At 40.6% G+C, this 105,942-nt stretch overlaps 1 protein-coding gene across 1 annotated transcript; it reads left to right on the plus strand.

Annotated features, from left to right (window-relative positions):
* Positions 1-21,132: 21,132 nt before the first annotated feature.
* On the plus strand, positions 21,133-93,213 carry LOC119825324 (transmembrane protein 45A). Its single transcript, XM_038346133.1, has 6 exons — positions 21,133-21,430; positions 78,693-78,885; positions 80,054-80,260; positions 81,214-81,398; positions 88,318-88,463; positions 92,691-93,213. Exons 2-6 carry the CDS (start codon positions 78,696-78,698, stop codon positions 92,782-92,784), a joined length of 822 nt encoding a protein of 273 aa, XP_038202061.1. The 5' UTR covers positions 21,133-21,430; positions 78,693-78,695; the 3' UTR covers positions 92,785-93,213.
* Positions 93,214-105,942: the final 12,729 nt, after the last annotated feature.

Raw genomic sequence — 105,942 nt, forward strand, 5'->3', positions numbered from 1 at the left:
GCACCCTATTTCTAGAGAAACCACATACTTGAGTAATAGGACATGAAGAAATCAAGGTGGTACTAACCAGGAGCTTAATCCCTACCACCTGTCTTCCATAGTAGTGACATATACTATGCACAATACTGGAGATAGACAAACAATCATCAGTCCTACACAGCTGTAAATCTTGGGACATTCAGTAACAACCAAGAGATGACCATTGGGACAATAGTGGCATAAATGCTATTTAGTAACCAACTGTTTTCTTGTTGCATTTAAGGCCACTTTCACAAGGCATAAATAATTCTTGACACCAGTAACATGAAAACACAGCTAAATAGGTCATAGGTCCTAAGGAAGAAACTGTGACTATTTTTTCTTATAAATAAAAAAGTATCAATCAATCTGACTCATAAAGAGTTATTGTTATTCACATAGGTAAATGCTTCTCTCAAACCTCATCAGAGAAGCTTCTTTTTACAGTCAGTGGAAATTAGCACAGAAACGTACAATTGACCAGCATGCGGAGAATAAGGGGTTGTAGACTCTTCAGCCCTAAATGTGACATCAACACCTCCCTCTCAAAGTTAAGAGATCATTGTGGAAGAAGGAACTGAAAGACTATAAAAGACAGAGACAGTGGATGGCTATAGTACAGCAGTGTTTTCAGGGCACAACATGGCTATTACACATGTGAACTGATAGAGACTATGACTGCATATACAAGACCTGTATAATGCCAAGACAGACAAAGTACTAACACTGAGTGGGGAGGTGGTCAGAAAATCCCACCCCTAGCTATTGATGCTGACCTGGAGAAGAAAGTCAGTCTTCTTCACGGATGTGGCCCTAACAGGCTCTCATGCTGTTAAGAGACGGTCCTACAGTCATAAAAATACTGGAAATACTAAGTGGACTCCGTGTGTCTTAAAAAAGAGAGAGAGAACACATGAAAATAGGAGAGAGAGAATCATAGTAGCAGGGATGAGGAAAATTGGCAGGGAGAGAAGAGGAGGCGGTGAATCTTAGCTTTGAAACTTTAGATTTAGATTTCAAAAGTTTAATTTGGAATACCTGTAGGATATAGGAAAATAGAATGGGTCATTTATAGGGAGGAAAAAGAGGGATCTTACAGGAGAGGGTGGAAGTATAACACATGTTACAAGAAAGAGAAAGGGGGATAATAGGGAGGGAAGTTTAAGTGGAGAGAGGAATGGGAAAGTAGGACAGGGGAGAATATTGGGGGAAAGATAATCAATTTTAAGAGTGTTTGAAAAAGCCACATAGAAGCTCCCTATTTTATACACTACATACATATTTCTTTCTTATCAAAGAGTTTATTGGGACTTAGCATATACAGGGAACTATGTTGCTCCCAGAAGCCATAGGCTGTCAGGTAAAAAGCTTAGTACCAAGTGTGAGATCCCTTCCATCTAGTTGATAGTTAAGGATGTTCCAGGACCTCCCAAAATGATCTAGGCTGTTATTATTGCTCTTGGTTTCCCATTAGAACTTGAGGTTACATACATTGGTGATGGGTCATGAAAAAATATCAAGATCTTACTAAAAGCATTTAACACAGTTGACCATGTCTTACTCTTGAAGTCCTGAATTTGATTGTTGAGCATAGATTTTCCTGAGTTTCTCTGTGCTTCTCTGATCACTCTTGGTTGGTCTTTAGTGAGGGGTCTTTATGCAGTAAGTTTCCTGTGCTGTCTGCCACAGTACCTAACTTACTCTCCTTGTTTTCTCCTATAGAATCACCCCTACTGTACTCAGGACTCCCAAGTCCATTCCCTTGCAACAAACTCTCTTGAGCACCAGGCTGGTGTATTTAATTGTGTCAGTCACTTTTCCAGTTTATGTGACAAAATACTCGGGGAAAACAATTTCAAAGGAAATGGGTTCATTGTGGCTCTTGGTTCCAGAGCTTGTAGTCATGATTGTTTCTCTATGGAAAGGCAGAACTTCACAGCAGAGGACACATGGTGGAGCAAAGCTTCTCATCTCAGAGAGGGGTGGGGATCTAGTGTGATGCTCATACATCACAAGCCTAGCCATAAGCATGGTGCTGTGGGAGGCAACAGAACAAGAGACAAGGCCTTAGTGGGAGGTCTGTCACGATGAAAGCCACCCTCAGAAGGGATTGAGGTGTCTTCTTTGTAATTTCTGAGCTCAGGAGAGACAGGGCTGTCCTAAGAGTGATACCAACCCCTGAATTGCTCTTGGGATTTCTGTTTGGTTTTATCCATATGGTCACTGATTGAATGTACACTGTTTTATTTTTTAAATCTTGTCTATAGGAATAATGCATCCCAGCAGTACACTTTTTAAATTTCCACCAGGAGTGTAAGAGGTGAGATTTTTGGATCATACACTAACTTTATTCTTAAATTCTTGAATTTGAATTCTCAAATACCAAGCTATTCCTGTAAGGCTAGAACAAATTATGCTGGTGTAAATTAAGAGTTTAATTGAAAACTTTGTATTTCCTCACTTATTTTTGTGTCCCTAGTGCCTGGCACCAGCAGCAAGCAGTCTTTACTTATTGAGTGGGTGAATGGACAGAAGAATTCGGTGGCTTCCTATTTTTAAACTTTTTGAGATCTCATTTTTTGTGTCAAGTGACTTATTAAACATTCTTTTAAATTCCTATGAGAAGCTGGAGAGACAGCTCAGTGATTAAGAGTGCATTCTGCTGTTACAGAGCTTTCAAATTTGTTCAAGAGTTCACATCAGGGGGCTCACAACTGACTATAACCCAACTTCAGAGGCTCCAACACTCGCTTCTGCCCTCTACAGGCATCTGAATCCAACTGCATATGCCCACATACAGACACACGCTTGTCGACAGAGGTTTTTGTCCCACCCAGTCCTGCAGCCATTCAGTTCCAAAGAAACACACAGGGGCTTACATTAATGGTGTATTTGTATTGCTTCCATTGGTTAAATAAAGAAACTGCCTTGGCCTTTTGGTAGGGCAGTACTTAGATAGGTGGAAGACAGAACTGAATGCTGGGAGGAGGAAGGCAGACAGGGAGAGCCACCATGAAGTCACCAGGTCAGAGACGCTGAATCTTTCCCAGTAAGCCACGACCTCGTGGTGATATGCAGATTAATGGAAATGGTTTAGATCAAGATGTGAGAGTTGGCCAAGAAGAGACTAGATATAATGAGCCAGGCAGTAATTAAATTAATACAATTTCTGGGTTATTTCAGGGGTTAAGCTATTTGGGCAGCAGGACGTGGCCTGCTCCCCCTCACACTAAAGATGGGATGCAGCCTGTGCCTCCTACAACACATTAATTATAAACTGGTTGGCCTGTTAGATCAGGCTTCTTATTAACTAACTCCTACATCTTGCATTAACCCATAATTCTTGTCTGTGTTAGCTATGTGGCTTGGTACCTTTTATCAATGAGGCATTCTCATCTTGCTTTCTCTGTGTTTGGGTGACGACTGCTGACTGAGCTTTTTATCTTCCCAGAATTCTCCTATTCTGGTCAACCTGCCTATACTTCCTGCCTGGCTACTGGCCAATCAACATTTTATTAAACCAATACAAGTGACAAATCATTACAGGGAACAAGACCATTGTCCCATAGCACTTACCCTTTTGTTTTCTTTTCAAAACAAGAACTCTTAGTCTAATCTCCTTTGTTTAGCTTTTTTCCTGACCATTATCCATAAACACTTGTAACCAACACTCTAAACAAAGACAAACACCCATAATCCATTTTGGGGAGGGATTGTGGGCATAGTTTTCTAAGTTACTTCCTGCTGATTGGGTATGCTGATAATCTTATGAGGACCTAAAGAAAATTTAGGATTATGATTAAGTCTTGACTGGAATATTCTGTGAGGCTTGATCATCTCAGCCAGAAATCTTGAGGCTGTTTTGGATGTAGAACTCAGAGGAAACTCTAAGAGAGGTCCTCTGAAGTGTTGGATCATCTGGGCTATCCACGCCTATTGGAGGTTTTTCAGGGCTTTTTCCTTGATCAAACCTGATTTTTCTTAACCCAGAATGAATCCACAGCCTCCTATTTCCTGTGGAAATGAAAGCAAAAGAAGTAAGCACTCCTGGACAGAAAAAATTACAGATATGCAATAGGACAGATTCAGACATAAAAGGCCCCTAAACAAGACACTGTGTGTTTAAAAAAAATATATGGAGGCTTTGGAGAGAGATGAAAAAGGGTATAGAAAGTCATAATATAAAAGAGTACAGAAGTCATAGATTAAAGGAATAAAGATAATAAAATAAATATTAAACTTGTAGAAAAAGTGATAAAGTAAGAAAAATAACCCACATGAAGATGGAATATACACAGGAAACCTGGATTATGTATACTTTGTGTTTTCTTTGAACTTTTTGACTGTGTATAAGCTAAGTACAGAGAGACATTTCATTGTACAGGCTGCAAAGCTAAACCAACATATATACTTTAAAGATATTTTAACTTCAAAATTTGGGTCTAAGAATATGTTGCTTTGGAAAAGGGGTTCTACTTTTGTTTCCACATAAGATGAGAACTTGTGAATTCCTTCCAGGCTAATGTGGTTTTAGGGATGAAGACCCCCCCCTAAAATTCTCTGTGAATCACCAAATACTTAACCCAACAGAGAGCAGGAAGCAGTTTAGAGAGAACTGAGCCCAAATTTGCAAATATTGTTTATAAATGTTTGTTTATATTTAAAGAGGGATATGCTATGAAGATGTGGTGCAGGACAATTGTCTATATTCTGTCAATTATGTTTTAAATAAACACTGACTGGCCAGTAGCCAGGCAGGAAATATAGGTTGGAACAACCATACAGGAAGTAGAAGTAGGGTCAATGAGAACAGGAGAATTCTGGGAAGGAGTAAGCCCATTCCTCCCCAGTCCTGTTCCAACCACAGAAGAAGGAAGATGTGATTGCCCTGCTGAAAAAGGTACCAAGCCATGTGGCTAACATAGATAAGAATAATGGGTTAATATAAATTATAAGAGTTAATAGGAAACCAGAACTAATGGGCCAATCAGTTTATCATTAATATAGACCTCTGTGTGATTCTTCGGGGCTAAATGGCTGTGGGACCTGGTGGGAGGACAGAAACCAGGCAAGACAGAAAACCCCATCAACAGAGATGGATACTTTGCATTGGTAAGGATCTTGGTTTATTGATACAAATTTAAAATATATATATATATGTATGTATACATATGTATGTATATATATATGCTTTTGATTAAGGTATTGTGTTTGTGTAACTCATTTAAAAATGTAATGTATAATTAAGAAATTATCACATTAATAGATAGATATACTAGTCAAACTTACAGTCATGTTAGTTTTTCTAGATGTACAGAAATATATTTCAGATTGATAGTTATTCTTTCAACCTTTCAAAGATTAACAGAATATGGCATTTAAAATGTTTTAAAATTTAAAATTAAATACTTAAGAATTTAGGACTTTTCATGACAATGAGTTTCATCTGCTCCTGGCTGTACAAATTACTTCAAGAGGATGATGGGCATTGAAGAGGCTCCTTATGGAGTTTGTTAGCCATTTGGGCAAGAAAGTGTTTTTGCCTAAACTGCTTGATGTTTTGCTGTCTAAACTGGACATGCAGGACCAACAGAGAAATGACTACTGAACTTGCCTAAAGAAGGTGAGATGGTCCTTCAGGGTTTCTGCTTCATGAAAGAGTCTGCCAGAGATTCTGCAGGACACAGAAGAAAGTGACTGACAAACTGCCAGTATAGGTGGAGCTGTCTTTCAAATTTCCCACTTCATGGAAAAGTCTGCCAGATACTATGAGCCTGTAGGCTGAAGGTGAATTCCCCAAAGTTACAGAAGAACTTTGGGTGACTGTCCAGGCAACAATATGTCTCTGTCAATTCTAGAGTTCTAGAAGTTGCTTACAATGCACTTCCTGTTAACTTAGGTAATATTATATTCTTCTGGAGTCTTTAATGGAGTTGACAAAAGATAGTTATAATTATGAAAGATAGATTAGATATAAAACTTTATATTCACAAAGATAGAATAGATGATAGAATATTTTCCTTAATTTGCCTAATATAAATGGACTAAATATTATAACTATAATTCTTGTTTGATAACTTTTGTTATATGTAATCTTGCCATGTTAAAGTTAAAACAATCTCTTTTAATTAGACAGAAAAGGGGAGGTGATATGGGATTCCCCTCTGTATGCTGTGAATATATTTTATTGCCATTGGTTAATAAAGAAGCTGCTTTTGGTCAATGGCTTAACATAGTAAAGCCAAGCAGAAAATCCAAACAGAGATGTATAAAGAGAGTAGGTGTAGTCAGAGAGATGACATGTAACTGCCAAAGAAGACAGATGCTGAACCCTACCAGTAAACCACTAGCCCCATGGCAATAGATAGAATAATAGAAATGGGTTAATTTAAGATATAAGAGCTAGCTAGCAATACGCCTAAGTGATTGACCAAACAATGTTTTAATTAATATAGTTCCTTTGTGATTGTTTTGGGTCTGGGCAACCAGGAACAAACAAGCAGTCTTTCACTACATATACTCATTCACAAAATTTACAGTAAAATGTTAAAACATTCATATGAATTTAACACCCAAGAGAAGTTCTATTAAATGCAATTTTTTCATCTTTTACATAGCGTTAAGTGAGAAAAGAGGTCTCTAGGTCACATGATAATGGAGGGACTTTGGTGGCCTGCCCTAAAAATATAAAATGAATGTTGACTTTTGCAGTTTCAAGTCATTCTGACAACTGAATCAAATACTCTACAAGTTGATATTGTTATTTATCTCAACCATTTCAATAACCTTTAGCTCTTTTCTCTTTGCTAGTTTTTTTTTTTGTTCTTGTCTCATTCTGTTGTGAATGAAACTCTGCCAAGAAAAACCTTAGAGGAGGACAAAGTTTATTCCAGCTTACAAGGTTGTAATCTATCACTGAGGAAAGTCAGGGCAGGAACTCAAGTATGAACTGGAAGCAGAAACTCCATGGAGGAGTGCTATTTTCTGGCTCATTCTCAGCTCATGCTTAACTAGCTTTCTTATATAGGATCATCAGAAGTGTAGGGAATGGCTCCACCCACAGCTGATCCTTCATATACCAAGTAACATTCATGTCAATCTTCCCCAGATGTGTCCACAGGTCAATTTGATCTAGGCAATGTCTCAATTTGAAACTGCCTTCTCCTCTGGGTTATATCAAATTGACAGGACAGTTTTGTTTTGCTTGCAGCAGTAGGGGGTTGAACTGGGGCAGTAGAGATCTTGCACATGACAAGCAAGCACTCAATCATAAACTATATTTGTTACACAGTCATTAGTCTTTTCCATACTGTATGACCCTCCACCATCATCTTCATTGAGTAGTGTAGGAGGTCCTTCTTTCTATGTGTTGCTTGTATTGGTTAATGATTAAAGAAACTGCTTTGGCCTGATAGGCCAGAACTTAGGTAGGCAGAGAAGACACAACTGAATTCTGGGAGGAAGAAAGCAGAGTCAGAGAGGAATGCCATGGAGCCAACAAAATCAGACATGCTGAATCTTTCCCGGTAAGCCACTGCCATATGGCGAAACACAGATTAATAGAAATGGGTTAAATCAAGATGTGAGAGTTAGCCAATAAAAAGCTAGAGCTAATGGCCAAGCAGTAGTTTAATTAATACAGTTTCTGTGTGGTTATTTCAGGTATAAGCTAGCCTGGTGGCTGGGAAGAACAAGCGGGCCCTCACCTTACAATAATTGAGGGAATTTATTCAAAAAGCAAAAAAGAAGACCATGTCTCTCTCAGATTTGAAGACTGTGGTGAATTCTTTACTAATTATGGAATTAAATAAATTATATAATTAACTAAGAATAAAATTGCCATAGTCTCAAACACCCAGTTTTGCTGCTTTTGAAACTTTAATGAAGGTGACTATTTTTTTAGATCCCTTGTAGAAGTTAGTTCAGTTTGGGAAATAACAAAGTTATCTAAAAGATAAAACAATTATATTTTTATTTATTATAAGGGGGAAATTCACAAAACAGGAACAAGAAGTTCAAGCTCAGCTGTGCTGTGAGGGAACCACAGAGAGAGAGTGCACCTCGGCCATGCACGCCATTTTTCTCCAGGTCTCAGAAAGCCACACTCTAACTTGGTCCCACTTCTTAATGATAATTGGTTGGCAAAGATTCCCCATCAACCCCTCACTTCCTCACTTCCTTCACATCCTTCTTTCTCCCTCTTAAATGAAAAGTCTATCTCCCATTACAGGATATATTCATTGCCACATACAAATTGGCTCCAAGCATTTTGGTGGAAGGACAGGTATAAACACATTAAATGTTCAAAATGGTTGTTGTGTCTATTTGCTTAGGCTCTCCAGTAGGGATGGGCACTGACTAACCCATTATTAAAGGTTCAAAAGAGATGCTATACAGATCATGAACCCTTTTAATATGGTAAAGGAGACATATGCTACTCCAGTAACCTTTCGTCATCTCTGACATGGCTCTGTTAACCGTGGTTAGCTACTAGGTATCCATCCCTCACTGTGTTCTTACCAACAGTGGCTTTCTTTTGTATCCTTCAGTTTGTTGCTGTAATAAGATGATTAGTCACTGTTTTCAGAGAAGTATGGAAGCAAATGGAAAAGATGGGATATGAGTAAAACAAAATTAGAGACTTTTAAAGACCATTAGATTCAAGAATAACTGCCTGAGGCAGGGGCAACTTCTATTGGGCTTTTGAAATACCAGACATATCCAGCTTGGTAGAATTTTGATAATCAGCATTGGTAATATCCTGCCTCCTCTCTCTGTCTATCTCCCTCAAATAAACCTAGGACATTTCTTAATCTTAAGTTGAAATCTATCCATTGGTAGAATTTCATTCTTTCTTTTCTTTTTTTCCTCAGGCTTGCAGGAGAAAAGATCTGTCTCCACTCCTGAATGATGTCACCGTAGTTAGCTGAGATGGGGTATAGTCCCACATTTAATGAAATAACCAGCTGTGGCACTCATCATTCCTCACTAACCCTGCATTCCAAAATCACAGTATCCTAAGTGACTTCCTATGAACTTTTTGTCAGATTCTCTTTAAAATGTTAGCCGTTAGAAATATTATGCTATACTCATATATCAGTGCGTCTCCAATTGTCACCAGAGAGGCTTCCTCTGGCAGCTGATGGAAGCAGATACAGAAACCTACAGTCAAGCACTAGGTGGAGAGAGGGTATAAATTGGAGCTCTTCAACGGACCCTCCCCTTGGAGCTCCAGGAATTCCAAAGAAGAGGGGGATGGAGAACTGTAGGGGACAAAGGTGTTGAGGACACCAAGAGAAGATAGCGCACAAAATCAACTAAGCAGGGCTTATGGGGATTCGCAGAGCCTGACATGACCAACATAGACCCTGTAACTTAAACTCTTTTATCAGTCCCCAGTGCCACTTTAGTGAGTTTTTGTTTTTACCTTTTGAGCTATTTTGTTTAAATAGGGCCTGTCCTATGGGCATAGGTGTAAAGCTATCTGCTGCAGCCTGAGAAACTCAAGAGTATTTACATCACTGAAGACAATGACTCCCTTTCTCCAGAATCCCTCAACTTCTATGAACTCCCTGAAAGCATACTTTTATCCTTCCATATAAATTTTAAGATTTTTTCTATGTCTGTGAACAATGAACCTGGAAGTTTGATAGAGCTTGCACTGAGGCTATAGATTACTTTTGGCAGGATGGGCACTTTCACAACATTAATTTTGATCCATGAATATGGATGTCTTTCCCTCCTCGAACATGTTCCCCAACTTCTTTGTCAATATCTGCAATTTTTATTATAGATGTTTTTAATTTTCTATGCTACATAGGTTTATTGGCAAGTTGTGAGTGTTTGCATGTCTTTTGTAAAGAGATTATTGTTCTGATTTCTTTTTCAAAATGGTTGCCCTTGATACATAGTAAGGTTACTAAATTAGGTGTGATAATTTTGTAGCCTGCTACATTGTTGAATGTATTTCAATTCTAAGTTCTTTTATTTTTATTTTTTGATGGAGTCTGTAGGGTCTCATACATAGAATCTATAATCTTCAATAGGGGTACTTTATTTTCTTCTCTTCCTATTTCTATCTACTTTATTCTAGTCTGTTGTCTTATTGTTCTAGGTAAGGCTTCATGTACTATACTGAATAGGAGTAGAGAAAAAATGAATGCTCTAACCTTAACCAGGGATGTTCTGATTTTTCTTGAGTAAGCACAATGTTGACTATAGTTTCTCAATTATAGACTTTATTATATTAAGACATGGTCCCTTCATCTCTAGTCACTTCATGAATTTGATCATTATGTGATACTAGATTTTGCAAAAGGTCTGGATCTTTTTTGTAGTTGTTTTGGGAAGCAGTTTTGAGTTCCTTAAGAAATTATATAGTAGTAACCTGTGTTATTTCTGTCTGTCTACCCTTCTACACCTAGTACTCTCTCTCCTCTCCCTTCATCCCTCTTCTTTCCCTCCCTTTTATTCTTTCGGTTCCTGCATTCCTCTTTATCTTCCTTTTCTCATACTGAATGGTTCAAAACTCATTAGTGACAACTTTCCCTCCCCTTTCCTCTCTTCTTTATCTCATATCTTTTTTTCTTCCAAGAGGCTAAGAATTAGAGTAGTTATTTTTGATCTGTGCCAAGATCTATTGATCTATTTGTGATGAAGAGGTATGTGTATACAGAAGTGTGTGTGTGTGCATGTGTGTGAGCACATGTGTGTGTTTGTGTGTGCATGTGTGTGTGTGTGTGTGTGATTTATGTAGTAGTCTGCATGTCTCAGAATTGACGATTTATCTGGGCAGTTAGAAGATTCATTAACTCCAACAGTATTAATTATGTATGTATATAAATAAAAATGGGATTAGTTTGAGCCAATTTTCTCACTATCAGAGAGTTATATATATGAAAAGTAGGCACGTATGTTAGGGTGTATATGTGTGTGCATATTGTGAAAATATGCTGAAAATACCCTTTAATGTTGAATTGAAATAGGAGATTGTAAAGTCTGGGGAATTTTAAGACTCAAAAAATAATAATTTTGCAATGTTACTCATTAACATGAGAATCCAGAATTCCATATAGATAATACAAATAAATGAACAGATCATTTGGGTACAAGAAAAAGCCAATTCACAAATATAGACATGTTTTATAAATATTCTTATATAAAATATTTATTACTTATGAAGTACAAATATGCGTAATTGACATATATAATTATACAAACATGGACAATTTACTTCATGGTAGAAAGCCTGGTAGATGACATCTTACTAAGGAGTAAAAAGAAAATCACAAGAAGTGGGACAAATGAATGGGAAGATACACTGAAAGAGGCACAGGTTTGCTGTTGTGGTATTGCTTTCAAAACCGCATAAGTCGTAGGAGAATCACGAAAATCCCAATTGAGAAAAACTATGCAAAGCAAGTGGGCTGGAATCTTAGAATCTAGATCATGAAAAACATGAAAGATAATAGTTGGAAGCAAAAAACCTAGAGTAGCAACAATAGGGTTTTGATCAATAGGCATCCACGCTGAGAGCCAGGGAATCTGGGAGAAAGTCCTGAGATTTTGTGCTGCACTTAAGTTACTCTGCCTCAGTGATGGAGGGTGGTCATCTGTCTATGTTACTTTCATTGGTTAATAAAGAAACTGCCTTGGCCCATTGATAGGACAGAAAATTAGGTAGGCGGAATAGACCAAACAGAATGCTGGGAAGAAGGCAGTGAGGCAGTCGCCATGATTCTCCGACCTGAGACAGACGCAGGTTAAGATCTTTCTTGGTAAGCCACGACCTCGTGGTGCTACACAGATTCTAAATATGAGTTAAAGCAAGATGTGAGAATTAGCCAATAAGAGGCTGAAACTAATGGGCTAGGCAATGTTTAAAAGAATACAGTTTCCATGTAATTATTTCAGGTGTAAAGCTAGCAGTGCAGGAGCCGGGCGGAATGCAGTCCTCAGCTCCATCTACAGAGTGGCACCCAATGTGGTAAACTGGATCCTTGTAAAACCTGAGAGAGCTTTAAAAAGGAGAGAGAGAGAGAGTTTAACACAGCTTTTTGCTGTTTGCTAGGACATGCTGTAGAGAGATTTCCTGATTCAGCAATAGTGGCAGAAAAAAAGCCACGCCAGCCATTTTAAAACGTGGCTTCCTGGGCCCTGCCGCTGGTGCAAACTCCGGGTATGGAGCATTTCTGGGCCCACTCAAGGTCGGGAACAAAGGAGCTGAGACCATGCCTGTGGCTCAGCTCTTTATGCCTGGGTAGGCCGTGGGATCCGGTCTATTAGAAAGTGGTGGTTTTGAAATACCAGTTTCTGGACTGTGCCACCATTGTGATCTCTGTCTGGCTCCTGCAGGAGGGGAGACAGAGCTTTTGAATGGAGCATTTGGAGTAAAGTGCTATGATTTGTTTGATGGCAACTAGACTCGCTGTGTACCTAAAAGGGGGACGTTGTGTGCTGCGCCTCAGAGGCACAAGCAGCTCTGCCATGCTAGTGGTGCAATGTGCAAGGATCAAAGGCACTAGCGGCTCTGCCATGTTGGACTGGGCGGGACAAGCAGGCAGTACCTGTTTTTGACTTAGGAATGTCACAGCTTAGATTCTTAAGCGCTTGGCGATTTAAAGGCGCAAATCAAACATATTTCTGGACAGTAAAAAATTACAGATTTGCAATAAGACAGATTCAGACATAAAAGACATTTAAATGAGTCACAGTGTTGGATGAGTGTATGTAGGCTTGAGAGAGAAAAGAAAAAGAATATAGAGAGTAAAGTCAATGGTTTAAAGAGACAGAATAAAGTAAAGCGATAGAGTAAAAATAAACCATGTAAAAAATGGAAAATTCACAGAGGGTCTGGATTATGTATTTTATTGTGTTTTCTTTAAAATTTTTGATTGTGAAGGAGCTAAGTACAGAGAGACATTTCATTGCATGGGCTACCAAGATAGACCAGAATGGATATCATTAAGGTATGACTTCAAGAATTTGTTTCTAAGAACATGATGCTTTGGAAAAGTTTCTTCTTTTGTTTTCACAGAGGATGAGACCCTGATGGAGGAGTGTCTATGTGTTAATTTCATTGGCTAATAAAGAAACTGCCTCGGCCCTTTAATAGGATAGAAAATTAGGTAGGTGGAGTAGACAGAACAGAATTGTGGGAAGAAGGAGTGGGCAGACGCTTCAGGCAGTCGCCATAGGCAGTCGCCATGCTTCTCCTCTCCGAGATGGACGCAGGTTAAGATCTCTCCTGGTAAGCCACCCCTCGTGGTGCTATATAAATTACTAAATATGGGTTAAAGCAAGATATGAGAATCAATCAATAAGAAGCTACAGATAATGGGCCAGGTGCCAGGCAGTGTTTAAAAGAATACAGTTTCCTTGTAATTATTTTGGGTAAAGCTAGCCGGGTGGCGGGACGCAGCCTGCTGCTCCCTTCTACAAGACCCTATGTATTGTTTCTATCCCAATATGGTATGATGGACCATGCCCTCCTGAAAGGTTGCTGTGAACACCTTCAGAAAATTACTTCATTCAACTGCCAACTGAGATGAACATAGCACATAGGTTATATAACATAAAAGACCTGATTAACAGCACCCCCATTCAGCATGAAGCAGTTTGGAGAGAAAAAACTGTGCCTATATTCCCAAATATTGCTTATGAATGCTCTTTTACATTTAAAGGGAGAGATGATGTAGATAAAAAATAATTTGCATTGGTATGGATTTTGCTTTATTAATACAAATTTAAGGTCAATCTTGTTATATGTATTTCTGATCTTGATTAAGGTATTGTGATTGTGTAGTTTAATTTTAAAATGTAATGTATAATTAGGAAATATAGGTTGTTAGTGGACAATCATTGATAATAGTCAAGTTTGTAGTCATGTTAGTTAGATTTTCTAGATATGTAGAGATATATTTCAGTTAGATAGACGTTCTTCATATCTTTCAAAGACTACAGAATATGGCATTTAATGTTTTAATAACTTAGGGTTTTTCATGAAAATGAGACATGTCTGCTCCTGGCAGCACCAATCTACTTCAAGAAGAAGATGGGCATTGAAGAGGCTCCTTATGGAGTTCGATAGCCATTTGGGCAAGAAACTGCTCTTGCCTGGACTGTTGGCATAAACTAGACACAAAGAACCCACAGAAAGAGGACTGCTAAACTTGCCAAAAGGTGAGATGGTCTTTTGGGGTTCCTGATTCGTGAAAGAGTCTGTGAGACATTCTGCAGGACACAGCAGATAGTGACTGACTGCCTTTGAAATTTCCTGCTTCATGGAAATGTCTGCTGGATACTATAGGCCTGAAGGCTGAAGATAGATGTCCCAATGATACAGAGGAATTTTGGGTGACTGTCCAGGCAGCGAGATGTCTCTGTCATTTCTAGAGTTTGGAAGTTGCTTACTTCTTGTTTACTTAGGGAATATTATATCATTCTGGAGTCTTTGATGGAGTTGAAGAATAAATAGATAGTTATAGTTTTCCTTAGTTATGATAAAAGATAAAGTAGATACAAATATTGTAACTGTAATCCCTGTTTGATAACTGTTTTGTTATATGTAATTTTACTATGTTAAAGTGAAAGCCTTTCTTTTTTATTTAAACAGAAAAAGGGGAAATGATGGAGGAGGGCCATCTGTCTATGTTACTTTCATTGGTTAATAACGAAACTGCCTTGGCCCATTGATAGGACAGAAAATTAGGTAGGCGGAATAGACCAAACAGAATGCTGGGAAGAAGGCAGTGAGGCAGTCGCCATGATTCTCCGACCTGAGACAGACGCAGGTTAAGATCTTTCCCGGTAAGCCACCACCTCGTGGTGCTACACAGATTCTAAATATGAGTTAAAGCAAGATGTGAGAATTAGCCAATAAAAGGCTGAAACTAATGGGCTAGGCAGTGTTTAAAAGAATACAATTTGTGTGTTGTCATTTCCGGGGCGAAGCTAGCCATGCGGGAGCCGGGCAGGACGAAAAGCAGGCCTGCTCGCCTCATCACTACAGCGCAGTTTCGTGGATACTCTGGAGTCAGCGATGAAGTATAGTTTATCATTCACAATGACATCCGTAGCTAGAGCATCAGTATTTGTGCTTGTTCCCAGGATCCCAAACCCTACAGGATATACAGTGAAGATCAGGGGATAAATGGATGTTTATTTATTTAGTGGCTTCCCAACCACAGAAAACCCTAATATTGAAAAAAAAATTTCATGTTTTGCACTGCAACAAAACACTATTTTTGTTATTAAATAAAAGGGCAATTTCACCAGGAGACACTTTTTTAGGTTGCATAAACATTATGGAGAAGATATTTGGGAAAAAGCTGTCAATTCTGCTGTTATTGGGACATTTATGGGAAAAAAATTGTCTCCTAACAACATCCATCCCTTGCTTTTATACCATCTTCACTAGAAACATGTCTTCCTAGTGTTATATATTAACCAATCTGATTAATGCAATCAATGGAGGCAGGGACAAAAATCTATCACACGAGTCTTATATGGCGACATCAGCAGCACTTCAAGCATCTCCTGCCCTATAGTATGCATGTAAGACTCATTTCTCTACCTGCAGATGCCCCTTGGATCAAACCAGTTGTATAAATGGCATAAGCCATTAGAATCCACATTATAAAGCCAATGGCAACCCCACCCCATGTCTTTTCTGTCTCTCTCATTCTTTACCATTTCACTTGGTGCACAATATTTACACAGATTCAATAAGATAGAGAGTGATTATGCAGAGTCCACTGTGAGTGGTAAGGGCTAAATGTGTCATCCACAACCATTCATGCCAGTAACCTGAACTTTAAACTAACTGTAAGGATCAAAGAGATGTTGGTAATGATTTCATTTAAAGTACGTAGTAAAGCTTATACCCTTTTTCTAACTGAGTAATTTCGAGTGTAGATAATAGGATGTACACAATTAATCTGTCACTTAACTTTCTAGAACTTTGGAGGAACTTAGTTCCTCCAAATAACTAAGAAAAGCCCCTTCTCTAAAATTTTATTCATTTGTCTATTTGGTTTTTTTAGTGCATATGTTTACACACGCAAAATGCATATGTGGAGGTCAGAGGACAACTTCTGGGAGTCAGTTCCCTTGTCCCACCAAAGGAGATCAAATTCACGGCATCACACTTGGGAGTGAGTGCCTTACCCACTGTGCCATCTCTCCAGCCCTTAGTTTTCTTTTCCAAAGAAATCATCTCAGTAATCAAAGTTGCATGGTTGTATTTGCTAAAGCACTTTTATTACCACCTTTAAGGTAGTGCTCACTGTGTTTTAGGGAGAAAGAGAAGTTAGTACCTGGTTCCACTTGAGAAATACGGCCTTAGCTGGGCGGTGGTGGCACACACCTTTAATCCAACATTGGGGAGGCAGAGGCAGGCAGATCTCCGTGAGTTTGAGGCCATCCTGGTCTATAAGAGCTAGTTCCAGGACAGGCTCCAAAACTATAGAGAAACCCTGTCTCGAAAAAAAATAAACAGATGAATAAATAGATAGATAGATAAATTAAAACAGAAAAAAAGAAAGAATAGAAATAGAAATACAGCCCTGGGGACATACAGGGCGTTACTAGAAATGCCAGTGCAGCTGACAATCACTGGTGGAGCCTGTATCAGTAGAGAATGGGTGGTCAGGTACATAGGCCAGTGTTTCCTGTGTGGCGTGCTGACTCACTAATTAGTAAGTTGGGGTTCCAGTTAAGTAACAAGGTTTGGGGCTGGTCTTTGTTTGGGTGAAGAATGATTACAGGGTAGCTGGTCCAAGTTGCCCTGTTTGTCCCTGTCACTAGCTGAGGGGCATTGTTTATACCAAAGTGTGATTGACAAAAGTAAAAAAGACATCCAAGGGTGTGAACACGTGCTTCCTATGGGAAGTCTATGCCATCCCTGCTGTTTGATGTTTTAGACAGACTTGGCAATGCTAAAGGGAATGGCTATTAAATTGTAATGGATACGATTGGGATGACAGAACATAAGGTTCTTACAGCAATTTGGGAGAAAAGCATCAAGGCATATTCAATGGATGGGGGAGGCTTCAGGATAACTCTAAGAGAGAAAAAAACAATATCATGAATGCCCTCCTTCCTCTATGTTTCAAAATCAAAGGTGTTGCTTATGTTCATGACAGTTTCTGGTCTGCTTTTGCCACAGCAAAATCAAGGTGTCCATAGCCTCATCTGGGTTCCATTTACTCATTATTCACATTGTGTCTTTGTCCAGAGGCTCAGGCACAAGAAGGACAAGTACTTTGCAATGAAACCTACAGAAATCCTGGAGGAACCCTCTTGGGTGCACACAACCTCCTGTGGAAAGACTAAGTGAGCAAAACACTCAGCCAAGTGTTAATTATGCTTATTATCTCAGACCATGTCAATTTAGTAAGTCAGACTACAGACTACAGGGTGAATCCAGTTGGCCTGGTGTTGCCATTAAAGGAATAATGAACATCATGCTCCATAATGGTCATGGCAGAACCCCAAACTTCCAATTAAAAAAATAACCATCTTCATCCTCTTTCATCCAGGACATTACTCAGGAGCAGCAGAAAGAGGATTTCATTCTGGAGAAGGCTTCATTAGGGACCAACTGCTGTACAGAGAAATGTGACCTCGAAGGAGGTGAGGGAGAGATTCAGAAACTTTCTTAATTTTTTTTTATTTTTGCTTTTTTGTTTGTTTGCTTGTTTTTGTTTTTGAGATAGGGTTTCTCTGTAGCTTTTGGAGCCTGTCCTGGAACTAGGCTTGTCTTGTAGACCAGGCTGGCCTCAAACTCACAGAGATTAACCTGCCTCTGCCTCCCAAGTGCTGGGACTAAAGGCATGCACCACCACCGCCCAGCTAAGTTTTTTTTTTTTTTTTTTGAAGTAGTTGTAGGTGCACAGGGAGTCAGCAGGAACAAACTGAAGAGATTTGTGGATCTATTACCCTCTTCAGCTTTATTATGGTGCACCATGTTGTTTCCTAGCCAAGAGACAGAATGTTTCCAGTACCACAAAACTTCATACAATGCCATTTTATAACCACATCCACTTCCTTCCCACCCCATGCCTTCCTTAAACCTGAACAACCACTTGTCTGCTCTGTCTCTCAATTTTGTTACTGAAAAAAATGTTACTTAAATGTAATCATAAAGCATGTATCAAACATTAAACATGAAGAGCTTTCTGGTATGTGCCTCTTATCAAAGATTAAAAGTTCCTATTTTCTTCCCACTTCTCTGGAGTTTTTATGGTGCTGTATTTTGCTAAGTGCTTGTCTACACACATGGATACTTTATGACCTATAGCAGGGTTATGCTGATTGGTTTTCAGGTACAGAACAGGACTTGCATCACTGGAAAAACCCCACTTTGTTCTGTGTGATTCTCTTTACCTATCACTGCATTATACTTCCTGTTGTTTTGTTAAAGGAGTTTGGTCATCTTTACCTCGTCATAGACTGGAAAGGGCAAACAGCAGGATGCCCACTGGCCTTTGCTGATGTGTGAACATCAGTGGGCCACAGTTTTTTGCTGTGTTTGCTAATGTTTGGCTGCAGTGATGTGGTTATGAAATGGAGTATAAAATAGTTTTTTTCTAGACTTCCCCTTCTCTCACTCATCCTTGGTTACTGAAGGAGCAAACAGTAAGTTTACCAAGTCCCCCATATATATCTCTTTCTGCTTGCATTTTTAGTTACTTTCTCTGTAGCCAGCATTCCTTCCGCCATGACAAAATAAACAATTTAAAACAGGAAACATTTACTTGGCTCATAGTTTCAGAGATTTCAGCCCATGGGTGTTTGACCCAGTCACATTTGGACCTGTGATGAGGCAGAATATCACAACTGAAATACATGGTAGAGGAAGTCTGTTCGTGTCTAGAAAGGAGAGAGATAGAGGGAGAGGGAGAGGGAGAGGGAGAGGGAGAGGGAGAGGGAGAGGGAGAGGGAGAGAGAGAGAGAGAGAGAGAGAGAGAGAGAGAGAGAGAGAGATGGGGGGGATGGAGAGGGAAAGGGAGAGGGAGGGGAAGAGAGGGGGGAGGGAGAAGAAAGGGGGCCAGGGCCCAATGTGTCCTTGAAGATCACGCTCCCCAGTGGTCTGAGTTCTTTCTATCAGGTCTTTCCTTCAATGGTTCCACTTTCTCAGGCTTTAATATGTCCTTTGGGGGACATTCTAGATTCAGATAAAAGAAAGGTATCGCAGCTTCAAGTCTGAGATGATGGATCAAAAATAAAACTTACAGCCTTACCATGATATGTTCTCTGGAATGCTGAGATTTTTAGTGAGGCTACCTTCTACTGCCAGCCCTTCAGACTCTCCGTGCTAGCCTATGTATAAGTCCAAGAGTGTTGGTTATGCACAGCTGTGGGTAAACTAAAATCTACATTCCTGCAAGCAGAAGTTATCCTTTTATCTTAAGGAGCCTGTCCTGGTAGTCAATAAATCTGATGCCTGGAGATGGTAATTTATAAAAATCTAATTCATCCATGATTACAATTGGCTTTCCACCATAGAAGGTGAACTAATGACTGGTTACAAATGATTCAGAAAGCTATCATAAGACACAAATGACGTCATACAGCCACATTCAAGGACTGTTCCTTTGTGGGTTTCTTTTGCTGTTACAGGGATGAAGTGCTGGGAATCTTCCAGAGAGTCTGTCCCCACCCCCACGGCATTCCTGGAACCCGCATATGAAAATGAAGCCAGCAGTTGCCTGAATTTGCAATCTTTTGTTTTGCTTTGTTTTGTTTTGAGACAGGGTTTCTCAGTATAGCTTTGTTGTCTGTCTATCCTGGAACTAGTTCTTGTAGACCAGGCTGGCCTCAAACTCACAGAGAGCCACCTGGCTCTAACTCCGGAGTGCTGGGATTAAAAGCATGCGCCACCACCACCAGACCTGAATCTGCATTCTTGTGAGACCCAAAGAAGATGATCCAGTCAAGCCTGGACTTGTGTCTTCCAGAACTGTGCAATAATATGTGTGTGCTGCCTCAAGTATCGACTTTACGGTGCAAAAGTAGATAGTGAACACAGGAACCCACTGAATATAATCGTTGTAGCAAAAACTTTAGACACAGAAAAACAAGGCATTCACAAGAAATCCTCATCTTCACATTGATGACACATGACACACGCGTTCACATACTCTAGTGAAGTAATGCAGCACACATTGTCTAGAGATGTCCTTGGCATGCTGGGATAAGGTGTGAGCTTTGGTCTTATCTGACAATGGAGATGATATCTACTCTATAAGGTGGGTGTGAAAATTCCAAACAACGCAGGTAAAAGCGGCCTGGCACAGGGCCTGCAGTTCAGCCCATTGAGTGAAGTCCTTGACTTCTTATTTCAGAGATCAAGTTTCTGTCAACATCCACATTCCAGTGGCTGCTGATTGCAAATCTCTTCTGTTCCCCACCCCTTCCACCAAATCAAAACGTCCGTGGAGTTCTCACTTCTCAGGTACTAGCCACCTCAACCATAAATGAGCCCCAAGCACCCCTTCAAGCTCCCACCCAGGATTTTTCCACAGAAACGAACACATTTCTCATGATTTCGGATTTCCTTAAAAAGTTCACAATTCCGTCACTAGAATACTGTCCCCAAACAGTGTACTACTGACATCTATTTTTCTCTCCCCTGAGAAAGTGTAGATTATGAAAGCCTCGAGGAGGGCCTGGACCGCCCTATTGGAGGCGTGGGCAGCGCGCATCTCCAACCCCTTCCAGCTGGGAATGCCTGTGGTTTAAACTACTGATGCTGGCCTTGCTGGTCGCCCAAAACGACAGCGATCACCTAGTTTAAACGTAGTACTTACAAGGCCTGATGTCAAGGGGTGAGGACAGAGGCAAATTCCGAGTTCTAGCGACCTCTCCTCTGCCCCTCCCCAGACCCCGCTGCCACGCAATGCCACATCAGCGACTGCACAGCGCGCCCAGCTAGGTTCCTCTCTAGGATGCGAGTGGCCCAGTGGGCGGAGGCAGACAGAGCCCGCAGGAGTGGCGGGCTGCTCCACCAATCGGCGACCAGGGAGGAGACTTGGCAGCCAATCGCAGCCCAAGCCAGTGCCCCGCCAGGAAAACAGATGAAGCGCATCTGGACAGCTGTGCTGAGAAAGTTTGTGGGCCCCTTCCCGGCCTGCCATCCGCAAGGCACGTCTCCCACGTCGCCTCCTGCTAGCCACTTGCTACTTATTTATTTTTTCCCAAGAAGCAATCGGCAATCCAAGCTTGAACCTTTTTATTCCCGCTACCCCCACTCCCCATGCTAGGCGAGGCCACATCACATTCAACACTGTTTAACTTTCATGGGGCTTTGCGATCCAAAGAACAGCAACAGCAACAAAAACCCAGCCGCTGTCTGATCCTAACTGTCACAGTGGGGAAAGTAGGGTGCTGAGAGAACGGACCAAGCTGGGTAAGTTCTGAAGACCGGGGACATCATCCTTGTCCTGCTGAGATCTCTAGCCTGTGCTTTTGCCCTTCTTCCGGACCTCTTTTGGTAAGGGGAGAAAACTGTCTCACGCAGGGGAAAAACTGCGGGAGCATCGGGCTCCTTTCTTTGTTTTGTGGACGTTTTCGTTTGTTTGCTATTTAACATTTATGAGGGTGGTGCTCGTATGAGACTTGGGAACAGAAGTTTGACTGGCGTTTTGTGGCAAACCTTTCTTCATCCCAAAGGTAAGTCCTTCCTTCTCCTCCTGTTCCAGTACAACTCTGTACATTTTCAAATGATAACTAACCTCCCTGACTATTTTGATGGAAGACTGAGAAAACGCTGATGTATTCAGAATTAGTATAACTGTTGACAAATCATTTAAAACTTGAATCATATAAAGGACTTACTGGATCTTTCATTTAAATTGGAATGTAGTTGAAATTGCAAACGTCATTTTTCAAAGAGGGAAACCTAAATTCCTTTATGGTTATTAACAAAATAATTAAACATGTGATGGACCACTTTGTGTGTCTGTGATCTTATAATTACTTATTTAACCTGTAATTCTATCAAACTAATATCCACAGTGGTTGTTACACATGCGTACTTACAGACGATTCTAGTTCATATGTCAGGATTTAGAAGTGAGGTGCTGGAAAATGCTGAGCTATGAGTGGCCCAAGGCCCTTTCCGTCTGCCTTCTACGATTTCCTGCATCCCAGGGATGTTTTGAACTTCAACGTTATGTTGCATGCTGTTTACTCTTGGGGGGGGGGGGAGATCTGACTCAAATCAATCTTTAATTTCTGGCTTTTAAAGCAGTGGGTGAGGATTTGATACAAAAATTGTAGGGTATGTTTTGATCCACCAAAGAAGAACAATTAAAGTAGACGTAGGTATGCAGGGTTAGAAGGACATTATTATAAACAGGCAATAAGAGATAACGAATATCAGTTCACAGCTTCAAAGTATGACCTAGGAGGAAACAGCCCACCTGGTCCCCAGTGTTATCCTTCGTAATGTGTCGATAATAAAGTCATTGCATATTGGTGGTGTCTAGAAGACTGAGTTAAAATATGCTAACTGTTAGGCCAGCCTGGCATATCGTGTGTCTTTGCTCTGTTTTCATTCTTTATTATCCTCCTTACTAGCTTCTATACATGGATTTCTTCTGTGCCATTCCGACTTCTTGAGAAACTAGGGCTTATCCGGTTCTGACCACTTGCTAGCCAGGCTCAACATAAGTCTGTAAAAGAGAAAGCATCATAAATGGACAGCAAAGACGGACTGGTGGAGGCCTTAGAAAGGGTCTGGAGAGCCGATGGTAGGAAAGGGCATCTGAATGCAGGTTGGTGTCACCGAAAGGCTGTCATTACTAGGAAGGGATTTTGACAGTTTGCTTTAGGCGTGGTGGTGCTAAGAGACACAGAGCTGTGACAGAATCTAGGAGCAAAGGGAGAAGCTGGCTGGGAAGTGTGGAGCCATCCTGGGGCATTGGGCGGGTGTGGGGTGGTGCTGGCGTAAGCTTTCTGTTGACAGGGAAAGCACCATGGTAGGGGTTGGGCTGTCAGGCAGAGTTTGTGAAGTAGATCGGTACGGTAAGCTGAGCTGACACCAGTTGCCAAGTGGAGGGTTTGTGAAATGGCTCATTTCTGGGGTCTCCACCGCTTGTCCAACATGCTCTCTTCCTGCAGCTGGGGTGGGCAGGACTGGATGGCCCACCAGCATCTGGCAGTGTGAACATATGCAGTGATGTCTTCCAGCTCTGTTCTAGTGGTCTGGTACCCGGGGACATTACCCAGGCTAGTTTTCATTAACAAGGGCTACTTGGCAGTCTTTGACAGGAGTGTGATGCTTGGAACCCTGCCCTGTTCTCATATAGATCCCATGTGTACAAAAGAGATCTTTAACACCCTGCTAATAAAATCATCCATTCTATGCTAATATTTAGAAGTTTAAACATTACAATTACTGAGGTAGATATGTTTTATCACATGCACTTAAGTGAAAAGCCAGGTTTGAGTTCTTGTGCTTTGTCCCATTTACACAGACAGAGAGCTGGGTTCTGGTGTGGCTGCTGACCTCAGCCAAGACACTGAATCAGTATGACTCTGGAATATGATGTATGAAATGATCTTCCGGGTCCTGTAAGTGGTATTATACTCATCACCTACCGACTTTGGAATAGTCTGTTGTCCACAGGTGCTATTTTTGACCACTTAACATTTGGCAAGTGCTCTGGTGTTCAGCTCATGGCGCCCTCACAGAAACCTTCTGAGGGCTACCAACCCATAGAACCTCGCTTTTACTATTGAGGAGGCACAGATGGATTGTATACTTGCCCACAATTCATAGTGAACAAGTGACAGTCATAGACTAAGTCTAGCACAAAAACCTTCAAGCTTTAACCATTAGGCAACACAGTCTTGGGTATTTGAGAAACTGGCTCTTCCTCCTCCCCGTTTGTTTTATTCTCTTTCTTGTTCCCCACTTAGCCTTCCTTTCTTAGTTGCAGTCTTTCGCCGTGTAGCGTTAGCTTCAAATGTGTGATCCTCCTGCCGAGGATCTTCCCAAGTCCTGGTGTCACAGGCTCTCATCATGCCAGGCTTCATTGTTCTAGTGTGTGATTGTCAGAGTCAACCAGACAATGACATCCCTGGAGTGAGGGAGGAACTGAAAAAATTTGCCCGGAGAGACCAGAATGGCAACAGGATTCTGTCTGGGAAGTATGTTCCATACCTCTTGGTGACTGGAGACACTGTGTTGCATATTAAGTGGATTTCATTGCAGCCAAACATCTGTTTTCTTGTGTTGTCTGAACTGAACTCACTGTGGTATCTGGATTTAAAATAGACAATAAATGTCAGCCAGTGTCAATCAGATTATTATCTTCATGAAAACATGTCCTGATGTGTTTTTAAATCTTTGGATACAGAAGCACCTGTTCTTTGGGGGCTTTAGATCAGCCCCCAGAGCTTCATAAGAGTATATTACAAGTAATAAACAGCAACTGGGACCTACATATGCTTTTCTTTTCACCAGACTCTCCCTGCCATGCCTATTTGTCAATTAGTGAGTTAGTAAACAAAATGAAACAAATACTGAGATTGAATAAATATTAACATGCGTTTGAAGCAAGTTACTGGGGCCCCGATCTCTCTTCTTCTGCACCCAGACGAGATAAATAGATGCTTTCCTCTAAATGCTGTTGCCGTGTGTACTGCATCATCAAAGACACAAATCAACAGAGCTAATTGTGAGCTTAAAGCCACTGCCTCAGCTTCAGTTTTTACAGGTGTGTTAACAAGTGTGCACTCTGTGCTGTGGTGGCATTTCATTTGTATTTTAATAAATAAAGCTTGCCTGAGGATCAGAAAAGTCAAACAGCCACAGTGGCCAGCCTTACAGACCAGGCAACACTGACACACACCTTTAATCCCAGTAGCCACACTAGCTTGCCACAGAAACCAAGCAGTAGTGGTGCCCACCCTTAATCCTAGAACTAGAGAGAATTATAAAATGGGAGGAGACAGCTCCCAGACACAGTCTCATTCTGAGATTCCTATAGGGAGGCAGGATAACTGTTTTTGGACTGAGGTCAAGTCCAGTGACTGGCTGCTTTGTTTTTTTGGATCTTCAGGTTGAACCCCAATATCTGTCTCTGAGTTTTTATGAATTGTGCTTCCCTGGGAGTACAGGTGTGTGCTAGCACACCCAGCAGGGCAGAGGCAGAAAGCTGAGTAGCCAACACACAGCCTCCTCTTCATAGTTGGGTCTTCTCCTTGCAGACCTTCGCTAAGAAGTCTCTTCTCAGCTTTGTTAAAGGTTATGAACGGGACTTCATTACACTCTTCTGACTTTGCTTCAACAAAGATCTCAACAATATATAATATACCCATCTCAACCAGACAGTTGAGGTGCACAGAATTTTGTGAGCGTTATCTTGTCACAGAGAACAAATGTTGCTACTCAGATGAAAGAATGTCCTTTTCCTAAGGTCACACTGGCATCAGGAGAAGCTTTCCTAATGGGGCTTGTTTGCATTGCATCCTCTCTCAGGTTGTTAGCCTGTGAACCACCGGTGTAAAGTTGCCCTTGACTTTAGAGAGCCTGCTATGGACTTTGACATTCAGAGGTCTCAAGAAAACCTTGGAAGATAATGAGGCCTTTCTCCCAAACCAGCCATCACCACTTGGGACCAGCCTGTTTCTCTAAAAGCCATGGATGATCTAATATGGAAAAAGGGACCCAGACAGATACGATGTCCTGAGCAGAGAGGATTGTCCTCTGTGGCTTTTCTCCTTAAGAAAAAGAAAATTTAAAGGTGATGAGTTGGAACAAGGTGTCACTTTCCTTGACAAGGAACAAGGTGACTTTATCTGCACCTTTCCCCATTATATCTGAAATCCCACAGGTTCTAGAAAAAATATTAACAATATTTTATGATTCCTTTAGCAGAGAGAAAATGGGCTTTTAGAAAAATAATGTCTGTGAGAATTGATCTCCAGAAAGGAATTTGTGCTACTTGATTAGTAAAAATGTTAAAGCGTCTGATTTCAGTCTCTTTTGATTGAATACCCTTTCCCCATTACCTCCAAAAGATCCTGCCGTTCTTTGGACTGTTCTACAGACTAGCACTGTGGTATTAACACAGCTTCCCTGTTGAGTTTCCAAATGGAGCTCATAAAGCCTGTCAGTGGGCTGGTACCCTTTATTCCCAGCACTTAGAATCAGGCCAATAGGCACTCCTAGCTAAACAAATAAATGAACAAAATTAAATCAGACCTCTTCTAGGATGTTTACAGAGGGCGCTTTTCATCCTGCAGCTTCCTTCCCAGGAGCACTCACTCGGTGAAGCCCTGATTTATGCTGTGCTCCCATGAACTCCATGCTGCAGAGGTTTCCTGAGTGCCGTACTTACTGCTTTGTAGTACAGAAGTTTCCTGTTCATTCTTGGTGACTTGAAAGTATAGCTGGTCCATTTCTAATTTGAATCAACAATCAGTTGCCAAAATGACACTGTTCCTTCTATGCAAAGGCTGTCTATCTCTGCCCCCAGAGTCTATCAGAAAATACATTTTCTGAAATGAGTATTACATTTAATTTGATTTCAATTCAGTAGAAGAATCAAATCCAAAGTTTATAAGTTTCTACAATTTCAGATATATTCCTTTAAAAACATATTAGTACCTTAAATATCCCTCTAAAGTTAAAAGTCAATTAAAATATTATAATATTGAGATTACAGGCAGAACATTTCCTAATCTGTAAATGCAAAATCTGAAGCCTTTTCTTTGTCTGAGTCGGGATCTCACTATATAGCCTAGGTTGATCTCTCATTCATGAACTTCTCTCTTTTAGTCCCTTATATGCTGAGATTACAGGCATGCGCCACCATGCCTGGTTCAAAATCCTAAAAATTTAAAGTACACACATGATGGTCAAAAAATTTCAAATGTCACAGTATTTTGGATTTCTGGTTTTCTGATTAAAAATGCTATAAAATCCATACAAGTATTACTAAGTCTGAGAACCTTGGAAAGCGGAAACATTTCTGTTCCCATGCATTTAAGCAAGGACCCTCAGACTGTAACTATGTTTTCATAATTCAGAAGATATTTCTCACACTCATTACATTTTAATTTTGAGTGAAAACAGACTAAAATGGCAAATGCCACTTTGATTTTGTAGCTATGGATGTGTATGTATGAATGTATGAATTCCCTAACTTCATTCCCCTTTAATTTCTCTTGATATATCCTTTTAACTTGAAGACCTATCTTCAGCAATAGGAGTTTTTCTCCCATTTATTTGATTTTTATTCTCTATTTACAAACTAGGCATAATACTAATGAATGTAGAGATATGTTAAAGACAGATAAGAAGCTAAAATAAGAAGATGAGAGATTTGGTAGTATGGAGTACACTCAGGCATTTTTATTTCCTGTGTACTTTAATGTAATAAGTAATAAATATTTAAATATTAAAACCAGTAGTGGAGAAGAAAAAGAGGTATCAAAAATGACCACATCCACTTGGAGATAAAGGAAGTCAGGTTGGTGGGAAATAAGATGTTGAGGGCAGATGGAGGAATAGGGTTCGAGGCCTGGTGGTGTCTTACCTTTAAGCAGGTACCATGGAAGTTAGACTCACCCAGTTCCTTAATCAACCTAGTGTTGAATCCTGAGCTCCATTTTGCTGTGCCCTGCGTATGGACAAGCTGCCCCAAAGCAGGGTGGTTGTTTTCCTCCTACTGCATCCGTGACTTCTTAGATGAGCTGTTCTCACCGAGGAGCACATGGCTGAGTCAATACTGAATTCACTTATTTCCTCCTCAGAAACGCGGGCTTGTCTGTCCCTGTTCCTGATGGGAAAGATAATGAAGTCGTGTGTAGGGTCGGGCTTTGTCTACTCCGTTTGCTTCAGAACTGGACCGTTGTGTGCCCGTGTTGCTATGAAGCTCTTTCTTCATAGAAAGAGGCATGAGCTATCACTGTAACAAACACCTCAGAAGGTAGAGACCGGGTCCTCACTTTGAAGATGATGTATCTGAAACTAGAGAAGAGTAAGATTTACAAGATCATACAAAAGTGAATTGAGAATTTAAACCCAGGGTTGCCTATTTCCAGTGCCAGAACTAGTATACTCTTCTTCTTCTTCCTCTTCTTCTTCTTCTTCTTCTTCTTCTTCTTCTTCTTCTTCTTCTTCTTCTTCTTCTTCTTCTTCTTCTTCTTCTTCTTCTTCTTCTGCTGCTGCTGCTGCTGCTGCTGCTGCTGCTGCTGCTGCTGCTGCTGCTGCTGCTGCTGCTGCTGCTGCTGCTGCTCCTCCTCCTTCTCCTTCGCCGCCGCCTCCTCCTCCTCCTCCTCCTCCTCCTCCTCCTTTTTTTCTTTTGGTTTTTTGAGACAGGGTTTCTCTGTAGCTTTGGAGCCTATCCTGGAACTAGTTCTTATAGACCAGGCTGGCCTTGATCTGCCTGCCTCTGCCTCCCAAGTGTTGGGATTAAAGAAAGGCGTGTGCCATGACCGCCCGGCTTGTATTACTATTCTTAAACACTAAATTCTCTCTTTGCTTGTCACTTTCCAGGTTGTGGCTAAGTTCACATCCAGTGTGGGCACAGGCATTCCAGGCATTCCTGGGTACACCTGCCTCTTTCTCTTGATTGCCCAGATCCCTTTCTCTTGTCCTGGGATCCCGGGATAGTAACATAATTATTTGGCGGGGGGGGGGGGGGGGGGAAGGGGGGGCGGGGCTGATCCACTTCTTTTGGTTAAACATCCATCACTCTTTGCCTGAATCACTACAGTGGATCTCAGAGTATCTGTAAATGACCATTGGATTTTGTTTCTCAGGTACTTGCAGCCTATTTTTGCTTTGTAAAAATTAAAAATAAAAGGAATATTCTGCTTAAATTTTTCTTTTATTTCAAATAACTTAAAAATATTTAGAGTCTTCCTATACATTTCCTTTCAATTTCTGTATTTCACAAAGGTAGCAACACACTCTTTCGCAGACCAGACTGGTCTACAGACCAATTTAAATGACACTTTCACTACTGGCTTCATGAAAAGACCACAAGGCATCCAGACAGAATGCGCAAACGGACAAACAAGTAGTACAAATCAAACACACCCTTTCTCCTTCTTAGACCCCATGACTTTGAATTTCACTTGAAATAAAACCAGATGTTCACCCTGTCCTAAGAAGCCTAGGTCCTTCATCTGGTTTTGTTTCTGTATCTATAATTTTTCTTTTCTTTTTTGAGATTATAATATGATTACACCATTTCTCCCTTGATTTCCTTCAAACAAATAACCCCCACCTCGCTCTCTTTCAAATTCACGGCGTCTTTTTGCTTTAACTGTTGTTACCTGTGTGCTTCTAAATACATAAATACAACGTGGCCATTCTGTGTAGAGTTACCTGTAGGAATATAATTTCAGGGCCGACCATTTGGTTTGGACAATGAGTTGGTTTGTTCTTCCCTGGGGAAGGCTTTCTCCACCCTCAGCATTCCTTGTGTGGGGCTGAGGCCTCCTGATCCATCCTCAGCTCACAACACCACGCCTTTGTAGTCACCATTGCTCAGCTGGTGCTTAGGCAGCCAAGTTGTTGAAACTTGATGAGTGTAGCTTCAGGCACTTCGAGAAAATACAGTCTGACAGCTAACTCCCTGTTCCTCTGGCTCTTACAATCTTTCCATCCCCTCTTCTGAGCCTGAGATGCAGGAGTTGTTTGGTAGATGTATCCATTGAGACTGGGCTCTGCAACCCTGCCTCTCATGGATTGCGGTTTTCTTCAATGTTCTCCTTCTGTTGCAAACAGAAGTTGCCTTGATGGGGCGGGGGAGAGGGAATGAGGACAGCACATGTCTGTGGGTAGAAGGACACATATTTTAGAATGCAGTTAGGGACCATGCTGATTTAATAAAGTGGCTGTTGTAGCTTCTCCTTCACGGTCCCTGACTTCATTAGCTCTGGGTGGTTGGCTATGTTTCCAGTAACATTTGCAGCATTATTTCCCTCTTGTTGAACAGGTCTTCAGTCCAATTAAAGAGCTATCTATTACTACCAAGGTATGTGTGCCAGTACTGCGCCGTAAGGGTTATTGTACCCTGCTGGTTGTTGTTGTCATCCATGGGCATCATAGCTGGCTAGGGCTACTGGTTGCTTCCCTTCTTTGGAAGCTTGCATGGTGCCTTCTAGTTTCATGAAATCTAGTCCTCAGAGAGGAGGCTTTAAGTCAGTTCCAGCTCAAGGGCCATTGGTTCCTTTGTCTAAAGTGTGTAGTGTTCACCCTCTTCCAGCTTCCATCCCTTTGTTCCCTAGGTGTCCCTAGTGCTAATAAAGACTGTTAAGGTGTTGGCAAAAATTAGGTTTAAACAGAGACTGAGCAATGATTGAGGACGTGAGAATCATTTTGATTTGCTCTTTCATCTATTAGATCAAGCATGGACAAGTGCTTCCATCACTGTCTCTCATGCAGTGAGAACCTTTCATTAACTTCAGAATGAGCAAAATGTGAGGCAGAAAACCAAGTCCCAGAAAAGATCTGAACAACTCAGCTTTAGAAGAAGAACTTGATGATCCCCTGGTCACCTTAGTGTGAAGATGTCTGTTCATGCTTCCTAAGTGTTTTTAGACTGTTTTCATGAGAAAACAAAACAAGACTATGGAGAGTTCATACCAAATGCCTCTAAGATTGGAGAATAAGATAATGGTGGTTTATTGCTGTTCCCTTGTTCCCATTGCTGAGGATTCCTTAGCAGGGATCATGACTGCTGTTGTCGAGAGATTAAATAGAGAACTGAGGAAAAACATCTCTCACCAAACAGTCTCCTGTCTGGTTTGGCTTTGGCCTTTGATGCTTGCTGTCCAGAGAATCTTCTGTATGGAAGCAGCTAGGACTCTCACTTTATCTCAACACTCTGAATGCCTGTGGCAATAAATCCCAAGGTGGTAGCTACAGCCAGAATGGTTCATGGAGCCACAGAGAGCTGTGGCTTCTAGAAAGCTGAACTGACTATATCCGTGATGTTATTTTTATTTTTATATTTTGGTCTGTTGTCTACTCCAGGGATTTCTAGGCTCCCAGAAGATGATTCCTCTGTCTTTTGTTAACTTACTGTCAATTCAGTGGCAAACCTTTTTATAGTTTGGAAGCTGGATATGTCAGTTTGCTTTTTTTCCCCTACAAATCCAGGTTTTGATAAATGATTCTGAGGTAGATAGTTCAAGACAGACCATTCTTTGAAAATGGATAAAGTAGCATTTTTTGCTATGCAATATTATTAGTATTGGATGAAAAATGGGCTGAATTTTAAAGCACTCTCCTACTACTGTTGATAAGTAACATAGCTAGATTTACCTTTGGTTGACACAATTAAAAATATCAGATAAAATATTTAAGTCAGTGACTTGTATAATCCTGGCCATGGAGTACTGAAGAAAATCCAGAAGTCAGAGGATTAAGAGATGGAATGCATACTTGCACAACCACTTTGGAAATCAGTATGGTGGTTTCTCAGAAAACTGGGAATCAACCTGCCTCAGGATCCAACAACACCACTCTTGGGCATATGCCCAAAAGATGTTCAATCATACTACAAAGACATTTGTTCAACTATGTTCATAGCAGCATTGTTTGTAATAGCCAGAACCAGGAAACAACCTAGATGCCCCCAACCAAAGAATGAATAAAAAAATATGGCATATTAGAGTACTACTCAGTAATAAAAAACAATAACATCTTGAATTTGCATGCAAATGGAACTAGAAAACACTATCTTGAGTGAGGTAACCCACTCACAAGTGGATACTAGCTATAAACAAAGGATATTGAGCCTATAGTTCATGATCCCAGAGAAGCTAAGGAACAAGGTGAACTTTAAGAAAAACATATATAGATCCACCTGGAGAGTCAAAATAGACAAGATTACCTACAAAACTGGGCATATGGGAGTGGGGAGAGAAGGAAGAGTAGAAAGAGAAGATGAGGGGAGAAGGGGAAGGGGAAGGAGAACTTGAGGGAATGGGATGGTTGAGATGGAGGGAAGACAGAGATGAGAGCAAGGAGAGAGATATCTTGATTGATGGAGCCATTATGAGGCTAGCAAGAAACCTGGCTGTAGAGAAATTCCCAGGAATCCACAAGGATGACCCCAGCTAAGACCCTAAGCAATAGAGGAGAAGGTGCCCGAACTGGCCTTGCCCTGTAGTCAGACTGATGAATATTTTAGTATCACCATACAACCATCATCCAGCAACTGATGGAAAAAGAGGCAGAGACCTGCATTGGAGCACTGGACTGAGCTCCCAAAGTCCAGGTGAAAAGTGGGAAGAGCGAGAATATATGCCAAGGAGTTAAAACCATGATGGGTACACCCACTGAAACAGTCTACCTGAGCTAATGGGAGCTCACGAACTCCAGCCAGACAGGGAAGGAGCAAGAATAGGTCCAATCTAGTCCCTCTGAATGTGGTTGACAGCTGCATGGCTGGGGCAGACTGGGGGGCCACTGGCAGTGGCACTAGGATTTATCCCTACTGTATGTGCTGGCTTTTTTGGAACCTATTCTCTTTGGATGGATACCTTGCTTAGCCTAGATATAGTAGGGAGGGTCTTGGACCTTCCCCAAAGTAATTTCTCTTATCCTCCCTGTGGAATGGATGGGGGCAGGGGTGAGGTAGAAGGGTAAGTCAAGGGAATGAGAGGAGGGGAAGAAGTGGGAACTTGGATTGATATGTATAATGAAAAAAAGATTGTTTTCTTTTTTAAAAAAATCAGAGAGGGGGGGCGTCACCTGGAGAGAGTGCAAGTAAGAAGATGTCACACAGGTGGAGCTCAGACGTCCTGAGCTGAAGCATTGGTAAGAAGAACTTGGGGGAGACCAAAGGGGGAAAGAGTTAGAACAATCACTTGAAATGAAGAGAGCTGTAGAGAGAAAGGGGGACCTTAGATCACTGCAGGAGATTCCCCACAAGGAATCAGCACTAGTGAGCAAAAGCTTTTGAGGAAACCAAGGGGAACAACATGCCAGGATTGAGGGCTGTTACTGTTTAAATATATTCCCTACAAATTCATATTGTGGAAGCTTAATTCCCAGTGTTGTATGTGTATGTATTTAGTGTAGGAAATAATTGGGGTGAGGTGAGGTCATGAGGCCAGAGCCTCTGTAATGGTAATAATGGCTTCTCAAGGAGGGGAGAGGTTGTACTAGCTAGCTTGCTGTCTGCCTATGATAGGTCCTCTGTTCATTCTGAGGAAGCACGAAGTCTCTCATCCTCTGGAACAACTTTCCGTGCTGTGCTCCCAGACTTCCCTATCTCTGGGCCTCTGAGGAATAATTTTTTTCATCACATATTAGTTAATTTTAATCATTTAGTGATAGCAACATCAAAGGGAAATGAGAAATGAGCTTGGCACTCAGACAAGGCTAGGGAGGTTGCCCATCCTAGTCATACTAGAAAGCCCCTAATCCATGAGGCATGGGGTAGACTAGTTTGGAAAATCTTCTTGGGTAGTGGGGAATTACTGGTACCAGTATCAGTGCCAACAAATTGTAAAGTAGCACTTTCTCCAAAAGTGTGTTTCCAGTCACTTAGCATTATTCCAGATAGAGCTGAAAAATACTTATAAGAATTAAAAACTCCAATAATCTACAATATCTGGCACCTCAAAACTGTAAAACAATTGTATTTAAAAGTAAGGTCACTATGCCGAGCTGCCCCACGGAGGAGTATTTCCATGCTTGGTTAAGTCAAATAATTGACTTGAGTGTAACATTTTGTACATAACAAACCAGAGGCTGCTAGACTCTGTGTTGTCTGTGTTGATCTTTGCTTTCGCTCCCCAGGAACAATTCATCTTTGATATCTGATACTGTTGAAACAAATAGATTTTCTTCTGTTTGCTAGCTCTGCATTGAATTACAGCGAGCTACAGTCAGCTATTATTCAACTACAGAATATGTTCTGAATAGTGGTCAGTGAAGGTATGTAAGTGAGGCACTGTTATTTTTTCTGAGATGACTGAATGACGAAGACTCAAAGCTCTTAGCGGGTAGTAAGGGCTACACTGCGGGCGGGGCAAGAGCTCAGCAGGTTTAAGGTCCAAAGCCTTTTAATCCCAGGGTGGTACATGCCAAGGGTGAAGAGAGCCTTATCCCATCAGCCGTGTGGCAGAGGCCAATGATGTAGGATGTTTTCATTCTCAGAGGTGAGAGTCTACACAGGTCCCTGTCTGGAGAGTGGCTCTGCAGCCCACAACTGAGCTCCACAGTTGAGCCTGGCTATCTCTTATCCTTCTGTAATTTTGACAGCTTTTAACTCGAGTCCCAGAGCTCTTTGTCTTATCCATTCCTCCCCAGCTCCGAGGGTCAGCCTGACACTCTAACCTCTGCTTATCTTTGTGAGACTTTTCCCTGTCAGAACAAGTTTGATTCACATTGATACAAACTGGGCCCAGATGTTGCCTGTGCACAAATGGAAATTTTTTTAACCCTCTATAATTTATTATATTCTTGTTGGCTAGAAAACCTATTTGTATAAAGTTTTGACTCGTATATCACAATGGAGTGTCCCTGTCATTATGTAATCAACATTTTGCTCTTGGGGGAAATTCAGACACAAGTAAAGGGTCAGCTTGGTGAAAACTGATTTCCTGCCAATGGTCTTGGAATGCTTAGGATGCTCCCAGCGGTAGGTAACTGCTGTGGATGGGGGATTGGACAGGAGTGGAGGAGTGGAGAGATTGGAAGTCAGCATCATCATCACAGTGATGGACTTCACGGTCACAACGATTCCCTTGATCCATTTATAGGATTTACCAGTTACAGCACAATCCCTGACAGAGTGCCTCAGGGGAGCTTATAATTTCAGTTTCCAGCAGTTATGCACCGAAAGAAATTCGAGGTTCTTTTCCTCCCCCAAAAGAAAGGAACAATGAGAGGAGATTAAGACTCTTGCTGCTACTGTCTCATGAGCTCAGGACTCTGATTTCTTGACACATCTAAGACTGGCAAAGCCAAGGACAAGCTTAAACTTTCTTCAGAGAAATGCGCTGAAACTTGATATAATCTAGGTGATGCTAATTATGAAACATCTTGCTGGGTTTGCCTTTGGTTGATAATTATGCTTTTCCGATGATGACAAGCAAAATAGGGTGGGGTGAGTGAATGGAATTGTTTCAGAGAAGCAGCAGCCTGCTGACAGGTCCTCAGATGGGAGGTGGTACTGTCAGAGAATTAGCCCGACCGTGGGAAAACAGTCAAGAGCATCGACTTTATCACAGCCTCCGTCTTTTCTTCCTCTCTCCTCCGCTTCTCTCTCTCTCTTTCATTCTCTCTTCCTCTCTCTTTCTTTCTTTTTCTTCCTTCCTTTCTTTTTCAATGTGCACATGTAGTTTTCTTTTTATTGATTTTTTTTCTCATTTTTTTATTAAAGATTTCCATCTCTTCCCCTCCTCCTCCCCCTTCCCTCCCCTCCCTTCCACCCATACCCCCACTCCACCCCTCTCCAAAGACAAAGAGCCATCAGGGTTCCCTTCACTATGTTAAGTCCAAGGTCCTCCCAGCTCCCCCTAAGTCCAGGAAGGTGAGCAACCAAACTGACAAGGCTCACAGTGAGCCCGTCCATGCTGTAGAGTTCATGTTCATTGCCATTGTCCTTGGTTTCTCAGTCCTCCTCCACCGTCAGCCACTTTTTATTGAGCTCTACATTTTTTTTCTGCTCCCCTCCCTGCCTCTCCCCTCCCCTTCAACCCTCTCCCAAGGTCCCCATGTTCCCGATTTACTCAGGAGATCTTGACTTTTTCTACTTCCCATGTAGATTAGATCTGCACATGTAGTTTTAATTAGTTTTTTTTTTTTCTTACAATACATTAACTTCTAGGCATAATAAGGAGAAAAAGACTAGGACAATATTTATTAGACTTGAGACTGAAATTCTAATAGAAGGTTGACAAGATAAACCCAATTAAGCCTAACAATCCTTGCAATGTGATGACTACTAATTATTGGTTGTGGCTCTACTTAGATGACATCCACATTCTACCCTGTATACTTACTGTAGGCTGTTTTCTACATAATGCAGATTGGGTTTTTCCTTTTCTTTGTGGAAAAAAAAATACAAGCAAAGGACTAGTAAGTTAAAAAAAAAATCCAAACAAAGTGTTATGAGACTAAAAAAAAATTCTCCGAAAGCATTATTGAGTGTGTTATGTGCTGACCATCCACTGCTGGGAACGGGGCCTTCCCAAGATGGGTTTGTATAAGCAGTGATATGCCATTGGAGAAAAGTAATTTTTTTTCGTGAACTGTTGTCAATTGGAGATAGATTCTGGGTTATGGATGGGAGCTCATATCTACTTCCCCTCTCAACACCGAGAGCTCATCTGGCCTGGATCCTGGAAGGCCCTGTGTGTGCTGCCACAGGCTCTGTGAGTTCATACGTGCATCCATCTTTTGTCTGGAAGGCATTGTTTTCTTGGTGTCTTCCACCCCTACTGACTCCTACTGTCATTCTGAAGCACCGTGTGCCCAGTCTTGTGTTTACCACCCCACTAGTTTCTCTTTCCTACATTCTCATACCATTTTCCAAACCTGCAATTGTCTTTCAGAACTTCCTGCTGGTCCCATTCAAGCAGAAATTGCACAAAATTCTGGAGACTCTGATGACCTTCCTCATTTGTTTGAATCTTGTGTTGGACTTCTAGGAGAATTTGCAAGCCATTGCAGAGAGCCTTCCTTAGTTCTGCTGTGGATGGGGAATTGGACAGGAGTGGAGGGGTGGGGAGATTGGAAGTCAGCATCATCATCACAGTGATGGACTTCACGGTCACAACGATTCCCTTGATCCATTTATAGGATTTACCAGTTACAGCACAATCCCAGACAGAGTGCCTCAGGGGAGCTTATAATTTCAGTTTCCAGCAGTTATGCACCGAAAGAGATTCGAGGTTCTTTTCCTCCCCCAAAAGAAAGGAACAATCAGAGGAGATTAAGACTCTTGCTGCTACTGTCTCATGAGTAATTTTTTTTCATTTATACAGATTTCAAAAAGTTAGGAATGGAAGGAGCTCAATTAAGGGGACATCTTGATGATTTTGAGGTGCCCTTGTCCCAGATGTGTAATTTAGCCATTGAGGAGGGTACCCTCAATGTGAACATGGACGTGTCAGCTCTTACACTGAACCGCTGCAGAACTAGGTTTCCATGTCTTACCAGTTCCTGGTAATGTCAAGTCGTGAGACTTGTTGACAGACAAGGCTGTGGGATACTGATAAGGAATGTAGTAAGGCCTGGGAAGGCAAGTGTGCATGAAATATCAGGGGCTAGAAGGGCAACAGTTTTCCTTTCACTATGTGGCATAGTTTCAGTTATTTGCTATGCTTTGTTTTGCAAATGGAGCTTACACTCCCTGAAGCTCAGCTGTCCTTTCCTCTTACTGGCTCACAGAGTATTTGTAGGGGATAAACTGTCATTCTTCCTTAAGTGAGCTGAGGAGAACTTAGACAAAGAGTTGGAAAGCCCACTCCTTTGTCTTAACTGAGTTAATCCCCCTTAATATGTTTTTGGAGGATATTTCCTTTCTAGAATAAATTACATACTTATTTAGAGTGTCTAACCCAGTTATTCAGTTGTTGGCAATATGCATTACCTCTAGCCCCAAGGGGATCTTCTGATCTCTAAACACACACACATACACATACACACACGCATACACACACACACACACACACACACACACACACACATCAATCATTTTCCAAATATCCTTTTTTATGATAAGACGTTCCCCCATGTATAGACGTGTTCCACCTACACCCCACTAATTTTGTCTTACTGGTAGACCCAAATGCTGAAGTCACTGACTCTTGTTTGTTCCTTGGTTTTCTTAATTTCTATACATACAGCTCAGGTGGAGGGTGCAGTCTGAAGTATTTATCTCATCCCCTTCCTTGGGTTGGAATGAATGTGAGGTGGTTGACTTGGTCGGTTGGCCCAGGTAAGAGAGGCAGACCCATAGCGGGTCAGCATTCCAATGGTAGCCTCCGCCTTTTTCTGTTTACATGCTGGGACCTAAGTGAGATGGCTGAAATGACTAATCAGAACGCAGATTTGGTGAGAGAAAAAGCAAATGCGAGTAATTACTCTTCAGTGATGAAGGAAGCACCAGTTAACTGACTCACCCTCACTTCCTGATGAAAATCTCCTCGTCCTCTGGCAAAGCGGCAGCTTCACACCTGGACCAATAACCAGGCTTGTGTGTCCGATGGCATTCACTGAAGAGTGCTACGGGTCAGGTTTCTATAGGACGAGTCGGGGTGGGGGCCGCTGGCAGCAAGTGAGATGTGCGGAAAAACTGGGAACAGGAGGAAGGAAAGAGAACGAGGAGCGGAGCTGGTGCAAGGCTGATGGAGTGGAACCGACTTTTCCTGGGTGACGAGTAACATCTCTCAGGCTAGAGTTACTTTTCAGCGCATCTTTAGCACTCACAACCCGTGGGGACTCATGCAAAAGTAAACGTGCAGTAATTTTAAACATTCTCAAATAGTTTCTTTTGAACAGAGATGTGTGCGGGTGAATGTGTTTGTGTATGTGTGCTTTAATATGTCTGTGAATGCATGTGCATGTAAAAATGTATGTGAGCGACTATGAGTGCGTGAGTGTGTGGGGTGTGTGTGAGCGTGTGGGGTATGTGGGGTGTGTGTGAGTGTGGGGAGTGTGTATGAGAGTGTGTGGGGGTGTGTGAGTGTGTGGGGTATATGTGAGCGTGGGGAGTGTGTATGACAGTGTGTGGGGTGTGTGAGTGTGTGTGGGGGATGTGATTGTGGGGGGTGTGAGTGTGGGGGTGTGTGAGTGTGTGGGGTGTGTGGAGTGTGAGGTATGTGTATGTGAGGTGTGTGAATATGTGGGAGGTTGTGAGCGTGTGGGGTGTGTGAGCGTGTGGGGTGTGTGAGCGTGTAGGGTGTGTGTGGGGGGGTGTGAGGGTGTGGGGTGTGTGGAGTGTGGGGTGTGTGTGTATGTGGGGTGTGTGTGTGGGGTGTGTGAGTATGTGGGGGGTATGGAGTGTGTGAGTAGGTGGGGTGTGTGGGGTGTGTGGGGTGTGTGGAGTGTGGGGGGTGTGTGTATGTGGGGTGTGTGAGTGTGTGGGGTGTGTGAGTATGTGGGGGGTATGGGGAGTATGGGGTGTGTGGGGTGTGTGAGAGTGTGTGACTGTAAGGTGAGACGCATTAGCCTACCATTATTTATTCCATAAACACTTCAGCATTAACTCCTAACAAAGCCTGGACTGTAGATGCTCCAGTCTTACCACTCCTGTGCCAGTCTGCAGGGCTTGTGGAGGGAAACTGAGCCAGCTTAACACCTTAGTAGACAGATGTGGACTGTGGCAGTTAACAGTTTACTGTGTCTCAAAAAAACAGGTTAATTCATGATATATAAAATACATATTTTGGTTCATATAATCATAGTCTGAATGCAGACTTTACCATGCATTGGAGAACTTGTGCAAGCAACTTAACCTCTGGACTTCAGTTCTTTCACTTGTAAAGGGTGTGAGGTCAGCTTCTCAGGGCGGTGAGCATCTAAGGAGGTGATGTGAGCAAACAGCCTATCGCACCATCTACCACATGGCAGCATCACAATGAAATCTAGAGTCTGCCAGCTCCTCTTCTAGCTCCATACTCTGCCATTAGGACTATGGCCTGCCCAGTTAGACTCTTAGAATCACAAGTATCTCCCTACTTGGCTTCTTGTGAATTGTGGCTAATTGAGGCAAAGCTGGACCTACCTAATCCTAATGGGCCTGTGGAAGTACCATTTATTTTTATGTAAGACTCTACCATTGCTATTTGCCAGGCAGAGAAGACATTAAAGCTATATATCTTTAATGATGAATTTTATTTCATATGATTTCTGTGACATTTTCCCTTTCTGGGACTGTGAAGGGTCTTAAAACGGAACTATAAAGCCTGCCATCCACTCTAACTTTCTATCCACATTTTCAATCCATCCCTCATTTTATCCACCCATTATTTATCCATCCATCTGCCTCATACTTCACCCATCTGTGTATCCAAGGCTTTCATATGGAAATATTTAGTACAAGCGAGTCTGAGCAGTAGGAATCTGGCAGTGAGGACGAATACAAGAGAAATCCTTCATTCCTAACACAAGCTTTATAGGCCATTCTTTCTTATAAAGAAAAGGGTGTGGGACATAATAACACAATGACTTAGTAAGGAATTATGCAGCATATTAAAAGACATTTGCTATAGAGAAAATAAGTAGAAAAAAGAGATGAGGTACTGGGGCAATTTTTAAAATATGGTGATGTCAGAAAATCGCTTGGAACAAAGCTTTAGCGGGAAGAGGATGCCAAGCCAGGGAGCTGCAAGTTCCAATGCCCCGAGGAGGAGGCAAGTCTGGCATGTTTGAGGAGGAGCAGGAAGGCAGTGTTGCTGCTGGGAATGGGACTCTGAGTAGGAGAGGCTGAAGAAGTGATGATCTAGTTTCCGTGGCTCATGGCAGGGGCGAGTCCTTGTGCGGACTTGGGCTTGACTTGCGCATCAGCACAGCAGCGCTGGCTCCAGCATTGCGAATTATCTGACGAGGCCAAGGCAAGACTGAGTCCAGCTGGGAGATTGTTTTAGTTACCATTCTATTGCTGTGAAGCGCCATCAGGACCAAGGCAATGTATAAAAGGAGGCATTTCATTGGGTGCTTGCTTACAGTTTCAGCGGGTTACTCTGTGACTAATACGGTGGGGAAAGAGGCAGCAAGCAGGCGGGTGTGGAGGTGGAGCATAGCTATAGCTGAGAGCTTACACCTGATCCATAAGCACATGGCAGAGACAGAGCAAGACTGAGCCTCCCATGGGCTTTTTAACCTAAAAACACACCCCTGGTGGCATACCTCCTCCACAAAGACTGCCACACCTTCTAACCCTTCCCAAAATGGTTCCACCCACTAGGGACCTAGTATTTATATGTAGGAAGTGGTGGGGGCCATTAGCAATTCAGACCACCTTGGGACCATTGTAATGGCCAGCACCGGCATGGTGGCAGTGGAGGTGATGAGAACTGGCAGATCTCGGGTGTATTGGGGGTATTTTCAGTGGGTTGGATTGGGAGGTGAGAGCCAATGCAGAATCAAGGATGACTAAGTTTTGTAGTAAGCAGGTCCACCCTAGTCAGGTATGTTAGGAGGTATGTTCTGGTCAGTCATCAATTGAAGAGGCAGGCTACACACTTGGGTAGAGAAGCTGAGTAGAAAGAAGCTAAGCATTAAGGGGGGAAGTCTGGCCTGAGCTTAGGGATTTAGGAGAAGTGTGCACATGGCACGGTATTTCAAACTGTGAAGCAGCATGAACCCCCAGAACTGAACAAAGACAGAAAAGCCTAACAGAAGCACCCCTCAGAAATGCCAGTTTTGAGAAATTAGACATTAGAAATTAGACATTAGGAATTAGACATTAGGAGACAAGAAAAGAAGTGGCCAGACAGAAGAAAGCTGATGGGAAGCGAATTTTCACGAATGAGGCAGTGTTCGGCTCTGCTAAGTTCTGGTAGCAGCTCAGGTGAAATGGAGCTGAGATGGTGCCACCGAGCATGGGAGTGGCAGGCTCTGTTGACCTGTTGGTGAAGGACAAATGATCTCAGAATGAGGCGGGGCACAGTGAAGGCAGAGGCCATCAAATTGCTGCCAAGATTCCTGCTGCCCCCAAACAGAAGATCCTAACCCCTTCGAGTTCCATTCTCTCGCCCTCTATTATTTTGCTAACTCTGTTTCTCTTTGTCAGCCCCTTGGAAGGAGCTGATCTGGGATTCCCTGCTTTGTCTACAGCCTCTGTTGAGTCCAGAGCCTGCAGCTACTTCCAACTCTGCACAGTGACAGAAAGGTTGTCATAGTTCAGATCGAGAGGGGGTCCTTCATGGCATGGCTGTGCACATCACCTTAGGATGGGAGGCAAAGACCCTGCTAGGAGCTAAATTCTGTCTGCCGAGTGCTCAGGCTCCTACAGCAATGTGGATAAATAGGGCCCAGGCCAAGGCTGTTTCTGAATGAAGTGGGACATGATACAGGCGAACTGTAGGCTCTTCTGAGCTCACCATGGCAGGACTTACTTTCCTCTCAGATGAGGCATCTTCCTGTCTGGACCTGCGGCAGTGCAAGTCAGCTTGAGTATTTCTACACATACCCTGTGGTTGTCTGTCCTGTCACATTGTGCCAGCTGGGTCTGGCATCTTGTTGCCCGTGCAGGCTATATAGGAAGGGAATGAGGCCAGAGTAGCTCAGACAGGTGACCTGGCTCCTGGTGGGGTCATCAGGTAATACTTGACACTTTCAGCTCATGACTGCAAAATGTCTCTGTGGCCAGCTCATATAGAAGAGTGGTGTGGATTTTCTAAATGCTGATTTGCTGGCTGGGGTTGGTTTGGGAGTTTTGTCATAGGGCTTCCCTAAGCTTCTTCTGAGGTAGCTATTGTTCTCCAGTGATCTCGGATGGCTTATCCTGGTGTCATGCCTACAAGTAAAATAAGGAAAAACTATTGTGAAATATATTAAAAATATATTTAATATATTAAAAATAGTTTAAGCTGTTTTACATTTGTTTATGCTGTGGGATATTTGTTTAATGGTGCAAAGATATGTTGTATTCTTATGTTGCATTAGTTTAAATCTGTAAAGCTGTGTTGCTTTGCCTGTCTAAAACACCTGATTGGTCTAATAAAGAGCTGAATGGCCAATAGCTGGGCAGGAGAGAGAAATAGGCAGGGCTGATGGGAAGAGAGAATAAATATAAGAGAACAAGGAGAAGGAGGAGAGAGAAAAGGGAAAGGAGAGGAGGTGACCAGGGGCCAGCCACTCAGCCACACAACCACCCATGGAGTAAGAGGTATATAGAATAGAGAATGGTAAAAGCCCAAAGGCAAAAGGTAGTCAGGAGTATTTAAGAAAAGCTGACAAGAAACAAGCCAAGCTAAGGCTGGGCATCATAAGTAAGAATAAGACTTCGTGTATTTATTTGGGAGCTGGGTGGCAGGACCCCAGAGCAAAGGGTAAAAACAAAACAACAACAAAAAAACAATTAAAAAAAAGACTGCCCAACTCCTGAACAGACAGTATTGAAAAGTGAACATCGGTGATTGTAACTCAACTTCCCCGAGGATATAAACCCTTCATCTACCCCTCTCTACTTCTATACTCACCAGGTTTGTGGTCACTTCATTTTTGGAGGTCACGCCTCCTGGGCCTTTTGTGGTTAGAATGGGAGGTGGGATGTGCTAGGCAAAGGCTGGCTTTAACCTTCATCTGTTACTCAAGGTTATGTGGGAGATGTATGCTCAGACCCTCAAATTGTTGGTGTCTCAGAACTTAATTTTTCTTGCTTTCTTTGACTTTTCTCTTGTGACTGTTGTTATTTTTAATACTGAGGCTACATTGCCCCACCTTCCATCCGAATTCCAAAAGCAGATTGCTTCTGCCCTGCACTGTTGTTTCAGAGCTGTTAGGCTAGGTCCTGCCTGGTGTCATCGCCACTGTGTTCTATCAGCTCGGCCCTCTTCATTGGAATCGTTTCCTGTATTTGCTCTAATTATTAACCTGTGGATGGCAGACGTTAATGGCTTCATTGACATTCTGGGCATGCGTACATTATGCACTGATCGTGTCCGTCTACCTTCCTACTCTCCTCTCTTCTCTTGTCTGCCCTTCCCCTTCACAACTCTCTCACCTTTTCTGTTTCTGATTTCTTTCCCTTAAAGTCCTGCACATCCATTTTTCTGCAAATGACTGGATTTCTTCCTCATACATATTGCATCTATAATAATTTTATACATCTATTGGAAAGTCCCATAGCCACGATCTATTTTTTTATCTGACTTGATTAGTGTTTGGCAAGCATGGACATACAGGTATCTCTAATATGCCCATTTCATTTCCTTTGATATGTGTATCTAGCAGTGGTAGAGCTGCATGATATGGGACTTCAATTCTTAGTTTTTGAAGAACCTCCGTGTTAATATTTCTGAAGTCAGTGCAGATTTACACACCCACCAACAGTATGTAAGTGTTCTTTCGTGCCCTCAGAAGTATTTATTATTTTCTTGTTGGTTGATTGAGTTTTGAAATTTCATACTGGAATAAGTTGTATATTGATTTGTTCTCTCTATGTTCCCCACCTTTCCCTTCTGTGCATCCCTTTCACTTTGAATTGTTTTTTCTTGTTGATAACAGTTGACATGCAATGATATCTCATTATGATTCCGATTTTCGTTTCCATAATGGATGGCAAAAGATATTTTTAGCATTTTTCCAATATGTTTGTCGGCCATTTGCCCATATTTTTAAGAAGTGTCTATTTGACCATTTGACCATTTTTAATTGCATTATTTCTTGTTAAGCTCTTGAAGTAAATTATCCATGCTGGGTGTTGATGCTCTTTCTGAGAAAACTGGCAGTGGCCAACTGCCCTCTTCGCTGCAGGCTGTTCCTTCATTCTTCCGATTGTTCCTTTGTTGGCACAGAAGCCTCTAAATCTGAAATAATCCCATTTGTGGGGTCTTCCTGTCCTTTGTGTTTGAAATTCCTGAAATGAAATCATTGCTTTTGCCAGCTATAAAGTGGTCTTCTTGTGTTTTCCTCTGGTATTTTCAGTATTTCAGGTCTGACTTAGGTTTTTGGTCTGTTTGGGGCTAATTTTTGTAGGTGTTGAGGGATAGTAGTATTCAGTGTTCTCCATGTGGATATGCAAATTTCCCAGCAGAATTTGCTGAAACTCTCCATCCTTTGGTATTCATTTTTTGTTAACTTCTTCAAAAATCGGTTGGCTGAGTATGTATGGGTTTATTTATTCTGGGTTCTTTATCCCATTCCAAACCTCTATATATCTGCTAGGATGACCTCTTCTCTTCTCTTCTCTTCTCTTCTCTTCTCTTCTCTTCTCTTCTCTTCTCTTCTCTTCTCTTCTCTTCTCTTCTCTTCTCTTCTCTTCTCTCTCCTTCCTTCCTTCCTTCCTTCCTTCCTTCTTTCTTTCTTTCTTTCTTTCTTTCTTTCTTTCTTTCTTTCTTTCTTTCTTTGTGATGCCCTTCTTATTAAGTGAAAATGATAACACATCTTGATGCACTGGTTTGTTACATAATGTCGATTTTATTGCCAGCTGGGCTCTGTAGTGTAGTAACACTGTGGCTTTGTTGGTAGTGATTGGTAGGTCTTAGCACAATGCTTACCCTATGAGAGTTGGTATGACTCACTTCCCTGTAGGACTTACAAGAGCTGGAACACCTAGTCATTTAGGCAACTATGGTCAGGAGAGCAGTATATGAGGAGGGTACTCTCTGTGGTTACTTACACAATGGAATGGGTAGCCTATCAAGTGATGGAATTTTCCCTAGGCCATGTTGTTACTGGTTAAAGTGATTCTGGATCATGATGAAAAGTACTTGAAGCTCTTATCTACTGATTAGACATGCAGCAGATTCATGGGGAGATGTGAGGGCTGAAATCATAGCTCTTCCAGCGTGACAATCACGTACGGCCTCGTCAGCAGGCACATCTGATAAGCTTGGGTTTGACAAGTATAGAGGACCCACACAAATGCACTGTCAGCAAAAATTGTGCAATTCTTCTCTCTGGCTTTGTCTCTGGGTGTGTCTTTCTAGGAGTAAGACCTTGCTGCGCCCCCTTGAGAAAAAGTTGATCGCAGAGAGCTTTTACCTGTCCCCCCTCCATCTCCCTGTAGGTTGAAGCATCTTTCAGGATTTGAATACTAAGTTAAGAGTTGTGTATGATTCATCTTAACTACAATGAGAATGAGCTCAGTTTGCAAGGCACTGGGTTTGAACTACAATCCAACAAAAAATAAAATAAAACATCAACAACAACAGAAAAGAAGAAGAAGTAAAAAAAAATACTAAAAAGAACAAAGAAGAAGGAGGAGTAGAAGGAAAAGGAGAAGAAGAAAAAGAAGACAAATTCTCCTGGTAGAGAAGCTGGGACCAATGAAGAATGGGAGGGGCAGATTGTTATCTACACTAAACTCAACTTCTCTCTCCGCCTTCTTAGGCTGGGTGCCTTGGGTACTGGCCAGGGGCTTGCACTGCTGTATGCATGTAGACTTATTTACACAGACACACACCCTGAATTCTTTTAGTCATCGCACCCAACAAATATCAAGCAGGAGCGAGTTGCAGGTGAAGCAAACTTGAACTTGCTCTTAATTGGGTTTCAGGGTGAAAGGAGTTAACACACAATGTGGGCTATGCCAAACCGAGATTATGGAGTGTCATATGTATGTATGTATGTATATATGTATGTATGTACATATGTACTTATTTATTTTGTTTCACGGTACGGAATCATGCCAGAGCTAGTCCCTAGGCCACTCTGAAGGCAGTTAAGGCCAATAGAACCACAGAGTTCCATGTTGGAAGGGTAGGGCAGTGAGTGGCTGCTGAGTCTGCTGCCTTCCATCCTGGTATCTTCAGTCATGGGATCTAGGGGAAGATTCAACTTGTAAGTAGTCATGTCTTGGGGCTGTTGGGAAGTTCCATGACTTGCCGATTCTAGAGGCCAATATTACTCTCTCCCTCCCACAGCATTGTAGCTTACAACCCTACGTCATAGACCTCTAAGGGTAAAGTTATTCTCCAGAACTAAGACATTGTTGAGCATTCCCCTCTTCAGGTTGTGAGGTGTAATATCCATGAGGTCCTAAAATGAGAATATGCTGTCCTCTCTTCCCACAGCCCAAATAGGATCAGCTCAAACTACAGGACCCTTCTCAAAACAGCTCTGGGCTTCAACACTGAGAGAGTTCACCAAGAGACACTGGGTTACTGAGTATTTTGCTTCTGCTGGGTGCTGTGGTTCTGATTTCTGGGAATTCTGCAGTGAAAATGAAAACTGGCATAGCTGAGCTTACCAGTTGTCTTAGGTTTCCTGTTGCTGCAAAGAGACACGATGACCATGGCAAATCTAATAAAGGAAAGCATTTAATTGAGGTGGCTCGCTTGCTGTTCAGAGGTTCAGTTCCTTATCATCATGGCAGGACATAGTGGTGTGCAATCAGACATGATGCTAAAGAAGTACCTGAGAGCCCTACATCTTGCATGCAACGAGAAATGGTCAGAGACACTATGTGATATCTTGAGCCTATATGAGACCTCAAAGCCCACCTCCACAGTGACACACTTCCTCCAACAAGACCACACCTACTCCACAAGGCCACACTTCCTAATACTGCTGCTCTCTTTTGGGGTGATTTTCTTTCAAACCACCACACCAGTCTTGGAGAGGAAGGTCGAAAAAAGCAGCACAAGTTAAACAAACAATAGAAAATTTCACATTTTAATACTTACCATGAAGATTAGTCTCCAGATATAATGATTCAACTTAGAATCTTTGAGAAGAAAGCCTCCAGAGGAAGCCCCACCAATGCTGAGCCCTGAGAGAGCCTCTTCCCATATGGAGTTGAGGAAAGTAGAGACAGCCTGCCAGGGACTACCTACTGATTCACCCAGCATCTGCTTGTCATTAAAACCCACAGTGCTGACAGAACCATGCAGGCTCCCTGACTCCTCGAAACCTGTGTTCTGGTGAGAAGAAAAGGCTGGGACCTTGTGGGCAGAGGGCAGGACTTGGACTCCCCTGTCTCCTTTTTTCTCATGAACAGCTATCACAGAGCGCAGGCTCAATGGTGCAAATTCTTTGGAGCAATGTGTTCTTCCTTCCAAGCAGTTGGTAGATAGCATGCATATATTAGTCCCTTTACTTCCTCTTCCCACCCTGGTCTGAGTCAGACTTCTCGTCTCAGAAATAAGCATCTGCCATAAATGCTCAACTGGTTTCCTCGCCTGCAGCATTTCTCTCCTCTTCCTATATCCCAGGCATGCCTATCATCTGAATCTTGTTGAAAGATCTTTGAAGCATATATCTTCCTTTCTCCAGAGCTTTTTCTGGCAGCATCCTGCCAGAGGATCAGCTTGCTGTGATGTGCTGTCCTTATTTTCCTCTTTTCCCTTCTCTTCTCAGGATTAGGGAAGCACGGCCTGCTGGGTTTGTAAATTTGTACCCCTCCCCCGCCATCTACTAGTTTTAGACTGCAGTAGACCCGTCACACCAATCCATGGACAAAGAACCAGGTGTTTAAGGCCTCTCTTAAGCAATTTAAGTAGTGACTCTATGGGGAAGGAAAGCATTAATATCCTCGAAGTCACAGAAGGAAAAGGAGTTATTGTAGGAAGAATATCATTTCTCAGTGTTTGTAGATCCAGTTATAAAAATCACATATCATCCATTTGTGTGTCAGGAGGTTAAAATGCATCAAAATGATGAGATGCATCCTTCCAAGGAATCACTGAGCTCAGTCAGCAACGTGTTTTCTACTTTCTTCAGGGAATATGGCGTGTGTGGCAGTTGGCATACATGTGGTCTAGACTCACTGAATAATAAATGTCTGTAAAATAAGAACAAATGAAAGCCAATGAAAAGGTAAAGTTTCGACAACTCTTTTAAAACTGTCTATATATTAATTAGTTTCATTATTATTATTATTATTATTATTATTATTATTACTATTACAAATTATCCCCTCCTCCCCTCCTCCCATTTCCCTCCCCCTCCTTCCATTCCCCATTCCCCTCCCACTCCCTCTCCAGTCCAAAGAGCAGTCAGGGTTCCCTGCCCTGTGGGAAGTCCAAGGTCCTCCCCCCTCCATCCAGGTCTAGGAAGGTGAGCATCCAAACAGACTAGGTTCCCACAAAGCCAGAACATGGAGTAGACTTAAAACCCAGTGCCATTGTCCTTGGCTTCTCAGTCAGCCCTCCATGTAAGCCACATTCAGAGAGTCCAGTTTGATCACATGCTACATCAGAGCCAGTCCAGCTGGCCTTGGTGAGTTCCCATTAGATTGGCCCCACCATCACAGTGGGTGGGCGCACCCCTCGTGGACCTGACTTCCTTGCTCATGTTCTCTCTCTTACTGCTCCTCATTTGGACCTTGGGAGCTCAGTCCAGTGCTCCAATGTGGGTCTCTGTCTCTATCTCCATCCATCGCCAGGTGAAGGTTCTATGGTGGTATATAAGATATTCATCAGAGTTGCTATAGTATAGGGCCAGTTCAGGCACCCTCTCCTCAGCTACTCAAGGAACAAGCTGGGGACATCTCCTTGGATACCTGGAAACCCCTCTAGAGTCTGGTCTCTTGCCAACCCTTAAATGGCTCCCTTAATTAAGATATATACTTCCCTGCTCCCATATCCACTCCTCCTCCATCCCAGCTGTCCCATTTGACAGGAAAAGAAATAAAACAACAGCCGGGACTCAGAAGTTCTCTTGTACTCTCCATTCTTGTGCTAGTTATTTCTCATCTCACTATGACAAAATACCCAGTTGGGACTAATTAACAGCAGGAAATGTTGGCTTTGCTTGCATCATGGTATTGTATGTGGTAGAGGTTGTTTCATCTTGTGTTGGACAGACAGCAGGGAAAGCAAGCAAGGGAGTTAGGACCTTCACAAGGACATCCTGTGTCTTCCAATGAGCCCTACCCTCTAGGGCTCCAGAAATCCCGAAACAGCACTACTGGGTAGAAATAAATTGGTTAACATGTGAGTCTATCAGGGACATTTCATATTCAAGCCATAACTCTCCTCCTCTCATCTCCAAAGGCTAATGGCCATCTCATAATGTACAATCTATTTAGATAGTCTCCAAGAGTATCCAAAGCCTTAACATGTTCAACTTTACTCAAAAGGCCAAATTCGTTGTCTTTTATGATGTTCAGCTGAGTGACTTATAAATAACAATAATGAAAAGCCTCATGTCCCTAAGATACTATGGAACAAAATAAACTTTCTCACTCCAAATGATAGGAATGGGAGATAAAAACCAGGTAGTAGACCAAAGCAAGAACCTAGGGTTGGTGGGATGGGCCAGCAGGTAAAGGTACTTGCCAAGCCTGATTCAATCTCCAGGTCCTACACGGTAGAAGGATGGAACTGAAACTGAACATAAGTTGTTCTCTTCTGTGTTGCATTTTCCCCAACACACACACACACACACACACACATACACACACGGAGAAAAAAGATGGAGAGAGAGAGAGAGAGAGAGAGAGAGAGAGAGAATATAATCATTGATTGTCCTTACCTCTCTACATTCCTATTGGCATTTGGTCATCTGTGTTCTTGCTAGAATTACTCAACAAGTTCTGCTCTAGTATTTAATGACTTCCTGATCTTCAATGTCCACTTCTCCATAATCTTCTAAATTTCTCCTGTAAACTAGTTCTGATGGTCTCTGACTAATATGGTCAAGTGGATACAGAAATGCCAACAATGTACTGGTAATTTTATGATTTAATTAGTATTCATATATCACATTTATCATTTATATATTTATCATTACTGTGATAAAATACCTGACATAAGCCCTTTAAAGGAAGAGAAAATATTTTTGACTCATGGTTTCAGGTTTAGTCCACGGTCTCCTTGGGCAGAAGAACATGGATAGGAGAGTGTGGCAGAGGGTTTTCATCTCATGAAAGACAAGAAGAAGAGAGAGCAAGGGAAGGTCTAGAGATTAGGTATAAACTTCAAAGGTATGCTCCCAGTGACCTAGCTGCTCCAGTAAGCTCCACATTTGTGTTTCCAAAATTTTCAAAAATAGAGCCACCAGCTAGAAACCACCATGAAATGCATGACAATGGTAGGCATTTAATATTTAGACCACAACAATTCTCTGTTGTATGCTGTAAACTCGTTGAAAAGAGCAGTCAGTTAACACAGCACTCATCACACTAGAACACCCCTATGACTGCCTCCTTACCCTGGACCCCAAGACTTTGCTCTCAACTTTGTCCATTTATGACTGCCTTTTGTCCAAGAAACTTTTTTATGAATCAGGCATGCAGGAGTGAGAAATGGATAAACAGCACACATGATTGTTGATAATATCATGAAAGTTATTTTAAAACAGTTCTTTGGTATACATATAAATGTCTCACCATCAAAATAGGTAGAAGATAACTGAGTTACTAATATTCTTGCCACAGGAACCTGAGAACTAACACATGTACACATGCTCATAAACATCAAATATGTAGACAAAGAGATTGAAATAAAATTTGTATACCAATGAAGCAGATGTGCTTGTTTATTTTTGCATAAACAGTTGCATCCTGGGGTCTAGAGATAGGGCTCAGAGGTTAGGAGTAGTAACTGCTTTTGCAATGGACACGGATTTAGATCCTTAAATCTGTAACACCAGTCTCAGGGAATCCGATGTCCTTCCTGGTCTCCACAAGCACTGAAAGCGTGTAGTACACAGACATGCATTCAGTCAAACCATCCGTACACATTAAATATAAATCAAAAGGATCATACCTTGGCTAAATATTTGATAATGCAGGACACTGGATATCTTAACCATTTTCAAAATTAATCAATATTTTGATTTGATAATTGTCAATATTGAGAATGCCACGCTGTCTAAATATGTAATATAAAACAACAGAAGTGTGCTTAGGACCATTTGATTAATTGTTGGAAATTCTATCTAATCCCAAGTTAAAAGTAATTTAATAGCTTTTTTTTTTATAAAACTTAAGCTAGCAGCTCAAACAGCAATTTTCGATATCAAATATTTTAACATTAATCCCAATTCAAGATGTGCTTATTTGATATTTGCATGGTGAGGAATGACAGTAAGAAAACATTAAAAGCCTTTGATTCCATATTCAAACCATTATGTTTCATAGGAGAAAAACTTTGAAATTCCAGCGAAAATACCCATGATAAGTCATAGCAAAATAATGATGTTGACTCTGAGCTGAAGTGTTTCGAGGTTCGTTGGTGTTGAGTCACATGACAGCAGGTTCTGTGTAATATGCACTTGTTTCAGGTTTAGCAATGGGGATGCAGTGAAGCTAGAGATAGGAGCCTCCAGAAACATCTGGACTTAATTAGATGCTTTACTGTTTAATTAATTATCGGTCATTGAATATTCAAAACCCTTTTACTCTGAGCAAGTTTTCCACAACCTCTGTGCTCTGTTATATGACTCCAGGCGGCATTGTGGTGCACAGTTTAGGAAGCCGGACCTTATACGACTTGTTTTGATCCAGGAAAGAACAATGATCTAATTGCTCTGGTGCCAGAGTGCTGACAATCCCCAAGAGTTTAGAAGCATGGGAATCATCATTGACCAATCAAATCATCCTTGATATATATTATATAGAAGGTTTTTACATTGGAAGACCTCTAGGATCCTATCTCACCTCATCCTGCAATTTTGGGATATACTTTTGGTGTTTGTTCGTCGATGAAAAAGACATATTCTCAATTCATGTGGCCTCTGGAAATGGAACCTTGGCCCAGCTATACCCATCTTACCTGGGGATACCAGCAACGTTTTAGATAAAGCATTTCATTGTACAAGTGAGGCAAAGAAAGGGTAGTTTGTGGTAAGAACCAGCCTGGCTGGGATTCATTTACAAACGGGGCTATGGAGATAGACATGAGGGAAGACCCAGCAGTCATAGTCTGGTCAGCTTAGGGCAGTGAGTGATAGATGCTGGTATTGCTCAAGAAGTCACCCTGAGAGACCACAATTTAGAAATCCCTTCTACTGAGTTTCCAGAAAAAAAATACAGCATGCTTCGTGGTATTTGAACATTGAATCATTCATGAAATACATTGGACACGCTTAGGCTAAAAACTGCATGCACTATATGAAATTGAACTTTGACTGAGTAACCTGGCCCTTCTACCGCTGAGCTAAATGCCCAACCTGGAGTCCTGTGCATTTCTTGCTGTTGTCGCTATTGCTAAATGTTGTTATTCTGCCTTCAGGTATCCATAGCGGCCACACACGCTGAAAGGCAGACATGACTTCCTGTACAGCTGTCTACATAGAGCACTGATTCATCCTCTTGGGACACTTGAGATCAGTGTCAAAAGCTAGGAGGGTGGATTGCGTCAGGAGTCTTGCTTTACTTCCTGGCCCTGAGACTCCTAATGCAGCCACTGTTTCTTCTTTGGTTCCTTAGTCTTTTCTCACTGACCTCAAGATTTTTTTATTTCTTGTATACTTACTGTGTGAGACAAAGGTAGAATCAAAGTTGGAGATTTCTTTGAACCAAATTATGGCTTTAAGTGTTGAATAATAGGAGAGAGAAGGATGTAGGGCAGATGACAGCATCGGTTCATCAGAATTCTCATTTTTTTAGTGAAAGCAAAGCATTCTCAATAGCAGGCCCTGAAACTCTCCACCTTCTGTTGTTTGAACTTGAATTTCGAGGAGACTAGAGTTTACATGTCTTTCTGTCTATTTACACCACACACCCCCTCACTTGCTCACTCTCTTCCTCTCTCATTCAGAAGAAAAGCTACTTTTTCAACTGATTTCATTTGTAAATGGAATAGCCTCACATCTTTAAAGTGGTTTCAGGGGATAAGATCAGTGGTATTTCCCAGAAATCATGTACAACACTATGATAACAACAAAGAAATCGCCAATGTAAACAAATGCTCATGTTGGAGTTCTGTCATCACAGGGCTGACCTACATGCGGAAATAACTTTGGTCACACACTCATCCCAAGGGTCAGAAAGCCTTGCTGCTTAGGAGTTTGGAAAGAAAATGCTAATGATGAAGCTCCTGGTTGTTGGATGGACTGTTCTCTTCTCGGTGACATATGTTTGGTCATGGAGTCCAATCTGGACGTCGTGTGTGGTGACCTTGAAAGGCAGCTTTGCTTAAGCCTCTCATAATTAAGAAGAAATGGGAGCTAGAGGCAAGAGCACATGAGTTTGGGAAATGTTACTTCATTCCACTTGTGTTTTTGTAAGGCTCTGAGCGAGCCCCTTTCTTGGTATTGTTTGATTGACACATAAGATGCTTTGAGGGCAGCCGGGTATATGGATGAACTGGGAGCTCTGGGGCTAGCGAGGAGACACGGGGCTAAAGGAGGTCATGTCAACACGCTGTGCGTGAGAAATCCTCTGGTGGAGAGCAGTGCAGGTGCTGTGGGGGCGGAGGAGGACACTGTAAGTAAGAGTGGAAGGTGAAGGGCCCAACACAAGTCTTCTCTGAGCTCAGGGCTCTCAGGCCAAACAGTTTCCCTGCACCTCTCGGGGTCACAGAGTTTCTCAGAACAGTCCTAATTTCTGCGGTGCTACTTCATTATCAAATCCTGTGCTGAAAATCCAGCTCTCTGTGCCCTAGTTCTTCCATCCCTTTTATCCTTCCCCAGTGTTAAAGAAAAACCTAAGCAGATCAAAAAGAATTTGAACAATACACTAGACGATGGAAATATCCTCCCTGCTCATGGACTGGAAGAATTAATATTGTAAAAATGGCCATTCTACCAAAAGCAATCTACAGATTCAATGTAATATTTATCAAAATTATTATGCCAATCTTCAAAACTAGAAAAAAGGTAATAAAACTCATGAAACACAAAAGATTCCAGATAACCAAATCATCCTGAACAAGTCAGGATGCATCATCATACTGGTTTCAAGTTGTACTGCATAGCCACAGTAGCAGAAACAATAAATATTAACATAAAAATAGATGTATAGCTCAGTGGAGTAGTCTAGACAACTCAGGTATGGAGCCATGGAGTTATAGCTACCTGAGTCTTGGCAAAGATACCAAATATGTTTATCAAAGGAAATATGACCTTTTTAACAAATTGTGCTGGGAAAATTGGGTATCTACCCATACAGAATGAAACAAAATCTCTGTCTCTCACCCTGTACAATAATCAATTCCAAATGGATTAAAGACATTAATGTAAGGCCAGAAAATCTGAAAGCATCCGAGGAAACACTTAAAAATATAGGCGTAGGCAAGAGAATTGTAGTCACTTAGAAAATTATGCCAACAGTAAGTCAAATGGGACCCATGGAGTTAAAAGCCTCTGTGGAACAAAAGAAAATTTCATTTTGGGAATCGACAGAGTATAAATTCTTTGCTAATTTGATGTCTGATAGATGACTAGCATCTAGAATACACGAAGAGCTCAAAACAGTGTGATAGTAAATAAAACATGGATTAATGAAGTGAACACAGTTCTCAAATGACATACAGATGAATAATGCATGTATGGGAAAAGGTTCCAAATCAGTCAGCTCAGAGACATGCAAAGCAAAATTTCAAGGACATTTCTTCTCACCCAGATCAGATTGGCAGTCATTAAGAAAGCAAATATAACAAGTGCAGGTGAAGAGGTGGACAGAAGAAGACCCTTATTCCATGCTGGTGTGAAGGTAAAGTGGTCTAGCCAGTATGCTAATCAGTATGGCGAGAGAGTCTTCCAAACTAAAAAACTGGTCTCCCATATGACCCTCTGTTAGGGACTTACCTGAAAGACTCAAGTCAACAGATCAGAGAAACACTTTCCCAGCAATGTTAATTGCAGCTCTGTTTACAATGCCTAAATTAGGGAACCACCCTAAGTCTGTGTCAACAGAGGAATGAATAAACAAAAGGGGATTTGTATGTGGAGGTTTTCAGCCATAAAGAAGAACAAAGTTGCTTTCAGGAAAAATGCACTTAGTTGGAGGTTATCATATTAAGGGAATCAGGCCCGTGTTTTCATTTGTGGATCTTGGGTTTTATATAGGTACTATAAAATTGTGTGTGTGTGTGTGTGTGTGTGTGTGAGAGAGAGAGAGAGAGAGAGAGACAGAGACAGAGACAGAGACAGAGACAGAGACAGAGACAGAGACAGAGACAGAGGGAGGGAGGGAGGCAGGGAGGGAGGGAGGCAGGAAGGGAGGGAGGGAAGGAAGGAAGGAGGAAGGGATGGAGAGAGAGATGAAGGTAGAAGCAAAGCTAAGATAAAGAGACTAAGCAGAGGGGGAAAAGTGAGAAAGGGGAAGAGAGAACTCTGCTCAGGGACACTATATATTTGCATTAAAATGTCCTTGTGAAGCCCAGTATTATGTGCTATGAATATACACCAATGAAAATACAATTTAAAATTAAATATATGCTATTATCCTATCTATGAAAATAAAAACAGGAAATTATTTTTGGATCCGAATAAATTAGAATCCGAATAAAGACTGTACATTAAATGCATAATTATAACTCAGGAGAGATTTGTGGGCTATGGTTTCTGTCATTACTTAAGATAGTAGCAACAAGTTACCTGTCATTAAAATACCAGTTTGTTTGTAGAATATTGCATCATCTAGATTTCACTGATTGCATTCCCATGATATTATTTACCATGCTTCTTTGACCTTGGATTTCCTGTAAATGGGTTATTGCCTAGATTGCCCAGGTCACACTCTGATTTAACTGTTTTCTACGGGAGACTTTAGGCATATCTTGTTGGGTTGTTCCTCTTCTGTCTGTTTGGTTTCATTCACATTCACCAAATCTATTGATTTAATTTGGGATTTATAGAATTTAAAGTCTATTCTTTTTCTCATGTGTTGGCTGATATAATCCCATAAAGAAGATTTTGCCCTCATTAGCTATTAAGGTACAATTCTGGAGTCTGCTGATATGTTCTTGTGTTTGTCCTGTGTTGGGTGTCTGCCAGTTTTTAAGTATAATAACCTACTTCTCCATTTCCATCTCTAAAATGTCTAGGAAATGTCCCAGGTATATATATCCTGCTCATATAGACAAGATTCATGTGTTCTTGGAGTTCAGCCAGTAATCTGTGCTGGGATTCTAGTTTATATTTAGGATTATGATGGTGGCAAACAGTACTGTTTTAATTCTCAAGGTTAAGGAAGAGAGGAGATGGGACAATATGTCAAATAACCTTTCAGTAGGTTTGTTTGAATAGAGAAAACTGAGTAAAGTTGGATCACAAAGTTTTATATATATATATATATATATATATATATATATATATATATATATGAAAAGGAGGAACTTCAAGAGGTACCTTGTGCCCTCACAAACAGGTCAATGGTAGTACTGCGTGGGTGTGCTTAGTTGCTATTAGTTTGTCATAAGCTTGCCCCATGCTCATTGTCTTGCATGTGGTTGCTTGCCTTTTTGCCATATTGTGACACAGCGTGATGGCCTGGACAGACATTGTTCCTTGCCTCTGGAAATCCTGATCTCAGGACTCATAATCCAAGCAAGCTCCTGTTGGTTGTAATTTATGCACTCTTGGGTATTCTGCTACAGGAGTGTTAAATGAACCATGGTGGTGTCATCGCCATCCTATGTAAGGTGGTTTGTCTTTATAGAAACTTTCTATTACATTTGATTTGTAGGAGTTCAGTTGACTTGTGTCGAATTTTGCAGTTACACTTTTTTTTAGTCAGTAAACTTGTTTTATTTTCCTAGGTCACTAAATATTGGTATTATTTAAGAAAGTATACAATGCATATGTAGAATAAAAAATTCTAAAAAGCAAAAAAAAAAATAGTATTTATAATACTAATTTGCGCCAGCATGCAAGCTCTGATTTGACTTGTTGTTTGCAAGAAGTCTGCATGTGACATTTGAGAGAAGCTGCTTCCTCCCCCCTGCTTCTACAGATATCAGCTAACGGTTGTTTTGTTAATTGGTGGCTCTGGTATTGGTATCTGAAGTCAAATGGTGTGTGCTAGAGGGAAACTCAGAAAAAGCTGCATCAATGAAGGAGCACCCGCACCCATGCTTCCTTCTTGCCCTTACATCATCTCAAGCCATGAAACAGGAGCTACTGACTGCCCCTTCTGTAGTTTTCAATGGGGTCTTATACGGCTTGGTGAATAGACAATCTTAAGCCAGACCTATATGTTACCAAAAGAGTCTTTGGAAAGATTAACACACACACACACACACACATGCACACGCACACACGCACACACACACAGCAATAGTGCATTGCATGCAATCTGTACACACAAATGTGAAGTGGTTGACCCCAACTTTAGCACGGTATTTCAGCATGTAAGAACAAATGTGCATCGATAGCAAAGATAATAAAGGGACCCAGGTGACATCAATTCTAGTTAATACTGAAGATTTCAAAACAGAAAATCGTAACAAAGGATAGGTACGAGGGTAGAAAGGGAAAGAAAAAAGAAAGGAGGGGAAGGAAGGAGAAAAAAGAAAGGAAGAAAATAAAAGATTGGTTTCTGGTACTTTCCCCAGAGATTCATATCTAACAGGTTTAGAGAATGGACTAGACATGGAATGGTGGTCTTGCTCTCCAGATGTTTTGTATAAGCAAACCCTTGCCGCTAAGTCTTGATCCCTGTCAAACCAACCGCACACCTCATATACACTCCCACTGGGAGCTACAGCCTTTCTGGTTTCTTCCTCCTGATACTTACATTTCAAGGAGAACCCCAAAGCTATATGTCCCGCTCTCATCACATGGGGTTCAGTCTTTGCTGTTTTGTTGCCTGTGTTATTTTAGCCTTAGTGGGAATTGTCTCCTTTCTTGCCTTATCTTAGGCATTTGTCAAATTCAGAAGTTACTATGACCTAGCATGGTTATATTTGAAGTACTCATTGAAAATAAAAATAAATCTACTTTCCTGACGCAGACTCAGAGGTGTTATTTACTTGAATCTCCCATCCCCATGCCATACTCCAGTCATAACTGAATGTTATGGCTTCGGGCTTTGCTTATAGAGTCTATTAATTTTTCTTTCACTGGATTTGAATGTGAAGCTCCCATCTCCGTGCCTGACTTCTGCTGCTTGAGCCTAGACCTACATCATGATGCCCAAAAGCCATTACTAAAACAAAATAAAAATCTTTATATAATTCCAGCTAGTGCAAATGTAATTGCCAGAGATGACAGCCAATCACGAGGCTTTGATGTGATGTGTGCTATATTTAATGCCATGCTCATCTTTATCCTTAATTGTAACATTCAACTACCAACTTAAAAGGACTTCTGGGTGAAATATTTCACATGGGAATCATATAAATGTTCCTCCAAATGTTTCTTGTTTCTTCAGTTCATTGTAATAATGTGTACTTAATATCTCTGAAAAATCAGTGCACCCAGCCTTTGAACTTACTTTAATATAGTAAGTGACAGTCAAATTTGTGACTTTTTTTCCTAAAAAAATTTAAAAAAGGAAATAATTTGATGTTAAGAGGATTTGACTAGGGGTCTCTTATATCAGACTTCCTTAATTGGGAAATAAAGCATGGCTTTGCCCTCCAGGGGACATTATCAATCTCTAAAAGTTTTTTTTTTTCTTTTTTTGGTTGTGTGTTGGTCACACCTAGTATGCACAGATCAGGAATCTTTATCAACACATTATGTACAATATAATATAATATATAATATATTATATAGCTATACATTAGGTAGTATAGTACCCCACTGCCACAACAGAGAAATGAACCAGTCTGAAAGGCCAACGATACTCAGCTGAGAAGTACTGTCCTAGACTAGGGTTTTGCAATGTTTAGTGTGCCTGTGAATCATCCAGGGATCTTATTCAAATGAGGACTCGAATACTAGGACTAGGGAGGGCCATAAGAGCCTCTCTTCTGACTAACCCCCATGCCGTGCAGGTACTGTTAACGTGAGGGCTCCACTGTAAGTATTAATCTTCTCTGATTCTTGTCTGTCTTCTTACTCTGGGAGCACGTGCCTTGGCTGTCTCATCACCAATGGCTAAAGCTATTCCTGGCACAGTAAAGCTTTATAATGAATATTTTTGACAGCATGGGCGGGTAGATGGAGGATTGAGGGTGTGAGTAAATATGCAGACAGATAAAAGCCTCAATTTCCCCATAGCCACCCATTAAAGAACCTTAGAGGCACTTTTCTGAAGAACATGGAATTTTCTCTCAAGAAACTCAGGAATTTTCCAAAATCCATCCCTGCAGCAAGGCAGCCATAAGTGGGTTTAAAATAAAGGCAACGGAGGAGATGCTTATGTGGGTTTTGTTTCTCTGCCCTTCTGAAAACTGGGTGTGGACGTGTGAAGAGAGGAGGGTGTGAGAACACAGGGTGGCAAGCAGGCAGGTAAAGAATCATCAAGACTGCCAAGCCTGTGAGGACAGGTCTGCAAGATGTTCTTTTTAGACATGCCAAGGACATCCAGAATTTTCTGCAGGTTTTCAACAGCTCTTGGCAGTTTCAACTCTATCATCAGAAATGATATTATACAGACAAATGTCCTCCACACTGGCGATTCAGGTGTGGTCACTGGTAATTAGATTCTTTATTCATTTCAAAGTAAATTAGTTTGGGTTACTAGATGAATGTGACTCCAGCATAAACTAGAGTTAGTAGCTTTCTTTTCTGTGTTCACAGTGAGTAGCATAATCGCATTTGGGAAGTAATGTCCTCATGAAAACATTTCAGGGGCTGGTAAAGATTCTGGGACCTACAAGGGATTCAGACCCACTGTAAGGCAAGGTTAACTGAGAGTGAGATTTTTGCGTCCCTACATTATGTTACAAAAGCCCTTCAGAGAAGCTCTCTCCTTGGACGTCTTTCAATAGAAACTAGACTTTTGTATTGTGGGGTGATTTAAGGATCCTTCTTTACTGAATTGTTCACCTTGTTGTGGGATATTTGTACTCTGTGTGAAGAAATGTCACTGTGATCTGCTTAATAAAGAGCTGAATGGCCAATAGCTAGGCAGGAGAGAAAGGTGGGATTTGTGGGAGAGAGAGGAAGAGGAGGGGGAATCCAGGTACACTACTTAACACCAGGGAAATGCCAACCAGACAGGGAAGGAGTCAGACATACAGAATGAAAGAAAGGTAAAAAAGACACATGGTAAAGCCTAGATTAAGAAGCAAGTTAGGTTAAGTTATAAGAGTTAGTGGGACAAGCCTAAGCTAAGGCTGAGCTTTCATAATTAACACGAAGTCTCCATGTGAACTGGCGGTCCCAGCGACAAAGTAGTGCGGCACCACCTTGCAGTTCTTACCACGGTGTTCAATATGTTCTGTCTATGAGCTGACTCTGAATTAACTTTGTAGCTTTTCATTTTATTGTGTGCACAATTGAAAACAAATGGAAGGCAAATTAAGTATAGAAAGGGAATGTCCTCAACTAGATCCGAACAAAATCTACAGCTAATGTCATAGTGAGTCATACTTACTGGTCAAAAACTACACACCTTCTTCTAAGACTTGGCAACAAGGCAAGGATACCCTAGCATACCAAGTTTATTAGGTCATAGAGTAAAGACACCAATTAAAGATGAAACATAGTAGCATTGGAGTCAACACAAGAGAGGGAGGTAGAGGAAGGGAAAGGGGGAGAAGTGTGATGGGGAAGAAGGAGAGAGGGCTAGAGAGAAATCCATAAACTTAGTAAAATCTGTAAGGTACGCACGAGGAGAACCAAGCTTCTGACAAGAAATCAAGAATATTAATAAGGGGAAAGATATTCCATATTTATAGATAGAAGTGGATATTGTTTAAATATTAGTTCTTCCCAACTGGATCTTTAGAATCATTTCCACAATTCCAACTGTACTCTTAGGAAATCATTGTCTGAAAATGACACTTTGCTGCTAAGTGTCTCTTGGCAGGGTCTCACCCCACTCCAGTCCCTTGCCCTCTCCCGGAAGTCAGCCACCACTGTCTGGGTTTCTGTTCTGATGTTTTTCATTTTTTCTCTCACCAGGACACTGTCTTGGTTGCTGTAGTAGTGTTTTCCTTTTGGCTTCATTCCTCGCCCCCACCTGGGTACTGTGAATGAAACCCAGGGCATTGTAATTGCTAAGCAAGCACGCTGCCACTGAATTCTACTTTGGGAGTAGTTTTAAATTTACAGAAAGCTGCGCAGTGATTAGATTCTGCACAGTCTCCTAACAATTAGCGTCTTTCCGTGATGTGGCGTATTTGCTATGGCAGACCGACTGAAAATTGTATATTGTTAATTATATCCATAAGTTATAGTAGTGCTCTTTTTGTTTTTTGTTTATACACAAAGGCAAATGCCGCCCAATAGCAAAATCAGTATCAAAGGACGAAAACTGCTGACTTCAAAACAATATTGTAAGGGGTGGGGGCAGAATTCAGTGGCAGCGTGCTTGCTTAGCAATTACAATGCCCTGGGTTTCATTCACAGTACCCAGGTGGGGGCGAGGAATGAAGCCAAAAGGAAAACACTACCACAGCAACCAAGACAGTGTCCTGGTGAGAGAAAAAAGGAAAAACATCAGAACAGAAACCCAGACAGTGGTGGCTGACTTCCGGGAGAGGGAAAGGGACTGGAGTGGGGTGAGACCCTGCCAAGAGACACTTAAAATAGATGTTTTAATTTCTTTTATTTAAAAGAAAGAAGTCTTCAACAAATAATGTAGTTTGCGAGCGAGTTCTGTAGCTGGAGCAAATGCCTGCCCTGCGATATTGTGCTTTTCACTATTTTTTAAAGATTAGTAGACTATTTTGGAGTAGTTTTAAACTTACAGAAAGCTGCGCAGTGATTAGATTCTGCACAGTCTCCTAATAATTAGCATCTTGCTGTGATGTGGCGTATTTGCTATGGCAGACCGACTGAAAATTGTATATTGTTAATTATATCCATAAGTTATAGTAGTGCTCTTTTTGTTTTTAAGTTCTTTGACCTTTGACAGATGTGGAATGTCACCTATCCATATTACACTATACTATAATAATATTTATTAAACACAGGTGTTACATCTATTTATCTAATCCTTCCTCCTTCTGAAATCACGGCAACATCTGACCTCTTTACGACACCTTGTCTTTTCCAAGTAATCATAACTCTGCGGTCTGTAGCTCTCTGGGAGCTTCACTGAAATACATGCCGTTCGCTCCATGTCTTCCTTTATTTCTTTTTAAACATTTAACTTATAACATAGACACACTAAGAGAATAATAACTCATACAATAGAGATAGCAATATAACACAATAAAATCACTTAAATTTATGAATTATTGACTTCTGGAACTTTATGTATGGTCTTTTCAGAACGTGGCTGCTGCTGATATCTTAAACTACAGAAAATAGAACCTTGAACTGGGAGACTGCCATCACAGGTTAGGCTTTTAAGACTGAATGGCAGATGCCGATCTTGGAGGGATTCAGCCTACAGATGTACACAGTTGTGCCAATAAAATGACTCTTTTGAATTTCACGACTGTGCTTTAGAAACTGAAATATTGGGAGCCATTCCATGAGCCTTTTTGTTGTTGTTTCGGGGAGACAGCTCGACCCCCTCCAGGTCTTCACTTTCCCTGAAGTCAAGCAGTGCTGTCCAGGTTTCCGTTCTGATCTTGTCCGGGGAGCAGGCTCCGTGGGTAGAGCACTTACCAAGCAAGTATGAGATCCTGAATTCGAATCCCCAGAGCCCATATAAAAAGGTGCTTATAGAAGGCATATGTAATCTCAACACTCCAACAGAGAGGTAGCAGTGAGGGGGGCAATCCATAGACACTCATAGGCCATCTCTCTACCCAACACTCCTGAGTCCCAGTTCTCTTGCCCACATCTCTTCTACCTGTGATCATAGACCAAGTCCCAGTTGTGGAAGGGAGGGAGGATGACAAAAGGGAAGTGGTAAAGAGAGAGGGAAGGACCTTCTCGTGGGAGATGATGCTACAGATACACTCATTATTCTCTCTCATTGCATCTTGTCTTTGGGCCATGCATTATGCCCCGAGTAACAGTAACTTTGTGCTTTATTATACAAAGGCTCAAACACCAGAGACTGGCAAACCAAGCTATCCTCTGACGCCCCAAGGCTTATTTCTTCTTATCACTGAATAATCTCCCATTGCCAGCTTGTACCCATTTCCTCACTGAAAGACATCAAGGCTGTTCCCAAGCGTTGGCAGTTGGGAACAGAGCATGTATTGAACACCTAGAAGCGAAACATGCCCTGAGAAGCTAGCTACTGGCCTGTAGGTTAGTTACAGTCAGAATTTTGCTCCTTCCTTGTTCTTTCTCATTTCTTTCTCTATACTTCATGGTGGTTTAGAGTCTTTTATGTACTTGTTTCTACTAGATCACATATTTTCTGCATGCGATTATTATTTTTGTTTGTTTCTATGTATGTTATTTAGTTACCATATTGTGCCTTGAATATCGGGTCTCAAATACAGCTAAGCAAGTATACTATGACAGACAGCGCTATACCCCCAGTCCCTTGTTTGTTTGTTTACATTTTGAGACAGGATCTCACTAAGTTGACCAAGCTGGCATCTAATTCACACTTTAGATGAACTCAGCTCTGAACTTTCAGTCCTCTGGCTTCAGCTTCCCAAGTAAGAAAATTTACCATCTGGCAAGATGGTACATTGCTTTCTTTTTGTTTTTGTGCTGGTTAGTTTTTGTCAACTTGACACAAGCCTAGGCATACTGGGGAAGAGGAAATCTCACTAAGGAACTGTTTTCATTAGATTGGTCTATAGGCATCAGCCTGTAGGTGTGGGAAGATATGTAAATTATATTCAGAGCACAGAGGCTTGAACATTTGTGGCGTTGGATAGAGCTATTTGAAACTCACTAAAATTTTCCAAGGTAAGCATCTTACAGTAAGATAAGTATATTTAAATGTCACTTTATCACTATTTACACTATGCAGAAAAGAGTATATTGTCTTTATTTTCCCAAGAATTATCAGGGTTGAGTAATCTAAACTGAATTACTCAATAATATTTGGAAACATCGGAGTTTGATCCTAAGATCAGATTAGGTAGCTGTTATAATTTATTGTGTAATTCTTCCTGTTACTTTTAAAATACTTTGTTGTGTGTGTGTGTGTGTGTGTGTGTGTGTGTATGTGTGCGCGCGCGCACATGTACACATGTGTGTCACAGTGCATGTGTAGATTTTGGAGGTCAACTGGCGGGAGTCAGTTCTTTCTGTCTACCATGTGGATACCAGGAATCGAACTCAAGCTCGGCAACAGGCACCTCTAGCTGCCAACTAGTCTCTCCAACCCCTTCTTCCTATTCTTCTTAAAAAGATTTTAATCCTACATTATTTTTGGGTTTTAATTGAAAATTGTACATATTTGTGAAGAACATGTTTTGATCCCTGTAAACATTGCATAAAAGTCAAATCAGTGTTTTTTTTGTATATCTACCACCTCATATATTGATTATTCTTTGTAGCACAATATTAAAACCATTTTTGCTATTTTGAAGTTTAAGACAGTATTGTTCAGTTTATTTTCCCTGTGTGCAGTACACTATCAGAAATTATTCTCCTTACATAGAAGTAACTTTGTATCTACAGACAAGTTTTCTATCCTACTTTATCCCTCTTCCCTTCCTTCTAAAGCCTTGCATAGCCTCTCTTCTACTCTCTACTGCTATTAGGTCAACTCTGTCGGACTGCGCAATAAGTGAAGTCATGTGGTATTTTTCTTTCTGCATCTATCTAGTTCCTTGAATCATAAAATCTTGTGTATTCATCTGTGTTGTGGCAAATGTCTGGATTATTTTTTCTAGTTGGATAGTATTTCACTGTGTATATGTGTATAAACATTTTTGTTTGGCATTTCATTTATTTATTTGTATACTAGTGCCAGTTTGCCCATAGAGGCCAGAAGAGAGAGACTAGAACTGGAAGTACAGGTGGTTATGAGCTGCCTCTTATGGGTTCTGGGAACTGAACTCTGGTCCTCTAAAAGAGCATCAAACATCCTTTACAGCTGAAGCATCTCCAGCCTTCTTTATCCATTCATATATTGAAGGCTACTTAGCTTGACTCCATGTATTAGTTACTGTGAACAGGGCAGCAACCAATATAAGAGTGAAGATGTCTCTTTGACATACTTCTTTTTATTTTATTATTTATATTTTGCTTTATTTCATTTCATTTGAATACACACACATATATATATAATATTATATATATACATATAATGGGATACTGGACATATATATATACATATAATGGGATACTGTATATATATATATATATATATATATATATATATATATATACACATATAATGGGATACTGGATCATACATACAGCCACATGGCTTTCTATCATGGCCATACTAATTTACATTTTTGTCAACAGTACATAAGAGTTCCCCTTAGGTCCCTCTCCTTTGTCAGGATGCTGCCTTTCCCTTGTACCTTGCTCACCTTGGGTCACTCATTCACTTCACTGCTTTACAATAATCTCTTTCCCTACATACCCTTCTCTGATAGAACTGTGTCCCCATTTTAGGTGTGCCAGCATCTTAATTTTCACATAACTTGTGGCCAACCTATTAGTAAGGAATGCAGTTCTTCAATATTGCTATTTTTCTCCTTTCTGGTTTCAGCATGAGCTGTGTCAATTATCCTGTAGGCGCTTTGGGCCCCGGGAGATGCTATTGTGCAATACAAGCAGTGGTTACGCTAGTGCTCCCAATTCTTTGAGCTATAACGCTGGCATGCAACAGTTTTTGTTCTTTTGTATTTATTCCTATAGCTTCAGTTCGTCTATGGCTCAATCTCTTTCTTGAGGCACTGCACATTAGGAACTGGTTTATCTCCTTAGGACATCTAGCACACGATTAAATGTCATTGCTATAAGTACTTTTTTTCTTCTATCTGTCTTGATGACCTAAAAGAGAGGTTATATGACCCACAAGGCAGGTAGCACATGGCTCAGGACAGTAGCTTGGTAGGTGGGAGGCAGGATGTTCAAAAGGGTGTGTTCCTTGGCCTTAAATACCCTGTGACCCAATCGGAAACTTAGCTGCTTGACTTCATGATGAAAAGATAAGAACATAGGCTTAGCATCAAAGCAGCAGGAGGAGGCCGTGTTAGATACAGGGCAGTCAGCATCTGGTTTTCCTTTTGCGATCTGGAACCCTCGTACGTTCTGGAGAGAAGACAATTGACTTGGACCCGACGCTGAGCAGAGGTTTAAGGTAAGGATAATTTAAGAAAACGCCTTCAAAACAGTTCCCATTGGGGAGGCAAAATGCTGACATGAAATGATGGAGGATCAAGAAATTTCCATATGCCTGTATCATTTTCAAATGAGGCAAATAGCACAGTGAAGTTCAAGAAATAGCTGATGCTTTTTTTTTATAAATTAGAAGTTACAAATGTGTCCTGAAATATGAATCACTAATTAAGTCACAAGTAGTTTTTTGGTTGTGGCTCAAGATAAAATTGTGGTTTTATGTTCTTTCTCATAAGAATATTCACTTTCTATTGAAATGGGTGTGATTCTACCAAGAAGATTGTTAATCTCTTACTCTTGGCTGAGTTTCTCTTCTCTATTTACAAGACAGGTCTGTGGTTTGTGTGGTTTTAACACGGCTTTATAACATGACATTGCCTTTTCAGTACTAGAGTTTAAAAACGTGTATATTTTTGGTGCTGAGTAAGTGTGTGTGTGTGTGTGTGTGTGTGTGTGTGTGTGTTGTAGTCAACAAAAACGGACACAGTGGGATATAAGAATTTTTTGCTTTTGCTTTTGCTTACTTCTCCTCTTCCTCTTCTTCCTCCTCCTCTTCCTTTTCTTCTTCTGCCAAAAGAATATTTGATGTTATTTGGAGTGACAGGTTCTCTTTGGGTGGGAGAAGACTCTGAATTGCTTTAGAATGAGCCATATCTGGAGGGCAGTGATTGAAATTTCAGATAGAATCAGTGAAGATCAGGGCAAAGGGCCTTTTTATTTCCTACCCTAGTAATTTCCCTGATGATTACTACTGGCTGCCTGGTGAATTCTACTTTGTGAGTGGGGATGGAGGCCCCACGTTTTACCTCAAAAAAAAAAAAATGCCTGTTTGTGGGTTAAAATTTCCAAGACTTTTCTACTGGACTTGGCTTTTATGAGAAATAAATGACATCAGCCAGTATCTGTAGATCAGGAAACAGCAGATAGATCAATGGATAATGATTTCTATAAGGTAAGAGACAAGTGGTATATTTGAGGATGTGGGCAATTTTTCTCTCCACCATGAAAATGAAGGGAAATTGTTGCCAATTCAATTGCTAGGAAAGACTGTCTGCTGAGTCCTTTCTCCAGGCAAATATCATGATTGCTCTGCCTTTATGCTGCCGAGTCTTTTAAAAACAGCAGCGTCAGGACCATCCAGTTGTTTAGGTTAGAAGGACAGTGGTGCTCTAACTCAATTAGGAAGGACCAATATTTTTCCCACTGTGATCATCTGATATCTGTTAAAAACATTCTGTGACTTCAGGTTTATTACATTCCTTATTACATTCCAGCACGTGTGCTAAGACGTACACACCTGTTCACTGTCGTCATGGAGGTGGGTCCAAAGACTCTCTGAGCTAGAGTTAAACATTCAGGAAAACCTAGATTTTAATTCCATGTTAACTATGACTAGGTTACTTGTATGTTAGGTAATTCTAAAACTTAAAAGCAAATACCGTATTTTTAAAGGTAACATACATTTTATATTAACACAAGTATAGAATGTGCGATGTGCACAGTTCAATTAAAGATTTTTTTTTTGCTCTATGTTTGCGCAGGTAAAAATTACCTGTCAACTTTATAAGTCTGTTTGGATTGCATAACCAAACTGCAATATAAATATCCATCCACACCATATGAAAGGATGGCATGTAATAATAAACCATAAGGACTCTGTAGCCATCAGTATTTATCGTGTCTCATCTCCTCTTCAAGCTGTTCCCGTGCAGAGGGCTCAGTTCACAAGTCACCTGTCTTGTAGTCTGTCTTGATTTCCTCCCCAGGTGTCTGTAGTCTCCCCTGGTCAAATCTGATGTTTGTTACCTGGAAGGAATCCACAGCATTTCATTTCCTGTAGAAACAAAACCACGACTTCTCCTCCAAGGCAACACATTGTCCATTCTGAACTTTATTTCAGAAGCCAAGATAACCCCAAAGTATATAGACATATAGACTGGTTTAATTCAACAATCCCTTCCACAGTCCCATGGCTCTCAGCGGTGCTATCTGTTCATTAGCATTCAAATAATAATTCAAAATTAACAAAGCTGCATATAGGTCCAAACTCCCTGTGTTATAATAGTTCCCATCCTTATGTGGCTTACTTACTTGACTTATTCTTTTTTTTAATTACTTCTCTCTTTTAAGACTTTACTTTATTATTTTTAAATTATTTATTTTTATGACTATCTATACTCCTTTCCATTTCTTAAGCCTATGCACATTGTTAGACACATTGTTATTTTTTAGAGGTTTTTATTTTTTTACTTCTGAAGCTGCTGTACTGTGTGTCTGTAACCTTTTCTGTCGGCATGAGCAAAGTCTTAAACTGCCAAACAAGTTAGATCATGATGTGCTGGCAGCTTAAGCTGGCAGGCAGTGGCCAAGGACTAGGAAGCCACATATGGCTTCATTTTTATGTCTTTGGAACACACACACAAGTGTGTGTGTGTGTGTGTGTGTGTGTGTGTGTGTGTGTGTATGTATATGTGTGTGTGTATACACACATAAAACTTTTTCAGGTCTTATGTGGAAATACATGTACCACATTAGATGCCATTTATAGTAAATCTTTCTCTGTCCCTCCAGCCACCTTCTAAATATCCATGTGGAGACTTATTATGAATTAGGAAATCTTGCCTGTATCATAGGCTTGTTTCTAATGAGTTCTCATAACATAAATCAACCCATTTCTACTAATTTGTGTGGTGCCCCATGGCTCTTGGCTTGTTACCTCATCTCCTACACAATCTACTTCTCCTACACAATCTACTTCCTCCATGTCTCCTCATGATGCCACACTACTTCTTCTCAGCATCCTCTCTGCCTGGAAATCCTGTCTAGCTCTTGGTCATTCAGCTTTCTATTCAATCAACCAGAGTGACCTATCTTCACAGTCTATAAAAGGATCGATCATTCCGCAACAGAATAGAGCTGTTTTGTGGTAAGATGGTCTCGTTGGTAAGAAGAGCTGAGTGACTCCTGTCAATTCACAACTTTAGGACATTTTCCAGGCTTAGTAGGAAAGGGCAGCATACATCTACTGCTTCCACTTTTGAGGAATTTATTTAAATACCACAGAAGATCCCAGTAACCCTCCAAGACACTTAAGATCTAAACACTTTTGCAAAAACAAGGGCTGGAGAGATAGACTACTGAGATACATAAAATAAAAATTTTATTTAAAAAAATAATTTCCAAAAGAATTATGTAGATGCTTCTTGGTTTTCTGTAGTCAGTATTCAAGTGGAGATAGATATTCATGTTATATTTGTAATTTTTATTTATTTATTTTTATTTCTGAGATAATTTTATAATTACAGCATTTCTCTTTTCCATTTGCTCCCTCTAAACCCTTCCACATACCCTGTCTCCTTCTAACTCATTGCCTCTTTTTTCACTAATTGCTGTTACATGCATATATGTATATGTGTGTGTGTTTGTGTGTGTGTGTGTGTGTGTGTGTGTGTGTGTTGCTAATAATACCTATCCAGTCGGTGTGATGTTTCTTGTATGTTTTATCTCAGGGCTAGTCATTTGTCACTGGAATCAATCCATGTGCTCATCCCTGGGGAAGTCCACCTTTCCCATGCCCAGCTTTCCTTAATGGCCCATAGTTCTTTGTGCAGGGCTGAGGCTTCTGGGGCTTTCCCCATCCACTCCTGCATGTCTGTTGGCGTCACCCTTGTTCAGTTCATTTTTTGGTAGTCTTTTATCCTTTCTTACTTACTTTTTCTCTTTACCTTTTCATGTTCTGCATTTCTTTCTTCTAAAAACATTTTGAAATGGTTTTAATATTGTTAGGTTCATGTTACTTTTATTTGTACAGTGTTTCTCAACTTTCCAAATGCTGTGTAATGACCCCAAACCTTAAAATTATTTCCCTGCTACTTCATAACTGTAATTTTGCTACAGTTGTGAATTATAATGTAAATATCTGATATGCAACCCATGTGAATGAGTCATTTGACCCTCAAAAGGGGTCATGACCCATAGGTTGAGAACCACTGCTTTAGCAGTTTGAAATAGATGATAACATAAGCTGTTTGATAGAAGCATGGTGAAACTGTTACCTCTAGCTTCTTATTGGCTAGCTCTTACATCTTAATTTAACCCATTTCTATTGATCTGTGGATTGCCACGTGGCTATGGCTTACTGGCCAGGTCCTGTCCAGTGTCTGTCTCTGACTCCTGACTCCGCCTTCTTTCTCCCAGCATTCAGTTTAGTTCCCCCCTTTCCTAGCCCTGTTCTGCCCTGCTATAGGTCCAAAGCAGTTTCTTTAATTAATCAGTGGTAATCACAGCATACAGAGGGGAATCCCACATCAGTGTGGGGTAATTGTTTAGAAATGAGTACTGTTATTGATCCTTTTGACACAGAGAAGCTTCTGTAAAGCAAAGGACTATATATATATATATATATATATATATATATATATATATTCTGTCATTTCTGTTCCTTTAGTGAACACTAATACAAGCTTCATTATGATATTTTTATATATACCTTGCTCTCATTCTACTTACCACAGACAGATGTGCACACACCTGCACACACACTACCTCACTCCTGAAAGCAGAGGGGGGAACTATATTTTAGCTGTTTTGAAGTTGTGACTCACTGTAACTGAAACTGGCTTCAAACTTAAGATCCCGCTGCCTCAGTCTCTGAGTACTGGGATAACCAGTGCATGTCATCATACCAATGCAGTCATTTCAACTTCTAAATGTTGCAGGATATGAGGATATGTTATACACATTAAAGAAAAGCCTTGGGATTTTTTTTTCAATTTCAAGGTTTAAATAACAATATTTGGTAAACTTTTGAAGTGTTCTGGATGTTTTTCAGGTTTTTCTTTTAAAACAATCAAGAGTATCTGCAGCAAAGGATAAGGTAGAAAAATAATCGAAAAGATCCCAAGTCTCTACTTGCATTTGCACACTCTGCACATATACACATGAAAAAAAACCACACACTATAAAACCCTCCAAAATAATAATAACAATAATAAAAGGGAATTTTTTTTAAATTGTTTTTATTGAGCTATACATTTTTTCTTCGGTCACCTCCCTTCTTTGCCCCTCCCCTTCTACCCTCTCCCATGCTTCCAATTTACTCAAGAGATCTTGTCTTTTTCTACTTCCCATGTACATTATTAGATCCATCTATGTCTCTCTTAGGGTCCTCATTGTTGTTTAGGTTCTCTGGGATTGTGAATTATAGACTGGTTTTTCTTTGCTTTATGTCTAAAAGCAACTTATGAGTGAGTACATATGATATTTGTCTTTCTGGATCTGGGTTACCACACTCAATACGATGTTTTCTAGATCCATCTATTTGCCTGCAAATTTCAAGATGTCATTATATTTTTCAGCTGTGTAGTGCTCCATTGTGTAATGTAACCACAACATCTTTATCCATTCTTTGGTTGAGGGGCATTTAGGTTGTTTCCAGGTTTTGGCTATGTCAAACAATGCTGCTATGAGCATAGCTGAGCACTTGTCCTTGTGCCATGATTGAGCATCCTTTGGATATATACCCAAAAGTGGTGTTGCTGGGTCTTGAGGTAGGTTGCTTCCTAATTTTCTGAGAAATTGCCATACTTATTTCCAAATGGGTTGTACCAGTTTGCACTCCCACCAGCAAAGGAGGAGTGTTCCCTTTAACCCACAACCCCTCTAGCATGAGCTGTCATCAGTGTTTTTGATCTTGGCCATTCTTACAGGTGTAAGATGGAATCTCGGAGTTGTTTTGATTTGCATTTCTTTGTGGCTAAGGAGGTTGAAGATTTCCTTAAGTGTCTTTCAGCCATTTTAGATTCCTCAGTTCAGAGTTCTCTGTTTAGGTCTGTACTCAATTTTTTTATTAGATTATTTGTTCTTTTGATGACCAATATCTTGTGTTCTTTGTATATTTTGGAGATCAGACCTCTGTCTGATGTGGAGTTGGTGAGGATTTTTTCCTATTTTGTAGGCGTCGTTTTGTCTTGTTGACCATGTCCTTTGCTTTACAAAAGCTTCTCAGTTTCAGAAAGCCTCATTTATTAATTGTTTCTTTCAGTGTCTGTGCTACTGGGGTGATATTTAGGAAGTGGTCTTCTCTGTCAATGCATTCTAGTGTACTTCCCACTTTCCTTCCTGTGAGGTTCAGTGTGGTTGGTTTTATTTTGAGGACATTGATACATTTGGACTTGAGTTTTGTGCATGGTGATAGATATGAATCTATTTTCATTTTCTACTTGTTGATACCCAGTTATGCCAGCACCATTTGTTGAAAATGCTTTCTTTTTTCCATTTTATATTTTTTGCTTCTTTGTCAAAAATCAGGTGTTTATAGGTATGTAGATTGATATCCAGGTCTTTGATTTGGTTCCATTGGTCCTCCTTTCTATTTTTATGCCAGTAACAGGCTGTTTTTAGTACTGCAGCTCCGTAGTAGAGTTTGAACTCAGGAATTATGATACCTCCAGAAGTTTCCTTATTGTACGGGTTTGTTTTGGCTATCCTGGCTTTTTTGCTTTTCTATATAAAGTTGAGTACCGTTCTTTTGAGGTTTGTGAAGAATTTTGCTGGATTTTTGGTGGGCATTGCATTGAATCTGTAGATTGCTTTTGGTAAGATTGCCAATTTTACTATGTTAATTCTACCTACCCAAGAGCATGGGAGATCTATCCACTTTCTGGTGTCTTCTTCAATTTCTTTTTTCAAAGATTTAATGTTCTTGTCATACAAGTCTTCCACTTGTCTGGTTAGAGTTACTCCAAGATATTTTATAATGTTTGTGGCTTTTGTGAAGGGTGATGTTTCTCTGATTTCTTTCTCAGACTATTTATCATCTGTGTAAAGGAGGGCTACTGATATTTTTTTGAGTTACTCTTATATCCTGCTCCATTACTAAAGGCATTTATGAGTTGCATAAATTCCTTGGTAGAATTTTTGGGGTCACCTATGTAAACAATCATATCATCAGCAAATAGTGAGAGTTTCACTTCTTTTCCAATTTGTATCCCCTTGATCTCCTTTTGTTGTCTTACTGCTCTAGCTAGGACCTCAAGAACTGTATTGAATAGATATGGAGAGAGTGGACAACCTTGTCTTGTTTCTGATTTCAGTGGGATCACTTTGAGTTTCTCTCCATTTAGTTTGATGTTGGCTGTTGACTTGCTCTATATTGCCTTTATTATGTTTAGGTATGTTCCTTGTATCCCTGCTGTCTCCAACATCTTTATCCTGAGGAGATATTGTATTTTGTCAAAGGTTCTTTCAGCATCTATTGAGATGATCCTGTTTTTTTTTTTTTTCAGTTTCTTTATATGATGGGTTAAATTGATAGATTTTCCTATCTTGATCCATCCCTGCATCTCTGGGATAAAGCATACTTGGTCATAGTGGATGATTTTTCTGTTGTATTCTTGGATTTGGTTTGCCAGTATTTTATTGAGTATTTTTGCATCAGTGTTCATAACTGAGATTGATCTATAATTCTCTTTCTTAGTAATGTCTTTGTGTTGTTTGGGTATTATTAGGGTATTCAATTATAATAGGGCACCCGTAGCCTCATAAAAAGAGTTTGGCAACTTTGCTTCTTTTTCTATTGTGTTGAACAATTTGAGGAGTATTGGTATTAGTTCTTCTTGGAAAATCTTATAGAATTCTGAGCTGAAACAATCTGGTCTTGGGCTTTTTTTGGTTGGGAGACTTTTGATGTCTGTTTCTATTTCTTTAGCAGTTATAGGTCTATTTAATTTGCTTATCTGGTCTTTATTTAATTTTGGTAAGTGATATTTTTTCCAGAAAATTGTCCATTTCCTTTAAGTTTTCCAATTTGTGGAGTGCAGGTCTTTGAAATATGACCTGATGATTCTTTGGATTTCCTCCATGTCTGTTGTTATACCCCCCTTTTTGTTTCTGATTTTGTTAATTTGGATATTCTCTCTCTGCCTTTTGGTTAGTTTGGATAAAGGTTTGTTTATTTGGTTGATTTTTTTTCCCAAGAACCAACTTTTTGTCTCATTGATTCTTTGTATTGTGTTCTTTGTTTCTAGTTAGTTGATTTCAACTCTCAATTTGATTATTTCCTGTTGTCTAGTCTTCCTAGGTGAGTTTTCTTCTTTTTGTTCTAGAGTTTTCAGGTGTTCTGTTAACTCACTAGTGTGGGATTTTTCCAACTTCTTTGTTTAGGCATTTAGTGCTATAAGCTTTCCTCTTAACACTGCTTTCATTGTGTCCCATAAATTTGGGTATGTTGTGTGGTCATTTTCATTGAATTTTAAGAAGTCTTTGATTTCTTTCTTTATTTCTTCATTGACATATTGGTGATTCAGGTGAGCATTGTTTAATTTCCGTGTGTTTGTGGGTTTTTGAAATTAGTATTTATGTTGAATTTTAATTTGAAGCCATGATGACCCGATAAGATACATGGGGTTATTCCAAATTTTTGTATCTGTTGAGGTTTTCTTTATTACCTTGTATGTGGTAAATTTTTTTGAGAAGGTTCCATGAGGCGCTGAGAAGCATATTCCTATATGTTTGGATGGGATGTTTTATAGATGTCTGTTAAGTCTATTTGAGTCATAACATCTGTTAATTGTCTTAATTCTCTCTTACGTTTCTGCCTGGCAAATGTGTCCAGTAGTGAGAGTAGGGTATTGAAGTCTGCTACTAATAATGTGTGGGGTTTAATGTGTGATTTAAGCTTTGGTAATGTTTCTTTTACATATAAGGGTGCCCTTGTTTGGGGGTCATAGATGTACAGTATTGAGATTTCCTCATGATGGGTTTTTCCTTTGTCAAATATGAAATGTCCTTCATTGTCTCTTTTGATTAATATTAGTTTGAAGCCTATTTTGTTAGGTATAAGAATAGCTACACATGCTTGTTTCTTAGGTCCATTTGATTGGAAAAATTTTTTTCAACCCTTTACTCTGAGGTAATGTCTGTCTTTGAGGTTGAAGTGTGTTTCTTGTATGCAGCAGAAGGATGAATTCTGTTTGCGTTTCCAATTGGTTAGCCTGTGTCTTTTCATAGGTGATTTGAGTTTATGTATATTAAGGGATATTAATGACCAGTGATTGCTAGTTACTGTTATCTTAGTTTTCGTTGTTGGTGACGTTATTGTGTGTGTATTCTCTTCTTTAGAGTTTGCTTCTGTGAGATCATCTATTGTCTGTGTTTTTGCAAATGTAACTAACTTCCTTAAGTTGGAGTTTTCCTTCTAGTACTTTGTGTAAGGCTGGGTTTATGGCTAGGTATTAGCTAAATCTGGTTCTGTCATGGACTATCTTGTTTTGTTCATGTATGGTGATTGTAAGTTTTTCTGGGTAGTCTGGGCTGGTATCCGTGGTTTCTTAATGTCTGCATAATACATGACCAGGACCTTCTGGCTTTTATTGTTTCCATTGAAAAGTCAGGTGCAATTCTGATAGGTCTGCCTTTATATGTTACTTGGCCTTTTTCTTTTCAACACTTAATATTCTTTCTTTGTTTTGTATGTTTAGTGTTTTGATTATTATGTGGCAAGGAGACTTTTTTAATCTTGTCTATTTAGTGTTCTATAAACTTCTTGTATCTTCATTTGCATATCTTTCTTTAGGTTGGAAAAGTTTTCTTTTATGATTTTGTTGAATATATTTTCTGTGCTTTTGAGTTGGGCTTCTCCTTCTATCCCTGTTATTTTTAGGTTGGTCTTTTTATGGTGTCCCATATTTCTTGGATATTTTGTGTTAAGTTTTCATTAGATTTAATGTTGGTTTTTTTTTTTTTTGGTTTTTTTTGGTTTTTCAAGATAGGGTTTCCCTGTAGTTTCTAGTGCCTGTCCTGAAACTAGCTCTTGTAGACCAGGCTGGCCTCGAACTCAGAGATCCGCCTGCCTCTGCCTCCCGAGTGCTGGGATTAAAGGCGTGTGCCACCACCGCCCGGCTAATGTGGTTTTTTTTGACCGGTGAGTTTATTTCCTCTATTATATCTTCAATGCTTGAGATTCTCTCTTCCATCTCTTGTATTCTGTTGTTTATGCTTGTATTTGTGGTTCCTGATCATTTTTCCATATTTTCCATTTTCATAATTCCCTCAGTTTATATTTTCTTTATTGTCTCTCTTTCAATTTTCAAGTCTTGAATAGTTTCTTTTATCTGTTTGATTGCTTTTTCTTAGTTTTCTTTAAGGAATTTGTTGATTTCTTTCAATTTTTGTTTATCTTTTCCTCTATTTCTTTAAGGAAATGTTTCATTCCCTCTTTAAGGGCCTCAAGCATTCTTCTACACTTTTTAGGTTATTTTTTTTTCTGCTTCATCAATATTGGATTGTTCAAGACTTGCTGTTGTAGAGTCACCTGTTTTTGTTGTGGTGGTTTTGTGTGTGTTCTTACCTTGTCTGCTCATCTTTTCTTCTGATTGGTGTAGTTGGGTCTGTCTCTGGTGACCAATGTTCTAGATGCCAGTAGATCCAAGACTCAGATGTTTGCTCCTCATCGTGCAGTCTGGGCCATGGTTCCAGTCACCCTGGAGCTCACCCTGCATTCCTGGAGGTCGCTCCACACTCATGGGGGTTGTTCTGCCATCTTGGAAGCCATTTGGGCCTGTTCCCACTGAGGTTGCTTGTTAGGGCCTGCTCTGGTGGAGGGCCTGCTCCGACAGAGGTCACTGGCATGGTTTGAGCTTCTGGGGTCTTGATTGAAGATATAGGATGCAGTATTTGGGTCAGCTTCACAGTTTCCTTTAGGTCATCACTTCAAATAAAAAGGCAGTAAGCCAAACTAGGAATCCCAGTACTCACTAAAAGAAATAAGGTTTCTAGTCTCCTAGACTAGAAATAGTATGAAATCCTCTTTTGTGAGTTTTCTTGAATCTGACCTACTATTAGATTTTCAGAATAATTATGAACCCTATTTCACTGTTGATAGTACAATAAATATATTTGAAAGAAGGACTTTCCAAATAATTAAAAACTCATATTATTCAAGACGGCTTTATACCCTCGACTGGAACCCGAAGGTAGTTCTGTTTATTAGAATATGGCACAAATGTGAGCAACATTTGTGATGTGATTTGGGTCTGTGTCAGCAGGCTGTGTTGTTGTAAAAGTAAACCTCAAACTTTCAGTGATCCACATCAATAAAGGGTTACGCACGCACGCACACACACACACACACACACACACACACTCACACACACACTCGTATAGTCTGAATCAGGCCAGCTGCCCATCTTTGTGCAGTAGAGGTGTCATGCCAGAGTAGCTGAGCCAAGAAGAAAGCTAAGGTATTTAAGCAGACTGTAGTGACTCAACTTGAAAGTGACACGTACCAACTCCTTGCTCAGTCAACTAGCCAGAATTAGAAACATGACTCAAATTCAGCTGGATGAGAAGCCTCGAAAATATGCAGACAAACACATAAATATTTCATGAATAAAGAATTATCTCTAACACATTCTTGATCCTTGATCCTTTACAATTATCTACTGGAAATCTATAGGCAGTATCACATCTTTTTAAATTAAACAAACTTTCCCAAACCTTCATGTTGTTTTCCTTTATGCTTAAATGGTTCTTGTATGATTTAGTATATACTGTGTTTTGAAGAAATGAAAACTTTCTGCTTATCAATTCTAAGATGTCTGTAAGCCATTTAACTTCTTCACCCCTACTTTTCAGCTGAAAATCAAATAACGATTTTTCATCTATGGATATATTTCAAAAATTAGGTAAAGGATAGCATTGTGAGACACTTGATATGGTGCCTAATACACGGTAGATGTGGAACAAATGCAATTTTTCATTTTATTTTTATTTGAATTGTCTACCTTACAGTAGGATCTACAGTATACTCATAATCCTCAAACAGCAATGTCCTTGGTAGGGACAAGAGGTATTTTTTGCTGAGTTTAAGTGAAATATCTATTTCTTATTCTTGTAGGTCATGGGGAGTTTTAAAGGTCATGCCCTCCCTGGATCCTTCTTCATTATTATGGGCTTTTGGTGGCTTACAAAGAGTATTCTGAAATATGTCTACAAAAAGCAAACTCGGACCTGCTACTTGAGTTCCAAAACGTTATTACGTCGAGCAGAGATTTGGGAAGGAATTGTCGCAGTCTTAATGGCTTTTACTGGTAAGTTGGCTGTGTTCTGTTTTCTCCTTTTAAGAATTTCATGAGTGAGGAAAAAAATGTCACAAGATTGATATATACTAAATGAATTTTCTACAAATCTATTTCTTAGTACTTATCCAAATTAAAGTTTATAACTGATGTAATCCTAGGAAAATGATATTTCATAATTATACAAAAACCAAATCCTTAATGAGTCATAGTATTTAATTTGCCCATCCAACCAAGTGAGTTTCCTTTGTACCATAAGTTGGAGCCTATTGAATAGTTAGACACAAGTTGTTCTGATCCCTCAAAGAGTACACTCTATAAGAAACCATTAATAAGTGATTGTGGGAAATCTTCAATAACAAATCATTCCTGAGAGATGATAGAGGGAGTTGGGGTTGAAGCTCCATGTCCATGCACCTTGTTGCCTGAGCTGGTCAGATTCCAGGTAACTTTTAACTTCAATAACTTCTCATTGTTATTGAACATCCATAAAAGACTGCAGTTTTACAGGAAGGCTGTAGTTGCTCCTTGTAAATGGCAACGCTTCTAATTTTTCTACTGATGTTTTCATTCATGTAACTAGGACGTTGTTATGATCATCACACTACAAAGTAACCATTTCCAAAGAGAGAACTCCCCTGCCCATTCTAGAGCCCAACAAGGCAGTGTCCAGAAAACAGCAAACCTGCTTACATGAATAATTAACCACATGTAGAGTCTGCATGAATCATCTCTATTCTTCTTAATTGGGGAAAATATCTAAATTCTATATCAGTTTTGTCAACACCCTACTTTATAACAGCCGCTTAAGGGTACAATATTTAGGAAGGAAGTAAACATCCTTTGTATGACACATATCATAAATCCACACCTCCATGTCACCCAGGACTTTAGTCATTAAATTAGAAGCAGTTGTTGAAATAAAATTACCAGTGTTAAGAGTATTAAGCATTTATTTGGCTCATTTGACTATATGGAGATAAAACTCATTATCCAAATCAACAGCTGAACTTTGGAATCAAGTCTAAATCACTACTGCTAGGTTTTTAGTGGAAAGCTCAGAGGGCGCAATCGACACCACAAGCTTAGATGGAATAAGCAATGACCACATGCCCCTGTGTCTTCACACTAAGGAGAGTTAGGAGAAAGGTTGCTAAAACTGTGGTGTGTTCCTCCGCAGGTATGGCTGGGGAGCAGTTTATCACAGGCGGACCATACCTGAACCTGTATAAAGACGGCCAGTGGAACCAGCTTCTGGGCTGGCATCACACAACCATGTACTTCTTCTTTGGGCTAATGGGGATAGCCCACATCTTGTGTTTCGCAACCAATTTAGTTCCCCTTTCTTTAAGCAAGTTAATGTTATCAAATGCCTTCTTTGTGGAATGTAAGTATGAGGGAAATATGTTTTCTGTTCTTTTGCTATCAGTAGGCATTGGCGTAGCGCTTTTAATAACATGTCTTTTGTTTCTCTATATCACCTTGATTGGCAGGGCTATCTGTTTAGGCAAAAGTTGAATATATGGTCTTAGAGAAGATACCTATAGTCTTCCCTTCTTTCATCTTTATAGACTAATTTAATAGATCTGGGCAGACACTCACTCAAAAGCTTTGTTTGCATTTCATATCTGTCTTTAGAAATCATCTACAGTGGGTACTTACCTCTTGGTTATTGTGGAGCTTATCATTGTTTTTTCTTCTAACAATGAAAACTAAACTCAGAACAATAGTGCATGAATTACTTGAAATAGGGCAACCACTCACAATAGAAAATATCCCTCAATCTCTAATAAGTTTTTCAAATATCAGAAACAGAAACTCTGCTAAAATGTAGTATGAGTCTAAAAGATGACTTCCTATTTTGAGAGGTTAATGAAAATAACAGAATGTTTCTTTCAGTTGATTTCTCAGATTGTCGTAAGGGGAGGCTAAAGCAAGTGTTTAATATTTTGTTATAATTTACGTATGCATTTGTTGAATTCCTTAAAGTGAAACTTTGACTTCAGCTAATTTATTGATTATAGCTCCCTACCCTAGTCATGTTTATTAAACATTATCCTACGTAGATAATGCTTTGAACAATAGTTTAGATTTTTATGGTATGTTAGATGAGAGAACAAAGGTGAGAAGAAGGGAAAAGTGGGATTAGAATTAAAAGAATCCCTTCCTAAGTAATAGAAAATGTTTAGTCTTCCCAAGGTAAAAATACATTGCTATGAGCCTCAGTGGGGATTTGCTCTTTGGGGCAATCTTATGCTTGTCTCAAATTCTATGGCAAGAGGGTGGTACCCTGGGAAGCCTTTGGTTTTATCAGAACATGTGTTTTGCCCCCTCCATTAGCATTTATCTTCTACAACCACACTCATGGTCGGGAAATGATAGATGTGTTTGTGCACCAGCTTCTGGTCTTTACCACCATTTTGACGGGTCTGGTTACCTTCATGGAATTCCTCACCAAAAACAACGTACTTCTGGAGCTTCTACGGTCAAGCCTCATCATACTACAAGGGACCTGGTTCTGGCAGGTGAGTTGGGACTTGGAGCTAATACACCTGGTGTCAAGTATCTGTAGATTCTCTTCTTAATTGATTTTAATACTTCCCTTCTATGAGCATCAGAGAAGTGATGTTCTTGGAGTGGTTTGGTGGTTCTGGTGAGATTACTATCAGAGTAGCCATGAAGGAAACAGGTAGTGTAATCCCTCATTTTGGATTCACGTATCCTTTATGTAGGAATTCTGAGCTGATGATTATGGTTATAAGGGATTCCTAGTACTAGAACAACTTATAGAATAATGGCCCATAAACTCATGAACTATATGAGAGATCAAAGAGAGAGTAAACACTGAGAAACAACTCAGGGATGGCCACCATATGGGTTTTATGTACATCTTAATTTTATCTTTTTTTTCATCAGAAAGCAATTATCTTTTGTTCTATCTTGTATATAAAATCTAGGTATGAAAAAACATGAAAACACAGTGAGGGAGGGGGCTAGAAGGGGAGACCCAGTAGGGGGAAGGGCAAGACAGGAGAGGGAAGGGGAGCGACAAGTCCTGTGTTGTGTGTGATGCAGATGCACCATGGAGCTTGGGAGTTTGTGAAACAGTGTGGAGCTAAGAAGATGGCTCCATGGTGGACAGTGCTTGTCTGCTTTAGTTCTTAGCGCTCACGGCTCATAAACTCCTGCAACTCCAACTCCAGGGGTCCAGCATCTCTGGTATCAGATGGTACCTGGTCAGGGCTAGAAGCCCTGCCTAGAATTCCCCAGTGAGGGGCTAAGGCTGTTGCTCAGAGGTAGAGCCCATCTTGTTTTACTGTATCCCCATGTCCTCACAATGATCCAGAGGCTAGGTGTTACTACCTCTAATTTGCCTAGAGGTATCTTCGGCAAGACCAAGATATTCTCTCATGTTCACACAGTAATATATCTAGGATCTAAATCTAGACGCCTCTAATCCCAGATCCCAGACATTTCCCATTTTACAACATCATCAGCTCCCTAAACTTGCCATGCTATTGAGAGCATGAATTCAAACAGTGAACACATATTTTTGAGAGTACCAAGTCATAATCACATTCAAATATAGACATAAACAAAGTCTAGAATGAGGTGAGGATGTGATTTGATTAGGTCAGGCTTTGAAGAAAGAACAGATATTTTAGTCACCAGAGAGCCAGGATTTGGGGTGATGTGGCTATGTCAGGGGTTGGAATTTCCCATAAGCACTAATAAAGAATTGGCAGGTAGTAGTGAAAGAAGTGCAGTGGTTTAAACAGGGTTTGATGACGCAGTATCCACACACAGGGTGAGAAGAGCTTGTGGTGCAGAGACCAGCAAGGTGGGACTAGGTTCGTGCATCAGTTTGAAGTATGCTTTATTGAAAAATATTATAAATACCCTGTAAGGTGATCAATCTATTAATTGCTGACTATAGCCATTTTAGTAGAATATAAGCCCCTCCACAGGAACCTCTATGGAGTAAAGACAATGGTACGTAAAGAACTAGTGTGCACCGCATTGCACTGCTTTCCCCTGTGCATATCTTTAGTCGTCAAAAGGAAAGATGTTTTTGCAAGGGAAAACTTCTGGTTAAATTGACACCATGACTCTTGCTTCAGTGAATATTCTCTGCTCTGAACAAATAACAAAAACAGATAAACTAGATAAATGCTTACAGCAATTTGAAAATTAAAAAAAAATTAAAAAGAAAAACAAAAAAATTAGAAAACCTCTAATCACATTCAGGTAAAAGACAAAAGCAGAGCATAAAGACTTATGGGCCAAACGCAGCACAAACAAGCAAGCCTGGAGAGGAGCTGAGCTGGAAGCCTGCTGATGCCAGTCCAGGGCAGACAGACAGTGATGGAAGCTTTTGGGGGAAAGCCAGGCTCTTGTAACATTTTCTGCTGTGTATGTATTTTGTGTCTATGATTATCTTCATCGTGATTTCTTGAAATTTTATGTTACTAGAATGGATTTGCCAAATTTCAGTTTCTACTTTTTCCTCTGTTGTGACATTGCCTTTCACTCCTTTTTCTCTGGTTTTGTTTTGGGGATGGGGTTAAGTGATAATTTCATTTATTTTTAACCTTTCTTGTTTAAAAACCACTTAGAGTCTAGACATTATTTTAACTGTAATTTTTAATGTTACATTTCTAGTGTGTGTTCATCTTTAATTCATGATTTCTCTTTCTTCTTTTTTTTTCTTTTTCTTTTTAAATGGCACTGGGAACTAAAACCGTGAGCTAAATGGGCTTCCTTCTTACCCATAATTATAACTATAACTATTATTAACTATAACTGAATTGTGTCTAGGAACAAAATATTAAATTTCAGAGTATTTCTTTTCTAAGTATCACTCATTCCAGTTAATTGTATTATGAGCAAAGAATGTGTTTCTTTGGAAGGTGCTGACACTTCCTTTGGGACAGAACTTAATGTCAGTATAAATTCTCTGTGTGTTTGAAAAGGCATATTGTAGATGGAAGTTTCTGTCCTGCCTGGTACCACAGCCATTTAGTCCCAAAGAAACACACAGATGCTTATATTAATTATAAACTATTTAGCCATTAGCTCAGGCTTTTCATTAACTAGCTCTTACAACTTAAATTAACCCATAATTCTGAAGTCTGTGTTTAGTCATGTGACTTGGTACCTTTTCTCAGTGAGGCATTCTCATCTTGTTTCCTCTGCATCTGGCTGGTGACTGCATCTCTGCTTTTCCCTTCCCAGAATTCTCCTAGTCTGGTTGCCTCACCTATACTTACTGCTTGGCTACTGGTCAATGAGCATTTTATTAAACTAATATGAGTGATGAATCTTTACAGTGTACAAGGGCATTATTGCATAGCAGCACTGATAATCTTATGGGGATCCAAAAGAATTTAGGATTATGGTCAAGTCGTGACTGGAGTATTCTGTAAGGCTGGATCATCTCAGTCAGCAGACTTGAAGCTATTCTGAATGAAGAACTCAGAAGAAACTGCAACAGAGGTGCTCTAAAATGTTGGATCATCTGGGCCATTCACACCTATCAGAGACTTTTTAGATAGAAAAGAAATTCCCCAACTTCTTTTCTGAACCATGTGGCATTTAAAACATGTTTATTTAATGACTAAGCCATTTTGTATAATTTAAAAAAGAAAACAAACTCCCTGTGCCCTTCATTTCATGGCAGTCTTTTCTGGGTCTCTCTGTGGGAGAGCAACTCAGAGGTCCACTTCATAATTCTTTCTTCCTCTGCTTCTCCTCATCTTCCTCAGAGCATGGGACAGTCAGGCAGGGAGAAGCCACTCTTGTTGCTTTGCTTCTCGTCACTTTGGACAGTTGTTTCCAGTGTATGCTCTAGCTCTCTTTGTGCTCATGTCCCAGAGACTGCTCACAAGACAGCTGCCCAGATGCTGCGTCCAAACTGTAATGCCACACTTTACCTTGACTCATGTGCTTAAGTTTTACAATAATCCTTTGTCTTAACAGTAGTTCCCGTAAGGTGACTCATTATATCCCATATTACTAAAGGGATGACTGGGATTTATAGATAGATGCCAATAATTTCTCAATATTCAAAACTGCTGAAAGGCAGGATTCCAAAAAGTGTGCCAGTTTCCAAAACTTCCATTTTCTTCTACCATGCTCTCTTTCACTACATAGCCTTCCACCCAGGACAATGTCAGGATGGTGGGCTGAATCACAAACAGGCTCTTTGATGTAAACAATCAGAACCAAGATAGAAGCTGGTATCATGGAAATACAGCACTGTGCTAATACTAAATATAGATTATAGCAGGCAAGATGAGGATGTACCTATGCTCTGGCTACTTGGGAGGCTAAGACAAGATTCTAAGGCTGGGAATTTAAGACCAATCAGGGTAATTCATGGGAACTCTGTCCCAGAAAAACAGAAGAATAAAAATGTAAACAAATAACAACAAAATATCCTGGAAAAATACATATTTCAGACCAACAGGCCCTGAGCGACATATAATCTGTAATGATTTTACATTCTGAGTTAGCTGCCAATACTTGAAACATAGGAAACATCACTGAAGCATTTTTTTTTTCTTAGCTGTTTTTAACATAGAACAGAAATATCTGGCAGCATTAGGCCTGTATTCCAAAGTGGCAGTCGTGGGTGGAAACATGCCCCATCAATTTATCATTTGCATCAGCCCCTGACAAAGTAGAGAGGCAGATCAAAGTTTCTGTTCCCATCTTGGTCCTATGCCCTTTATTTATCAACCAGTTCAGGGCCATGAGTTTTCCTCCTAGAATATAATACTAGTTACAACTAGCAAGATGCTTCCGAATAACTTTTTATGGATTTCTTTATACTCCAAGATACAAGATGTGTTTGTTATTGATTTTAAGAACAGGAAAATGAAGTACTACATGACCCTGTCTTATTCCCTACTACATACCACCTATCTTCTATCTGTCTGTCTAACCATCTGTCTGTCTGTCTGTCTGTATGTCTGTCTGTCTATATCATATGTGTATGTCTATGAAACATTACTTATTTCTTATTGGGATAAAATTCACATAACATGGTGTCTTAGTGTTCAATTACTGTAAAAAGACACCATGGTCATGAAAAAAATAAGGAAAGCATTTTAGTGGGGATTGCTTACAGTTTCAGTCCATTGTCATGACAACAAGCATGGTGGTATTCAGACAATCATGGTGCTGGAGAAGTAGTTCAAGGTTCTCCATTCAGATCCACAGGCAGCAGGAAGAGAGAGACACTGAGCCTGGTTTGAGCATTTGAAACTCCAAAGCCTACCCCTAGTGACATACTTTTCCCATCAAGGCCATACCTACTCCCAAAAGACCATACATCCTCCTAATCTCCGTCAAGTAATGCCACTCCCTAATGACTGAGCATTTCAAATATATGAGCCGATGGTGAACATTCCCATTTGAAACACCACACATGGAAACAGCCATTTTAAATTACATAATTTGATAATGTTTAGCATTTCCACCATGCTGTGAGTGCACCACTTCTGATGAACTGATGAAAGCTGTGGGTGGTGTGGGACAATGATCTGTATTCTGTCAATTATATTTAAATAAATATATATATTTAAATAAACACTGGATTGGCCAGTAGCCAGGAAGGAAGTATAGGCAGGACAACCAGACAGGAAGTAGAGGCTGGTCAAGGAGAACAGAATTCTGGGAAGGAGGAAGCCCATTCCTCTGCAGTCCTGACTTGATCACAGAAGAAGCAAGATGTGACTACCCCACTGAATAAGGTACCGAGCCATGTGGCTAACATAGACAAGAATAAGATATAAGAGTTAATAAGAAGCCTGAACTAATGGGCCAATCAGTTTATAACTAGTGATTTCTTTGGGACTTAATGATTGTGGGAACTGGGCAGGACAGAAAACTCAGTCAACAAAGGACAAAGATATACAGAAACTCCAACAATGTGTGGGTCCTACTACTTTAATAATATTCCCCATGCTTTTTCAAAGGTAATAAAGGATACTGGGCAGTTTTGTATCAATTTTATGATCAGTCTTTATGAAATGTCTGCGAAAAACATTACTGGAGTATTCATAACTGTTATTTTGGTTCTGCAGGTTGCCCTGGGTGTTTTGCCATGTCAATAATATTGAGACATCTAGTCCATAATTTGAGATTATCTTGGGTCCCTGATTTCTTTCACCAACCTTATGCAGCTTCTGGCATATAAATTTTAAAGATCTTCAACTGGTGTGTGTTCCTGTGTGTACCTTCATGCACATGTGTGGATGTGTGCATTCATGTGTGTACCTGCATGTGTATGTGTAGTTGTGTATATTCATGTGTGTACCTGCATGTGCTTGTGTAGTTGTATGTATTCATGTGTGTACCTGCATGTGCATGTGTGGCTGTGTGTGTTCCTGTGTGCCCCTGTATGTATGTATATGGTTGTGTGTATTCCTGTGTGTACCTACATGTGTGTGTGGTTGAGCATATTCATGTGTGTACCTGCATGTGTGTGTGTGGTTTTGTGTGTTCATGTGTATACCTGCATGAGCATGTATGGATGTGTGTATTTATGTGTGTACCTGCATGTGCGTGTGTGTTTGTGTGCATTCATGTGTGTACCTGCATGTGCTTGTGTGGTTGTGTGCATTCATGTGTGTACCTGCATGTGCATGTGTGGTTGTGGTGCCTAGCATCTACAGCAGTGCCTTCTGAATACCAGTAAGATATTCTACCATGGAGCTATATTTCCAGTTTTGTTCTTTAGTTCTTCACTTTGTTCAGAGTTAAAGTAGATTTTTAAAAACGATAGTGTAGGGCTTTCACTACTTGTGCATGAAAATATATGTGATGGTTTTATCTTGATTTTCAGTTTTCAAATATGTGAAATTCCTTCATTAGCTTTAATAATGGAGGGTTGGTTCTTTATGATTTTCTCTAATTGAGATCATATTATATGTAAATATAGATCATTTTATAATTTCTTTTCCAAAATGAATGTCTTTTACTTTTCTTGCCTAGATTTCTTGCCCAACTAGAATTTTCAGTACCATGCTCAACAAGAGTGGTAATAGAAAATATATTTGTGTTGTACCTGATCCTGAGGAGAAAGTTCCAACCTTTTTCCACTTAGCATAACATTATCTATGGGTTTTTATTTATTTAAAAATATATTTGCAGTCTAACTTAAAATTCCAGAGTAAGGTTGTGCAGTGTAGAGTTGCAGAGATTCAGAAAATGAACCTAAGACCAGAGTGACCACTATGAATGTTTCAAATTTTTATTATTAAATATACTTAAAATTATTCTTCCAAAATATTCCTTGGTGGAGAGTGACTACAGAATAACCTGATGTTGTGTTTGTGACATCTCAGCTAAAGGGAGTCACCTTAGTCAACATTTTGAAATGAGCTTTCTTTGAGAATGTGGCTGGTTATTTTAATGTGCACTTTTTTTGAGTTGCAGATTGGTTTTGTCCTGTATCCTCTCAGTGGAAGTCCTGCATGGAATCTGTCAGATATTGAGAATAAAATGTTTCTCACCATGTGCTTTACCTGGCATTATGCATCAACCTTTGTCATCGCTGGATTAAATTATGCTTTTATCACCTGGTAAGTTAGCGGTTTTTTTTTTAAATGTATGGTCCTTTGCATATGTCTATCAAGATTTGACAGTGTTGCACTTCAAATTCAAAAGGAAGATTTTACTCTTGCCTTCTCATAAGATGGACTAGGGCATTAGGAGGTTATTTCTATACAAAGAAATGGCTAACAAAATGTACATGTTGACACAAACTTATAATAGTTTAGTGGTGTGGCTCTTGTGCCTCTGATGCCTCTGACCCACACCCCACCCTATAGTACATTCTCTGGACTTCTATCTCTTCACAAATACAATCCTCTATTCTGGATGACCAGTTCCCCTATGTGCAGTGAGACCTCCGCTTACTTAATTATCCCATTTCATGACCTTAGGACCTTCTTTTGACAAATGTATATAAATCAAATTAAATAAGACAGTAATTCTAATTTTTCTAAAAGTTGAATAATGCATTCTTTTATATAAGAATCCTGATCTAACTTTCTGAGCAAGTGAGGAGCAACATAGCAGATTGCTGAGAACACATATGCCCATTAGTTATGACTTCAGACTCATTACTCAGCCACAATAAGTATGAATCTTATTGTTTACTACATAGAGATAATAGAAACTCAATGAGATCATGTATTTGCGTTCCTGAAGATGTGAAAACTCAGCAAATTTTCTTGTCTTCTTGTCTGTTTTATCCTCTTCTTCCTCTCTATTTGGTATAAAAGTATGCGGTGGAGATCATTCCATGGGAAATGGTTCTGTCCTGTAACCATGGCAAATTAGAGAGGTAGACAATAAAAATACAGAACAGTGCGTGGAAGTCGTAGAGAGAAGAAGGAGCTCAAGGAAGGCTCCTCACAAATTGAAAATTATGTGAGCTCACAAGATGAGCAAGAAGAAAAGGAGACGATCATGGCTCCTGGGTTGCTCAGTGCCAAAGCACAGTGGGCTTGACTGATCCTAATTACTGGACGTATGGACTCCAGCACTCAATTCTTTAGACTGCTACGTTGAGTGAAATACTCTACAACGGCAGTAATGTGTACCTAGTATTTAGTATGGTGGACACCGGCTCCCGAGAACGGCTAATGTGACACGGTCCATATTAATTTCAACTGATTCAAATACAAAACTCTAGATAGTATTGCACACCTTGCAGCTTCACCAGATCCCTAGAATGTAGTAGCTAATTCTAGCCACCATGGTTTGTCGACTTCTACTGCAAGCAGTAGAAGATTGCAACCTCTAGGCGTGGACTCCAGATCAGCCTTCCTTCTCTGAGTTTGACGTTGGAGCAGCTGTAACACTTGAATTATTGCATTGTTCAGCTCCCGGATGTCCCTCATAGGCTTTGGAGCAGCTCACTTTGCTCTGCAAATGCTTTCTTCCTCCTCCAGGTTGTTTCTGTTCCACTCCCCCAAAGCATGCGCATCAGCACGTTGGTAAGGCTGGCTGGGCTACTGAGTCTTGCTCTCTTCCCCTGTTGTTCCAGGCTGACATCTGGGCCTCATCTTCTTAGGGGCTGGGGCGTCTTCAGGAACAGTCGCAGGATGCAAGGACAAACTCAACTTCCTGTCAGCTCCCCTGCAGAACCAAGAGAAGACTACTGTCTCTTCCTGTTCCAAAAGCCTTCAGATGCCTAATGAATGGCTTGGCCACTTACGGGGCCCTAGAAACAAGAAACGCCATTTTTATTTTTCAGCCTCTCCCAATCCCCACCGCATGTTATTCTAATCTCTTTGACCAGACAGTTCCCTTTACCTAGTATATTCACACTAAATACCCATCTCTTCTTTGAAACCTTCTATAATTCCTCTAGCCCATATTGATATGTGTGTTTCCTGAGCTCCTGAAGTACTTTGTTTGCACTAGACACTTTAAATATTGTTATATATCAATTGAGATATTGACTGCTTGCCCCTGTTAGCCCTCCTTGCCAGCTCGATTGTATCCCTATGTGAAAGCAATCTTTTTTGTATCCCATACCAACTGGCACATTACCAGACATATAATAAGTGCTCAGTTAACATTTGTTAGCATTTAGTAGATCTCCATTTCAAAGATATTTAAATATAAACTTCATTTGTTTGGAAATTGTATTTTATATGTTTCTTGATTTTCTTTTAATACTGATATTGAAAAGATAAGATCAAGAGTTTAACTTTCCCTGAAATATTGTGATCTATATTTAAGCAACAGTTTTAAAATACCACAAAGACTCAGTATTGTTTTTCAGTGAGATCACACGAAAAACTAATTCAGTACTAACTTTGAGAATAAGGAGGCTTGGAACTCCTTTATTCAGGGTTCGACTATGAAGCAGTTGCTTATCCACAAGTCATTAAATGTCAGACATTATATCCAAGTTGTTTGACATGGGATGATAACTGTCACACAAGCACATTTAAGTCATGGAATTCTCCTTCTCAAATCCTTGAAAGATGATGCAAAATGTCCCAGTTTTGCAAAATAGTGGTTCAAGATTGCCACATTCTATTCTCTGCCTGCAGCCTTGATTATGCAAGCTTGTATAAGAAACCTGTTTGGAAATATTGCTGCATATTTAATGTGTCATACACACATATATTTCTGTGGCAAGTAACTATTTCGATAGCTGCTGCCTATGAGTAAGGAAGCGTTACTTATTTTCAGATGGGCTTTCCAAGCTGTGAGTCATGTGAGCCATTGTGAAGAACAAAGCAGGGCCTATTAACACACCAAACACACGAGTTTCTTGTGTCAGGTCTGCTCTTTTTCACAGTAATTTATGAGAACATGAAGTAAGAGTAGAGGCACACCTTGATTTTGATTCCCAAAATTTCCCCCATTCTAGTAACTAGCAATTGTGTCTGGGTATTTCTTTTGTGTTATTATTGGGGCAGGTGTTGTTTTAAGGGGGTTTTATTTTGTTTTTGAGACAGGGTCTCACTGTGTGGTCTTGACTGGTTTAGAACTGTCTATGTAGACCAGGGTGGCCTCGAACTCACAGAGATCCGCCTGCTTCTGACTCCCGAGTGCTGGTTTAAAGGTGTGCGCCACCATGCCAGGCTGCAGTTCCTTACTCCAGCTCTCACCCTGCCTCACAGAACCATTTCTGCATGTGGGCTACAGATGCCTAGAACCCTATAAAGGTGTGAATGTGCTGCTAACAACAGCAGCCACAACCCAGAGAGAAAGAACAGGAGGCAGTGGGAGTGACTGGGTCAATGTTAACATTTCATTCCCAGTAAGCAGCCACAAGTCATTTATTTTCCACACGAGTCTTCAGAAATGAACATAACTGATTAATCCCTTTCATCCTACATGGACTGATGTTGAGCTATGTGGAAAGAATGTGTGGGCTTTTATAAGATCACACAAATGCTCTCCAACCCTTAATCAGCCTTTCAAAGAGGAGGTAGCTTGGAGTGTTCTGAACCTATGAACAAAACCAATAGTCAACAATCGAGGCAAACAACTGAGCAGTTTTTCTTGGCTGTTGAACCAACAGAGGAAGTTGATTCTGTCCCATTGCCATTTGTTATATGTGTTAGTGTTAGTTGGCAGTAGCAGAAGAGCTGGCAGCCTCTGTTCATAGATGAGTCACGTGGCCTGTCAGATTGCTCCACATGTCAGTGCTGTGTCAAATGTGTCAGTGTTATAGGTTAAGATCCCTTCTGACTCTCGCTAGGGTTACACTAACAAATGGGATGGAGCCAGTGAAGTTCTTGTGTGGGATCCAGAGCACAGGAGTGACGTAGTGTATGAATGGAACAGGCCAGAACTTAATTGGAAAAAGAAAGAGACATGGTAAAAATCAGAATGTAAACAGGCTGAAGAAAATTTTCATAATGAGAAATTCAACCCAGGCTTGACACATGCCTTCACTTGGTCTGTCACTCTAGGGAAAAGTCATGTGCTTCCTTAAAGGAGATGACATCTCTTTGCAGTCCATAGGTAGTTGTGGGTTTGATATAGATGTTCCAACAATGTCTCATTTGTCACAGTCATTAGAGTCTCCTGCTGGTTTTATAAACAAACAGTTGTGCATAGTTAAGCAATCTCATAATGTGTTTGACAGACACATCTTTTCTTTTTACTTAGGCATTGCTGTAGTCAATACACCTTTTCAGGTATCTCCAAGTCACATAGAAATCATTTCACTTTGGGGACTGCCTCTATTCATTGTGGGAATAATCTGCATATTGCTGTAAAGTTTTGACCCTTGATATCATGTAACCAGGGATGATTTTCTTCTTCTTCCTCAGGTTAATTAAATCTAGACTTAGGAAGGGCTGCATCTCAGAGGTGGGACTACTGAAAAATACTGAACGTGAACACGAGTCTGAAGAAGAAGTGTGATCTTGACGGGCACCCGTCTAAATACGTCTTCTCTTGTTGCATTGCCTTTGTTCATGGCTTCTTTCTTGACCTTTGTCTGAAGAACAGATGTCTGAGGCTGACTCCACATTGTTTGTATTTCCAGTTTTGCTAAAGTGTTGGACTTATAAATGTCTCACTTTCTGACATCTTTGAAAGTCCCTTGGGTGATAAATTCAGTTTGCATATTATGCATGCCATGGTGTTCAAGAGCAATCATTTTTCCAAAGTTATGCATAGTTTCATATTCATATTATGAAAATTACTTGTTTTATTTTCCTGATGAATACCTTAAAGAGGCATAGCCTTGTCATCGCTTGTAATTCATTAAATGTTGCATTTTATTTGTTTATCTTGTTGCCACAATGAAAAAATAAATGAATGCATGCACCTTTGTGCAAAAACCCCAAATCCTCATTTTTTTATTGACATATATCTCACCTTTACATGATACAGAAAAACCTGCACGTACAGAATTCCCTTTCTTTGAGACATTTATATGGAAAGCTTGATGCAAAAGGCAGACCAGAAGTCTTCCGGTGAGCTTTCTAAAAATGAATGACATTAAGATCCATGGTTTCAAAGATGTTGGAGACTAGGAAAGGGGCATTGTGGTATTAGCATAGCCTAGCATGACCACCATGCCATTTTCTCTGTTAAACAGATAAAAGATTAAACAACATGCCTTTATACCAGTGATTCTCAACTTGTGAGTTATGACCCCCCCAAAAGACCATCAGAAAACATAGATATTTACATTATGATTCATAACAATAGCAAAATTATAGTTAAGAAGTAGCAATGAAAATAATTTTATGATCAGGGTTACCACAACATGAGAAACTATATTAAAGGTCACAGCAGTAGGAAGGTTGAGAACCATTGCATATAATCCTAGGCTAAAAAGTCAGGGCCTTGTGCTATGCAGGCCAAGAATCTCCCAGTGGTGAGATATGTATATATATATATATATATATATATATATATATATATATATATTCATATAATTCTGACTCTACTCTTAACCCCTCTCCACAACACAGGGACCCTTTCTTAATATCACATTTTATGAATCTCAAATGATAGCAAGTGGAGAACTAACAACACAGTGTTACACAGAAAGGCCTGCTGTGATAGAAGAAGGAAAGGACGCAGGAATCCTGAGAGACGAGCTAAATTTCGAGGAAGTGACATGGCCTCTGTGCCCTCGCAGCTGAAACACAGACGATGAAACCCGGAAGGCTCCCTGGCTTTCCAGAACTCTAACAAGCCTAGAAGCTGCCCCATCATATACACAGTACAGGGGTCCTAAAGAGAGAAAATTATATTCTTCAGGCCCAAGAACCGGGAGTGTTCATTTTGTTACACAGCTTTTAAAATGACAGACGTAAGTGACCAAAGGTGTGTCTTGAGCACTTTGAAGTATGCGGTACCAATGTGTCATGGTCCTCTGGGGATCATGTTCTACCCATGTGTGTCCAGAGTTAAGGGTCCTTTTCTAGTCTAACAACATTTTCGGTGACTGTCACGTTTGAGTTTCAGATCAACAAGTCAATTGCAGTTAGTTGAGATGGAAGTCACTGATATCTAGCTGCAGAGATCACTGCTTCTCCAGGCTCAAACCCAGAGACTATAAGTAAGATATAACTCGGAGTTCTCGAAACATCTGGGTCTTGGACCAGTCTGGGGATGTTTCGCTTGGCTCCTAAAATTGTGTGACTATACTGTTGAGGTTGTGTTTTGTGAATACTGTTTCATGCTGTTTTTGGAACAGCATGAAAAAATCTTACTAGATATTTTACTAACTGGGATCTCAAATAGGAAAGTCTTTTATGTATTTCCTTCATCCTGTGCCAGGAAGTCTCAGTCCATTCGTAGAAGCTATAAAGATTTTGGTTTATCAAAAAATCTATTTCAGAAAGTTGTCCAAAATAATGACAAATATAACAAAAAGTATTAAGGGTTTCTACTCTAGATCACAGGGAGAGATGAGGAAAGGCAGCTCTGTCATGTTTATCAGTCTGTGGAGTGGATAGAAATGGGGGCATTCATTCACCGGGTGTTTGTCATTCCATTTCCAAAGGCTAGGAAGTGTTCAGTAAGCTAAGAACAGAATGATGCTCAAGCCAGAGTTGCTGTCTCCATCAGACATACATTCCTGGGGGAGAACCAGGCAACAACAAAGTAAAATGTAAAACTACAAATCAAGGCAATCAGTGACGTGAAGAAAGATAAATCTGTGAAGGAGAACCCAGAATGGGGAGGTGCATCGCTGACATTTTCCCAAGGGTCCTTCCCCAGAGGTCTTTTTATGAAGAAAGATGGTACCCATGTTCCATCTTTATGTGAAATTATGGTGTGTATGTTTCCAAAGGATTAGACTGTGCCAGGACAAGACTTCATCAAAGACAGGACAGAGATGGAAATCCTACCCCCTTTACTCCCTGTGTTGCCTTAGCTGTCTCAAACCTGAAGGCTTAGTTTCTGAAGTTTTGCTGTATCTCCTTCACTAGTATCTCAGGCTACATCATTATAAACCAGAGAAGAAACCCTTGAAATCAGTCAGCAGGAATGATGCACTGGCTGTGCAGACAGAACTGTGAGCAAGGGGAGCGGTAACCTATGCTGTTGGCGGGGCACCAGCTCTTCCATGCATGCTCTTTCTGATTCCCAATTTCCTCACCCTAGCAATGGCGGCCCTTACTGCATCTTGAAATGGGAGGCCAGATCCTGACTGTACTTTTATTAACCTTGATATCACCCCATCACTATAAAAGATTATCAAGGTGCTTGCCTTGATATCACCCCATCGCTATAGACTATCAAGGTGCTAATTCTCCTTTGAATGTGGATTAATTAGGTGAGGTCGCAATTCACTGTATTACAGGAAAAACCAGAAATCAAAGTAAGGACGGAGCTCTCTCAAGCACAAGTAAATGATTGCTAGAACTGATAAAAGTTAATATACATGGGGAATAAACCCCAAAAGTTTGTATTCTGTTAAAGTCAGATAAAGAATAGAGGATAGACATACGAAAATCCGAACTTCCACAAAATCAATGTCAAGGGAAAGGTCGTGTAGAGGGATCGTGTGCTTTCAAGAGCTGTTTAATGGGTTGAATAATTAGGCTTCTAGATTCAGCTACTTTAAAAAAATCTCAAAATGGAGTCCTTTGAAATTAAATTTGAAAACATCTGTTTCTATTTTAGTATTGCATTGGTGAGGATTTAACTTGGAGCCTTTCCCAAACACGGTAAGGGCAGTAGCCTGACACTCCCAATCTCTGCTGCTCCAATTTTAAGCACAGAAAATTTTAACCCCCAAGTTTTAAGTGGTTTACTTTGAGACTTAAATAATAAATTCTTTTAAACCTTCAAATTCATTTGTAGCGACCAACTAAATATTTTACATATCTTTATTTTCACCAACAGACAAATTTTCCTAAGCCTTTATTGTTTTCATAGACCTAGTTTGTTAAACTTATTAGTAAAGTTGAAGAAATTTAAGTCTTTATGAATATACCAATAGTGTTATGGATCTGGTATGATTTTGTAGAACTATGATCCCAAATTTATTAATCAATTGTACATTTGTAAAACAGTTATAAATCTGAACAGACAAAATTATTTTAAAATTACAGGCATTTACAATTCTGCACATGTCTTTGACAATCCTTTAACACGGGGCACCAGTGTCATGGTTGTGATCCCTTTATTTCTGTTCTTTATTCAATGGCTTTTCTATGCTAAAATGAACTTGTGAAGAAATGAGTTTGTTTATGGCAGACAATGTCTATGAGATATTAAAGCCAAAGGTAACGAATGGGCCAGGGCCCTTAACAATGACTCTCATAGCACATAACCTGAATTCTGTTTGTGCCAAGTCTCAAATCCGTCACACAGGTTGTGTCCCAACCGTCTGTTTATAGAGAGTGTACTGTCCAGTCCAGCCCTGCAGCCTTTCATGTCACTCGAGATTCCATTATTGCTTAGCCACTAATTTTAGGCCTAAAGGTGACAAGCTTCCCTGGAGAACAGACTTATGCAGAAGACCCTTCTTCTTCATCCTACACAGAAGCCAAGAGGAGCTACAAGGAGAGCCTGGTCCCGACCCTCATCTCCTGCTCTGTGGATGTCAAATGCTCTAGGGGTGATGGTGGGCATAATGGTTAATGGAACCTTTACTTGTTAGCTGCTCTGGGATTCTCTGGCAGCCTACAGGAGGGCAGATGCAGAGATCATTCTCTCAGAATGTCGCAGCGCACAAAGCACCCGGAATTGAGATGACGGGGAAAACATCACAATTACACACACGTGTATCTAAATATGAGATTTAAATGTACCTACCATCTTTGAGGTATAAAGACTGGTGAACTTGATGTAATCCTGCATTCTCCACATGTTCATTTCCTGTCTGACAGGACCGCTAACTTCTCATCTATTAAAGGGATATATCTCGATGGCTTGTAGAGCACTCTCCTTTAAATTCTACAGTGAAGAGGCTAGCTCTCACTAGTTACAGCACTAACTGGCTTGAAGCGGTGTCTATATACATGTTGAAGGTGTAGGTGACTTACAGAAGAGAGCCTATAACTAGACAAATATTAAGATGAAAATAATAAATTGATCCTTATGTTTTTCATCTCCTCGTTTTGAGTCTACTAGCCTGTTATCAAATGTCCTGAAAGGGTGTGGAGGAAGGCTTGACAAATATCTAGAAGTGGAGGTGAAACCACTCCCTATTTGTGGATTGGGTCTGAGGCAAAATGCATTGAATCCAAAACATACAGGGGATATGGCCATGAAACTAACAGAAGGCCGTAGCAATTTAGGATGGAACAATTTATTCCCTGCTTAGATATAGCTCCATGTTCCCTTTGTCTCTTAGAGCCTAAGTTCATTAGCACTACACTCGGAGTTTTGATGCTGAGATCTAAAATTAAGTTGTCTTAGCCTGATGTGTAATTAGTTGTACAACTATGCCTTATATTGGACTCCAAACCTAACAACTGACCATGTTAATTCCTTATCTGTATTTTATTAACCACCCTCCTGCCACCTGCCTCAGGTTAGTTTTGAAGGTTCTTTAAGGCTGTGTTTGCAACATGCTACTGCAAACTTCCTTCTCCCGTCACTATCTCCAAAGCCCAGAGACTAAGCCAACTCTGAGCCGCATACTTTCCAACCTCTGTCATTGGAAATAAAATGCTCCTTGTCACAACTCCGTAGGGCTGAAGAAGACCATACTCTCCCTCTCCGCTATTTCAGCTAAGGAATCTTCTGACCACTTACAGTGGAGAGGCCCTATGGGCACAGAAGGGAAGGTGGTCCCTAAAAGCTCATGGTCCCTATGGTCCAGAAAACGATATGTGATATCCATATTTCCAGTTTGGAAAGTGTGCACTCAGTAAACAAAGAGCAGACATAAGAGAGCAAGAACAAATATTGTCCTATGGACAAAGGCAGCAGCTATATTGCAAAACATCAAGTCAGGTGGCAGCATATGGCAAAGACTGTCAGGGTGACCTGACTGAGAGCAAACAGAGGTGGCATTATTATATTGGGAGCTGTTAGCCCACAGAAATGCATTAGGGAAGCTTCACTGAGTTGGAGTTCCCAACAGAGAAGAGGTTTTCTTCTTATGAGTGAGCTTCTGTTTGCTCATCTCTGTAGGTTTCTTTAATACCACGGGACAGGACAGACAAGAGCAATCTCTTTTGGAAAGAGTGTCTCCTTTGTGCCGTTCTCAAGAACACACTAGGGTTTTTGTTTGTTTAATTTTACTTTTATTGACTCTTTATGGATTTTACATGATGCATTCTGATCCCACTTATCTCCCTGCCTCAAGTGCCCCCTCTGCCCTTGCAACACCCCCAAAGGGAACCAAAGTTAAAAGAAGAAAAAAAAAAAACAAAACAAAGAAACAAAACAAAAATAAAACCAGAACAATGAAAGAAGACTCTTGTTGCAGAAGCTGGAGTGTGGCCCGTTGAGACACACAGACCCTTGAGTCCATCCATCTTTACTTGCCGCAAGTGCTCCTTGCCACAAGTCATTGGTCTGGCTCCAGGCCTCTGGTTTCTGCTACACCACCCCACAGATAATGGGCTCTCACTGCGGCTCCTCTTGGATATCCTGTCGTCGTCCTGTGTCATGGAGATCCTGCTATTTTGGCTGCTCCAACAGTTCACAGATTCGGTGGCTGTTGGGGTGGTCCAGCTCATAGCCCTGGTTCTGGACCTAAGTGGTAGCTGTGCTGTCGGCTCATTCGCTTTCCCTCATTGTCATTGCGCAGTTGAACTCTCCAGCACAGCTTGGATAGCTCACCCAATGCAGCCTACAACTGGGGTCAGTGCTCCTGTTCTCCAGCCCTAAGATCAGGGTCCGCTAGCTCATATGGTCAGGGACAACTCTACTGTTTTGCCCAGGCAAGGTGTAGGGCCCTCTATCCCGATTGCTTCGCGGGGCGGGGGGGGGGGGGGGAGGGATGTGAGAAGAGCACAATGTTTTAAAATCCTTAGCTGTTTGTCCAGAGTTAAGGGTTCATCGTACCCTAGAACAGGGAGATCTAGAGGACACTTAAACACACTGGGACCTGAGACAAGGAAGGGTCACCCCCTCCCTCTGAGTCAGCCTTAAATAAGTCTAAACATCACACGTGGCAATTCACCAACATCCACTAGCCTTTAGGAAAGAACCCCAGAATCAGTGTTGATGATGGTTCAAAAATTTCTCAGCGTTCCAGGCTCACTCACAGGAGGAAACATCGTCTAGCACCAGAAGAGGGCGCTCTTCCACTTCCAAGGTTCCTAGTGAATTATGAGGGCTGCTATTTCTTAGGGGAACTTGTTCCATTGTATCCGATTCAAAAGGAAAGCCATCAGCTAGCTTCGACTTCTCTGACATTTGAACCAGAGGTTCGGGAGAGAGATGGTGAGGACAGCGGTGCTTGGGAAACATCCGTTTTTCCACCACTTGCTTTTCCACTTCCCACCCCTTCAAAGGCAGGGACTTAAGAAAGAATTATAAAAATCAATTTCCACTCCAGTGCAAAAAATTGCACATCTGATGTTCTGATGGGTTTACACAATCGTAAGCGGATGAGGCCTAAAAGGATTTCCAGGGGAAAGGACAAAAGTAATGATGCTCCCTCTAGTGGTAGAGTGCGGGAAAACGCTCATAAGTGGAAATTCCTCCTAAATCCAAACAACCCAGTTCACTGAAACAACATCCGCTATTGCTGTTACTCTTGGTGGCCCACCCGTCTGTTGCTGAAGATGCTTTTGTGACAGGACACGGACGTTTCAAGCTAGTAATGATCTGGAAGTTTCCTCCATGCTGGCTAGCTTTCATGGCTCCAGAAGGTGCTAGCAAGCTGATGAGGGGGAAAAGTCCTTAAGAATCTGACTGACCCAAGTCTGTTCCTGTAAACTACACTAACAGCCAGCCAGATGGAATATGCCATTCGTGCGATGGCAGCATTAATGTTATGGGTGCTAACTGCTTTTATGGTTGGATTATGGGCCCATTTCAAACAGGACATAATTCATGTGTAATAGTATAAACCAGACCAAGAACCTGTAGCTGAGGAGGTCATACGACCTAAGGGAGGTCCTACCGCTATCATTTTTCTAAGTGACAGTATAAAACCCCCTCCTATTTCAATGCCCATGGGTTAGTGCAACTCTTGGCTTTCATCCGAAAACCTACTTTTTGCAGGGAGAGGCAGTTAATACAAAGTCTCAAGAAAAGGTGACTACAGAGTACTCAGTCCTAAACAGACATCTATATCACCTCACTGTGCACCCCACCAAACCCTAGAGTACAGAGAAAGCGCTGAGAGATAGCGTGAAGTAATCGGAGGCCAAGGAAGACTACCATCAATCTTTAGATGAAGCAGGACCACTGCACTCCTGAGCTCACAGTCCTGTGACTGCCTACGTAAGACCAGCACATGTCAAATCAGAGAAGCGTTCCAGTATGGATTTTGGAGATGGGCACACCAGGCCCCACTCCTAGCTGAATAGCTGTTGACAGTCAATGGCTTCAAGGGGCAAAGACGGTACCTTTTCTTCAGGAGTACGGCCCAGGGTAAGCTGCCCATGCTCCACTGAATGGCCCCATACCCATGGGCATATGTGTAGCACTAACCCACCACGGTTGGTTTAGAAAGAGGCATGGAGTTGGTGGGAGACAAGTTGGGGATTCTAGGAAGAGCTGGAGAAGGAGACTAGAGAATGGGTATGATTAAAATACTTATATACAATTCTCAAGGGTTAAATAAAAATATTGCTTAAATATAGAGGTAAAATTTAGACTAATTTAAAAACTCTTATATTTTAATTTTTAAATACAGAAATCCACTGTTATAGATCCAATTGTCTCCCAACTTCCTCTGCTTCCTATTTTGAAGACCTAGCCTCCACCCACATACCTCAGAGTGTCACCTTATTTTAGGTATGGTGAAACCTATATTCACTGGAGAAGGTAACCTTCAGCTCAATATGACAGAGGTCCTTATAGAAAGGGAAAATTATGGGAGATTGAGAAGATCATGTGATCAAACAGATCAATTTCAGTGTGATGTACCTGCAAGTCAAAAATTAAAAAACAGCAACAATTGACAGCAAACACCAGACACTTGGAGGCAGACAAAGACCAGATAGATCTCTGCCTAGCACCGTCCAAAGGAACACGATTTGTCCAGCACCAAGATCTTCAGTTTCTAGTCTCAAGTGCTTTGAGGCAATAATCTCTGTCCTTTAAGATATTCAACTTATGATATTTCATTAAAGCGTCCTTAGAAGTTGATAGATTCCCATTGCTTTAACATTAGTTTTGAACTTAATGATTTAGATGTCAGAAGACAAGCGTGCATTTGATCTGGGAAATAATATATTGAGGGTATTCAGTAAATATCGAGGATAAAGATATCATCCCCCAGATTTATCACCAACCATGAAATGCATCATCTTTCATGCAAAACTTTTTGGAAGCTTGGTTTGGTTATACACTTCTACCATTTTGTGGTTCCAGCAAGTTGATGTGTTTCCTCAGTGTGTCCTGCTGTCATTAAAACAGCCCTCAGAGAGGTAGTGTCCGCACTTGTGGTGAAAATCATCTCTTGATCAGTGATGTCTGCATGCTTTTGGGTACCTTTAATATAGCAGTGGTGGTTGTTTAAATGAAAGATGCCCTTTGTAGGCTCCCATAATTGAATGCATGGTATCCAGCTGGTCGTAAGGAAGTTGTGAAGCCTTTGGGAGAGCCTTGCTGGGAGAAGTCCATCTTTGGGGCCGGACTTTGGGTGCATATAATCTTGCCCCAGCACCTGTTAGCTGTTTGCTTTGTGCTGATATTTGAAGATGTGCGCTCTCAGCTTCCTGTAACTGCTCTGCGTCTGAGCCTGTGGCTTGCTGCCATGCCTCTGCTCCACCACCATGGATTCTCATCCTTCTGAAACTGTAAGTCAAAATAAAGCTAATTTCTCCCCATGTCTTGGTCATGATCATGTTCTGTCTTATAGCAACAGAAAGCAAACCAACACAGTTGCTCTCTATCTAAATCATAGATTCCTCCAGTGCCTTTGATTTTCATACGCTTTTTAAGCTTTCTGGCTTCATGGGCCTCTTGTCTTTCAAAATGCCTGATACTTATTGCAAAGTATTCCTGGTATTAGTTCTCCAGAGAGCTACAAACAATAGGATAGACAGTGCTTTACAGTTATTTTATCTCAACATTACCTCCTAAGAACAGTACAGACACAAGACTCAGGAGGTTAACAAAACCTATACAACCCAGGAAGTCAACAAAACCTCCACAACTCAGGAAGTTAACAAAACCTACACAGCTCAGAAAGCTCAGAAGGAGTAGTTGGCTTCATTGTTCAGATGCTTGCCTGTTTGACCTATTACCCTACATGCAACTACTCTTGTTGTTTCTGCCGCCCACATCCGTGTGTGGGAGCCCTTGCTCCTTACACATGCCCTAGCCAAATCCACCACACTGCAGACATCTTCCTCACTCAGCCTCCTACTTGCCTGCTGAGTCATCGCCTGTGAAGGGAGACTTGATCTACAAGCGGCGTCCTATTCTTCCTTTTCTACCTCTGACTTGCCACATTTAGTGTCCCAAATTGATTGTTGTCGGGGCCAGGACCAGCCAAGACCTAAATTATTTATTGTCCCAGAGTGGAGGTGTGGGAATGAAAACACAACTCTCATGACTTTAGCAGGAGGGAGTTTTCAGGGATCCTTCATAAAATCCTGAGTTCACATCCTGAAAATCACCTGCATTTATTCTCCAAACAACTTTTATATCAAAACTTAAACTGAGGGGGAAGTTCATTAACATTCTGTTTCCTAGGTAACAGGGAGAATGGCTTTGGTCACATCCACACCTGTGCCTGCTCTGTCATGTAGACCGAAAAAACATGGCTTCCCCAGGCAACCTCCTAAATTACAACAGAAGGAGCAGAACAACATTAGCATATCCTGACCAGTTACTTTGGATGATGTCAGTTTGTCTCACTATCAAAGGCTAGGTGACCACCTTCTGAGTGGAAGGTGCAAATTGAGCCTTGCCAGGTCGCTCAGAATTTTGACTGCCATACCATGTAGGAATATGGCCTGTATAACCCAGCCTCTAGAGATTGTCTCTCCTAATTGACACTGACCTTCTGTATTAGCTTACTTGTCCTCAGCACATGAATGACCCTTCACTCTGGTTTGGGCATGGCAGCTTAAGCTAGTTTTCTTTTTATAGACGTTCACGCCACTCTACTTATCGTTGACACCCACTCCGAGTCACAGGGCCTCTGACACATGATAAACACTTTCCTTTCTCTTGTTCAGATCAAGTCTTTATGACTAAAATCCACAGGAATGAGAGGTCTAATGTGGCTATTTAAAATATGAAGACATGGAGACCTGGATTTTGTGTGATTTATTTGAGGCCATGAAACAAATTAGTGACAGCATAAACACAACCCAAAACTCCCTGAGTGGCAGCTGTGTAACAACCGAGACCTTGTCCCTCTGTCTCATCATTATCCACATGTTCACCACAATGTATGCTTTGAGTAGAATAAATTAATAAATAAGTCATTTCCCATTTATCTTTTTTCTTCTTTGTCTTCTTGACTTGTGTGCATAGAAAACAGTGATTGTGTTGGTGACTTTTGAGACTGTGTGAGGGACTCTTTGGCAAACAAATTAAAGGAGGAAAGACATGATTTGGTTGAGCTTCTGAAGGAGTCCATGGGATTTTTGTTGTTGTTGTTGTTGCTTGTTTTTTGTTTGTTTGCTTTTGTCCCATGTGTCTTGGGAGAGCATCATAGTAGCAAGAATTTGTAATAGAGGAGTCACTTTGCCTTATGGAAGAGAGAAGAAAAAGAAAAAGAGAGACTGAGGGGGAGGGCAGGACAAGATATAGATCTCAGGATATGTTCCTATGACCTACTTCTTCTGGCTAGCCTCTATCTCTTAACCATTTCAGAACCTACCAACCTGGGGACCAACCTTACAATAAATGAACTGTGTTGAAGAGATACTTCATATCCAAAACATAAGAGTGATTGTTTATGCATTTTGGTGTATTTAATTACAATTATTCATGTTTTTATATGAATGCAAACATCTGAGTTTGTATGCCTAGGGTTTTTTCCATCCCACAAATTTCTAGTGTTACTAGCAAATAAGGGCGACCATATGAGACTATGATCATTGCAGCATTCTAGGGTTCCTGTACATCCACCAACTAGAAGAAAAGTGTCTATGCCCCACCAAACTCAGTTTTCCAGCCATTGGGCTCCCTTCCCTTCAAAATGTGTGTAACCTTGCAAAGAAAAAAAAAGCCTGTCATCCTGGTAGGGTAACCATGGGCTCCACAATCCATCACTGGAGTCATCCTCTTCAGCAATAGTCACCTTTTTCCACACAAAGCAAGGTTTCCATAGCATGTTCTGAAGAATGGCATCTCTGAGCGGGCCTTCCTGAGAAGGGAGTTCTGTAGTTAAGAAACACTGGGAACTTGGCAGTAGGCAATGCATTTGCACACACTAAGGACTGCAAGACGTTCCATGTAGAACACCATTTAACTTTGTGTGAGCTGGTATTGCTCAAGATTCCATAATCACAGAGCTCATCTTGCCTTGGTCTCTTACCTTGTCTCTGCCCTGGGAAAAGCATTGTGTTATGAAGCTAATGAGGCAAAGACACAAAATGTATGTACTGCTGTACTCAATGTATTCTCTGTTTAATACCTGATAATTCATCTTCTTAGTGATATGCTCAGTGTGTTCTTTTTTTAATATGTGATAATTCATCTTCTTAGTTAATTACTTATGGGACATTGTTATTTTTAATACTGAGAAGGTAATATATAAGTTATATCAATTGAAAATACAAGCATACTATGTGTATCACAGAAAGGGCATAAAGAATTTTTAAATTTCTTGTGTCTTAGATCTCTTGGATTGCAAGGAAGAATTTTTTTATGTACCTTACTCTAGCCATTTTGGTAGATAGTATAGACATGTAAGAATAGGTATTATAGCTGGGCGGTGGTGGCGCACGCCTTTAATCCCAGCACTCGGGAGGCAGAGGCAGGTGGATCTCTGAGTTCGAGGCCAGCCTGGTCTACAAGAGCAAGTTCCAGGACAGGCTCTAGAAACTACAGGGAAACCCTGTCTCGAAAAACAAAAACAAAAAAAAAGAATAGGTATTATAATATATTCACAACAAACAGATAATGAACATGGATTCGTTTGCTTTTTTTTCTCTTCTGTAGCAGTCTCTAAATTCTTTCATTTTTGTAAGTGCCCACTCCTACAAAGTCAGCTAGGGTACCTAGAATGGGGGTCATTAAAGCCAAAAATGTCAGATGAAAGAAACTGAGACAGAAGACATGGAAGAGAATCGGGAGGTCTGTTTGGTCATGTCAAAAACAGACAGCCCAGAGTTTATTTCAGGAATTGCTTATATACAAACGCAGAACAAAGCACAGCACAGCACAGTCTGTATCCATCCACAAGACCATTCCTGTCCTCAAGTGAGCAGCCTCCTCTCTAACACATGCTTGCTGCTCAGAAGTAGCCTTACTTTCTATCTTGATGTTCCTGAGGTTTGGTGTCAGCAGTAT

The sequence above is a fragment of the Arvicola amphibius genome, chromosome 10, assembly GCF_903992535.2.
Source record: "Arvicola amphibius chromosome 10, mArvAmp1.2, whole genome shotgun sequence".
Lineage (NCBI taxonomy): Eukaryota > Metazoa > Chordata > Mammalia > Rodentia > Cricetidae > Arvicola > Arvicola amphibius.

Coding starts and splice junctions, on each gene's coding strand:
- LOC119825324 (XM_038346133.1), top strand. CDS start 78,696: ATGGGGAGTTTTAAAGGTCATGCCCTCCCTGGATCCTTCTTCATTATT. Junction 78,886..80,053: donor AGTCTTAATGGCTTTTACTG/GTAAGTTGGCTG, acceptor GTTCCTCCGCAG/GTATGGCTGGGGAGCAGTTT. Junction 81,399..88,317: donor AAGGGACCTGGTTCTGGCAG/GTGAGTTGGGAC, acceptor TTTGAGTTGCAG/ATTGGTTTTGTCCTGTATCC.